Genomic DNA, 144,179 nt, shown 5'->3' with positions numbered 1-144,179 from the left:
GATGTTGAAACACCATCTATGACCTTCTTACACTCAACTGAAGAGAGAGAAAGAAAGAGTTAAGAGAATCTGAGTCCGGTGTGAACAAGGCCGAACAAGATGACCCAGACTTTGGAATGAGTACTACTGTCAGTGTGATGACAGCCCACACCATTGCCACCCCTTTCGCCGTTTCTCCTGTCAGCTCCGAGATGTGATGAGGCCCTCGCGTCCTTGCTCCTCAACGGCAGCTGGGCTCAGCATCTCGGCTGCAGTGTGCGCTGTAACCCCTTAGACCTGCTGACATTTGGCATTTCATAGAGCGCTCTTTTGTGGGGCGGGTAACACAGCACCACTGGGTATACACCTCTCTCTGTTCCTCTTCCATTTCAGCCTATACCTTGCACTGAGCTGAACAAGGTAATGATTTAGTCCGGCCTTTGAGTTTGTGTGTGTGTGCGAGTGAGCGTGTGAGTGTGTTTGTTTATGTGTGTGTTGTTTGTGAATGTATTTTGATGTGAGGTTATTTGTGTGTGTGTGTGTGTGTGTGTGTGTTTGTGTGTGTTTGTGTGTGTATGCGTATTGGATGTATGCATGTTTTTACGTGTGTGCGCACACATGCCAGTATGGGACTACATGCACACGTTGCAATCCAGGAAAATTAATTTGAAGGGATCTCCAAATCGTGAATGAATCCCCTTGTCTGTAGGGAATGATCCCTTCTCCCATCCATCATGAGATTTGGCCGACTCATGAGGCCCTTATGCGGGACTGATGGCATTTCTGTCCCACGTTCTGTCGCTCTCTTTCACTCCTTCTTTCTATCCTACTTTCTCTCTCTCTTCCTCCTAGCTTTCTACCCTCCCTCCTTTCTGTTCTCTCTTCCTTCCCCCTCTTTCTTCATCTCTCATTCTCCCTTATTACCCCATCTACCAATTGCTCCTTCCTTTTTTTCTCCCTTTTCACATGATGCTTGATGGTGTAGTTGCTAAGTGTAAAATGTAATCAGTTTTGATCGATGATTTCTTGAAGTGTCATTGTGTGATGTGTGCTGTTTTGAAATGTTTGATGTAGTTATATTTTCTGCAATTCGCCTCCTGCTGCGTTAAAATGTCTTTTGATAAACCACTCCGAAGTGACCTGAATTGAGATGAGTTGTCAGGCAGAATAGTTGGCAGGGACAACCCAGTTAGAACAGCAGTGAGCATACCCCTGGAGGAGACAGACGTACACCGTCGCTTTTGTCATTTTACCTCGCTGACAAGTTGTGACAAGTTTGTCTGTGATGCACATTTATCTCTTAATGTCCTCAGAAGAAGATACCATGGCAACCACAATTGAATTCCTCCGTACCAGACCCAGCTAGCTCTAGGTTTGAATTTGTTGTCATTTTACCCATATTGTTACATGTTTCCACTAAGAAAGCTTTGGACCCTGTCACTTCAAAAAGGTAAACCATCATCATATCTGATGATAAAAAGGCATCATTTCTGTAAAGTATAAATTGACTGTTTTTTCCCTATGAATATGGTAATAGGATGTACTAATATGGTACTATTATCAAGAGTTTCTTAATTGATCAGGGCCTATGAACACAATTGCTGAAAGGTTTCATCAGTAAATATGTGTTGTATTTGTGAACATTTCTTTTACTTCATAATGCATGAGGACCATTTGAAGAATTTTGAAATTCTGATCATAGTTGCTAAGAAGGTGCAGATTAGTTCGTGTTATCAGTGAATGTGCGAATAAGATCTTACACTGTACATCCATTTGTCTTGTAAAAATGGTCACAAAATTATAAAACATGCTCCTGGAAACATTCTAAACTTAATCCGTGCGACAGAGAACCCAGTGTGCTTTCTGAGGATGAACACTGCCATCATATGATAGCGACGTTATGCTGTGTGATGGCAGGACTGTAGATAGTATATTCAGGGAGGTATTAAATGAATGATGACAGTGAAGTAGTGGGCTCCTGTTTACTAATATTGCACGTGTCTAGTCGGTGTAATTTTATCATTATAAATCATGATTTTATTTGGTTGCTATTCATATATGCTGTAGTAGCGGAACATAAGACACAACGGTAGCATATACCCTAAATGATCATATTGCTTTTCCGTGAAAACTTTCAGTGAGCATTTCATAAATGACCCAGCACCAAAAATGCTATTTTAATTATGCAGATAGGCCCCAAGTGATTGTTGTATTATGGAGAGGAAAGCTGTTGGAAATGAAATTTGAATTTAATTTGGATCGAGTTACAAATGGAATTGAAGTGAAGTGTTTGAAAACTGATCGAAAATCATGCTGGGCAGAACTTCATTTGTCCCTGAAGATTGCGGACAAAAAGGGCCGCCATTTACAATGCACCAAGACGTGGACGCAAGTTTTATTTTGGCTTTCATTAACATCTTTTTCTCTCTGTATTTATCTACAATGTATCTTGGTATCTATCTCTTTGTCCATCTGCCACACATTTATGTATATTTTCTGTAGACAGAATGATAAATAAGCTCCACATAGATGTTGCATCTGTAGCAAATATGATTTTGTCATTAGCCTTATGCTTTATTTTTAATTTGGTGCTCCACATGTTCAAATTCTAGGGTAATTCTTGTAATCAGTCATGTTTATCAATTCTGCAGATAACCAGTATGTAATTATTTGAGCTAATGTCTATTTTCATAACCCGAACCATATAGAATTCTAAGGCTTTCAGAGACTAGCATTGGATTTTCTCTGCTGTGATTAAAGGCCCCTGTTTTCATTCAGTTGGCTGAAGCTTGCCAAAATTATGCTGTATCCATCTTCTTGTGCTGGCGCTGGTAAAAAAAAAAAAAACTAACAAAAAAACCATGCTTATAGAGCCTTTATTCCAGTAAGACTGACTCACTATGTACAGATCTGCCAACATTTCCACATCCAAATCAGGGAGATTCCACACAGCAATCAGGGAGATATCTGAGTGTTACATGCATTTCAATGGGCAAAAATAATTCCTAAATCAGGGAGATTTTAGTATATTCTCTTATTCAGGCATGAATAGATTTTGACATTTTCAGGGAGATTCCTGCAGAATCAGGGAGACTTGGCAGCTCTGAAAAGGGGATTGCTTACAGAATTATTTGTTGATGTTGTTGGAGTAGTAAGGGTGCAGACTGAACAAAAAATCTTAAACCTGGTGACTGCAACTGACAAGAAAAAATGAGAGAGTCTCAGTATTATTGATGCTGACAGAATTAGAAATAATACTCCAGTCCTCTTTGTTACATTATCAGTTAGGAAATCATTGCAAATTGAGAAATCCAGTTGTGCCGTTTCTAGTCAAGCTGTATAGCTTTGATTTCATTATTTTCAATGAAGTTCTCAAATAACCGAGGACAGAGGATAGTCTATATTTATGCAGTATAGCATAACCGAGATATTTGTATGGAGATTTCTGTCTTACAATGAATATGGGTGCTTTACATTAAGGGTTGTTGTTGTTGTTGTTATTATTATAATGATTATTGTCATTGTTGCAGTTGTTGTGCATGAGTGTGTGTGTGTGTGTGTGTGTGTGTGTGTGTGTGTGTGTGCATGCATGCATGTGTGTGTATAAATTCTCGTGTGTAATAATGGTCACAGGGATATTATATGAGTGAAAAAAGTATGTATGGTTTGGGAATCACATTAAATGCTTTAGCTTGCAAAAAGCATGATGTTGCTCGTGTGCTGAGTCAGTCTGATGGGTTAGAGAACATGAATCACAATCCCCTTTCAGATAAGGATAGGATCATACAATAAAATGATTGATAACATATCCTGTCTTTCACTCTTTCTGTCTCTTTCCCAATCTCCCTCTGTATCTATTGATATAGGATGTACCACGCTGTATACCCCAGGGTACCGTCACACCCAGGTTTACGGTATTGTGTAGTGCCATCTTGTGTTCGTATGGTGTACAGATACACACTGCTATTGTGGTGGCCAAATCTGAGCAGTTAATCGATGATTATCCCAGTGTCCCCGGAGGCATTATGTTTTTGGGTTGTCCTTCTGTCAGTCCATCCTTCCATAATCAATTTTGTGGACAGCATAACTTAAAAATCAATCGAGGTATCCTAATGAAACTTTGAATGTGTACGAGTGGACGAAGTTGTGCCTATTTAGGTTCATATGCTCGATGTCAAAGTCTCAAAAATGTCATTATTTACCCCATATCTATGCAATGCCTGAAGTAATTTTTTGTTAGGAACTTATGTATTCATACCAGGATAAAGATTCTCTAGGAAAAGTTTTGGACCATGGGCTCAAAAGTCAAGCTACGTGTAAGTGTGTGAGTCTTGCTGTTTAAATTTTATCTAATGCATACACTTACTTGATTGCCGGAGCTTGTTGAGGTCTCTTTCTTTAATGTAATAAGAAAAATAACATGAACTGAACTGGTCATAAACAATACCCAACTGTTCACCTTTCATCCGGTCATCATAGGTCTACAAGATAACAACGTTGATCTCCTAAAAGATTATATTTCACCCTTGTTCCTTCTGTTATTGACTCAAATCGGTCTTCTGATACGATAGTCAAAGTGCGGTTTATGATAAACATGGGCTGTCTTGTTATCCGTTAACATGTCAGCACTGCTGTGTGAGGTGTCACGTACTGCAAGGTAATCAAACAGTTTCCCCGCCATTTCGATAGGTTGCCTTCGCATGTGCTTCCCTGCTGCGTATAGTATAAAAATGATATGATGTCATCAATTCCTTTATTGGTAACCCTCGCTATGATTTGATCGCTAATTGGCACTCATGCTGCAGTGCTATCCCTCACCAATAGACATGTGTTTTAAAGTTGTCTGAAAACTGAGTGTCAAGGAATAGGGATTATCTCATCCTCTAATCCCTATTGGACTGAGATACATTGCTACAAATGAAGAGTTTGTTCGCAAAAACCGATAAGTCCATATTTGCCAAATGGAGATATTTGTGATTAAAGGTCAAGAAAAAAGAGAATGATAAGAAAATTGTTGCTTCTTTTGACCATAACTTCAAAAAGGTACCTTTATATGTAGTGACCAATATATCATTTAAAAGGTATTATTTTGTACTTTATGACAGAGACCGTACTTCAGAATCTTCAAAAATGGACTTATTGGTTTTTGCGAACAAACTCTTCAAATGTACACCAGACTGGGCTTGCAACCTTTACAACTCAGTCCTAGTTTGGAGGGGTCATTGAATACTGATGAAAAAGTTTAGCAAAAACAAAACAAAACAAAGTGGTTGGAAGAAAAGTTGAGTCCCACCTTTTATTAGGACCTTTTGTGTGTGTGTGTGTGTGGGGGGGGGGGGGGGGGCATATCTGAGCCATTCCAAAACTGATATCAATCAAGTAACCTTTCAATTTCTCTTAGAATTTTATGCTCTTTCAAATTTCGCAAGAGGTTTCTCATAATCTCACAAAAAAGTTGGAAACCTGAAGCCCCATCTTAAAGGAGAAGGCTAGTAACTGATCAGTGGGAATCAGTGCGAATGCTGGGGGATGATTGTTCCAATTCTTGTGGGATTCATTTAAGAGTACATTATATATCTATGGTTGTGTGAAAATTATTTGCTTCAGAACGGTCTCATATTCAAGTAATGTGCAGCTTAATACCCCGTCACTGACCAGGCATGCTAACCTGGAAACATTAAACTGCACATAACTTGAATATGAGACCATTCTGAAGCAAATAATTTTCATACAACAATAGATATATAATGTACTCTTGAATGAATCCCACAAGGATTGGAACAATCATCTCCCAGCATTTCCACTGATTCCCACTGATCAGTTACTAGCCTTCCCCTTTAATTAAAGCTATACCATCCCATGAGGCTTTAGTGTTTGGGCATATTAAGGGTGAAATAGATTTCATCAATTATTATGTAGAGGGTTCAATTGATTCTTTAAAAATATATAGATCTGTATATGTTTTCACATTGATCAACTGATCAGGGGAGCATGTGCTGGATGGATGTGAATGGTGCAAATAAACTCAACACATTCAGGAATTTTGAGTTATTAATACACAACCATGGCAGCGCTACTTACAAATTGTAGCACAATAAGTGATATCTGATATTTTCTTAATGTTTGTACTGTACTTTGACCTCAAGATATATCAAACAGGTTGCAGTACACCTAAGAATGCAAACCTGATAAAGAGTTAAGAATGTTGATCTCATACTTTGTTTAAATGCTCTTAAATTTACCAACATTCGTAGGGTAAGAGAGAGAGAGTGAGTTGTATGACACTGAATCCAAAGGTTTAGTAGGAAAGTTGCGATATTGTTAAAACACTTAACCCATTTAGGACAAGCTGATTTTGTTGTAACACATGTTTGCCTCAGATCTGCATGAGTATACTTGGGACTCGTGTTTAGTAGGTTAAGAACCAGAATTGTACTGAATAAACAAAGTTTACTATGTTTGGTAGCTGTATTTTCCTTTTCAGTTTACATAATATGTCTCTCAAAACTTACTGAAAGTGATTATTCTATATACAAACGTTATTAGCAGTCCTTTCCAAAAACCTGGTTGGATAATTTCCTCTTGACGATCTAGATCTGTCACAGTCTGCGTACATGCTTCATCTTCTTTTTTTTCTGTCTCTCTAGGAACACCGCATTTAGTGTCCTTATATTTGAGGCTGGATCTAAGGCAAACCACATCCTCAATTTATTCCCTTCTTGGCTGTGTGTCTATATGATATTTCTCTTGCAGAAATTCAAATCTGTGTATCTATCCACCTACCCTCACATCTATGTTATATGAGCCATGGTTTCTCTTCAGCTTTCTTGTTTCTTTTTATCTCCTGTCTCTACTGACCTATCTTCTATATCACCTTAACCTCACCCTAGCTCTTTCTTCTCTTGGTTCCCATCCCTCTTGCCGGCTTTCAGCCTACCCTAGAGATATGACAATAAAGACACCGTCCCTCTAGCCGGGTTCGTATGTTGACATATTAACATATCTCAGATAATGGTGATAACATGCTTGCCTGCCGCGGGCCTCCCCGCCTCACACAAGTTTGTGTGTGTGTGTGTGTGCTGTGTGCTGGGGTGCTTGCCTGCGCCCTGCTGAGCTGTTCTTAGTGTGGTGGTATAGATGTGGGACCCCCACGCTCGCGAGGAAGCTCATTTAGGAGAGGTTCAAAACCCCCCATCGTCGTAGCAAGCCTAGCGCATTCCGAGTGGATCTACCCCGAATGAGGATATAGTGGCAAGCTGACGACTTCCTCAGCCGACTGAAGCCGCTTCTCATTCGGTAAGGTGACCCATGCGTGTTTCCGTCCGTTACGAGAACAGAGCGAGGGGAGTTTCAGGTTTAATTAGAGAGCTGGCTGAGGCGGAGGTATGCAAGGGGTGACTGTGTACATTGCAATCCAGTGTGCATATTGTGCTGCTTGTAAGTTGCTAGATTCCAGAGTCCAGACTCAATACGTACACATACTACATTATGTGAAATATACATGAGCAATGTGTACATTTCGTCTCTTGTACAACCATGGATGGTGCGCTCGTATGAACGCAGACTTGAGTTGCAGTATATTGACCAAGAACTTGCGTGTCTGTCACTGTTTCGTTAGTGTTTGGAAATCCCAACAAACTAAAAGATAAAAAAGAAAGATCTCATCAAGGCTCATACATGAGTAAGGTAGACATTGTAAGAAGTTATATTGGGAAAAAACATGAATTAAGCATATTTCTTAATAGAACATGTTCTTTGCAGTTGCTTTCCTTTGTGTGGCAAGGGAAGGAGATTGACAAAACATTTTCACCTACATAGAAGAACAAATATGATCAGAAAAGAAAAGAAAATCTTGTTAATTACTATTATAGAATGAAAAGGTTAAAATGTCAAGTCAATTAGTTATTTCTTTACAAGAGGTAAACATTTTAATTGCCACGGCACTGCTATGGTCATTGTAGTGCATTTCAAGAATGAAATGAAGAAAAAGAAATGACTTCAATGATCAGGAAACAAACAGTTCCCCTTTTTAACGTAAAATTGAAAGGTAAGGCACCCATGTGCAGTTGGACTGAAGTTTGAGGACCAGGCATCATTGCTTTGGTTGTAGATTAAATTGTAGCGTATCTAAAAGATACTGGTAATCTATTGCAGCAATTTTTTTTTTCTGTTTGTCGACAGACATTCGCAAAATTAACAGCACCAAAATATTGTAAACCAAAATATTTACCCAATATAACTTTTGAAAAGTCATATGTTTCCTGGTGTAAATGGTATATAAGATGTCACTTTAGGGGATGTTTTAATCCTCATCTTGATTATCCTCATTCAGTTTCTGTATGTATATCAAACTTGCCAATGATGGTAGGGGTTTGAATATGATGCCCTGGTGTTCCCCAATTTTTTATTTATTCATTTTTATTTTATTTATTTGTTAGGTTTTTTTTGAGAGATGGTGAAGCCATCATTCTTTGTAACTTCATTATTGACCAATCAGAGTGATAAACTGTTCTTCTTCTTGTTGTTGACAAGCAATGAAGGAAGAATTCTTAATCAAGTGTTGAGCCACACACACACACAAATGAAGAGATAGGGTCTTACCATTTTCTTCATGGGGAGTGCAGCATAGTCATGATGTGAGGGGCAAGAGAAATGACAGAGGATCAAAAAGTCACGAAGCCAACAACCTTGAGAGCATTCTCACATACATTAGCCACAGGCGTATGTACCTGAGTGACGCTCACAAGCAAACTGTATGCCAAACGTCTCTACTCATTTAGTTTTTGATTCATATTCATTTTTTTCATCTCCTCCCCTGCAAAACATGCATAATTTGTATCGTGCATACATATACTAGTATCCCTTGTTGTGTGACTTGTCAGTACGTATGAATCACAGATGCTCAGAGCTAGCCGTAGCCGTGATGAAATCATTTCGCCAAGGTGAAACTGATCTTCTTGGAGGAGTTAAGGAAACTACTGTAGTAGAAGTTGTAAGATCAGGCCACCATGCGTCAAGAGAAAAGTCAAGCTGAAGCCAGGGTCAAGCCGGGTGTAACCAGATTTGCATTCATCCCAAATGCAACTCATCCCAGGCCAGGGAGGATACATTTGTGTGATGAGCTTGATTGTGTTTGGTATTCTGGCAAATGCAAAAGTCATTTGGGCAAATCTTCATTTTGTCCATGTTGATTTGTCAAGGCCCTGGCTGCATTACATTTGCCCCCCACTTTCGTTTCCTCTTTTCAACTGCGTACACATGCGTATGTTCCTTTTCATTTGTGTCTGCTTAACATGGCCCTGTGTTTCGTGCATAACCATAGATATGCACCTCAATGCAGGGATAGCTGTATAAACTCTATGTTTGTATTACTGTAAAATGAGGAATATTCGCGTGCATTTGAATTTCGCGAGCGCCAAGATTCTCGAAATTAAAATGCACGCGAAATTTCTTGTCTACACTACATGCATTGAACGCCAGTGGCAATTCGCGAAAAATTCCATGCCACAAAAAAGGCCATCGGCTCCAATTCGCGAAAATTTAGTTCCGCGAATATATCATGGTTTACAGTTAGTCTGATTTGAATCTCATAGTGTGTCCAGTATGATCATTTTTCTTTCTCAAATTCTCTCTATATATTTGTATCCCTCACTTGCACATATTTCTGCTTTTATATTGCTCTGTTGTCTGTTTTACTGCAAGCCCTCCTCTGTCGGTTAGTTTTTAAGTGTCTTCTTTGCATAGCTTCCTTTTTTTTTGCCCAAATTTCATTCCATCTTTTTCCACATTGCTCCATCTCCTAACCAAACAGCCTGACCCAGTCTTCCAAATACCGGTATTGATTTGGGGATGCCTCATTACACACTAACTGCCACAATGTAGCAGGAATGGTGTAAAGCTGGCTGGCTTCCTTCTCCTCCTCTCTTCATCCTAGGAAAAAGCTTCAATCAATCTCATTATTCATGTCTGGTGTCTTAGAGTCATACATTAATCCCTAAATAAACCATGTACTGCCTTTAATAAACCGTGTATTGCCTTTCCTCCGTCCTTTATTATATTTCTCCTTTCTCTGTGCTCTATTGTATCTTCCCTTTAACAGATACAACCCTGTAAAGATACAGTAAAAGCTGTTATTTTTGCAAGGGTTTTTTAGCGAGTCACTTTTAGGTTGCAGATTTAACAAAGCGCAAAAATATAGCCACCTAATCTTATAAATCGCATAAAGTGAGGGAGTGAATGGACAGGCGTTAGTGCACTTATGATAGCCTTGGCGTCAAATTTGCAAAAACAACATCTCTCGAAAATGTCTGTCACCTCCTCATTCACGACAATATCTGTACGCAAAAATAACATTTTCAAAGTTGTATTTGCAGGTTTCTACAGTTTTCTACCTCTTCTCTTTCTCTCTATCTATTTCGTCTTGTCTGTTTTTTAATCCATATATTTATATATTCTGATGTTTTATTCATAGGCTTTTATATCACTGTTTCCTATCTCTCTATCTCCTCTTGGATACACACATCTTAATGCTTCCATTTCTCCTTCCCCTAAAGTGAGAATCTTTATCCAGGAGCTGTTCATAGTGTATTGTACTTTGCGCTTTGGATTGTACTTGTAGGAGGGTCCGAGGAATAGTAGTGGTGTGATATGATCTATTGATTGGCATACTCCAAGAGAGAGAGAGAGAAAGGTAGTGGTGGTGGGGGGGGGGGGTGGGTGAGGGAGAAGAAAAAAAAAGCGACCAAACTGTCGTTTGCCAGTTTACACTGATGAAATGTTTAGCAGCACCCAGGGAGCAAATATGAGTTCTTGGGCCGTGCCATCTCAGGAGCGACCTTCGCAGCCAAAGAAAGTGAGCAGGCGGAAATGACACAGCCACACCAGCTGGGGGCCCTTGAGCCTTTTTTTATCTTTTTTTTTGTTGAATGAATGCGTCAAGTTCACCAGCCTGCAGTCTGCTGTAGTTTTACTCTTAAAATATTCATAAGGACAGATTAGTGTAGATATAGATATAAATGCAAATATTAATATAGCTATAGATATAGTTACTGATATAGATATAAATATATACAGATACGTGTACATATTTCATCCTTGACAAAGGGGGAGGCCTCTGAAAATTTGGATTTTTGGTAAGTACGAAATGGCATTTACTGCCCTCCTCTATCGTGACATTCCTTCTACATAATATTTAGATATATATAAATATAAATATAGATAGATATAGATATAGATATAGGTATAGGTATAGATATAGATATAGATACAGATACAGATACAGATACAGATACAGATACAGATACAGATACAGATACAGATACAGATACAGATACAGATACAGATACAGATACAGATACAGATATAGATATAGATATAGATATAGATATAGATATAGATATAGATATAGATATAGATATAGATACAGATATAGATACAGATATAGATGTTTGTGTGTGTCTGTGCAATGGAGACTTTGTATTGCCTGCTTTTTGTTCGCTACACTGTTTTGTATTATATTTAGAGAACTAGAAAAGCACTCTGAGAGCGCAGACCTCCGCCAAGCATGCAGCTCATTTCCACCACTGATCTTGCTCTTCCATAGAGATATCAGTGATTTCCACCCATATAGATTCGTACATATGTAGCATTGTGTGCTGAAAGTCGCCCGATTTCCTAATATAGAAGCCTTTGTTACGTCACAAACCCTCAGCTGCACGGCGCGCCTCACCCTAGCAGAAACTAGAGCACGCACTTTAGTGCGCGCAGGCAAACCTCAAATGCGCGCAGGCAAACCTCAAATGCGCGCAGGCAAACCTCAAATGCGCGCAGGCACACCTCAAATACGCGCAGCCTGAACTCCCAAGTTCATTGACCCTACCTGCCAAAATGTCAAAAATCCTTCATAAATTCCCCAAAAATTCTCGGATCACTACCAAAAGTTAGTAGTTTGGTACTTGTGTCATTCTCAACCTTTCCTGCAAGTTTCATCCCAACCCGTTCACTACTTTTTGAGATATTTTGCACACGGACAAACAAACCAACGGTAACGAAAACATAACCTCCCCCCTTGGCGGAGGTAATAACAATCATAATGTAGGCAAATCTGGGAACACAATGCAATGTACAGCGACGAAGGAGATTGGCAGGAGAGATAACAATTGAGTCGTCCAGTGTCAGCAGCTGAATCACGGTTCAAACTCCACCACCAAGCAATATTTGATTGCACAGACAAGTGGCTTGACTTTTTTCTAGACGCCAGGAGAGAACGGCCATCCTGGAAAACAATGCAGTTATGCTTTGTGTGTCAGATAGCGTGTTTGCAAGACCAAATGTACAAGGTGATTGAAACTTTGCAGAGGGTTCATTTAAAGAGTAACACGTCTCATGTGGAATAATAATTACCAGGCGGATTATGTGAAGCGATGCTCAGTTGTCATTGTTTTCATTCACGTATTTTCGGCAGTTGGTATGTATTTGACCATAGGTCTTATGGCGTGTTCATGTTTATCCAACAATCTGCTTAATCGCTACTGCTGTGCAAACATACTGTTGTCATTTTTTTTTTTTAAGAAGGTGGTTTGGCAGCATCGAGCATAAAGCCTTGTGATACATTACAGCTCTGTCTTGAATCAGTCCCTGCACCATTATTGTGACCGATACATATCTGAGCTAAAAAGAGGGAAAGCCTATTAAACAGCAAAGCCTGAGATACGGTGTGAATACCCGAGTGTGACCCTATGGACACCATGGCTTTGAGCCCTCTGCGGTTCAAATGAATACAGTGGTGCCAGTGGGTTGCAGCAAGTGTGTGTGTGTGGTCACCCATTTCTTGGGTGTCTTGGTGGTGGTATACAAAAATGTATGGCAGTGTATTGGTATCTTGGTGTGATAGATTAACACTCAGTGTATGTGTTTGACCACAAATGGTGTGTGTCTTGGTGATAAGTCAATGCCAATGTGTGTGTGTGTGTGTGTGGTCACATAAAAGTGTGTGTGTGTGTGTGTGTGTGTGTGATAGAGAGAAAGTTGCTTGGGCAGGTTGGTACCAGTGTGTGTGTATTTTGGTTGTGGTAGGTTATAATACCTATGTGTGTGTCTTGGTAGTGGTAGATAAATACCAATGTGTGTCTTGTAATAAATAAATGTGTGTGTGTGTGTGTGTGTGTGTGTGTGTGTGTGTGTGTGTGTGTCTTAGTGGTGGCAGATCAGTGCTAGTGTGTATGTGTGTGTGTATGTGTGTGTGTGTGTGTGTGTGTGTGTGTGTGTGTGTTGGAGATAGTAGATTAATGGCAGTGTGTGTGTATATTTGTGTGTGTGAGTGTGTGCCGTGGTGATGGTAGATTAAGGCTAGTGTGTATGTTTGGTTACACACAGGCATATTATGTCTGTTTCTGGCGGCGATGTGCCGGTGCAAAGCAGCTTAGGCGGTGCCTGGAAAAGGCGCCATGTGTTGGCCCTGCAGCGCTTTGATGGTTACTTTGGTCAGGAGAAAAGGAAAAGTCAATCCGTTCCTCTTGACCTACTGATTGGCCATTGCTGTACATTGGGTCACCTGCATCGTCATCACATCCCTTCTAGATCAAACTGATAATTAATTCCTTCTGTATGCCTGCTGAACTTCCCTAAAGATTCAGACTTAGTGTATGTGGGAAAAAGAGAAGCTTTAGGAAATTATTCCATTCAGTTATACTTATTTATCTCTTCGTTTCCACACTGAACAGACAATGAGATGATATTGATGCCAGTTTAATTCCTGCGTTTGCTAATTTGCACTATATATCACCTACTCACAGGTAATCCATAACTTCATGTAGAAGAATCGAGTTATGCTTCTGTGCCTAATAAAGTAGCAATCCAAAGCGTTTATCTCTTAAATGCTAAACAGAATTGCTAGGCATTGACTGCACCAAACTCAACAAAATATGTCCTGATAAGTTCTGGCTTTTTAACCGATGTGTCCTTCTATGAGCTCATTTTGTGTATGTGAAGAAGATACTAGAACAGCTGTTGCTGATACAACTGTATGCATGAACCTAGAACTCTGTAAAATCTATTGCACTGTCCAGTACAGCAGTATTCAATCAAATGTTGTTATAAAATGGGTTCAAGAATGTAGCCAATAGGAAGCGCTGAAATGAGACACACCTCCTTCCTTTACTTCAGTACAATTGCACTGCCTGTAATCCTATGGTAGATTGCCGATCGTCTGTGCGCGCGGCGGCTCCTTTGATGAATTGCATGCATACGCGCTGTCAATCCTGTAAACAACTTCTAGTTCGGGCTGCCGGCCGGCCGGCCGGCCTGTCTTCCCTTGTGCATAACATGTGTGGCGTACGTACGTATACTCTACTATACGTACACTTTGTACAGTACAGTAGACCAAGCGTTATGGGACCGGACGCGTACATGGAGTCACTTTGAAGAGCAAATCCAACGATTTAGCAGGTTAATTCTCACGCCGTTTTCAGAGTATGTTGTCTAGTAGGCCTATATGAGGAGTCTATATCAAGTCTTTAAGGTAAAGGGTGCATATTCTATGTAAAATAAGTAAGTTTTCATGCGGGAACTTAAGTGTCTGGAAACCCAACCCCCCATTATACTTATACTGTATGTGCGGGACTTCCGCGAGTGCGACGTGCGTAAATGTTTGGGACGAACATCTTCGGACGTCTTGACCCACAAAGGTACGTGAAAAATGCTGAAAAATGATGTTAGTTTTCGAATTTTCGACCCATTTTATAAAACAAATGATGCACAGGATTATTTCGTGGCGTTAGTGGAGGCGTAGCTCACTCTCGGGTATTTACAATGTAGTGCAACATGCACTCGGCTTCGCCTCGTGCATGTTTCACAATTGTAAATACCCTCGAGTGCACCACGCCTACACTAACACACTCTATCCTGTGCATCATTTGTATAATGTAAGATAGCTCAAGAGAAAATCATTGTACATGTTCAGTGTTTTTTATGCAAAGTTATTCGTTTATCAGATATTTTGTCCAAAGTCCTTATGAATAGGTATTTTTTCTAGTTTCTGTTTTCTTCTTGCAGTTTCATATACTGTAAAATGACTGTTCGCGTGCATTTTAATTTCACGAATTTTGCGAGAGCGAAGATTCGCGAAAGTAAAATGCATGTGAAAGTTCAGGTCTACACTATACGCATTGAATGTCAGAGGCAACTTGTGAGAATTTCATGTTGCGAAAAAGGCCATTGGCTCCAATTCGTGAAAATTTCATGCTGCAAAAATATTGTTTTTTACAGTATTGCTTTTTACCTTAGAATGCGCTAGGCACATTCATAATCAACAAAGTCCTGTGCTTCACCAGTTTGATATCAATAATGTATAGTGTATTACAAGTGTGAAATAAATTCCTGGGAAGTCATGGGTTTGTTCATTAACTCAGTTCTGGCACAGAATCAAGATCTCAAACAACTTCAAGGAGGTTTGGGCAGTTCATAAGTATAGATTCGTTTTGATAATGGGGTTAGAAAAGCATTTCTGAAACACAGAAAAGAGTGTGATCGCAAACGCGTTTGAACCAGAAACGTGTTTCTTTAGAAGTGATAAACACAAAGTCATTTTGAAATGTGTTTATAGCTCAAACCTGCCCACGCCAACCACTGCCAACTACACATCTCCGCTCATCGGGTCAAACTGCACAATAGAGCTGTTCAGTGACAAGGCCTCCCACTCGACTCACGACAGAGTTGATTCACGCAACAACTCGAGAAACACGATCAAAAAGGCGTTTGCCAACCCGTTTTGATAGTGGGTATTGAAACGTGTTTCAAACACGGGAAAGTCGATAAACGCAGCCTTTGGCAAAGACTAGTGGCAATAATAATCCGAGTGTCATATTAGATTGGATATAATTCCACTGTCTCTGTGCACCTGCTCCTGTGCAGCAATAGTCTTAATCTCACATGGGCCTTTTTCTAAAGGTCACTGCCCTATCCCCAAATAGCAGAGATGATGCGACAGTCGAATTACTACATGGCAGGGTTTTCATGTACAGAATGCAGACCGGATGAGTCAGTTGTGAGATTCGCCGACAGGTGTCTCCTGACGACATATCTTCTGTTCCGATCCCCCAGAATAAGTGACATTCTCCTGCCAGTGAGAGTTTTAAAAGCCGCTTCATACAAAAAGACCGAGTCTGATATCAAGGCGGAAATGTCTGATGTTGCAGTTAGTATGTGATACCCAAGAGATCTGTGCACTTTTGTTTCTTTGCTTTTGCTCATTGCTTGCACCTACACCTGCGCACACACACATGCACACACAAATTGTATTCTGAAATACTGTATATTCTTTCACAATGTGATGTTTACCATGGTATATTGAAATGGGCATCAAGTTTCAAAATCTCAGAGCAGGAAGTGTTCTTTCAAATGTTAAGTTTCATTTATTATAGTCATTCTTATTTTTTGTATAATTCTTGTGTACACACGCACACACATACACATATGGTATTATGTCTGCATTGAAGTAGTTAATGGTACAATATCATGCCTCCAGACATAATGCTTTGAAGCCAACTGAGACAAAAATCAAGTCCCATCTACTGATGAAAAAGGTATAAAGACTAAGGTTCTGGGGTTTGCAAGTAAAGATCAGGGCGATATTATTGACCATAGTGCCGTGACTGAAGGTATGCACAGAGAGTGGATACCGTAGGCAGGAATAATGAGCAGTATTGCGAGTGCCGGCTCAACTTTGGGCGGGATGAGATATTGAATTTGGCATGACAGTTTTGCTGCTTTGATTTGGCTAATGCATCGGATGTCCACTAGAGCAATACAAACGCCTGGTGATGGATGGTTCATTAGTGCATCGATTCCCCACGAAGGCCAAGATGTGTCTGCTATGGATCGCTGAGGTGTGGTCTTTGTTGAGTCAGCTGTGTTCGGTGAAATTCCTCTCTGCGACCACGCTTTCCACCGTATCACCAAGAGTGCTGAATCCGTAGACTTTGGACTCCCATCATACCTGGTCAGCTGGCAATATGTGACTTATTATTATTTGCATTAGAGAGATGAAGGATTATAGTATGCGATTGTGCCAGAATGAATTGCATTTTACATAAGTAAGTATATGTGAGAGTCTGAGCATCTCAAACTTGTCTGGTGTTTCTTTAAGTCAGTGTGGAATTGACTAACCTGCACGTTGGTACAAATAACCTTTCTTTTTTCTCAATTGGTCTGATGAATTGCTCATTTTCAAAGTGACAAAATGCAAAAGCTTGCACGACGTATTGATTTACAGAATTTATGAATTATGTCCAAATAAAAGCTTGAAGTTGCACAGACCAGCTCGGGTGAGCAGAATGGTCCATCATTATAAATACTTTTGATAATCTTATCATTTTGCATTGAATGTATTTACAATGCTTGTTATAATTGATATTGCCTAATAGTACTTGCTCTCAGATGTATGTCTGGCAAGCACCATTCTCAGGTATTACGTGAATAAGCATTACAAACTATCTCCATGAATTTAAAAACTAACATCCTCTGTCAGTACAAATGACCTTGTTCTTCTCATTCACATTTGCATATTTATTCAGCTTCTTCTCATGAATCTTGCTCTCTATTTCTTACCCATGGTCAAGTTTTAAGCTCAAATGGCTCTTTGGTCAAGTTTTGAGCTGAAATGGCTCTTTGATTCATTCATAGAATTATTCATTTTTTGAGTTAATGAGTAATTTTCCTTCTACTCCATTCCATTTATAGAATTAAGAAGAAATTGAAATGTGTACTTTTCCCTATTCTTGCCTCCTTAGGTTGCGTTCATTAACTTTTCCACGTTTGAAACACGTTTTAATACCCACTAACCAAAACATGTTTGCAAATGCCTTTCATGAAAAAAAAAAAGGTTTACAGTTAATTATGGATGTGTATGAAATGGCCTTCGTAGATATGTTCTGAAGGTAGTCTTGCATAGAAAGGTCTCACCAAGGATGTTGTTTACATCTTGTTGGTTTGCATCACCATGCGCCAGCGAGCTAAACCTTCAGTGGTCACTCTGAACCAAAACAAACTCTGAGTCACTGACCAGTGAAGCATGAGAGAAGTGACCAATCAAAAGGATTTCAGGGACGTCACTGCACTTCATTTTACTGCATTGCACCTTGTTTGTTACCTATCCTTTTCTGCACCAGGTTCAGTCTGTGTTTATCTAATGTGAGAGAGATAGAATCACGTTTCAAAATGCATTTCAAATGGCATTTTCAAACCTGAAATTCGATTCTCGGGGTGTAGCGTTTATCTAACCGTCAAACAATTGCGATTTGAGTGTTGTCACTGTGCAGCTGCTTTGCGCCTTTCAGCCCGGGAAGTGTAGGTCAACTGCGTTCCACCAAATATGCTTTCATCATTCAAACACAAATAATAGGTAGAAAACACTTCTCGGAAACAGCTGGGAGTTGACCTTGAGATACAAACATGTTTCAAAATGGCTTTGTATTTTAATCCCATCTTCTTGCAAAAAGGTGATTGTGGTTTCAAATACATTTCAAAATACCCTTTGAATGGTGTTTCAAATCAACATTTCTAAACATGTTTAAAAACGTGGTTTCGATTATCTAACCCCCGAAAATGCCTCAAACTCATTTAGTATCATGATTCTACCTTAGAATCTTTTTTAGATAAACATACCTGAAACCCATGATGCAAGAGTGAAAGAAGAGACACAACAGAGAGTTGTATTATAGATCTTTCAATCAAAATTCAAGCTCTATGAGGAAGCTTCCTTGAAGGAAAAATAAGCTTTAGTAGGATAAAAAGGGTTTACCAAGGTTGTACTCAGGATTTTGAAATTCTGTTACTTTGGGTGTCATTTGTATTGTAAAGTCATTTGAGAGAAGGTGATTGTGATTGATATTTTTGCATTCAAAGTTATACTAACCTATTATTTCAGTAGAAGAAAGTATTTTGGTTCTGTACCTTTTCTGTACGGTATTACTATGCCTATTTGTCTCACAGAGGATATGGCCGTAGGAATAAAATAAAGTTCTTTAAAAAAGAATAGATTAATACTCTTAGTCTGGGATTTACAGATTAACAGTATGTTGATTGTTTGCATGTCCAGTTAAGAGGAGAGTTTTGTTGAGAAATAGTGTATACGCCATATATTAAGCGACTCTTTATTTTTTTTTTTTGCGAATCTGGACTTCCTGACAGTTTTGCAAGTGGTTAAATTTGTGATTGTGGATTATGGTACTGAATGTAGAAAATGTTTGCATGCACGTCACATTCATGTTGAGGATCAGAGTCAATATTTTTGTGTGTCTTTAAATTCGCAAATAGCTCCCAAGTCGAAACTTTGAGATAATAAAAACCTCGCAAAATATTTTGCGTATATAGTATGAAAATACCAATGTCTTGAATATATACTAACGCTTCTGTGACCAAAAAACAAAACAAAACACACACAAAGTAAGCATGACCTAACTACTTAAGAAAATTGTGGAATGTTCGGAGGGGTTTGATGGTAAAATAAGGGAGATGCATGGAGATGCATTTTAGGGAGTGCTAGTTTGCCCTGGCTTCACACAGAATTTTGATAACCATTGCAAATTCAGATAGTTTGTGACAATTTAGAAGAAGAAAATAACAAATCTCTCTATAGATAGAACTCCATTAAATCAAGAAGGAGGATCTATACACTGTATGGGACTTTATGCTCTGTGTAATAAACACATACAGAACATGTGGTTTTGAATCAGTGTTTCAGTGGAACAAGATATGGACATGTTCTTCTGTTATCATCACTTATATCAATACGTGGGACTATTGCTTGGTCACTATCTGATGCTCAGCTGGAGCTGCTTGCTGAAGTTTTGCTGATCAGTTGTACAAAGTTTGATTCTTCTGTTGTTCTTGTTTGTTTTATCAAACATTGATGTATGTAAATAAAACTTTGTTTTAGTCATTTTAGGGACATATTTAAGATTACCACTTCTGAAAATTTGTATGCTGTGCTGGGATTGATTTCTAAATAGTCTTGTAACATGATTGAATGGGCATACGATGACTGAAAGAAAGTTTTGATGAGGCAGGTAATAAGTGACGGCACAAACTGTATTTATGTCTTTACAGTATTGAATGAAACTTGTAACTTCCTTTTACTCCCAGTGTGCCTTTAAAAATGTGTACTTCATCATCAAACATCAACAGGAAAATTCACCTAGTTTTCACAAACTTCCTGTATAACCAGAAATTTTCACGTGCATGAAATTTCCACAAATTTTTAGGAGCCAAGATGCGCAAAATTAAACGCTCCCGTACGTTCTTGTCAACACTATGCATTAAATGCCAGCGGTATTTCATGAAAATTTCTTGCTGCTAAAGAGGCCTTTGGCTCGATTACGCAAAAATGTCATGCTGTGAATATTTCTGGTTTTTACAGTACTCTGATTCAGAAAAAAAATGTGCTAGAACAAGATTTACTCAAGTTTACTTTGATATTGTATTATTTAGAACAATTCACAGCATGTATATTCTCCTTCTATTCTCCTCTATCTCTCTCACTCTTGATCTCTAGATCTCCCTCCCTCCTTTCCTTCCTCTGTGTCAACTCATGCACTTTTTAACTCTGTCAATGATGTGTGGTGTGAATATCTTGGAAAAATGGGAGGCTGGAAGTACGCAATGTCCGCCATCTGATTGTTGGCAGTTGACTTCAGGAAGTTCTTGTGGGGTCTCGCAGGGTTCATGTACCTTTATTGAAACAATGATAGCTGTAATGAACACCGATATATATAGCCCGGATTATTCAAAGTCAAATATAGGGCAAGTGCATTCAGCAAAGGGTCGTCTCACAAAACTGGAAGAGATAGAGATAGAGTTGGATAGATATTGGTAGAAAAAGAAAGATAATTGATGGGGGGGGGGGGGTATGAGGAAGAGGTGTAGGAGAGAAAGAGTGTGTGAGAGAAAAACGATCACAAATTGGTGGCTGTTTTGACAGATAAGTAGAAGGAGACATATATACAAATGGATAGGAAGAGATATACCCTATGCAAATGGATAGAAAGAGACATATACAGATGGACAGACAGATATGTGTATAGATATAGATATAAAAGAACTTAAAGAGAAAGTGGAGACAGGGATAAGCAAATTGTGTTTGTTTGTTTGTTTTCATTGCAAAAATTCCACATAAAGGGTTGGTATAGTTTTGGTTTAGGTTAGGTGGGGGTTCAGATCTTAACTTTTTGCAAGATAGTTAGAAACCACTAATATGAAATATTAAAGAGCATACAATTCTATGAGGGATTAAAGTTTAGTGGATGAAAACCGGTCTTAAAATGGCTGAGATATCCAAAAAACAAAGTAAAACAAAGTGGTCCTAATAAAAATGGACCCACCTTTTATTAGGACCACTTTGTTCTGCTTTGTACTAGAATATCTCAGCCATTATAAGACGGATTTTCGTTCAATAAACTTTAAATTCCTCTTAGAATTGCATGCTCTTTGATATTTTATGTAAGTGGTTTCTAATTATTTCGCAAAAAGTTCAAACCTGAATCCTTATCTTAACCAAACCTATACCATCCCTTTAAAATGGATAGAATAGAAAAGGAATTGGGTGAGAGGAAAGAGAGAAAGAGGGAGAGATAGATAGATAGATAATGTTTTGCCTTATTATGAGTAGGAAAGACAGATGAAAGAATATGCAAGGTCCCCTAAAGGCAAAGTAGGTTGAAGGTTTTGTTTTTATTTCAGACAATGATATAAATTAAGATATCAAGCGATGTAAACTGAACAAAATTGTATGTTGAAAAAAAAGAAGAAATTCTATGAATGTTAATGGGTTATTTGCCTAACCTGCATTAAAAAAAATGCAGTAATATCCACTTCATAATTGGGAATATAGTGCTGAGCACTGTATAAGGGATTGTAGGTCACAAATGAGGTTAGACTAATAGTGGTTTACCACATACAAATCTTTGGTGTCTGGTATATGAAATAAGTAGATAGCAGTGGCTAATCTGTTAGTCTTACCATGAACTGGATCTGAACTATAGAAAAGGCTACCGATACATGAACAATGGAAAGGCCCTGATTACGGCACTCCTGGTCTTCAACTCTCTAAAATCAACAAGACACTTTTTATGCATTCTCTTCTTCCTCCCAGTCATCAATTTCAGAAGGAAAAATTGTCAGTAAGCCTGCTAATATATAACTTCCACTTGTGTTAGGGGGCACAGGCTGTAAGTAATCAACATGTTGTTGCCCACTAACGAGAATAGAGTGTTGGTCTTGTCAATGAATGAGAATAATAGCCAGCCAGTCAGTCAGAGATATATCACTGGCGAAGGCCTAAATCCAACAGCTGATCAAGTGTCAAGTGCCTTCCTGCTTGTATGCTTGCCATACTGAATAGAGTCAGTAGAGTGAAAGCTGTCTTTTTTGTGTCCATTGTAAGTCATTGTTAGAGGCTGGTCAGCTGGGCGTACACAGTGGTCAGAAAAGGGGCTGGGCCCCAGGTCGTTCAAGTCCAGTGTGCAGGTAGGCACTGGTAGCCCTCTCCATCCATGGGCGGCACACAACAATGGAAGTGGATGCGCTCTCCCGTGTCCTTGTGAACATGTGATCAACATCCAGTGGTCATGTGGCACGGCAATCAGCTGTTCGGAGATTGGAGGGTTGTAGTAGTTTGTTCCAGTGATTAGACAGGGTCGAGGGTTGCTCGCTCTCTGCTTGAGCTCCTTGCCTTGTTTACAATAACACGCTCCCCTTACTGTGCGGCTCTATCACTCTTTTGCATATATCTGGGCTGCAGCAAATTTCACCATTTCCTGTGCGCTGACAAGTGCAGTCGTTAGTTGGCAACAGTGTCGGGCATTGTGAGCGTTCTTGCGGCAATAGGGCGTTGCTGTGAGGCTGTTGCTTGGGGGGGTCTCGATGCCAGCGATGGGTTGTGGCCACAGATTCGGCTGTAGCTGCGAGGAAGAGAGAGTGCCGTTGCCGTACAAGTGACCCCTCCCCCCCCCCCCCCACAACATCACTCAAGAAACACAGGTGTAGATGGAGAAGCATCATAGAGCATTGAAGAGAGTGGGCAGTGGTTCCACGGAACATCCAAGAGTGACCCTGGCTTAGAGTTCATCTCATTGTTTCATCTTTCCCTCTCAAGCCCTCTGGCTCCTTCCTCAACCAGGATGTGTGTCTAATTTGTGTTCCATTCACAAAAATTCAGCGAACCCAGTTGGTTCCCATCACTGGTTCCCCTCACTGGTTCCCATCACCAGATGAGACCTGGGCTCCCGACCAGTCAGGATGTTCGGCTCAGGTACTTAAAATCCTCGCAGCGGAGACTCTTTGGAGTAGTCCCCACATCACGGCCGGGCCTTGGACCAACCCACCATCTCACAGCTGATTCTCTTGAATCATTCTCCCTCAACAATGTGTGCTGCTGTTACTCTTTGGACATGCACCTCATTAGGATGTAATATGCTCCTTTTCCAAACTTTGTAGATCGTCATGCTCGCCAACGTCTCAGTTCTGTGTACAGTGGCCTTTAATGCCTTGAACTAAAATTTGTACGCTGTCAAAGAAAATCAGTAAGTCGGGATGTCTTACATCTTGTTCAAGCTCAGGCGAACATTGTATCAACATATTATTGTACTGTCAGCCGACTGCTAGGATTACTACTGCTACTATGTACTACTATTTCGTGGCTGTTCGCAATCTGGAGTGCTGACTTGGCATTTGGATTTAGCTCTGTTATAGGACATTTCACATTTATTTATACCGGTGCCAGTTGTTAACAATGCAAAAAACTATGGACCTTACATCATTATCATTATCCTGAATGGGATTTGGGCAAGTTGATTTCAGCAGCTTGTCATATTTGTGCAATACACTCGTCGTCACGTGCCTGTGTGATTTGTGGACAAGATGCCGGGTCCCAGGTCGCCGCTCGGTCCTATTGGTCGGGAGTCTCGCATGCTGGCTCTCTCTTTCATCTACAAGAAGCCGTGGTGCAAATTTTTTGGCAGCTCGGACGCCGAACCCACCATCATCGAGGTAAGGCAAGCCAACAATGACTCGTTAAGCCAGAAATGCAGAGTCACATAGATTGGCAGTCACAGTTAGGCCTAGTGTATATCGTTGCACAAGTGGGATACTTTACCATCAACATTGGCCATGTTAAATTATTTCGGAGACAGAGACAAACTTTTCATTTATGAATATCTGAAATTCAAGTCTTGCAGAGAATCAATTGTCCTTGGAGGAATATATGAACCTGCCATGCTCTCTTAAAAATTGAAAGCTTGAGTGTATGATTAGAAAACCAACCAGTCATTAAACATTTATTCATGAACATTTTTCTTCTTTTTTTGTCCAGAAAAGCAGAGTATATTTCCATGTATATATAGAAGGGAAGAATGTTTCAGATATCTTTTTCCTCTGTATCCTTGTATTTTCTGGTTAATTACTTTTCTTTTCTTTTTCTTTATGACATATTTCTGTGTTTGTTTACTTTTTTCCAAAGCAGAACTTGGTTTCTTTTAAGCAGCCAAAGTCTTCGGCTTCAATAGGAATGCTGGTACATTGTTTACTGGAATAGTGCCTTCTATAACTGATAATGTGATGCAGCTATGATTTGAAATATTGTAGGTGATCCATCATACCAAATATGAAGGAAGAGTATCACTTTTTGAGTTCTTTTTTTTTTTAGCTGAAAAATGGAATATAAGTAGACTGTATTGAGAGTTTGTAAAGTTTTACACCATAATGGACATTACATCTTTAGGTACCATGACATTCTTGCCAAGTATCTTAAAGGGACTGTACAATACTGGTTGAGGTAGGGATTCAGGTTTGTAAGATTTCTAAGCGAGATAATGAGAAACCTCTTATGAAATATAAAAGAGCATGTTATTTTAAGAAGGATTCAGCATTTATTTGATGAAAATTTGTTTTCAAATGGCTGAGATATCCCAAAAAAGTGATAATGATAAAAGGCGACAGGCCATCTTTTATTAGGCTCTCTTTGTGTCACCTTGTTTTTGGATATCTCAACCATTTCTAAACCGATTTTCATCAAATAAACTTTTGATACCCCTTAGAATTGCATGCTCTTAGACATCTCATAGAGTGGTTGCTGAATATCTCGCAAAATGTTCAAAGCTAAATCCTCACCTCAACCAGAACTGTACACACCCTTTAATCCTTGCAGAGCTCTTCTTCATGTAGCACCAGCAGAATCGACATGTTCTGGAGATAAGGAAAAAATAAGAGGAGATAATTATGATACAGTTTCGAACAATGAAAGCAGGTGAAATATGCATTGTACCTGTAGGCTATACCAGCTGTTGCCTGGCCAGAGAGCTCTGGCCGCCTGAAACATTTCATCGGCAGAATTCAGGAGTGTGCCGGGATAGACTTGCCCTAGTTGTGGCCATTCTATGGTGTTGAACTCTCTCTGGAATAGGAATATGATGCTGTCGATTGACTAGATGTTTTTATGGGTTATACAGCTCACGTGTATAAACTTTTTGTCATGTGAAATGATTTGCCATGAATGATGTGTGCTACAGGTTTTTAGAAGCTCTGTACAATATCCACTCATCTGTTGAATGAAAGGTTCTATGGAGGAAGGACATAAAGCCCTCTGGTCATGTGGCTTCTCATTCAGAAGCATTTCAGCTCTACCCAAGTGACTATGTAGAATAAATCCAAATGCACAAAACAGACAAATCAGCTCATGTTTACATCTGAGGATTAAAAAGATTAACAAGAGCATTGGTGATTTGAATGAGGTCCTTTCAGCTATGATGCTGTTAACGAATTTGCAAGTAATGATTTAAAGATGATGGTAATCAAAATTTAGAATGGCAATGATGAATTATTTCTTTCTTTGAATAGTACTCTAATATTTAATGAAAAAATATGTAACATTCAATGTTCATTCCATTTTTTTTTAATTTCAGATCTTTGATAGATCATGATAGACTTAGCCTGGCACACATGTGCATGTGGATCCTTCTTATTCTTTTAATAATCTTGCACAAATGTTGATAATGCAGGAAACAGTGTAATGCTCTTCTGTGATATTCCCCAGACACAAAATGCTAGAGCTCAGACAGTTAAAGATATTGTTTACCATTGGGAGCAGTGATTTAAAAATGTTCAAGATATCACATGCGATGCACATGTGTAGGTCAGTTGTATCACAAAACATCCTGCCACATAAAAATTGCACAATAAAGCCTAGTAGAATATAAGGAGGTATCACTATTTTTCTCACTAAACCATAACTGTAGTCCGTTTATTCTAGAAGCAATTTGATCGTAACCATTGTTCACATTTTGTATGTTTGACAATACTTTTAACACAATGCTCATGAAAAGGAACACGTAGTGCATCGCATTCACGATAAACAATTTTGTCAGAACCATGCCTTACCCCTGTCGACCATGTATCATACAGCAACATAGCTTTCGGTACATTTTATGATATGATAGGCAGGATATACCGGTCTGGTAGCTAGATCTCCTGGTCTTGTCTTGTTTAATAGCAGATTTCTGTGGAGACCTTACAGCTGTATTTGTGAGGTGGAGTAGAACACTGTGGTGCGATTAACTTGGTTCACACGTGTACAATGGTTGGGTGTTAATTGGATTTGCATTACTAGCCAATAACATCCTTCCTTCCGTTTTCTGCATGAGTATGTGTGTTGTTTTTTTCAACCTCTTTCTTTCGAATCTGTGTGCTATCGAGATGAGTTCTAGTTTTGAGACAGAATTTAAAGGTGATAGTTAGTTTCGGTTACCCTACATGTAGGTCTTTGCCAACTTTATCTGACCTCTTGTAGGCGACATGAGAAATGAACAATGGCCCTCATTCTCCGTGATATTCAAAGTAGGCCTCTAGTGTACAATGAAATGTGTTTTGCAGAAGAAACTCCAGTACAATTTTATTTAAGAGTAGTCAATGATGCAAAATTGCCTGTCAGATCGTGGATTGTGTGGATGGGCAAATGTGTACAAACTTACAATATCTGCTGAAATCACATTCCCTCACAACCACTGGCACAGAAAATGTGACTAGCTGTGTATCATGGCTATGAATTTCTGCAGGCATGGAAATTATGCATATTGAAATTATGGAATTGAAGTAAGTTATTGCAGTGCAAATCTCTGCTTCAGACCATATCTGCCGTCATAACGTGGGTCATACAGTGTATGTTTCACTTAAAAATTGAAGTATGTACAACTATATAACACTTTTTTTCCCTCTCTGGCAGTTTTGCCAAACCTATGAAGATGTGTCTTTTTAATATGGTGACTCAGACAGCTGATGAGTCTCCCTGATTTTGGCAGAAACATTCTTGGAAACTTGTTGAAGGGGAATTGCAGTGCAGTTGAAGGTTATGTAGTCAGAAAAAAAAAAGTCCGGAGTAAATTTTTTTTAGCACAGTGATGAAAATTGGTTCAAAATTGAATGAAAAATAAGGAAGTTATGAACTTTTGAAGTTTCACTAATTCTTCCCGAAACAGTTCTTGAATGGTCAATAATCAAATAGTGAATTGATGGTGTAATCCCCTCACAGCTTTGCGGCATGTAAGATTGTGAAATTTCCAGTTTTTCATTCAAATGCAAAATTATGCCCAGGTCTCAAATCCTGATATCAGACTGATCATTGTTTTGAAGTTATTTAACTGAGAATAACATTTTGTTTTAAACTTGAGTAACATTTTGTTTTCAACTTTGATAACAGAAAATTTCAGTTTCCATCATTTTTTTTTTGTTCATGATCAATGGAAAATTGTGAGGTAATAACATGAACTCATTTATTCACATATTCATGTCAATTGTACAAGAACTGTTCTGCAGAAATTAGCTGAACTTCACAGTCTCATAATTTCCCTAATTTTTATTTGGATTTTCTCTGTTGTCCTCATAAGATTTTACTCTTTCTTATCAGACTGACTTATAAGTTTTGTGGAATTTCCAATTAACTCACAATGTCTCAACAAGTCTATAAGGTTTGTCTCCTGATCATGGATTTTTTTTTCTTCCTGTTTAGAGGCATGTACTGTATGTACATGAGGGTCTGTATCATTGTGCTTTGGTTCTCCATGAAAGCTCTTTGGCATATCCTGGATTTTGATGTGGGAATGTCTGTAGCCTTGGCCCAGAAGTCCTAGTTCTTCATGAAACCTGGCACACTGAAGAATATTACAAGTACTTTGCCTATCAGGAACATATGATGCCAAAGGGGGGGGGGGGAGGGCAACAAGAAGTACACCATTAAAAAATAGCAACAACTAAAAGAGATCAAGATCACTTCTTGACTTTTCATGTTTTTCAATGATGCATGATTTAGCATTTTACAATCATTGCATACAGTAGCAGATGTAAGGGCCTCTGAAACACAGTCTTGTGTATTCCACCCCCACCCCCCCCCCAAAAAAAGCCAACAGCAACAACAAAACATAACTTTACCAAACCAAATGACTAAATATAAGAAGACAACCTTTCTTTGTGCATCAAAGTTCAAGAAATATGACTATTCAAAATGTTTTGGACAAACAACAATCAGTATAAGGGTGTGATTGAAATGGTATATAAAGAGAAAGATGGTACAATGTGTATGAGAATGGAAATGTGCACATCATACCTTCTAAATGGCTCAGCAGAGATATATGATCAATCATTAAAAAAAAGATGTCAGTTTTAGAGTCCAAAGTCATGTACTGTACCTCTTGTCCATGATTTAATTTTCCACTACATCATCACTGCAGGTGTTCCATGAGCTACAGGGAGATTGTAAATTTTCTCATAAATCACTTCAAGGTACACAATATTTCATAGTTTCTTCATGAAATGGATCGGCGGATGGTTGTGACGGATGTCCCCCCATCAAACTCTCTCGTAGATATATCTCCTTTTTGTGTGTTCTACTTTTTATAGAAAAGAGTTTTGCTCTATTGTTATATAGGCCTATAAAATGGATATGACTGCAACTTTGCTCAGAGGACGAAAAGGACAAGGACTTTAAAGCCACTCTTAAGTGGTGAGATATGTGATTTTACTAGAGACAGGATATACATTAAAGACACTTTGTAAGCTATTGTCAGAATTAAAGCTTTTGCAACAAAACTATATGTGCAATTTATTCTTGTAAGAATATATTATACAATGTAGGTCAGGGCCTCCAAGATTTTGATGGACTTGTACCGTGACAAGAGCTTGTATCGTGTGCGACACACGACGATAGCCGTAGATTGAAGGCATCCACTCGCAGCAGCGAGTGAAAGTTTAAAATCGAATATTGCCCGGCCCGAGCTGTGCTAAATGTCATGATAATTTACCATAGCCAGACAAACAGAAGTATCATGTGTCTGCCACTGTGTCATTTGGGAGTAGTTTTCCTCACTGAATTATTGCTTTCCACTGTGCAAGGGAGCCCATTTGATTTCATTTCAAAGAGGGAAAAAATGCAGTTAAAATGCAACTATGCGTCACATGAGAAAGTGTGGATGCCAGTGGATACTTCTGTGTTTTCTGCTCCGTGAATCTTGTCCACTGCAAGTCTTACAACAATGGAAATTTATGATAATCACAGCTGCCACAAAGACAATTGGTGATGACAATTGATTGGGCTCGATTTAGCATACACATGTAATTTCTAAGTGATGGTATATATGTTATTTTCTTACATCATCATACAATGTAAGATTTCTCCTTTTGTGACACAAGGCACAGGATGAGCGTTTTTTGTTGTTTTATTGAATTAAATTCTACCTAGAATTAAGTCCTCAAGCTATTAAAAAAAAAAGAAATCAAGGAAGGCTCTAGATGATGTAAATCTGAGAGGTTTAATTTAGGAACAGAAAATCAGAATGAACTGTCAAAACCGACTCCAGAAATACCAACCCAAAAATACTGAAGGAAAGCTGGAAGATGTAAGGAATGCTCTAATAATACATATTGTACCACCTGCAGATGACCTGTGGATTTGTAGACACATGTACCCGATTAAGAACAGGCCAGAAAAGACGGGCACTGCAGAACTGGAGGTAAAACTTTCGTTACATGAAGGTGGAAGAGAAACTGTTACAGACAGTTTCCAGCCGGGGTGACATATTTTTGAAGTCGACGGTAAAGGAGGGGGCGTCTGAGGACAGACCTAGATGCCATCTGAAGGGGGGCCCCCCAGCATCGTTTGATTCCTTGAAATTCAGTCTATTTTGGCATGCAGACAAGGGAGGGAAGAGAGATTGATGTCACTAGATAGATGTTTATTGACTGCTAGTGTGCTGGCATGCAAACGAAGAGAGCAACGAAACGACTGTTAGTCTCTACAAACAGCATTTCCCGCTTTGATAATCCCTGTGATGATGATAAAGGATTGACTGCGATGGCAGTACAGTGCACTCTCGTTATAATGCGGATGCAGTTGTAACAAAGCCCTCATTATTATAATGAAATAATCATTTAGGTCTCCAAATTATTGTCTGTAGTCCCATATCTTTTTATAGTGTATTGTTCAGCTTTTTAATAATGTTTCGAAATAACGAAAGAAAAATGCTGGTTCCGAGGACTTTGTTGTAATGGGAATCCCCTATACAGTGTGAAAATGTTTTATTTGAATGATTCGCCATTTGTTTATAAATGATGTGAATCTGTTCTGATCTAATCGGACATACAAGAAAATAAAGATGCTTGACATGTATGTAGTCTCAGTATTAATGTTCTTGTCACTTCAATGAAAAGAGAACACTGAGCAAAAATTGTGTGATCAACCTGTTCCATATGTGATCCTGAAATTCTCATTGACTGTGTACAGAGCTACCCAAATTCCATTGGCAATGAGGTGAATTTCCATTTCATTATAAAACATTACCAAACTCCCTAAGTAGAGAATGGAATCTGCACAGATATGAATAATAATCTCAAAATGCAGAGGCACTAGTGTAGTGTGTTCTTACTTGCTTCCTTTTTTAATGTCTACCTTACAAATGAAGAGTCTGCGTACAAGTCCTAATTGGTAATAAAACAAAAATAAGAGGAATCTGAATGTATGAATTTGTGGGATTTGTTGTTTTGGTGCTTTTTCACTGTCCTATTTGGAAACTTGATTGAGAATTGTATTTCAACAGAACTAGAACGCCCACAGCATGTTTTCTGCCTCTCAGACAGTGTTGTTGCTGGCACCTGCTTTCAGTAGTTAATGTGCAACATCTACCCTTCTCTACCAGTATTTGTTTTCTTTAAAGAATGCACCTATCCTACACAATCCAAGTACAGTTCGACCTCGATTATCCGGCCTCCTTTTATCCGGAAATCTCTATTATCCGGACGTGTTCATGCAGTGAATTACTTTTTTGTTTCCATCCAAAAATTGAGAAAAAACAGTGACGTTCATGGATCTATTTCACTAATTTCATAAGATGTGCATGATAGGTTTCTCAGTATCTAATGAGGTAAAACATGTATGATTTTTACATAAAGATATACTTCATTTTTGTGAAGAAGGGACTACAATTTTGCACAGGCTAGCATAGATTACACGACCATTGCGGGGTACGCTACCTGTCTAGCTGCCAGTGCACTTGGATGGCAGCTATACATTAACATTGTGTCTCCCATATCCGGCCAATTTGCTTATCCGGATGAGCGCCGGTCCCGACATGGCCGGATAATCGAGGTTGAACTGTAATGTATATTTACATTTTTTTTCTCTCTATCTGTCTTCATTTGCATATTTGAAGCATTTGTATTGTCCAGGAGTTGGGGGCTTGGCTACCATTGTTTCAGAAGCCAGCCTCAACGAGACCAATCACCATTGTGAAAGGCCTGGTATAAAGTCCACTTGAAATGTCAATATTATACCAAGGATTAAGTCTGTTGTTCTGTCAGAACCTAGATATTCCAATTTGTTTCTGATGTGATTTATTTGGTCTGTTTTTATTCTGACTCTTATTTGGGCAAAACAGATGTGAGCCCAGCTGTAAAATTTTTGAAATGGATAATATCATCAACACTGTTATGTACATTGTTATTGATCTGTAAAAGAAAGTACATAGGTTGTATGATGTAGAAACAATTGAGTTTAGATATTTCCCATGTCATTGACATGTGACATGTTGTGTGTATTGTTTGGCATGTTTGATTCACAGGGAATTCCGACGGTACTGCTAATCCCACTTCCAACTCAGTAACCAGCGCAAAATATGCATTTGCGTCGTGTATCATGGTCGGACTTCTGCTGTGTGGGTTGACACATACTCAGTCATGTCTTTTACCCTAATGGGGTATAAAAACAAACAAACAAACAAACAAAAACGACAAACAGAACATATCTTCTGACGTCAGTGAAATTAATGCCACCCACTGCTCTTATTCATCTGTTGTACTGAATTAATTTTTGGAAGTATATGACAGTGTCTTAAAGGATTTTGTGTAAAAAGGCTCATCCCCAATTTTGTGTAAATGCCTGTGCAAATTTTGTTCCCCTAGTGAGGATATGTTGTGCTGGATAATGCAAAGGGATCGAAGCAGTGCTGGGAAGGAAGCCGTGGAGGATTTGATGACGCGTTCCGATAATTGATTTTAATCAGTTGACTGTTCTAAATGCTGCGGCTTCAAATTTCACAACAAATCTCTTGAGTGGGTGGAGAGGGAAGTGGATTACAAAGGGACTCATAAAACTCAATTCCTCCTGTTTTTGTCTCATTCGTTGAGGCTGAGAGCATGTTACCATGTGACCATGTTGCTATGGATACTCCTATCGCCATGGAGATAGACACTGAAAGTGGAGCATGGCTGTGCATGCCTTTGGTGGGGGCCAGCTGGAGCTGATGTGATTACGATAATGCCATATTAATTATGCCCACATCGCAAGTCCTGTCAGATATTAAATGTAGTCATGATTCTCTTTCCAGACAACATTGGATCTGATCATCTGTTTGTGAAAGTTGAAGGATTTGGATTCTTGCCTGGGAGAAGAGAGAGATTTTGACCGAAACATTCATCCCCTGATGTGAAAGATTTTAGGGTCTGTTCAGATGCCTGACACGAAACAAGTGACGTAAAGTTTAAACTGCATTCCTACTGTGAGTGCTTCAGTTCGAGGATAGTTGGCATATTTTCCATCGTTTCAACTCATATTCCAATAACAAGTTGTGTGTTTTATCACAATTAAATTTCATATCATGCAAGAAGAATTTATTCTTATTTGTAGACCTTTTTATGGCAAAGCAGTATTGTAAACACCTCAGACAATTTTAGGTTCAAGATTGAGATCAAGAGTTCAGAGGTCAAAGGTGAATTTCATGTGTTTGAGCCAAGACCAGAGCAATGTTTTCAAATGTAAGAACTAATTTGCTATGGTATAATTGCCTATGTATGTGGTTGCTTACGCAGCCAAACCTGCTGTAGTGTAACTAGTGACTTGGCCTTTAAAGACCACCTGTCCGGAGACCTCTTTTCCTTCTGGCTTTGATGGTATACTGTACTAACTGAATAAACATGTTTTGCCAAGTGTGGATAAGTCCTCTGAATGTAGGCCATAGTTTGATTCAGCTGTTTGAACATTCTATATTAATATGTGATTATCGTTTAAGGGACACAACAGTTTTACACTTCTGATTAGCCTCCCATTGGTACTATGATTAGTAAAAGTGGCAGAGGCAGATCTTGTTTGATACCTTTACTTCCCAAATGGCATAGATGTGCGAAAGTTACAACACAATGTGCACGTTTTCATGGTGTGTACATGTAAGTCTCGAATAGTGGAGTTGCGGAAGCATGTATAGCATCATGTCCATCATGATCACCATGATATAAAAGTGCATCATGTGATAAAATGAACTTCTTCAGGATAAAACAGTGAACAGACATGTGGTGATAAGAAAGTTGCCTGAGTGTCCTATTTTTTTTTTTTATGAGAGCTTTGATTGACCCGGCAGAGAATACGATTTTGTAATTCAAAACTCGTTGGATAAGAACCTGTTGGTTATCAGAGTATTGGTGTCATTGATTTCTAGTGTATTGTGGAGCCCATCACAGGGATGGAGAAATTGATTATTTTCTTAGCACTTCCACTGAAAACTCGAAGGATGACAAATCATGCAATTACTGTTGGTTCTTACTTGGGCTATTAAAGTCTTAGAATACCTTCGAGTGAAATGGTTAACTTTGTGTGAATGATCTGGCATGGAGTCTAAGTCGTTTAGGTTATATGTTGTGAGTTGAGAACCAAAAGGGCATTATCGCAATTTTTTTGGGGGGGGGGGTAATTGAATTATTGGTATCATTTTGTAGAGCTTGAGTTCATCTACAGTATGACATCAATTTTAAATCATTTTTATTTTCAGTAAAATGTAAAAAGAAATTAAAACCACAAGAGAGCTGTTTTGTCTGATATTTGGAACAGTGCTTAGAAATCTCCCCACTTTTTGGTGAAATAAGCTTTTTATGTCATGAGAATTGATTGTTCCGTTTTTAGTAACGCTCAAATCATTGAACACGATAGCACCCTTCTGCTTTTCAGCTGACGATATGTGTGCTTTAGCCCATTGTGTCTCATACACGCCTTCCTGTCTTTGTGTCTACGAAAATAAGACGTATCAACACAGCACCCACCTTCAGCATCTCTGAATGTGACTTTCCTCTTGACTTCAAAAGTGCTCCTACTTTCTTGAATTCATTTGTTTACATTGAAAACAAAAGGTAAAATGAAGAAAAAAAAGACAGTATACAAAGTATGAAGTAGATCAAGTGGAATGGTTGCCTGGTGTTTATCTCGAAACTCAAATTAGTGTCTTTATCTCCAAAGTCATATGAGTAGTGGTGTAATAGCTATATTTTCATATTGCTCCCCCACCCTTTCGCTCTTAGAATATTTAATAAGTCAATAAGGTGCATTAGGAAAGGACATCAATAATTTTGCTGTCCAAGGCTCCATTATGGGATATCAGATACAATGCAGTGAAGTTAAAAACTGCATACTACAGTGTATATGATACACAAAAGTGTGAGGTAATATGGATTCACGTGCATGCACGAAAGTTGTGAGGTCAGTCCTATCACCCTGGCCGGCACATGAACCAGAGACGCCTGCATCTCACAACCTGCATATCTTTTATGCAATGCTCGCGGTGTGAGATCGGCTTCCACCGGTAAATGCCGGAAGGAGGGGAAAGGGGGGCAACAAGTGCTTGGAATAGAACCCGGATAGGGGTAGGAGGGAGAATTAAAGGGGGGGGGGAGAGAGAAAACGAGTGAGAGAAGAATTGAGAAGATGGAAGAAAGAGTCAGAGATGGACAGATCGACAGAGATGGATTAACAGAAGGACAGAGGAATATGTGATGGGGACGTCTTGAGCCTGTATGGAACAAGACTAATGCTTCCATGTCATTGAACTTTTAATCAACATACATACCATTTGTGCTCTACGTCTGTCTTTTTTTATGGGGCTGTAGTCAAATGCAATGCGTAGCTTCACATGACTCCGAATTACATTTCGTTGAGGAGTGACAGAGAGTATGATGTCTGTTTTACAATAATATTCTTGTATGAGAAGAAGCATGCTTGTAAACAGTATATTGTTCATACACACCAACATCTCATTTATTACAGATGTCTTGTTGGTTGTAGTACACTTCTACATGCTCCATGTAGTAAATCATGACACCATTGCCCCCCACCTGTCTCTTTTTTGGGACTCCCTTCTGCGTAGCATGTGGCTTGGTAGCATCGTGAATATGTTTTATACATTTGAAGAATTTGAAAAAGACAATGAAAGAAGACCGGTAGAGAATGGAGTGGTGATGCGATGTAGTACAACAAGAGAAATGAGCATGATGATCGTGCTTGAGGATGCTATGGTGAACTTTTCAGGATTGAGGAGGAGGAGGAGGAGGAAGAGGAAGAGGAGGGTCACTGGACTGAGAGACATGTAGATTTCTGGCACTGGAAAGAGAAGTATAGAGGGGTAATGAAAGAGGTGATGATGGGAGACGATTAGAGTGTGAAAGAAGCTGAGAGATCAAGAGATGGGTAGAGGGGGAAAGGGGGGGGGGGGTTAACAAGTACAAGGTGTAGTTGGAGAGAGCAAGATAGAGCTTCCAGAGACCCCTCTTTCAGACGAGAGTTTTCTCGTATAAAATATGTACGTACAACGTATGGATGTAGCACGCTTTTTCCCAACTGAATGCCTGCATATCTATACGTCATTACAGTATAGCACATTTTTCAAAAATTTTTTTTTTTAGTATCGTTTCGTATGATTATGCTATGACCGTACAACATTTTTTAAACGTCTGAAAGCTTTTGCGTATCCATACGTCATGTAAGTGGGTGGGGCTTATTCGCAACATGCGCTTAGGGCCCGACCTCTACTACAGATGAGTCCAGCACAAAGTATAAACACGAAGCGCAAAACTTGCACAGAGTTTGTTCTGCGCAATGGAGAGACTTGTACATTTAATTGAGCTTCCCATGAAAGCTCAACTGAGCGCAACGTCTGAATGCTCCCATACAATTATCGAATAATGGGTGTTACGTCTGAATGGTCTCATATCAATATGTTGTGTATATATCCATACATCGTATGAATACACAAGAAGTCGATATGTTTGAAAGGACCCTTGGTCAGTTATAGGGAGATTATGAAAGAAAGGTTTAAAGAAGGTATAAAAAGAGATTGATGGAATGGATGATTAGGGAGGAGAGAAGAGAGAGAGAATGTGAAAAAGGAGATGAAGAGATAGGTAGAGAGATGATGAGGAAGAAAGACCCCAGCCAATCCTCCTTGAACCTGACGGTGAGGATTCGTCTTCATCTCAGCCAGGCCCTGTGTCGTTCCCCCCTCTCTCGCTGCGCTGCGTCCTTGAACACTTGATGGCTGTTTTGACACATTGTCACAATCTTCTCCTGTCTCTGTTGGTCCTGTTCATCAGTTTGCTAGTTTAAAGGATCAGTCCACTTTTCCAACTGATCTGGCCATGGTTTCCATCAGAGTTGATGGAAGCAAAATGCCGGAATCCTTTTTGAGTACATGTTGGCAGCCTGTTTATTCTCTAAACCATGCGATTTGAGATAATATTCCATGTCTAACAGTCCAATGTGATGGAGCTCAGGTAGATGATATGATGTTGTTGATATAAGAGGTTTGCACAGAATAGCATGCTTTTTTGTAACTATTTATCAGTTTCATATTACTGTTGTTTGTGAGGAAAAAGATGAAGAAAGCTTCAATGGGATGTGTTCGATTGCATGGTATGAATTGATGTATGGATACAGAGGTGCATCTCACTTCTCTCTCAGAGATCTTAACATCTATCATGTGGTGATGAGAGAAGGATCAAGTCTTTAAAGAGCCATCACAGCAAGAGGCTGAGGAGGGCTTTGCAGGACCGTGCCGAGATCTTCTCTATCACATGTAACCCGGTACAGCAAGACTCTCTGAGATGGGGAGCATTTCACTTTACTAGGCCAAGGCACCGAGGCATTGTACTTCTGTGATTGACAGCAGCATACAGATAAAATGAACTTCATTACATGTATTGGCATCGGTCTGCAGAGCGGCAGATCCTGGCTCTACACAGCGGTAGGCTGTGGTATCTAGTTTGCGCCAAGGGTAGTCATAACTGTAATGTATGTACTCGTAAATAAGCTCATAGAGTTATGCTGTGTTGGCAGTATTTCGCTTGGAGTTTTCTGACACCTTTCCTCATGCGAGAGTGATTGCAACATTTGCCGTGTCCAGAATGCGCCAATTGGGACGCTGACTTTTCGTCGCATCTTCCATTTCACTGCCATCGTCCCCCCTATTATGCGCTAATCTACGGACAAATTTGCTGAGCCGACAGGAAAGATAACTTTCCACTCGCCTCTTCCAATATACCTGTAATTAGCGCGCATCTGGCTCCTGTTTGCTCTCCAAAGTGGCACTAATTAAGTTTGATATGCTCTCCAAGCACCCCTGCTCCTACTGAAAAGGCCCCACCATGTGCCTGCCCATGTCTCAGCGTGTATGTTGTGAATGTCCGTATGGGAGGGATCGTTGGATTATGACAGCGTTCTACTCACATGCCACCACTCAGTTGTCTTCAAGACATGTATCTGCTACCAGCCACGTTGGGTTTGTGCAGCTTTTTTTTTACTCTGGACTTCAGCTCCCAAGAGGAATCTAATTTCCGGCGTTGCATACATGTACGTAGTTCCAGAACATCGTCCAGAGGACAGTGTTTTCTACAGACGAAAGTTGTACGGCACTGAGGCAAAACATTGTCTTCCTTTGATTGCACTGTCGTTCTGATCCCTTTAAAACACACAATGGCCTGCATTCTTGCTGATACGGTGAGTACTCTCAAGCTTGACTTCATGTTTAAAAAACCTCACATAGCATGTTTTTCATCAAATCTGGCATATTTGTATCCAATTGCCAATGTGGCAACAACATAACCGCTTCTACTGTTCAATATCCACACTTGTTGGTTATGTTTGCAGTGACCTTGATGTTGGTGTGTGTGCGCTTGCTCCTAGAGCCATTCGGTCACACCAGAGGAGAACAATGTTTCTTCTAAGTTTCCGAGTAACATCTGCCCACTCAGTTGAGTTTTCTAAAATTTATATGTGCCAGAAAATATCTTGATTCTCAAGAGTCAGATGTGATCTTATTCCTCAGTGTCTTATCATGAAATCAGATGTCTGGAATGATTCATGACCAAGTCCCCTCGTGACTTCAGCTTGTCTCGGTAAAGAGCACTCCTTTGCATACTGGCCGTTCCATTGTAACATTAAACTTGCAATCGTATCACTTCTGTTGAGTCATGGCAAAAGCAGGCGTTCAGGGAAACTCATTGGAATGGCTCTCCTTAGAGTCATAGCTCATGTTGTTAGTCGGGCCTGACCTTCTTCTGCTCCAATTTTATGTGCAATCAAGGAACGTGCTGTCCATCTTAGACTCGGAAGAAATCACTTGCTGCGCCCCATGATCAAATGCGCAGTGATAAATTGCTTGTGTCGATACATTAATGTGGCTGGTTTGCAAAGCTCAAGTTGGATGATAGACTTTTTCGATACAATTTACGTGTATATTTGTGCGGGTTGGAGAGGGTGGGATACCGTGCAGTAATTCAAGACAACATAAAGACAAGTTTTACGTAATAGTTTCGTGATGGCAGCTTATCGTCAAAGATAAGAACATGCCCCCTTAACTATGATGTGCATCCACATGATGAAGGTAATCACTGATGGTAGCTAATCACCGATGATAAACTCTTGCCCCCATAAGTACATGTGTATGAGCGAGTCCCACTCGATGATTGAACCTCAGAACTGGAAGAAATATACGCATGCAGCGCTTGCGAAACCTGATGATGTGTGACGACACAGCTGCGTACGACATGAACTGGAGGTTGACCTGGAAGCTGAGGGGTAGGGGGTTCATGGAGAGGTCTAGCTTTTGAGTTCATTGATGGTCATGTCCACACGACGCCTAAATATGAGTGTGGACAATTACAATTTCAATAATTTCAAACTACATGTAGTTATTTCACAGTGCTTTATATCACATCATCATTCCCCCCCCCCCCCCCCCCCCCGTGGCTTGTGGATCGAGCGTAAACCCTGAGGGATTTTGTATTTCTTGTTCAGTAGTGAATTAAGATAGCTAACTTTCAATTGCATATGGTACTCAACTATGAGCCTATCGTCAAAGAAAAGCTGAACTTGAAGTCAAAGGGACCTCATGTTAACGTAACTAATGATAGAAAGAGATTGGAAATGAGCGAGAGACTTCAGGCAGTTGATGAGAAAGACAAAAAACAAAAACAAAGAGATTATGTAAAGTGAAGGTGGAAGAAGAAATAGGCAGAGAGAAGGCTAAGTAGCAATAAATGACTGTCATAAGTTTGTGTATGCCATAGACAGCTGACACATTAATGAGAGGAACAGAATGAAAAGCTTGGATGGTTGGGTCACAGAGAGGGTAGACTGAGGACAAAGAGAAAGTGTGTTAGGTATGTGACCTTCATACAGTACAAAAAGGTGATATGTCCTCTCCTTAGATGCACAATTGCTTTAGTTTAATGCCTTTTGTAGTTCTTTTATGTTTGAGACATTTCTCCACAGAACAAATTGAAAGTATTTTTTTTTTAATGTTTGAGATATTTCTACAGAACAAATTGAAAGTGGTTCTTTTATGTTTGAGATGTTACTTTTAAAAAAATTTCAGAACTTTTAGGAGTTAATGCCTTACTGCTGATTTCCTGTATTTTCTTTTTATAAGTGCATTCACCAAACTGTAATGTGATGGTGCGTCTACATCATGCAAGTCACAATCTACTTTTCTATGGTGATATCTTCCCACCTCTCTTCCACTGTTTGTTTACTTGAAATCTTCATAGAAATGCACATTAATTGCCTCGAAAGAAATGAATCTACCCTAAAGGTTCAGATAGCTTCAGATAGCTTCAGAAGCCTGTGGCATATATGTCTGCATGTAAACTCATTTGTGGTACCAGTCAAGAGATGAATGACTAAATCAAGGCTGGTCAGTGAGTTTACTCAGAGTTTCTGCATCCAAGGCACTGGGATAGGAGTGATACCTTGGCAGTAGGCTGTGCACCTGCTGTAGTTCCTGAACATCCGGATTTGGCATCCTATATTAACAATGACACTAGCCTTGGAGATGAACATCATCCATGATGAGGATAGGTATGGATAAAAGAATGTTATCCCCTTTTTTTGAACAAGGAATTCAAGCAGGTAAAAGATATAATTCTCTATATTTACTGCAATATTGTGCCATTTGGATATATATGTATATATTAAATATTATACCATTTAGTAGTTATTCAATTGATTATTTCACATATAACTTGATCCTGTGCTCAGTGTAGTGGATGATTGATGACTTCAGTTGTTATACATGACATATCATTGCTTATCTGTTGTTGTTGTTGTTGTAGGATGGGTATGTCAGAGGTTGATTCAATTTTGGTCATTATATGTTTTCTGACTTCATTAATGGTTATGTAATTAGTTTATTTGATGATACACCTTTCGTTTATACTCCTTTTTGTGATCTCATTCCTGACCTTGTAAAGTCTGACAATTCAAGATACGCCTTAGCTTTGTCAATGTTGGAGCCTGCTGTCTGGGCCTGGCTGTTATTGCATGATTGATTATTCATATGTGAGCTTCTCATCAGCCCATTGCTTTTAGAACAGTTAAAGACCTTGTATCTAGGGCCCGACCTCCATTTTACCACGAGTGCCAAAAGGTGGCGGATGAACTATAAGGGGAGAGGAACGTTGACATTTCTGATTTTTGCATCCTTAAGGCCCTGATGCGAATCAGATTGGACAGGCGATACGTTTTGCAGTCACCGGTGGGGGAATACTTGCGAAAAGTCCCAGGCCTTGGGACAGTGCTACCATGTAGCTCCGTAATGCTTGGCATAGATGCCTGGTGATATGGTAACTGGTGTAAGAACCTGCATCACCGTGACAATCGGGAGTCTTCTCTCTCTCTCGCTGGCTGTGGATGAACAGTAGGAGGCAAGGACAAGCCAAGGGGCCCAAGAATGCTGGAGAGTGCAGAAACGCAGCCACAAAAGATTCTGGGCGATTGATATTATTGCTAGATAGATTTTGCTGGCAGCGAATTGGAAGAAAATTTACCGGTCCGATTTGCCATTATCAGAGAATAGTAGTCGCAGTGTCATGAAGGAGAATGCAGCGTCTTCATATTCCAGGGATGGTTGGTTGATGCAAATGCCCCAGTGTTGGCACTCTTGCTCCCGGCATGTCAACTCTCCGTTGTCCCGACGTCGTGATGCCTGCTTAACGACAGAATGCTATGAAAGCTTGTCCCAGATGTCGGAGACATCACCTTAATAAGCTTCTCAACGTGGATTTTTGTGTTGTTATCATCAAACGGCTTTATATACCAGACTCCTATGCTGTCTGCTTGAGGCATTTGGAAAGGAAAATATATATTCAATAGAGTATACGTCACAGGATACTAGTACATGAAATATGTGAAGAAAAAACAGCGACAAAAAGGATGGAGTCGTAGATTGTGCTATCTGTAACATCCCTGGATAGATTGACCAAGAAGAAGTATCACTTGATTGGGGGAGCGGGGGTTCGTGGTCCATTTCATGTGGTTATGATTACTGCCCTCTCTACTGAACATGAAGTCCAATATTTAACTCCGTAAGTGGTCGTATAAAGTGGATGTAGCAATCTTGGCAGGGATATTGGTCAGTGGCGTAGTGGTTGCCTTGAATTCTGACATGGATGGAGATGAAGTCTTCCTGCCACAGGTGGGGGAAGTCTTTCTGCCACAGCTGGATGAAGGGCCCATCCTGCATCATCAGGGAATGAATGCCATGAGTACCACGCCCATGTATGTAAGTGGTCTCAGATACTATCTTAGCACTGTCTCATCGTCTGTCTGTTTGTCTGACTGCCTGTCTGTTTCTTGTTCTCTGTATGTGTGGAGACAGAGAAGGACTCTGTACACTTGTTTGCTGCGAAGATGATAAATTGTTGATATGCTTGAACTCTTTCCACCCACCCCTTCAAAGCAACATGTAAAACATAAAAGTGGTGATTTATACCATCACATACTATGCTTTCTGGCAGTCATGCTTTCCATTGTGCATCCCAGTTTGGTTATCATCACAAATTTATCTCCTTTTTCTGCTTGCAATACTGAAAAAGCAAAGACAGAAAAAAAGAGGACATATTTCATGCTATTGTCAAGCTGAAGTTAACTGTCAGTTTTAGGTGACACGACATATGTATGCTCCTGCGACAGCTGCTCCAGTCTTATTTTCTCCAAGGACTTAGGATTAGGGTTAGGGTTGTGTTAGGGTTAAAGGTTTAGTTTCATGTGAGGATTAGGATTAGGGCTAGTGTTAAGTTTGTGTGGTATAGAATTTATGTTTGGCACAGCATGCAGATATTTCATGGGAGTAATTGTCGCAGGAGCAAATGTCATGGAACCCAGTTTTAAAACTTGTCACAAAATGGGTAATCCACCGTGTGAAGAGATGAAAAGTGTATGAAGGGACTCATGTCTGATAGCATCTGCAGTCTGAGTATGATGACATTGCCTGAATTTTAAGCTTGTAGTTTCGACACACGTCACACCAAGACATGTATGATGACAATGCTTCACTTTCAGCTAACCTAAACTCATATGCTACCTTTTGCAGGTCCTTGTATTTTGTATTGCTGATAGATTATAATTCTGAGCAGTCTCTAGATGAAATAGGGCCATGTGAAAGTTTTTCTCTCAGCTCATAAGAGGCAGATAGATGGACATTTTGACCGATGTGCAGCTAAGCGACGGGAGATGTTTCAAGCAGCATCTTCCTATGTTCCCTGTGTCACTGTTGTTCATGAGTACCTCCAAGGCTCACAGTGGCTGATGCAGACTGATGCAGGTTTACACCGCGGACAGAGAGGATGTGGATGGCTAATTGAAATCGAGAGATTCTAATTCCAAATGTCAGCATGGGACTGGGCAAATTGCAGTCCATTTACTGCTCTGTTTTCGCTCTGCGGTCCATCCGATATTTGGCTCGGGGAATACTCAGGTGCTTTGTTTTGGTAAGGCCTAGCTTTTGCCGTGGAGAAGGAAAAAAAAAAAGAAGAAACTTCTATGCATTAACAGCTTCTTGCTGCTGTCTTGAAACCTCCTGCAAAGAGTGTTCGTCTTTGCTAACAAATGTGATTGTTCTGGCAAAGCATCATTTGCATTTTGTTTTCAGTTTTCGTTTGTGTGTGGAAGAAAAAAAGCATTGTGCTTTCTATGTATACCAGAGAGGTTTCCTACTGAAGGTAGGGAAGAAAAACAACATAACAAACCCAGCTGTGTTACCAGAAGTACTTCAAAGTGCAGTGCCAGTGCAAGTAATGGGTTTGTTGAGATAAGGAAATCATCTGCCCTGGGTGTTGCGTAACTCAGTGTCGGCACCGAGGGCGCTGGGTTCAATTTGGGTATTCTACTGCTATGTCATTGAGGCGCACAAAGACGTGTTATCGCTGTTGCTATTTCAGGCACTGCGGAGGATATACACATTATATCTGTCCAATCGGTGTGATATGAATAGTTGAGCACACACAGAACAGATGAAATACTTCTGTTTGATTTACCACATAGTTTTATAGATTTAGAGTGTTGGGTCGAATTTTTTGTTTACATGTGACGCGTAATCTATTTCGGTTGGTAGCCATGAGGTCATTGTGAGAAAAAGATCATTCTAAGGTGTATCAGATCTAGTTGTTCAATACAGTATGCCTTATGTTGTCCAGAGTGTACAAATGTAGTTTTCACCGATCATGATTATATTCACAGGAGTGTCATGATGAGCAATCAGCAGAGTAAATGATTTAATGCCAAACAAAGAAAGAATCCTCAACTGTAAGAATGTTTTTTGGTGATGGTTGTTGATTTGGATGTGGTTCATACAGACATGAGAGTTTCTCCTAATCCATAAAAATTGAGAAAGTCATGGTATGATGTCTGATTAAGATATGGTATGGAATATGTCCGTTCTTCAAGTGTGAATGGGGTCCTACCCCTTTCTGTAATGACATACACTGCTCTCCTTTCTTAACCCTCCCAGGAACACAGCAATCTTACAGTACAACTGTAAACATGTTCGCAAACAGCCCTGAAAGAGCTAAACCCCACCATTGCCAAAGGCAAAGCTTTCATGTACAGTGGCAATGACATTTTGAGACAGACACTCCTAGAGGGTTAAAGAGACATAATCCTTGCATGTCAAATGGATGAGAACTGAAGGCTAGGCATTCCTGACAGTAGTTTCATATTGGATATGTTGTAGCGTGACAGAATATTGAGCTTCTTAGTCAACTAGGTGGTAAATGGGGCGGTGAAAATGTCATGGTTTTGAGCACACACCCCGCTCGTTACGCTCCTAACAGAGCACAGTCAGTGCCTCTCATCCGCATCACCTCAAAAATTCTGCAAGATCACCTCGGGTTTGTAACTTGGCGATGTGGGAAGTTCAAATGGCTACTTCTCCCTGCACGGATGAGGGAACGTCACTCTGCGTGGCGCAGCGGACAAACTGGTTTCGCAACGGATCGCATTAAGCAAGTCGATTTGAGTGAAGTATCAACAACGTCTTCCCCGTGGGAGGATGCATGGGGGGGGGGGGGAGGGGGGGAGTGCGGGGCGGGTGGGTTAGGCGCACCAGTGCAGCCTCTGTGTGCAGCATGCATGTGCCTGTGTGTTTACAAGTCACTGCGAATCATCGTGTGCTCCTCCATCTCAGCGCAAGTGTGATGGTGTATGTATGTATGTGTGCGTGCGTGTGTGTGTTTGTGTGTGTGTGTGTATCTATGTGTTGCTCCTTTGGACAGAGATGGGTGCATCCTCCCATCATAGATATGATGCTCCTGCCGTCAATCCCTCCTAGCTCTCCGAGAGAGAATTGATGCACAGAGGCTGGGCATGAATGCATGCTGTTCTCTCTTTTTTTTCCCCCTTTTCCTCTCTCTTCTCTTTTTCTTCTTTATCTTCTTTTTCTGCGAGCAAATGGAGGCATACGATGCAGCAGCAGGTTACCGGTGGTGCCAACGTGAAGTGGGGTTGTAATATAAATGACATGCTAGGATGGCACACTGTAGGCAGGATGGAGTCACCGGCTTGGCTTCCTAACGAAGTGTGATGGTGAGCAAATGAAGAAGATGGAGAAGGAGTTGTGCTTGACAGATCAGATGGAAGAAAGGATGAATACTCCAGAGAAGAGGGGAGTCAATGGAGAGAGATGCATATAATTACATTGTATGTCTACATGTTAGATAGATAGATAGATAGATAGATAGATAGATAGATAGATAGATAGATAGATAGATAGATAGATAGGTAGGTAGATAGAGATAAGTGGAGAGAGAGATGGATGGAATAGAGGGATGGAAAGATGGCATATGGATGGATGGGTGGATAGACAGATAGACACACAAATAGAGAAAAAGACAGATTGAAATAAAGTAGGTTGTTTTACTGCTGTTGAGGTATATGAATATATGCAGATGATATGATTCAGCAATCAAATTAGTATACCTTATGATGATGATGGTGGTAATTCTAATAATGATTATAATATTGATAATAATAATGTAATAATTATAACAACAATGATAATAATAATAATAATAATAATAATAATAATAATAATAATAATAATAATAATAATAATAATAATAATAATAATAATAATTAAAATAATAATAATAATAATAATAATGATAATAATAATAATAATGATAACATTTAATATCACTATTATTATTATTATCATTATTGTTATTATTAGCACTGTCATCACCATTATCATTTTTATTTTTCATTTTCATCATCATTGTTGTGTTCTTACTACTACTACTATTTATCATTGCCATCATCATCATCGACATTATTCTGATTTATGTCGTCTATATTGTGAAAAATATGCAGATGACAATGATGTTACATTTTTCCTCTAATTGTCTGTCATTCAGACATCTACAATGTAGGCATTTACACAAACATTAGTACATAGTATGCAGGGTGAGGAGCTCACGTGGATATACGTGCAATTAATGCATGCACACACACATACACACTTGTACTTATGGACATTTCCAGAATGGAAAAGAAAACAAGAGTCTGTATAAAAGCTCCAACACTGGAGCACCTCGCACAAGTGTAGTGTCTTCCTTCCAAGATGCAGAGCGTGAAAGCGAGACGGAAAGGGAAATAATGGGGCTCGAGTTGCATTCCTGCACACATATGTAAGCATATCCCTGTGACACAATCTATCACTATGTCACTTTTCCCCTCCTCTCCTCCCTCTCTCCCTCTCCCGCTCTTTTTCACACTCCCTTTTTCCTCTTTGATATCTGTGCTCTTCCCTACTCTTTTTTCTAATCTTTCATTGGTGCATGTGTGTGTGTGTGTGTGTGTGTGTGTGTGTGCATACGCGCACGCGTGTCTCTCTCTTGCTCTCTTTCGGTTTGTCTCGGGAGAGCACATTTCTACACCAAACGCAAACCTGGCCGCAGTCTATGGTTCCCGCTCCCCCTTGACCAAACACGAGGGGAAGAAGAAGAAGGAAATAAAAATCAATGCAGCTTTGTCCCTCTATTTGATAGAGAGGTGCCAAACGCTGCTGGCTGCCGGTGCTTCTTGGCTGCCCGAGGGGCTGGGGGGGCTAAAAAACGTGATGATGCCGAGTGCTGGTGGAACGGAAGACCATGCTCTGGCCATGTCTTTTTGGTGGGTGTTTCTTGCCCAGCACGGCCATTTACAGCTGCTGATTACAGAGTTCCCATGTACACAGGATGGAGGGATGGGAAAACATTAAGGAAATGCAGACTCCCCCCCCCCCCCCAAAAAAAAAAAAAACAACAACAACAAACAAACAAAAAAACAAACAAATAAACAAACAAAACAAACAAACAACGAAAACATGATCACTCATTTGTACTATGTACTGAGAAGATAATGCTTAATGCTGATTAAATATTTTCTGTAAGTCTGAAGGCAATCTTGAATTATGTTCCTTCTACACATATTTTACATATCACGTGAGGGCAATGGTCTGGGAGTGTTTCAAATACATTGTATGCATTATGCAGTCTGAAAGTTTTTATCTCTGATATAACTTTGAAGTGATGATGCTCAGAATAAACTTATATTCACTTCCACCATATATGTACTCTTGCACAGGCAGTATTAAAGTGTCCTAAGAGTTGTGTTCTTTAAAGGTATGGATGTTGTGGCATCGCTGTTGTATGGAATGCCATTTTCATTTTGCATTTGGCGCGGAGATTCAAGTCTGTATATCATGTGAACGTTCCATTATTTAACTCAAAAGCAGGTTTAGAACCACTTCTGCTTTTTGAGAAATATGATTAAAGACAAGTTCTTTTGTAAGTCTGAAACCCCTCGTAGTCTCTGAGTGTTAGGCCTCTGGAGTATGAAATGAAACATTTAAGCATTTGCCTATGTGATCCATGTAAACAGACATCAACTTTCAGCCCTTAGAATGTCTTTTTTTTGGGGGGGGGAGGGGATTGAAAATGTTCTCTCTCTGTGTGTCTAGAAGTCAGATTTGTTTTGCAGTATTCAGAGAGGAAGAGTTTGGTGCCATCTTGTAATACATCTTGATAAAGCAAAAAGTCATCTTTTGACATTTACTCCACGATTAGATTTTAGTCAAAACTTTTCATCGGTGACATTTGAAACGATGCCCTGTGATGGCAGGGCAACCGTATGATGATGCAGACAATAATCACGGCAACGGTCTCCTTATTGGCATAAGAAGACTGGTGAGAGGAGACTAGCTGCTGGTGAGCCGATGAGTAGAAAAGATTTCTGCCCTCGCATTGCTCTCTGTCGTGTGCGGGAATTAATAGCGCAGCATCCAAGATGCGGAGGGATCTCCCAGTCAGCCAGCGTATTCCAGTTATGATGAGATGCCAAGTGGCTGGCCGCTTGCTCCTGTCTGCTACTCGCTGCTGCTTCTCCCAACCACGTCAGCGATCCAGCTCATCACTGGAAGAAACTGTCACCGCGGTGACTTCATTCTCCTCATCCCCCCATCACTGTCATCATCCTCCAGGACCATCTTGTACCCCTTCTGTTCTTGTTACCATGGTTCTGTGATGCCTTTGGTGAGCATCCCGTGGTGCCGAGAGTGATGAGGATACCTGCCTCTTAAGCCGTGTCTCCATGGAGATCTGAAGGCGGCATCTTCAGCGGCATCCACAAGTGACTATGGCTGGTATGGCCTTTGCATCTTTACCCCATGGCAGCATCTGTGTGTGTGCTGTCTCCCTCCCAAGATGTCAGGAATCATATTTGCCCCGGGGTGGTAGAGTGAACCACATCTAAGGAGGTGTGGGGGATGCTGGAGGCTAAAAGGGATTTGTTATGACTTCTACCCATGATGTGATCCCGGGATTAAGTGTGACCATACTCAGAAAGTGACTTCAATACACTGTCCTTTCCAGCTCGTGTCGTATTGGAGAGCAAGTGATTGCTTTTGCGCAGTTCAAATCATACTGACATTTCATATTTCGTCCTCATGCAGTGCTGAAGGAATAACTGGAGATTTTGGGATCTAACCAGATTTCAGGAACAGCACACAGTGGCGATACTATGCCTAAAGGCTCTACTCGGGAATTTCATATGTTGCCATGAAAAGCGCGATTCCCGTCAGTCATCTCGCTGCATTTGGCGTACATGCGTGGATACTCCAGATTTGGCAGCTCGGCGTGTCGGCTAATGGGATGCGGGTTTGCGGTAGCAAAGCTTCGTGACATTCTCTGATCAGCCACAGATGCATTTTCTCTTCTGAATTTCATCTTCCTCATTAGCATAACATTTAGATGGATTCCGTTCCCGAGCACACAGGCCTCGGAAAGAACGGCTGATTTGCTGGTGAATCCTTTCTCTTTTGTGTTCATCAAATCATGCGACTTCTCCACCCCTCCCCCTTTCATTTCTCTTACTTGTTGACACCTGTGATAGAGTGATATGCTTATCTAAAAGAATTATGTCTTCCTTCTATTGAGATTTTAGCTCTGAAGAGCAGAATTTGTATGAAAGCAATACTCCTTTTTTTGTCTACATATGTGTGTAGGTGTGTGTGCGTATGTTTGTTTGTGATGTCAAAATCTCTCAGGAGCTGGCATCACCAGAATGTATGACCTAATCCTAGCAAATGAGCTTTTTTGTTTAGTTATACCACCTATTAATGTCTGTGAGATAAACTTTTAGTCGTGTGTTTCAGTGCATTTTTGTTGAGATGTCATGCGCTTTAGGTGTCATCAGAGCGTGTGAGACTCCTTGACCAATGGTCATTGGTCAGCTGAGGTCTAAAGTTATGTATTTGAATATGATAATCACAGTTGATCATGTTATCATAACTTTATCTGTCTATATATCTGTATAGACTCTATCTTATGTGCCATAAAGATGGGGACATTGTTGTAATATGAAATTTGTACTAATTCATTTTCTCAACATGGCATCATCACTTATCAGTGTATTCCCATTGCCTGAGGCAATTTTGCATATTTACCTCTGGGAGGAAAGCTTGATAAACTCTTTGAGACAAGACAAGACATTCATAAGTGGTTCATTTTCATACCCCGGCTGTTTTTGTGATTGTACATGTAGTTAACTGCACGATATATCGAGTTTCCTATCCGGAATGGGTAACGACATTGCCATATTCTCGACATTAACATCGATAATGGGATTTGCAGCGAGGCATTCAGGTTGTATATCAATTTATTGCGAGAGTAAATTTTGATTATTGAGATAGTGGCATAATGATTAATGCGTTTGTGACACTGTATGATTCTCGATAAAGTTCTGCCTTTATGTAGTGTAGCTGAAAGGGTAGAGAATTCAATTCATCCTAAGTACCAATATATGACAAGTCCATTGTGTCTTAAAAAGGATAAAATCTGAAGATTTAATTCCATTTTTTTTGTCCCCCCCCCCCCCCCATTATTGGATAATACACATCAGTGATATAATAATGTTGTGTGAGCACAACTTGAACATCATGGGCAGCAAAGTTATGACTGTCCAAACATTTAGTCATCTAACAGGGTACTCATCGAGAATCTTTAAATAGCCGTTTGCTCTTTGGCATACAAAATCATGAGCTAAATAGTATTTTATGACATGGGCATGGGAATTTACTTCTATATTTTGTCCGGAGACATACAGTAGATGGTGAATATTTTGAGAGTTTGATGTGTGATAAGCACCAGTTTTAAGCATTTTAAAGTACATTGTAAGTCCCTCATCAGATAGAGCAAAACAATCCCTTTCCAGTGTTAGATAACAAGGAATATTGTTGAAGTTATTTTTAAAAGCATCTTATATTTTCTTATTATTGTCTTTGTCTTATAGCAGCCGTAATCACAAATATTTCGCGGCCACAATAATGAAGTTAACTCATTTTGCAGTCAAGCTCTTCATATCATTTGGGTTTGGTTTTTTTTTGTGAACTTTGCGAGTCAGAAATATTTGCAAATTTAATAACCTGCCAAAATATACATATTATTATTATGAGAGCGATGTATGTATAAACCAACATGAATTTACCATGTTCTGCTGAAAGGGGGTTCCCGATTGCTAATTCAACCTCCCATGAAATTGTGATACAACTCTCATTTTGTGAAATATGCCTGCAAAGTATTCAGAATATGCAAAAAAAAAAGTTTTGCAGGACTCTTCTTTAGACACCAGCTATCACAGTATGTTGTGATAATCCCAAGGAGAGATGTAGTTGACTTCTCTTGGAAGATAGAATTGATATTTGTGTCAGGCATCTGCTAACGATGTCGATGTCAATTCCAGTGATGTCACGGTCATGTGACTAAAACATGGCTACTGTAAAGGTTTCCTTAAAAAGCAGTTTAGGGTCCTATAAACCAATTTGACTGCTTGCCCGGGGCAATCAAAAATTTACTGCTAGGCAAGAGATATGAACAGACACGTGTCTTTGTAGTATGTGGGGTCCCCTTACCCGAATACCCATCCAGGCAAGTGGATAATACAATGTTTATTCATTGTTGCCCTGCTCTATTAAATGATGTACTGACATACCAAGGAGCTTCATGTGCTTGAAGTTCCTTGGACAAACTGACCATATTGTGTGTCCTACATGGTATCTCTCCTGTCAATATCACAAATATGCTGTGTTGCTATCGTGATTTTGTTGCCACACAACAGTTCATTTGCTAGATTTTCCCTCTGGAGCTTATAGTCAGCCAAGTGTGTGTAACATGAACTGTTGTAAAAGGTCACGCAGTGTGTCGAGTTGTGTTGCCAGGGAAATAAATACAATGCGTAGGATGTTGTTGTTGTGTTTTGTTTTTTTTTTAGAGCTCACAGATTTAATATAAATATATTTCTTTGACAAACCAAATTTTGTTTTCCCCTCTCAATGTACCATCAATATGCACCCCAGATGTCAATGTATTTTGCAAATCTTATTTCCAAAGACAATGTAATTTTCTTTGGACCATATGGCACAAAATTCGATCCCTGCACTTCTGAGATGTAACTTCAGAGGCAGAAGTCGATATTGCTCTACTTTAAACATAAATAAGTGACTAGGTTGACGTCCAAAGAAAACGATCTAAAAGTGAACATGGTGCGTTAATAATCCGCCAATCCTCTCGTAAACGCTCGGAAGATGAGCCATAAATATCTGCAGTCAAACACCCGCCATATGTAACGCTATCAACAAGCTGCTGCACTTGATTATGGCTGTCGTTAAAACGAGGCAGTTTATGTGGTGCAATAAGAGTCACAACCTGAACTCGCCTCAACTCCCGTAATGTCCCTGTTTAGTTGCAAGTGCCATTTTGGCTCCTGAACTGCATCCCTGGACATATTTAACTAACCACATGAGAATGACCGATGAAGATGTTAGCATACCACATGATATCATAATTATGGTGTAAATTTGATGCTCATGTGTGACTAGTAAACATGTACTTTGGGGAATGAAGGTGCTCGTAGCACATGGCATGATAAAATAAAATTGTTGCTGTTTCTCATCATTACTTTGGTGTGTAAGTCATCTTGTGTGAAAAAAAGGAACAGGAAAAATACTCTTTGTTTTGACATGATTTTGTTAAAAAAGAAATGAAAGATTGGTGTATTTCATTTGCCAAGGTATTTGCAGTGATGTCAGCTGCAAAATTTGTGTTGTGTAGTCTCATACCTACTTGCAATATCGACAGTGAACTGTGATCACTTATTTGTTCTGTTCTGATACTGACAGTAGTAATTGGGCCCAGACATGTCATTAATATGATGTTATTGGTCTTTTTATTTCATTTTCACCTTTTGCTAGGGCGGACAGACATCTCTTATGTGCGCATCGCAAATTGGCAACCGAGAACTGGTTCAGGAATTACTACAGAAAGGTGCTGACGTCAAAGCCATGGACGAGGTAGGGTATCCTCTTACCCATGCATGGATTGAGCCAAAAGCTCTTCCTCCTCCTTCTCATCTGTATCATTCTGATAGCCACTACCAACCATCCCCTCCTCCTCCCTATCCCACCCCCATCCTCCACCCCCATCCCCATCCCCCAACCCCTCCTCATCTCATCCAAAATATCTCTGCCATATCAAATCATTCTTTGAATTAACTCATAAGAATTGGATTGGAATCCAAGAACATCATAGCATTGTGGAAAGCCACTACCAATCTTCCAGCTGCCCTCCCCACCCTACCCCACCCCCATCCACCACCGCCATCTTATCCAAAATATCTCTGCCGTATCAATTCATGCCTCAACTCATCCATTTTTTTGTGCCACTGTTTGCCGAATTTGAATCCACAAACATCATAGCATCATGGACAATTTACTTCTTTTTTTTAGACTTTCACTTTTAAATCATTTGAATGTCAGCGTGGCATAGTGGGTTGGAGGGATCAGTTGTGCCAAATACATATCATTCTATATCTGGTCAGCCCGCAGACTAACCCCCCTTAAATTCATGTCTTCCACTGCGGTCTTTTGACAGAAAAATCCTTCACTTAATCAAGGGTGGAAGTGCCCTGCCTTGACAATGAGATGCCCTCATTGACTTGACAGAATGTACCCTCCTCGTTTGTTATGTGCATGCATGGTACCGATGCACACCGGTGTTGTCCTTAAGAAAGTCTGCCTGTGTGCTAGAGACTCCAGGGAAGGCAGCTAATGGACTTCCAGTTCTAGCACCGTGCCATGGGAGCTGACAAGGAATAGGAAGGCATGCTAAATGTTGTGGGGGGGGGGGGGGGGGGGGAGGGAAGAGCAAGGGGTGGGGGATGGGTTATCACTTAGGCCTCCTGTTTTGTTGAATGCTTGTGTCTGTAGGTTTTAAGATCTGTGCAAGGTCAAGTGCAACTCATGAATAGTTTGTGAAAAGTTCCACCATTATGGAAGAAACACACACATCAGCTTTTACGCACCATTTTAGTCCGATCACCTGCCATATGTGCCCGCTGTTATATATACGAAATTAGGAAAGTTGTATGCAACGGTAGTCGCATCATTGTGTCCCTCTTTTTTGTAAGGAAGATGTTGTATAGTGAACCCTCAGTGAAAAGAGACCTGTGCTAATAAAGAACTTATCAAATAACGAAGATATATGTGTGGGTGTCTGGAAACGAGACTAGACCATAGCTCTGATGTTTTCTCTTTAGTACACTACATCGTCGGAGCAGTAAGTCCCAATCTAACTAAGACAGCTTTGACACAAGTCTGACCCCCTGTTCTTGGAAACCTACGCACAACATACAACTGTAAAAGAATTATGAATTTATTTCCTTTGTCACTTTGAGAAAGAGATTACTATCACCTTTTATAGATGACCTTGCGTGTGTGACATGGGGCTATGATATATGTTACATACAGGTCTTGCAGAGTTTAAAGTCACATCAAGGACCAATCAGAGTGCTCGCATTGTAGTACATTATGGTAGAAATTGTGACACAAGAAAAATTGCTGTTTATGGTCAGGTTAAGACGTCTTTGTTATAGATTACAAATAATTACTTCATAGTAGTTTCACTTTAGCTATGAAACTCATCAGTCTTTTCCATGATTTGAGATGCACAGAGCAAGAAAAGGATATCATGGCTGATGTAGTATTTGGTTTTCCTGAGACTACTCATGACCTAGTCAGTTTATAAATATGTAAATACTGAATGATGTTTGTGTATAGTAGAAAGGCTGACATTTGATATACTGCTCTATTTCTGTGGCATTTGCAGTTAGGAACAGAAAAACACATAATGGTGAACATGCTCTTTCTTATCTTTAAAACATCTTCTGTAATTTGTTTCTTTAATCTAGCCCCCCATGTTTTTCGGGGAAAAATGAATGGGGGGGGGGGTCAGAAGGAAGGGGAGATAGGTATTTGCCAAACCTGCATAAGGTTAGCTCTGGACAGGGTCCATTTTTGAGCCTGTGTGTTTGATCACCTTACGAAAGGCCTACATGAAAATTCAGTAGAGGGATCGAATGACATGGAAGCCGGTAAGCAAAGCCTCGCTTCTCCACGCTATTCAAACAGCCGCCTTGGCGCAGTGGGTGCGATCGGGGGGCGGTCGCGATTCAGAAACGGTAATTGGTATGATACCGATCCCCCGGACGACTTTACGAAAGAGGGGGGTGAGACTAGGGGTGGGGGAGGGGTGTTGAAAGAGCAGAGGAAAGAGGGAATTGAAATCATATGAACAAGACACTGGGAAAGATGTGATGACAATGTTGACTTACATTCGCATGTCATCTCCACATTAGTACGCATCAACTATGTCCTAGAAAAGCGGGTAGGGGCCACGAGAAGAATGAGAGGCTACGGCCAATCACAGAGAACCGTCTAACTGGACTCTGCCTGTGAATATCAACTTTCTATCATTTGTATCTCCATAACACAGTGATGGTGTAGATGTAAGTTTGTCTTACATCTGAGGGGGGCCAAAAACAACTATTCCTAAATACTTCCATAGTCAAGAAATATGCATAAAAGCCGACATGACAAAAATTGTGATTCCCTCTTTCTAAGCCTTCTGATGCTCATGCCATACCTGAGAGAAATCACAAATAATGGTGCAGATGAATTTGCAATATACGTTGGAGGCAATCAAGCCGTGCTAAAGGTTTCCCTGTCAGAAGAAAAGAGGAACACATTAATGGAGGGCTTCTTTTTTTGCCCTAGACAGACGTCTTCATTTTGAGTCCCATCACGTTCAATTTGCATGTAATGACTCCTTCTAGGAATGGATAAGATGCAGAGAGTGGTTGCTTGGCGACCGCATCCCTGAACTCTTGTTAGCATTTATGCATTTTACCTTCCCCTGCTGTGCGGCTCATCAATCTCGCAAAGTAGTCTGTCCTACCCTACCTCCCCCCCCCCCACTCTCTCTCCCCATCCCTCTCCCCCTCTATCTCATCCTCTCTCTCCGTCTGTCTCTGATCTTCTCCTCTGGCGTTGTGTTACAGGTGAAAAGGAAATGAGATGACAACATTTATGTATGAATTTGAGTCCTTTGTGTCTTACACAACTCCAACGTCTGTGTAAAGAACCTGCACATGACTGACTACCCCCTCTAAAGTTATTTATCATGTCATCAACATTTAAAATTCAGGAAAATTGATTTAAAAAGGAGTCTCGCAAGAACATGAAGCTTTTGATAAGACAAGGACTGCACATACATTTGCTGGATTATACAAATTAGTGAGGGTATTTCTTTTTACATGGGATATGAACCTTGAGATTCACATACTTTCTACCACTCTTTAGACTGAACCCGTTCCCTGCAGGAACCTGGTGGCCTTTGTATTAAGTCTACAGGGATTTCAGAATTTAGTATGGAACGGGTTAAGTGGCCATTTGATGACACACAGTATAACTTTGAACTGGCATGCTAGTTACAAGACATTTCTGTTTTTGGTATGCTATTATATGCTATCTCTTGTCCCCTCCATTCTATTGAGATGAATAACCATGTGGAGTGGTCATTCTTCCCCCAGGACAAGTGGACGCCCCTGATTTTTGCTGCCAGGGAGGGTCATCTGGAGATCGCCAAGGCCTTGCTGGACAAGGGAGCCGATGTTGACCATGCTGATGTGGTGAGTGTGTTGGGTCATTCCTACCAAGTGTCTGTGATCCTACTGGGGCTATCGCCATGAATATGATGGTGTTTGTAATAATGTAAATATAATTTGTAATAAATGGATATAAGAAACAAAATGGAAATTGAAGGTTCAAAATTTACTTGTGTGTGCCACATTCTTATGTTCATGTATCTGTTTTTTTTGTGTAAATTCTATTTAAAGCCATGCTTGTAGGACCTACTACAATACCACTGTGGAGCATTCTGGTGAGTGTTGCTATCATAAATTGCACAAAGTGTCAACAACCATGTAATCTTCATTGACCGTATGTGTCTAGTCCAATGCCAGGAAAACCATGTACTGCATTAGCTTGAAAAATACCCAATACCTGGTAAGTTCTCTTGCCGCGCTATCTAAGATTAAGGAATGCATATGCCACCTGTTGTGAGTTGGAATATACAGTCGTGAAAGAACAGTACCATGCTCCATATTTTGTGCATGATTAATCAAGAATCAAGAGTGGTAACTGGAAAAGGCATTATGTTGTCATAGACTCTGCTAAAGGCTTGATGTCGGGTTAACATTCATGTGTTGCCTGTCTCTTCCATTTACATGCACAGAATGATTGGACGCCCTTAATGTGGGCGAGTTACAAGGGACACACGGACATAGTCAAGGAACTCCTGGACCGGAAGGCTAACCCAAATGTGCAGGCCCATGTGAGTTTTGAAGACACCTCAGTAATATATCGTCATCGGTTTCTGTCCCTCTTTAATAATCGCCTTTTCTTTGTCTCTGTTTTTCTTTTGATTGGCTAAGTATGGGTACTGTTTGATAAACATTTCTAGCCAAATTAGATTCACCTCATTTGAAATAGCACTACTTGTGCTTAAGAAAGTACAGCATGATAATAATTCAAACACGTTGCAGAGAGAATCCCCTTCTGTACTACAGAAAAGACAATACCAGGGAGGGAATAAGAGGAGAAAACACAGTGGATGAGTCGGTGAGACTATTAATTGACTAATAGATTTATTGGGGTTAAATACTTTGATATGGTCAGGCTGCCTTCGTCCATCCTAAATTTGAGCCAGCAGATGGTAGCTATTACCACAGAGCCGTTGGAACAAGCCGGGATTGCATCGAGAGGTACAGAGAGTAATTTCTGTATTCCTCACCCCTCCTCCCACACACACACTCATACACAAACACACACACACACACACACACACACACACACACACACACACACACACACACACGCACACGCACAAACACACACACTCACACACACACACACACACACACAAACACACTCACACTTTTTCTCTTTCGTTTCCTTTCACGATGTGAAGATCCATTAGTCCTGGTGCTTTACAAGCTAATCATAGAGCTCCTGGACCAGTTCTTTCATATCATCAGCAGTTTTAACTTTGAGCAAGTGTAGAGTATGCCACAACAAATAAAGGTTAATGAAAGAATAAGAAGCAAAGAGCAGAGGAAAGAGAAGGATAGATAGATAAATAGATAGATAGATAGATAGATAGATAGATAGATAGATAGATAGATCAGGGCTGCACACTAACCCTTTTTTTCTACTGGTCCGACCTGTCTGTCAGACCAGTAGGTACCCAGTTTTTCTATTGTTTTAATTGTCCATTCCTGGAAAAGTTACTGGTCTGACAGTGATTTTTACTGGTCCTGGACCGCCGGACCAGTGCCAGTGTGCAGTGTTGGATAGATACATAGATAGAGAGAGAAACAAACAGACAGAGAGATATTAAACATGAATAAGAGATTTATTCCAAATATTAACCAGAAACCACTGGAGGTCATTCTATTGCCAAAAAAAGGTGTGATCAATGTAAAAATCAGAGATTAGAAATATATTTTAGTAAGTATTTCAATAAGAAAAAAAATGAGAGGCATAGAATAATAAAGTCTCATTCATAACTCAAGTTTTTTGTTTTTGTTTTTGTTTTTGTTTACTGTTTATAATATACCAGTGACATTCACAAGCAGTCATACAACATGTTGCCAAAAGTTCTGTACCACAGTATCTATGTTGTCTAAATTCTTATTGTGGGTACAAAAGATGAAGGGTTATTGAATAATTCAATCTGTGTGCATTGGAAAAAACAGCTCAAGCATGAATAATTTGTCTCCCTCTATTCCTTGTGGTCAAAGTCTTATCATTATGGAAAGAATACTTGTGTGGTTGAATCATCAAATCCACATCAACATAAAAAGGATTTCTGATTTTTTTTTTTTTTTTATCATTGACTTACAACTGTTCAAGTATATGGCAATGCTGGATGTGAGTGGAGCTACATGTTAGATGAGTTCATGGCAAGACTTTTAAATATTTGTTGCTTGTATTACTATATTAAAAAAAAGAACTCTTCTTACCACTTATCAATTATTCGGGGAGGGGGAGAAAAAATGATTAGCAGCATATTACATTACATTCCTTTGAGTAGACGGAAGCTTTATACATGATTTAGGCGTGTATGCATGTGTGGGAAAGGAGGAGGGTTTCGAATTCAAGTTTTTGTGAGCTGAGATATGAGATCGAAGTGCTGGTGTTGCCCTAATTGGTCTGTTTTGCATCTCATCAAAATTAATTGAAAGTTTTTCAGCAGAAGTAGAACGGGGGATGAGGGCAGGAGAATGAGGCATGTTGAAGGTGTGGTCTGCCGCACTGACGGGAAATGACAGTAATGATGAAAAATGACATTGAAAATAATCAAGCGCTTAATAATTCATTTGCGCCGATCCCGCTCCCATCCTGCTTGCGTCAGCCATATGTGATGAACGAGGCCTCCCCATATTGTAGTGCTTCATTTGAAAGAATGTGAAGAAGAGAAGATATTTTTTTTTCTTTTTTATGAACAGCCTTTATGTCAGGGATAGAAATAATTACTTGGATGTAGGAGGATTTAAGCATGGCTACAGACAAAACGCTAAATGAGGAAAGAAAAATCAACCTTCCAAGAAATGTGGGTGGAAGTGAAACGCACACTCAATGAAGGTGCGAGATATCCTTTTATGAAATTATCATGAGGCTCATAGAAAAAAAAAGTTGACTTCAAAGGCAGTTTTAATCTTGTTTCCTATGGTTTCAAAACTGTAGTGCTGATTTTAAGTAAGTTTTTTTTTTTTTGAAGCCACTATCTTATGTTAGCTTATGTGAGGTCAGCCCATCTATGGCCTGTGTGAAATCACGAAGAAACAAAATAGAACTGAAAAGAAGAATTAGATTCTGATTAGCGAATCCTTTTTCCACTTGTTTGCATTCAAAGCCTCACTGTGTTGACATTACAGATTTTGATCACCCAATACAAATGCTATCAGAAGCATCTTTTGTAGAAGTTAGTTTTCTGAAAGTGCATCAAAAGTAAATTTGGCTGATTATTCAAACAAAATTACTGTTAAATTTGACAAATTATATTTATATTTCCACCTCCAGTATTCACTTAATTTCTTCAAAACTGTATTTGCAGATGAAAAATATGTATCAAATTACTCATTCATCCCCATTATCATCATGATGCGAGGAAAACTGTTGAACCAGTGATGACAGGTGGCTGCTAGATGAGGTTTTGAGGACTCTATGCCTTCAATAAAAAAAAAAAATAAGAGAAAAATGAGATGTTCTGTCATGAGGGGAGGATGCGATGATAGGAAGGACTACATATAGATCTGGATTTCTAGACTATTCTTATACTATCTACTATTCCTGTACCATCCACGTCATGGCACTTCAGTCAATCATGGTATAGTAGAAAGCCCCTGTTCCATTGAATGTGACCACCCAGCTCAAAACCCACAATAAGTTGCAGATATGGATTCTCTGTAATCAACCAAAATATGTCATTTAGGTTGACCCACTCAAATGAATTTTTGAAGTTTTTCGTAGTAGGGAGAGTACTCGCTTGTCTACCTACTATCAAAATTTGGCAGCTTAAAACAAAAACTGACATTGAGATATTGGCAGTTTTTTATGGACCAGTTTTTCTGACAGAGACTGCGTTTACTGTGAAATAGAGCATATTTTCAGTGATACTTCTGTATCACATGCCTGAGTGACTTTTATCTTTAATCCTCTCTTCTCCCTTTTTCTATGATGCTGCACCTCCTAGCTCTCTCTTATTTTCTTCACTTTTTTGAATGAGTTAGGTTTTTCCAATTCTACCAAGTTACACATCATTTTGCAGCTTGGGGCTTGCTCTTTTAAACTATGTAGAAAAGTGTAACTCATTTTGGCCTACTTTCTTTGGGTTTTGAGTTGGGCAGTCACATATATGTATTTGAATGCCAGTGTATGGCAGTGATTGTAAAAATTATAGCTCCTCAAAGTTGATGGTGTTATGCTTAGTGGTTGTTAAAATTGTTGTAAGTTGCGCGTTTACTTTAGCCGTCCATAGAACAAGATGCACATTTTACACTTTTTGCCATGAATGAACCCACAGGGTAAAGTACATTTTCTTCTGTCTTTGTAAAAATGAAATGGGAGAAATTAAATCTCCACCATTTATTTGCTGGCTGCTCTATCTATAAAGTGAAGACATGAGACATGCATCGGAAAAGTGAATACATGCCCCGTTATAGGAGATACCTTCTGTTTTGTTATTATCACACACAAGAGATGAAGCACAGTGGAAGGTAGGAATTTGATAACTGAAGGGGACCAGGGGAAAAAAAAAGAAAAACAACCAAAAAACTAAATCACTTTCTGTTTTTTGAATGAGGTAATACAGAGGAGATGCAAGGAAAAATTAAGATTTTAAAAAATGCGAGCGTTCCCCTTTGGCCCGGTCGAGCTGAGTGAATGATCGCAGAGGATCACGCATTTGCAAATTAGTTGCTTGTTGGAAGACAGTGCTTCTATCTCTCATGCAAATTAGAGTAAATTACGGCGATACAGCCCTCCTCTCCTCCTCCTTCCCAGAAATTATCTGCGAACCTCGCCGCTCATCTTCAGATGAGGGAGAAGAGAGAAAAACAAGATGGGAAAACACCGACTCTGGTGTAGCTACAACAACGCCACAGGTCTTTTGACTTGGGGATGGGGTGGGGGAGGTTTATCCGTTGTAGCAAAACTTGAATGCAGTCTTTGCAGTGATTAAAACCAGCCAAGTGTTGCCCGCAATCAGTGGTGCAATCCCTCAAATTGCCCGTCTCTAAATCTTCCCCGCTGATTCTTGTCCAGCTACTAAGCGAGCATTGCCATGGCAATAGACCTTATCAGGGGCAAGAGATATGCTGGATTTTGAATGTCCTGTGATGGAATCTGTGTGCCTGTTTAGTACGCACATATATCATAGTCACATTGAATTGTTCATTAGTTTATAACTCAAATACGTCATTCTAACCAGCCCATTGCCTGTCCAGTGTCATTATGCAAGGTTGAGGTTTTGGTACTTGTTGAAGACAGCATGAAATCTCAAGGATTTTCTGGGATAGGAAAGAGGTTTTATTTGCTGTAGAGTAAGATTGCGATGTATCCTAAAACACCTGTCGTACTGCATGCTTTAGAACACCCATGGCTGCACAACCTCTGTTTCTGTATAATAATGCGTACAATGTGTACAGCTGTATGTGTACGGGTGTGTGTGTTCATGTCAGTGTGTATGTGCACACATGTGCAAATGCTTTCAAATGCGGTCCGTGCTGACAATAAGAAAATGCCATCCTTCGAGTAATGCAGATATTCCAGATGTCATGGTACCTATGTACTGTATAATTTACAAATATACATTCATACATGCAAACATACTGTACATACATGCATGTACATACTCCTACCATGCATACAGGCAAACATGCATATGTATGCTCATACAAACACACACCATACTTATTAGCCGGGGTACATGAATATGCATCTGAAGTCAACTAGTGTGCAAGGCTTGAGTCAGCGTGTGAATATGCTTATAGGAACCACTTCCTTACAGACATTTACATGCAATGATATGTCTAATATTTGTGTTAGAATGATACAAGAGTAAATACACAACAGTGAAAAACACTCATTAGGCCGTTTGACAAATTACTGGAAACACTTAGCTAATGCTATACCCTTGGGATAAAGGTTCTCCCTTGCTTGTAGACTATACCATGTGTGTTGTACTCCCCACTGAGATTTATGCCTAAAAAAATCAACCATCAAAGATTTAATCTTGCTGGTATTTTGTAATATGATTTACATATTTTTTTTTTCTCTGAAAGATAATCTAAATATGTTACATTTCTAAAAGATATAGATGCACTCACCATGAGCACAAAATACACACGTACACATGCATATGCACAATCAATGCTACCACATGTACATGTACAAGTACAACAGGAATCATACGTTTGCATAATTGTGTGTCCCAGGGGGGTCTCTCGTGTTCCAGTGCAGGGTTGTGTGTTGACAATGCACGGAACTCAAAGGGACTTGCTTTGATGCTGCTTTCAGATGAAATGTCATCCTTTCATCCAATTTTACCCCCCACAGCATCATTTCAGCCGAAGTGATGTCTGTAAACTGCCACATAAAGTCAAACATATCGCTCATCGTTACGTATGTACGCGAGACATTTCCACCACAATCTCGCTGCCTTCAGCCGAGTTGTGCGCAGCGCAGCACAGGGATCATGGTTGGTCGTGTGTAGCACCGAGGTATATTTTTATCAGCGTTCGGGTACTGATGATGTGTAAAACACGTCCCATTAGACAGACTCCCACAGGGTTACAGTGGCAGCGTCTCCGCTGTGACAATGCTATCATTCTTGTCGCGCATATTTAACTGCTTGTCACAATGGGACTGCGATGGATGCTGACAAGTTGACATTTCCCAGCTCTGCGTTTTCTTGAGTCAGCTGCGTGTATTCTACACGGTATCATCTCTTTCTCTCTGTTCTTATGCATGTCTTCTCGTTCTTTTTTGTGCAACAAGGTCAGATGTGGCAATCAGCTCAAATTCAGAAGAATAATTCACTTTGACTTCTCTAAATTTATGCCGCTTGCATTTTTTTTCCCCCTCAGGAGAGACACAGCATACCTTGCTTTGAATGTGGACTCGTTTAAGATACTCTTACTCTGGTTGATGGTCTTAGTTTATTCTGAAAGTTGAATTTGTTACTCTGATGTTCAACCAGTGTCAGATTTTAATTTAAAGGAAGAAGTCCTGAGCAACTGTAGATGAAATTATTTTTCTGCCATTGTGACCCATTTTGCTTTAAAAGGGAGCTTCTGGGATGGGGTAGGGGTGGGGATAAGTGTGTTACAAAATGACATGTCATCACTCATGTTACAATGGAAAATCTTTTGGGATTCCTAAAGAAATGCTCTTGATGGCAATTGATCATTATACAATCAGTGAACATTTTGGTAGATTCGTGATTGCTGGAGACATTTGTTCCTGAGAGTAGGATTGTTTTATTTCACCTCCGGCGGGCTGGCTGGAGAATACTCGAGCAACATCAATCAGGATGTGATTACGGTGTCGAAGGGCAAGCATTTGATTATTAAATAGGCAATGGAGAGTTGTAGGTTAAAGGTCAAGGTTAGAGTTTAAAATTTGGCGAGCGGAAGAGATATATAGAGGAGAAAGATGCGCAAGCCAGATTGAAGTGTCGAGCTTCCATGAACAGATGGTTCCTCGGCGAAATGTGCGAGAGACTGGTGTGCTCCCATTCCATCGGAAGTGAGAAGCAGGAGGCAGAACGTATTGTTTATTTATGTTCTAGTCTGCTCCTTGTGGAGACAGACTTCCTCATCACCATGCATTAGTCTCGCTTCCAGTGAAGACCGTTTTGCGAGAATTGCCTACAGATACGAATTTTGGTAGTGTTTCGGTGTTTCAGCTATGTTTTTGTTTTGTTTTGTTTTTTCCGCTGTGACCCAATCAAACACACATGTGGCAAGGTGTGGCAGATATCAACATCTTTAACACACTTAGGGGAAAAAAAATATGCATACACGTACACACATACAAAAGTTCAGTTTGAAGAATAGTTCTTTGCCTTGATATATTGCTGCATTTTGCTCCCAAAATAGACAATATGTAAGTGATTGTGACAGAGTAAAAAAAAAAAAAAATCTTGCTTCGCTCCCCCCCCCCAAAAAAAAAGGAAAAGAAAAGAAAAAGCAACAGCACAAACTGAAAAAAAAAACAGACTTGTATCAACAATACAGCAGATTTATTCAAATTCATATGCTTCTGTCCCTAAGGCTTTATCACTTGGGTATAACATGGAGGTACATGTATTTCCTCTTGCTAGAAATTTTGTTGAGTCCATCTTCAGCCAGATTTTGATTTCTGATTAGTACCTCTCTAGCACGTGACAGATCTCCTTTTCATTAGAATTGCAATCGCTCGGAAATCCTTCAAATCAGTCGCTAGTCTTTTTTCAAGGACAGCTTGAAATTAAAGTGTCTGCAGATTTGACTTTGATCTGAGAGCTTTCCAAAGTGAGAGTGAGTTTGATTGAGTAAGGGCTCCCATGTGGTGAAAGATCTCTTGTGTGATGGTCAGTGTCAGTTAGACACTAATCATCAAAGTGTCTGCCATCAGGTTGCATAACTAGTTTTGGATATCTGCTCTAAACTACTCCTTTAAGGCTTGTTTTGGTGGCTGAGGTTTCTTCTGCTGTTGTGAAGTGGCCTGCGTTTGCGCAGGATCTTGCTGCGTAATTGCAGTCCATGATGGCTAACTTATGGCTAACTTATGTCACGCATTATGCAGCCCAGCATAGTTAGTCATGCATTTGCATGCGAATGTGAGGTCAAATCGGTTACCAGCATCCGGAATGGCTGGCGTCCTATAACCAGGACCCAATGTGTGTCTGCATGGTCATGCACATCAGAATGAAGATGCAGTAATTCTTCCCTCATGATAAGTGAATGACTAGGTGACAGAAACATATTGTCCAGCTCCTTTTCTTTTCTTTTTCCTTTAAAGTAGATATGTCGGAGGCAAGTATCTTCCTCATCAGAGATTCAACATATTGAAGGGAATGAATTACACTGTATTATTCTGCTATTTGCCGAGATGAGCCTTTCTTAAAGAGATGAGCAGAAATCAAATGATGTACCATTTCCTTTATTGTTATTTTTGAATATTTCCATCACTGTCAATCTCAAATGTATCCCAGGTTACAAAGCACAGAGTGAAATCTGATTGGTCTGTTTCTTTCCTCAGCATGGAGTCACGCCCATCATCTGGGCAGCGGGGCGGGGTCACAGTGGAGTGGTGGCTGCTCTCCTCAAGGCAGGGGCAAAGGTCAACTCAGCAGACAAGGTAAACATCTTTACTACATTATATTTCTGTCTTTTTTTTTATGTGTGTGACATCCTCCTAGCCCTTCTTGTATACATATGTACCAATACATGGTTACTGTAAAACAGGATATTTTTGAGGCATGAAATTTTTGTGAATTGCAAACGACGGCCTTTTTCGTGACATGAAATTTTCGTGAGTTGCCTCTAACATTCAATGCATATGGTGTAGACAAGAACTTTCGAGTGCATTTTAATTTCACGAATCTTGGCTTTTGCGAAATTTATGAAATTAAAATGCATGCCAACATTCCTCGTTTTACAGTAATATATGTGATGAATGCCTCCCATATCATAACCTCCCCCCCCCCCCCAAAAAAAAAAAAAACCCAAAAAACCTGATTTTCATACAGGGAATTGTTGATAATGAGCCAGCTGATTGTGGCAACATTTTTGTGCAAATGGCCACAGCATGTATGTGCATTTTATTCAGGGATGATTTTAAATCAGAGATGAGTAAAATGCAGTGTTTTGTTTACAATAGAGCTAGAATTCATGTAGTCATGGTGAATTCTTGAGTCCTTTATAATCTTCAGTGCATTAACGTAGCCTCAGCAGACAGTCTCTGAATTTGAATGAAATGTATAATGGTTATAAATCACATAGTAATATCACTGAGGTTCATTATGTAATGAAATCTGCAGGGTTTTCTCCCCCCCCCTTTTTTTTTGTGTGTGTGCTTATTTACCTACTGGTGTATCATGAACAGAATTTAGCATGGTTCTAGAGGTATTTTGCTTGTTAGTCACCGGCAGTGATTTTCGAGACAAAGGTCCAAGACAAACCAGTGATAACCATGGCAGTTTGTCAAGAAAAGATATACTGCACTGTGACCTTCTAAACTCTTGGTTGGAACTGCACAGATTCATGTGAGAAAATTACTACTCTCTAAAAAAAATCGAGTGAAAATATTCACTCTTGAAGGAGTGAATAAAAAAAGAGTGAATTTAGAGTGAAATTGGAGTGAGTTTTGAGTGAAAATATTCATTTTCTCTCATTTTGGAGTGACCTCAGGGATCACTTGAAGATTTTGGAGTGATCCCTGAGGTCACTCTAAAACGAGTGAAAATGAACATTTTCACTCAAAACTCACTCCAATTTCACTCTAAATTCACTCTTTTTTGTATTCACTCCTTCAAGAGTGAATATTTTCACTCAATTTTTTTTTAGAGAGTAGTCTGTGTCAGTTTGCAATGACAGAAGAGCACAGGGACCTTTCCCTTTAAACGGTGCAGAAGTAATGCAAGCGGAGAGAGACAAATGAGAAGCTATGCCGATGAATACAGGTGTTTCTTTAATCTCAGAGTCTGTTCCATCTACTACAAGAGAGAGGGGGAAACATGAGAGAGAGAAAAAAAAAATGGATTTATATGAAGAGATGGACACAGAGAGAGAGATATACATTGTACTCTTGCATATTTCTGGAGATGCACAATAACCATCAGTCACAATGATTCCAGGAGAACTTTTTTCCACAACATTGATTTTTGTATTGATTAGAGCTGATTTATAAGAAACCTTTTGTATTCATTTGATTACAAGTACATATATGTACACTGTAAGTGTATATATTTCTATGATATGTTTTCTTGTATTTTGTAGTTGTAATATTACCTTGATGAGTTCAACAATCTAGGAAGCAAATGGTTACTTACAAAGTTTCATACTATACTGTTACTGTCTGATTATAATTTTTCATATTTTTCTTTTTACAATGTGTAAGGGGATACTGTTTTCTTGATTTTTATCAGAATTGAAAAAGGCCTTTTTTTAAACCAGTGTGGATAAACAAGAAATGAAATGCTCAAAAAATTTCTTTTCACATTTTATTTGCTGTCACCACTCAAAAGGCAAATGAAGTCTTGCCTCATTGAAATGCCGTACTCCAATTATTGCGTCATGTCTTGTTTCTATGCAATATTGTTCAGTTGTTCCTGTGTTAAGATGGATAGATCTTTGTGTTTTCCTGTTGGAGAAGAAATTGAGCAATACTATGCTTTCAGTGGCTAGCCCTTTGCTGACCAATACCTGTGTGTAACATCTTGTCGTTTTTATATTGTTGTTGTCAGTATGGAACCTCGGGTCTGGTGTGGGCAGCCCGGAAGGGTCACGTGGACTGTGTGATGCTCCTTCTGGAACACGGTGCCAATGTGGACATGGCAGGCATGGTAAGTCACAAATGTCTTTGGTTTTAAATGCTCACTATTTTAGTCCATAGTTCGCCAAAGGCAGAACCCCAATGGCAGAGGATGCCTGAATACACAGGATATGATATTTGAGCATGGTCTTTGACACATGATGTAATATCTAACATAATCTATTGAAGGAAATTTCAAAGACACTGATGGTGGTTGCTAGTGTAAGACAACAACAGGACACTTCAGCAAAGGTAGATTCTGGTTTTATAATAAAACCTGCTCCTGATGCAAAAATGATTTCTTGTGTATACTTGTACACGACACGTGTTCAGAGTTGTCAAATGGTGTAGTTACATATGTAACAGGATATAACATTTGTGTACGGTCTTTGACACATCCCGTATGGTTTAATGTCTAACATGATATATTTACGGTATGATCACAGACATTGATGGAGATTACATACTGTGTAAAACAAGAACAGGACTCTTCGGAAAAGGAAGAGTCTAGCTGAACAATCAAACTTCTTCCGATGTAAAAATATTTTTCTTTGTATACTTGCTTGTACAAGACAGAGATGTTCAGGGTTGTCAAATGATGTACAGTGTAGTTACCAGAAATAACTTGTAAGTGTTTGTCAGAGCGAAGAGTGTGTGTTGGTGGCAGGCAGAGATGCATTCTGTTGAAGTCACTCTTAGCGAGGGAGACAAATCAACGTTTGACACTGCGCCACCTAATTGGCAACAATTCTCATCGCTCGCTCCATCTTGTTTCCGAGTGGAGCGCTAGCACGCATTCTCTGCCGCTCGGGATACGGTATTCCTCCACCAGAATGCCCCACCCCCTTCCTCGTCCTCCTCCTCCTCTGCCTCCTCCTCCGTCTCCTCCCGTCTCTTCCTTCTGCAAGATGAAGCCAGGAAATCAATCAGGATAAATGGCATTGAATAATTCATTTGCTGAGCTTGTTACTAGATTACCTGTGTGTCGCAACAAGAGCTGTTGGCGGTGAGGCTGCTGAGGAACAACAGCTACCCTGTTGCTTGGGCAGGGGGCTCCACAAACTCCCAAATCAATCAGGCTGGTAATTACCGGAGAATTAGCGTCTAGGGGGGAGCGCAGTGTGTGGTCTGAACAGGGATGAGCAGTCGCACAGTGGGGAGAAATGAACAGATTGGGGGCGTTCACACTTCAGTGACAAGAAAGAGTGTGGAAACAAAAAATGGTGTGATCCTGTTCTCCCAGATGCATATCCATGAGTTAATTATTCAATCCTATGTGTGTATGAGTGTGTGGGCGGTTTAGCGTGTAGAGCAGTAATGGAATTTACTCTTCTACATTGTAGATGTTCAATAAGCATTGGAGACTTGCAATCCAAAATGCGTGATATAGAATTATGTGTATTACTTGACTTTTTCTTTTGGTATGAATTCTTTCCTTCTCTGTTTCTGTCCCTCTCTGCCCCCCCCCCAAATCTATTATATCTTTTGCTTATTCATACACTGTAGTATTGAAGAGCCCCATTTTTTCCATCCAGCTGAGTGTTTTCCTATCTGTCATTGTGTTTTCATATCTCCTGCTGATTTCGTATTGTGTAGATGTGTATGACATTACACACACAATTCAAGAGTCGGTCAGAAAACACAGTTTCTTAGATGGATGATATGGCTCAATAAATACTGTTCTCCTTCCTGCATGTAATATGATTGTGGAAAGTGGAACATTGTACCTCAAGAATAGCATTTATGGAAGAAATGTATGGCTCTTATTGACAAGATGTACTGCCTAGCTGTTTGTTGGTACATATCTAGTAATAAAAGACTGTAATTAGCAGGAATGTACATGTACATGTACGTAGTCAGAGGATAAAATCACAGTGCGCTATAATAACAAGTATTCCATCACCCACAGTAGTATAGTATGTACTTGTCGCCGTGTGGCCCACTTCTGCTGTGTGTTGATGGCAGCCATTGTATAGAATAACAATTTTGCAGTCTGAAAAATTATTCTTACAACGGGACCAAATATTTGTACAGCGCCTATCGAAAGCCATAGAAAATATCACTGCACTGCACTGAAAGTGTTACAATTTACAATGTAAACATATACTTGTCTGGTAGTGGAATTTTGCAGTTTAATGTTATAGTTCACCTGGACTATCCAACAGAGTAATGTATCCAACCCAGAAAATGAGCCCTTGTTGGTTCCTTAACCCGTTGAGGACAGACTGATTTCGTTACAACACTCATTTCCCATAGACACCAGCCCGAGTATACTCAGGACTCGTCCTCAACGGGTTAATAGACACGGAGTTGTGGAAACTCTGAGGAAGATTAACACATATGAATCTGTGAATTGAATTATTGAAGTCAGTTATGATTTGTAGCATCCTTTGTGTGGGAATTCATGCACAGACCTTCTCCCATCCAAGATGGGATGGAATGGGATGAGATTGGATGAATGTCTGCTGAAAATATTTTGAGAAATGTGACGACGATTGTAGCTTCCGTCTAGTCAGAATTCGCCTGTCCATCTTCCACCCGTGCGAAGATTTCATTTTAGAAATCAGAGACAGAGAGGGAGATGGAGAGAGAGGGAGGGAACAATCTGGGATGTTGGATTATTACCTCCGCCAAGGAAGGAGGTTATGTTTTCATTGCCGTTGGTTTGCTTTGTTTTGTTTTGTTTTGTTTTGTCTGTGTGCAAAATAACTCAAATATTTGTGAACAGATTTGAATGAAACTTGCAGGAAAAGTTGATAATGACACAGGGAACAGGTGATTCAATTTTTGCAGTGATTTGGAAATTTTTATGGATATTTTGAAGGATTTTTGTTTTTTCAGCAAAAAAAAAAAGGTCAGTGAACTTAGGAATTCAAGCTGCGCGTATTTGAGGTTTGCATATAAATGCGCTCTAAAGCACGTGTTCTGCTCGGGTGAGATGCCGCCTAGCTGGAAGCTGATGACATAAATAAAAGGCTTCTATGTTGGGAAAATGGGTGATTTTCAGCATGATGGGAGGAAAGGGTGGAAATGAGCTGCTTAGTAGAGGTCTGCACTCTCCGAGTGCTTTTCTAGTTATCTTTGTTAGACCAGAGAGAGAAACTTTGTAGAGAGATACATTGTACATTGTAGATGGATAGATAGATAGATAGATAATGGATGGATAGATAGATGGGTAGATAGGTAGATAGACAGATAGATAGATAGATAGACAGACAGACAGACAGACAGACAGACAGACAGACAGACAGATAGATAGATAGATAGATAAGATAGGCAGAGAGGGAGAGAGGAGGGTCCGGGCTGTGAAGGATTTTGTCATCTCCGACAAGGTGCTATCACATTGCTGGTGTCTTCTTACCTCTTGGCATTCCGCTCTGCTTGGCATGATGGCACAGGGGAAGGGCAGGGTGAGGTACAAGGGTGGTGGTGATGCCAAATGTCATCTCTGTGGTGAGGGGGAGACAGCATGAATTTGGGATGTTACATGTCAAGGTGGGGATGATTTTGCTATTTTAGTTTCCGTTCTGAACTCCGCTCAGTCCGCTGCACTCACATACAGTGTACTGTTGACAATATTCCATCCATTATTCTAAGTGAAGAGGCCCATTACACCAACAGTTGTAATGGTTACCAAACTCAGTTGCCATAGCAACAACAAAAATGTGCACTGTTGATAACTTGTGTCCCTGTCTGTCACCATGGTGACTACAATTATCAAAAGTTACGTTTTTTATGTTTAAATATAGGCTATAGAACATATGTATTCATGTAACATCACTCATAGCATGACTGAGGCTTGTGTTTTCAAGTTTCAGGACAAAAACAAAATGTAAAAATTGGAAATGAAAATGACACTTTTATAGTGAAAAGGAACATCACAAATGTTCTTTCAGCTATGCGAGATTCCCTTTGGAAAATAAGGAAAAGGAAATAAGGATGAGGAAATAAAAAAAAAATAAGTGTACTCATATTTGTATGATCTCTTCAAGAATAAGCCAAATTGTTATCAGATTGAATGAAAAGCTGGTTTTCTTTTTACACATAGATAAAACTTGATAGCATTGTAGTGATATGAAAGGAAAAGAAGTGCTGATACTCTTCCGTCCCGTTCTGCTCTGCGTCTGCAAGGAATGCAGGCATTGATTTTTTTTTCTTCTTGTAGGTTTGGAAGCCTTTTTCTTTTCTCTCCTTTCATTCTGTTTTGGCCCTGGAGAGCGAGCGAGAAAGAGGTGTAGAAGAGGTTTTGCTTTGGCCGCCCGCAGACAGGCGAGATGAAAGGTTTGCGGGTGGGCAAACTTAATTTGAGATTCAAAACCAGATTGGGTTTACCCGAACGCATCGTGTGGTCCGTGCACGGGGAGCACACACTGACGCATTAGAGGACCCCAAATTATCACTTAATGCCTTTTAGATGCGCTTATTAACTTATTGGCAGTGTGTAGAGTCTAATGCGGCATTATTCCAGATTTCGGCGGTATCCCATCCTCCTGGAAGATAGCGGCATGGGTTTAAATGTCAGTCAAGTTGTGTTTTTTTTTTTTCCCTTTGCAGCAAATCATCACACTAACCCACATGTAATACTGTGCTCTCTATTACAGACCTGCCTAGGTTATTCCAGCTGTATATCTTAATGATAACAGTTTATGTTCATATTAACCACTTAAAGGGTTTGGTTGAGATGAGGCTTCCAACTTTTTTTGATGAATTTTTTTTTTTTTTAGATAATGACAAACCTCTTATGAGATATGACAGAGCATATGATTCTAAGAAGAATCCAAGTTTTTTTTTTTGCTGATAATTATTTTTGAAATGGCTGAGATATCCAAAACAAAGCGATCCTAGTAAAAGGTAGGACCCACCTTTTATTAGGATCGCTTTGTTTTAGTTTCATATCTCACCCATTTGAAAACCGATTTTCATCAAATAAACTTTGAATTCCTCTTTGAATTATATGCTTTTTAATATTTTATAAAGTGGCTTCTAAGTATCTCGCAAAAAGTTGAAGGCTGAATTCTTACCTCAACCAATAATATACCATTCCTTTAAACAGAATCCCCAATTTGTTATGTACAGGTGGTGATATATGAAGGATTTATTTGAGAGACATTGTATTGAATGATAGTGACAATATCATTTGCAGTCTGTCTGAGAAAGAACACCGTGCGGCATTTTTTGATCCTCCGCATTATTGATGTAAGATAGGAAACGCATATTGTCCCCTAAGTGGCAGTCTGTGAATACATGCATTGGGCTTACCTTGAAGGATCGGATCTACCTCCTTTATTTAAAGAGATGGTGGATTTTGTGTCACACATGATGTGATGATTCTCACAGGCACGAATGGGCGCTAATTTCACATCTTAGACTGATGAATACCGGACAGTCAGATCTCATCATCAAAGAGATGTCATCAGTTATACCACTACCGCTGTTTTTCATTTCATTTTATTTCATTTATCAAGTTTCCACACAAATTATACAGTACAGTTCGACCTCGATTATCTGGCCATGCCGGGACCGGCGCTCATCCGGATAAGCGAATTGGCTGGATATGGGAGACACAATGTTAATGTATATAGCTGCCGTCCAAGCTGCTGTCCCAGTGCACTGGCAGCTAGGCAGGAAGCGTACCCCGCGACGGTGGTGATGACTGCGTACTTTTACGGTGATAATGTGGTGTGAATTTATGTTAGTTCTGTCGGGAATAGTGTAGGTAAATCGTGTGAGTTTTGTAGAAATTTTAATTGAGTTTAAAGTCACTGTTTTTTCTCAATTTTTGGATGAAAAAAAAAAGTCCTTCACTGCGTGAACGCGTCCGGATAATAGAGATTTCCGGATAAAAGGAGGCTGGATAATCGAGGTCGAACTGTATTGTATTTGTAATATACATCCATGACAATGAAATGTAACACACAATAATTTTGTAAATTCGGTATATAAAGACTATAGTAATATTACCTTACACAAAATAAATGTAAATCAGTCTAAAGTATGTTACATTCACATTGGATGATTAAGATTATATGGGGGGGAGACCTATGTCAAAGCAGATGCTTGTGGGGGTAGGTCCCCAGTAAAAAAGTCAAACACAGTTGGTTACGCTCACACATACGCTATTGACTTGTGCGCTGCATTTCAAATCCGGCGGATTCCCTGCCTTTCAGATCTCTGCTGGACCGCGTGACAAATAGTGCGGAACATCGACAATGGACCTGCCTCACCTTATGCTGATGATTGGTCATGGTAGTTGGGGGGGGGGGGGGGAGGCTGTGGGGGGAATTCTTGACCACACTCCCGCGGATGATTGACGTTTATTTCTCGTAGTGTCCAAGACATGAAGTGGAGTGCAATGGGCCGTGCCGCATTGAAGGTGTACCGTCAAATTTGACAAGGTTTATAAACGGTGATACAAGTGGAGGTGTTGGGGGTGGGGGGTCTCCCTCATTTCTTTATAAACGCCATGGTAGTGATAATGGAGCAGCCCAATACCCTTCAAGACTCGTCACTTGCGCAGATGATGCATGGGGCAGACTTTGCGACCATTATGTGTGGGGTTTTTTTTTGTCCATGCTCAATCCTTAAATTCATTATGAATACATTCTTGAGGAAGATTCTAGGTGGACTGTTATGCATTGCTTTGTTCTCATATTTTCACATCCAGTGTAAAGAAAATACAATCCACTGAACCACTCTTGTAGGTTTAGTGAATATTAATGATTAGATCATTAGAGATGCCCGGTCTCCTTGACTCTGTAGGAGCTTCCTGAAAAAATGAATGTCTTTGTATGTCCTGACAAGATTATAAGAAAGTTCTTCTGATTAGAGAATTACATTTGCCTGTTACTTTGATTTATTTGATACAAGTAACATATTTCATTCATGTGTCAAATACAAAAGCCATAAATCACCATTGTGTATAAATGTTTTGTAAACTCCTAGAATGTTGAAAAAAAAAAAAAACGCCAACATTTTGGCTCTACGTGTATGCTTTACCCAGCTCTCTTTGTTACAGAGCAAGACAGTGTGACTGAAGATTCAATTTCACCCTTCTTGTTTTTTTCTCCATGATAGAATTCATGGACAGCTCTCTTGGTCGCCTCAAGAGGCGGTTATGTGGATGTTGTACAGATGCTCCTGGACAAACACCCAAACGTCAATGCAGTCGATAAGGTAAGTTTATGTACTTATGCCCAGATGTTGAATGTGTAATCTGAAATGTTGCATTCCTTTGTTTAGAGGACCAAAAAAAAAAAAAGAAAAAAAAATTGCTCGAGCATTTGGAGCTGATATTGTACTCAGAAGGAAGGATGAATTTAAAAAAGAGGAGCTGAGGAGCCAAATGTCCATTTGGCTTTTTGATGGAGATTGTAAGGTGAACCATTCCTGAAATCCTTGCCAAACGTTTGCATGATATTGATTTGTTTTACTCACGAGTTTTGTGAAAATGTTCTCAAACAGGAAAAGGTGTATCACCTAGAAGTTTCTAAAAAAGAGTTGAAGAGTGAGGCACGCTGAAATCCTGCCCTAATCCACGTCTGTCGGGGGGGGGGGGGGGGGGGACGAAAAATAGAAACTTTTGTCCAGCAGGGCGTGAAAACTGCAGAGTGGGGGCATGTTTACGGCGAGGATGCACACACTTCTCAGAAATGTTTTTGCTTGGCTGCCAGCCCTGTTGTCAATAGTCCTCATGGACTTGGTGACACAGTTTAGCGTCAAGAGAGAAGTGTTCTTTTCCCCACATCATGTTGTCACAGTGTGTGAATAACAATGCAGCAAAATTAAAGGATGCTCAACATTCTTCAACCTAGAAAATGTAGAGCAACTGACATTTCCCAGGGAGGAAAACACAAAATTTGGTATTATGTATTATTGCTTCCATGACATTTGCTTCCGCGACAATTGCTCCCATGAAATATCTGCATGCTAAGCCAAGTATGAAACCTACCCACAAACGTAACCATAATGCTTATCCTAGCAACATGCAAAGCAGATGGATTGGATAGTGGGGTAGACTGAGGAGCTTGAAGATCGGACAGGAGAAGATGAAATATTATCTGCTCTTTAATGGAATGAGTATTGCTGTTTTCACATAATTATGCATCTGAATCAAAGTCATGGGAATTACAGGTGCCTGGCAGCCTGCATAATTTCCCCTCAAAATATCAAAGTAGCACCAGCAGGCAGCTACTTCAAGTCACGCGTCAAGTACTCCATCTCGTGCGAGCGCCGGCTGAATATAGCGGCCGGTGTTCAGTAGTGTCCGATATCATTGGACGTTGGGGCAATACCTGCATCTCGTCATACTGTCAAGTTCGTTCCTGCGTCAAAGTCGAGAGGCGCGGCCAATTTGTTTGTGTTGGCGAAACCCATCCTAGTGGTCAGATACTTCAACATTGCCTCTGCTTGGCTGGAGTGTGTAAATAGAGACTGAATTAAGCGGTCATTTTAGGACGAGCGTGTGGATGATGAGTTGCCGAGTTGCCTGCCTGTCCAATGAGTGAACAACTTTTCTTAACCCCCATGTGATGGGCGCAGACTGCATCTTCTTTGGCGTTTTGTGAGCCTCTCATTCTATTCTGGCTTAGTCCTACTTTAATAGCATTGATCTCAGGAGGCACAAGGGAAAAACATAAGGGAGACTTGATTAGAGACTACACGCATCATTGATATGAAAAGATATAGTATTCTAGCAGAAAATATCTGAACCAATGTCCACAGGCTTGTAAGTGAGCTCTGAATCTATTTGGATGACATTTAGAGAAGTCATAATGTCATTCGAAAATACAAAGACTGCAGTAATAATATTTTAAGAAGACTTTCCAAAAGAAAAAATAATCAGTTGAAGCAGAGCAGTATATTCAGGCAACAAAGCGATGGCATTCCTAGAAACATACAAAACAAACGAAGGGTTAAAATGTTCTAAGTTCTCAATACCTATAATTGGGATCCATGCGGAAGTGCGAGATCATTCCAATAATTCTCTATTTTTCATATCCACAATTTGTGTATGTTTGTATGTATGTATATGTGTATTTAAGTTTATACTAGATTCATATTGCACACATATGTACATTCATACAAACATACAGACAAACACGTAAGATTTATTCATATGTTCTATTGAAATGGAGGTGTGCAAAGTCCTTCATTGGTGTGTGAAAACAGACATACAAAATAAAAGACATGCAGTAGCCAACACCCATCATCATCTGTTGCAATACCTGACAGTGCGTGGAATGTTCTTGTCTTTCCTTCCAATAAACGCTAATTTTGCCCGAGATTCCTCACCCTCTCTCTGTTCCTCCCAACATATCATATTGGCGAAACTGGCAGAAGCCAAAACCTGAGCCTACTTGAGCTTTCCCCCAATCCAATCTTTTTTGCCGTAATTTGGCTAATTCAATTACCATGTCCTCAAGAAGCAACCCCTTTTTATTACAGTGCCCTCAGAAAGGGACAGATAGAGATAGAGCAACAGAAAGAAGAAAGAAAGTAGAGAGAAAGATGAAAAAAGAAAAGAGGATTATTTCAAGCAACCTCTTTCATAACAGTACTCAGATGGGGAGCCAGGAAGAGGAAGAGATAGACAGAACGAGAGAGAGATAGAGAATTGGAAAAAAGAGAGAAAGTAAGAGAGATTAGGAAGGAACAGGAAAGGGATGGGATGGAGTCTTGTCTAATTGTTTGTGTACCACTCTCGGCGGATCCATTCTGTCCCGGTGAATACTCGGGGAGGAAAAATCAAAAGAGATGCAGCGTTCAATTACACTTGGAAGAAGGTTGATTGGTACTTCCGCATGAGCGGATCGGATTTCTAACCCACTTCTGTGTGAGCGGTCGTCGCAGTCTCCGCGAAGCCATCGCGCGGAATCGTTGATGTATTCTCGTCGGGGAGATCACACTTGCTGTCCCAAGTAGGCTTGCATTGCTCCTAATGGAGAGGCTATCGAAGGGGATAGCATAGATTGAAGATATGAGTAATGCACAAATAATTTTGATTAGTATCTGAGGGCATCGATTAATGTTGCATGACTCGTGCTGAAATTGGTGTACCTATTACCCAAGCCGGTGCTTGAGGTAGTATCAATACTTTCATTTTTTTTTTTTACCCAATGCCATGCTTTTCGTAAAATAACACCAATAATTCTAGGAGTGCATAGGTTCATCATGCTGTTGCATCCCTTATCAATCAGCCAAGCAGCTCAGATTGACAGAGGTAAACTGTTTAGACACCGCATTATTTCCTGTGCTCAAAGCGCACAAAAAATCCTCTACCTCCTGTGCCCCGCCGCTACGGCTAACCACACACCAACCAATCACACGCTACAGTCCCTCCTGCACTCACGCGAGCGTTAATTAATCAACAAAATGGACGCAGAGGGATATTTTTCCGGGGAAAACGTTTATCCACTTCATGAGAAACAGCTGTGATTGCGGTTACGCTGGGTAGAGGGACCCCCGCGACGTTCAGGGCTCGACTCCATTTCTGTCGGGCAGTGGCATTTCACGGTTGGGCGGGCGTGCGGAGCTTACATCTCTGTCAGACGAAGCGAATAAACGGCAGCAACAAATTGCTGATTGTTTGCAGTCTGCGTGATGCGCTGAATTCATGCTCAGATGCGGGCTATGTGCTTGAATGATTGAATTGACACAGATGTTAAGGAGTAAAGTTGCTCCGCACTCGGGCAGGCTTTTTTGCTCAGGTGTGCAGAACATGAGTAGAATGGTTCTCCAAGGTGGCTGCAGTAGGGCTGTTTACACCATGCCTATGAAGTTCTTTTAGCTAGAAAGCAGGGCTGGCAACTAAATGTAGTATTTTTTTTTTTCTTCATATAATGAGAATTTTTGCAAAGAAAAAAAAATGTTTTTAATGTTTCATTTGGCATGCTTCATAAGTATAATTTTTCCATTCTTATGCCATTTAAAAAAATATGTATTTTGCTGTCAAAATATGTTTCTCAAATGTGCATCAGTATACTTTAAAATCTGCAGAGGTTAGCAGCCCAAAGTGTGCATTCATTTGCATAGCAGTATCCTGTTCAATACATCTTTAGGTTATTTACAAAGTAATTGTTGAATATTGCCTGAAAATGTCAGTTTGTCAAGATTCACGTACATTGTATTTGAAAATATGGGCATGACAAGTACACTTTAGTATGAATCATATTTTAAATAGGGAATGCAAGTATACCTCTTTTGGGGCCAATTTATTTATTCATTGCCAGACCAAGAGGCTATTCGTTCTTTGACATTGGCCCATTGCATGCAAGGAAACACAATCACAGTATTCTCTACAGTAGATTTTGCATTGGAGTTTGTGTGAGATCCCATTTCATACTGTAAAACATAATATTTTGTCGGCATGAAATTTGCACAAATTGGAGCCGACAGCCTTTTTCGGGGCATGAAATTTTCATGAGCATTTTAATTTAGGGAATCTTGGCTCTCGCGAAATTTGCGAAATTAAAATGCACACGAACATTCCTCTTTTTACAGTATTAAACATACTTACAGTGCATACAGATGTTAGAGTGTGTTATTTCAAGAAATTTTCATGAAAGTAAGGTGCAAGTGACATGTACCCCATCTTCGAAGTGAGTGTATTTATATCATCTTTGATGTCCATTTCTAATGTCCATCTCTCCACAGGATGGGATGTCCAGTTTGTGCTGTGCTGCCATGGAGGGTCACGCAGAGGTCGCTGAACTTTTGCTGAACTCAAGAGCATATGTCAATATACAAGACAAGGTAAGCCATCATCAGCACCTGATATATGACAGTATGCAATCATGTGTGAGACAAAGTTGGATATGATAACCTCTACCTTCATGTAAAAGCAAAAATGAGGAATTTTTACAAGCTTTTTTTTTGTCGACAGAGACACAGCAGGACATTCCTGGGTGCCTGATCAACCCTCACAGCAAGGAATGTTAAAGTCCTGTTTGCACACGCCTAAAATTGATGGTTTTCAACAACAACAACAACAACAAATCAATTTTTGGTAGGCTCACAGTATGCTATTGGAGGGATGTCTATGGTAGAAAGGTCTGTAATAGAGAGGTTCATGATTGGGAGGTCTGTGGTAAGGAGGTACAATTGTATTTGGTAGGAAGATCTTTATGTGGTCTGTACCAGGGAGGTCTGTGTTCCAAACCCCATTTGCAAGGTGATCTGTGTTTAAGAGCTCTGTAGCAAGGTCTGCTGTACAGAGGTCTGTGGAAGGAAATCTGTAGTACTGATGTCTGCAGCAAGGTCTGTAGTACAGTGTATGTCTGTTGTAAAGAATTTATTGTAAGGAGATTTGTAGTAAGGAAGGTCTTTAGTAAGGACATATGTAGAAAGGAGGCTTGCTGTCAAAAGGTCTGTAGTAAGGAAGTCTGTAATATGTAGGTACAACTTGTATGGAGGTATGAGGTTTGTAGTATGGAGATTCGCAGTAAGGAGGTCTACGGAAAGGAAGTCGAGGAAGTCTCTAGTTAACCGTTCGATTTCTGTACGCCGGCGAGAAAGATCACGTGACAGCGTGACGTTTCATCCTCACATTGCTTTTTGCTTGGAGCGTCAGCTGGCTCGGGGGAGCCCTGCTTGAGCAACGGTGATACGGGCCAAGCAGGCGGTAGTAGCGTACCGCTCAACAGTCTCTGACCACACAGCGGATGCACGCGGCATGATCTATTGCTTCATTAAAAATATGCCGATGTGTCAAGTGTTAGGGTGTTGTCAATACTTCAACTTTACTAGTAAGTCTTCAAATTGAAGAAATATTTCGATTTTAAATTGATATCTATCCACAATACTACCTTTACATGATCCTGAATGCTACAACACGCAGCCCGATTACGCTGTGTGTATTGGGCTGCTGGTCGTAGTTACCGGCGCGGCGCGGCGGCGGTACCAAGCTGGCGCTGGCGTTTCTTCCTCGGTTCAAGTTACATGTATACTGTCGTATTTTATCACCGTCAGACACACTTTTCAACAGTCTCGGACAACAAAAGAGGCAATAATTCTGACATTGACAGACTGATTTCAGATTGTTCACACTCAGAAGTCGAAAAAATGATCGCGGATTGTGATAGCACTTGGCAGCAGCAGACGTAAATGTATGCCTGCACAGCCCGACAACAGCTAATGCATTGTAAGTGATGGGGTGGACACTAATAAGTACGGCAGTATTATAATACATACATATTTCAATTTAAACGAAAATGTTATAGCATTGCAACTATTTTACATTAATCTTTGAAGATTTTATATAGATATATAACGAAGATTATTTGAATAAAGGAATACAGCGTTTGACAACAGCACTCCTAAATCGGTGTACGGTCTCCTGCAGTAGCGCCGACAAGGCACACATGCAGATACCGCCCGCAGTCAGCAGTGCAATGGGAGATCGATGCGTAGCTGGGCTTCGCTCGCGATGCTCTCAGCTGAGGAAACTGCGCCCGATACGTCACGCGCAATGCATCCTGGGACAGATGAGGTCTGTGGTAAGGAGGTTTGTAACAATGGAATCAGCAATGAGGAGGTCTGTATTAACCCGTTGATCGAGGACGAGTCCCGAGTATACTCGGGCAGGGATCTATGGGAAGTGCGTGTTGTAGCAAAATCAGTCCGTCCTCAATGGGTTAAAGAAGTCTGTCATAAAGGAGTCTGTTGTAAGGAATCTTCTAGTAAGAAAGGTCTTTACTAGTGCACAAGTCTGTAGTTTAGGAGGTCTGTAGTAAGGAGTCTTATAGTTAGTAGGTCTGTTAAGAGACCTGTAGTAAGGTAGGATGTCTACGGAATGCTGAGGAAGTAGATGAAGGGCCCCCTCGTACTGTGAGGGGAGTGCTCACTCATCTTACACTTGTGATGAACTACGGGAAATCTGACCAGCCATCACTGGCTTCCCGCGGTCGAGACACAGATAGATGTAAGATGAGGAAGAGGGAGAGAGTTAAAGATGCAGACACGGAGACAGATAAAGGGAGGGAAGCTGGTAGGAGACAGACAGAGGAAAAAGAGGAGAGAAGGAGGGAGTAAGTAGAGGCCCAGACAGACAGACAGACAGACAGACAAACAGAGAGGAAAGAACAGACAGACAGACGTACAAAGAAACAGACACAGAGAGAACAAACTTAATAAAGAGAGAGAAAAACATGCAGACTGAGAAAAAGAATGTGTCTGTATGTGTGTGTATGTATGTGCTGTATATTTGTATGTGAGTGAATGTATGTTTGTGTGTGTGTGTGTGTGTGTGTGTGTGTGTGTGTGTGTGTGTGTGTGTGTGTGTGTGTGTGTGTCTGCATGCATGTGCGAGTGAGTATAGAGCTCTGTCTGACAGAGGTTAATATGCCATCTACACGCTGTACTGGTATGGATGGAGGGCTCTTTCTTAGTCCCATTGCAAAGTATATATGTATGGCTGCTGACTTGGCATGTCCTCTCTGGGTACCTCCCTTGGTCCGTGGCTTTTCCTCTGTGTGGTGGCTGTCAACACCTTGCGTGGCATATCACCTTACTGTGAGTAGCATCACCCCCGTGGGACAGGCCTAGGCCTCGGTTTCCGAAAGTAGATCACGTCTTCAATGGAGCAGAAATATGTGCGAAGTATGATTTCGATGCAAATTGTGATCAAGGTACAGTGTGTGCATGATGAATTTCATGTGGGCAGATAGAGACACATATGTGTGCGCTGCGGAATCTCAATTGATGCACATTTATGCACGCCCACACATACACACACACACACACACACATTATTTGTGTGCTACTCTGCGCAATTTATTGCTCGCTGTATTTCATATGACACTCTCTTAAATACTTTTGGCATCAGCCTATGTGTGATATTCTGTGTACAATAGGAAATCAGGCGCTTTCTGAAAATGTCTTGTATCTAGATTGCATTTTCCATTGTATTTTGTAAATATTCTGTTTCTCACCCCTTCAACTTGCCAATGTGAATCTCCAGCTGAAGAAAGTTACCACCCAATTTCCCTCACATCATCCTGTGATACTAAAGTAATTTGCATTCTTGCACCTCTGACAAATACTGGCACCATTTACAAATATTGGAATTTTTGTGGACTTTTTTTTTTCATCGGTCTGCATCCTGAGTGGATGATACTGAAGGAGGTTCCACGAGTAAATGGAAAGTGGCTGGTAGTCCTGTCCCATTCGAGTGCTTTCATTTCAACCATAAAAGGCTACAGCTAAAAAATCCTGAGAATGTATCGAGACCTTGTGTCTCACACAGCAAGGCTAAGGAAAAGCAATGCGAGCCATGTATCTTGTATTGCAGCTCATCCTGTAGAGGAGCGTCATCAGGGGCAATGGTCGTACCGAGGCAAGTCCCGCCCGTAGAACGCAATTTGATTTACCTCTTTTTTTTTATGAAGGCGTGAAATTGTCCCCCAATCACCGCAGTTCAGTCATGCGATGTGCCCGTAAAATGCGCCAGTCACTGATGTAGCCCAGCCCACTCAACCCCAGACATTTGGCTCTAAAGCAGGAAGTGCATAACATCACTTACCCGGCTCTCTCTCCCTCTCCATCGTCCTCTACCTCCTCTTGCTCTTGATTATATCTCCTCCACCGGTGATGATGTTGAGGGTGAGGATGGGGAAGTACGCACCTGAAAGGGTTCTCCTTGAGTTTGGAAAACGCCAGTGAGGACTGTTAAAGGAATGGTATTGTTTTGGTTGAGATGGGGAATTCAAAATGTAACTTTTTGCAAAATAATTAGAAACCACTTAAATGAAATATTTAAAAAGGCATACTATTCCGAGAGGAATTTAAAGTTTGTTTGATGAAAATCGGTTTTGAAATAGCTGAGATATCCAAAAACTAAGTAAAACAAAGTAGTCCTAATAAAAGGTGGGCCCCACGTTTTATCACAGTATTTTTGTTTTTGGATATCTCAGCCATTTCAAAACCGATTTTCATGAAATAAACCTTGTATTGCTCTTAGAATTGTATGCTCTTGTATGTTTCATAAGAGGTTTTTGTCATTATCTCACAAAAAAGTCAAAAACCCTTGGCCCCATCTCAACCAAAACTATACCATCCCAGAGACTCCAACTCTCCCGCTTTCGACGGGAGATCTCCCGCCGAAAGCCCATTTTTGCAAAATCTCCCGTTCTCCCGCTCGAGATTGAATTTCTCCCGCCCTGGCTCAGTGTCTCCCGCTTGAAATGATTTCTTACTGTAGTAGTGTCATTGTATGTTAAAATAAGCCTTAGATAGCACGAGAGAGCATCTAGAACCCTAGAGCTTCCACTTTCCACTTTCCCGCTTGAAATGATTTCTTACTGTAGTAGTGTCATTGTATGTTAAAATAAGCCTTAGATAGCACGAGAGAGCATCTAGAACCCTAGAGCTTCCACTTTAGAACCCCGGCCGCAAGGAACTTTGCGCTTTGCGCTCATGATATGCGCGAGCCAAGTTGGAGTCTCCCGTTTGCTAGGAGTTTCAGTCGGGAGAATCTCCCGATCAGAAGGTGCTTGGGGTTGGAGTGTCTGCCATCTCTTTAATGTCATTGTGTCAAACACATTTCAAAGAAAAAATAGGGGATATGGTTATGATCATACTCTCAAGACTTTCATGCACTTCAAGTTTAAAATGATAATATGATATAGAGTCTGTAATCAGGAGTGATCATCAATCATATGTGCTGCGCAGGAAGTGAAGTGTAGCATATGATATTCTTGTGTAATATCCTTCAAGAGCTGTGACTAAAAAAAGGAGCAGGAATAGTATTTTTATCACGAATAACAACAAGAAAAGGACTGTAGGATAATCAGCTGTAACTTTTCATCTTTTTTTGTGAATTCTCCTTCAACGAATGAAACATTTAAATACATTTAAGGTTGTTGGGTACTGTATCTTCAACACATAACAGAATCACATTTTACTTGGTAAAAAAAAGAAGAAGAATTACATGAACAAACAAGGAAACAAGCAAAACTAGTAAATTTGGGAGCCTGTATCACGTCCTACACAATATCCCTCCTTGATGACTATCTATTCTTCAGTGTGAGTCTGCCATGAAATCCAGAGTTTCTACTCACATTTGAAAGGATTACAGAAATTGGATTGAGGTGCAGTTTGCTCACAAGTTTGTACGTCACATCTGGCACACATTGAATTGATGACTACACAGTTTCGTTGTTAAAGCTATACTCCAAACACCCACCCCCCTCTTGTTGAGACTACCACTTTTTGCTGTGTGCTCCTTAAATCACTGCTGCCAGTTTCTCTCTCGCTTTGCGAGGAGTCTTCATGGAGCTCTGTTTCTGGCTAAATTAAGGGCTAAAGTGAGATTTGTGGGAGTCAGTTCGAATGTGATACGCCATTTCTCTCCCTCTCCGGTGATAAAGCCGGGCAATTTGTTATCCAGCCCCAAATCTGAGACTGCTATTCTGTTATGATCACCTCCCGCTACCTGCGCTCATTTGTTTCTCTCCCGGCCACGGACCTCACTCACCGCCCCACCACCCCTCTATCTCCCCAACCCTTCCTCCTTTTTCAGAGCCACATATTGTGCAGGGTGCGTGCTAGCGTGCCACCGAGTTTCTGGCTTGCATTTGAAATGCTGAACACTGGCGAGGTGTGTCGTTTGCAGCGAATCCGATTTCTCGCCGCCAAATGTGATTGGGATCCGCGTCTTTTAAAAAAAAACGGGAGCAGCCTGTGACCCAGTTCCATCCGGGATGAGATCTGCGGTTCGTTTTGGAGTGTGGGGAGTGGCGTGGCTCCTCCGTAGCATCTGCCACTTCTCAATCAAGAGGCAGACAAGCGGCGGTGCGTTCCACGTTTTGTGGAATCGTTAAGTTGATTGTCACTCAGCCTTCCTCTCGTCGGAGATAGGGCCTATAACTTGTGCTTCATTACTCTCGAATAGCGGCCTTCCATACATACCTACTTGAACAGACAGTGCGGCTCTTCTGCCACTCTTATGGATGTTGTTTTTTTTTATTTCAATGATGCCAATAAACTTAGAATCTGCAGTCACTCAGGTGCTGGAAGTGAATCTAAAGACTAAATCAAATGGCAACCAAGTCACAAATACTGATTCATGTTCTTCCAATACCCAATACCCAATAAACATATTTTTAAAAATCCTGTTTCATGTGTCTGATTTGAGGAATACCAGCACAGTTCAGTGGTAAAAAAAAAAAGTTAATTATTTTACCATTGGCAATGCAGAGATCCAGACAGGCAGTGTGTAAAACCTCCGAACATGTGTCCCATTTCACAGATTAGAGAGACGACAAGGATTCAGTTTTACCTGAGGCTTAGAAATCACACTGGCATTTTCTACAGCTTTCAGGTGGATGTTGAAGAAAAATATACATTGTAAGAAGTATGCCTTTTCTCTGTATTGCAGAGAAAAGATGCATCAACTTTCACTCCATGTTTGCGACTTCAATGAGGCTATACAAACTTGTTGGGAACAACATGAGTGGAATCAAAAGATAAAGGCCAGCAAATTACAGGCAAAAAGGAACAGATTGAAGGGGAAAATAAAACCAGAAGTGAAAGTGTTAAGTGTGTGTGCTGAGCTTTTATAGACTCCCATGGGGACGTGGTGAAAAAAAGTCACCCTCATTATGCCGTTGCTATGTCTTAGCAGAAATCGCTGTTCACCTCAGAGGGCCAGAATATGATCTTCTTCAATTCTTATGATGTAAGCAACTTCCTCATGTCTCAAAGGATTCTGTAATGTGATACCCTTGATATGCTGTAGCTGGACTAGAGTCACGAGGATAGTATGTCCCGTACGAAGAATGCGGCAGTCACGTGACCCAAGCCGATTCTATGTGAAGATGCTTCTGAATGTCATGTGAGATTACAGACAGCTGAATGGTTCTATTTTCTAGAAGTGTGCATTTCTGTGTATGTATTTCCTTTCTTTCGTAAATGGAGAATGCTGTCTTGTCCGCATCAAAGAATAGGGTAGTGTATAATAACAAAACGTGAACATCCATGGCTTTTTATTAAGAAGATGGCCATTCTGAAAAGATTTAATGCTGTTTTGAGATGTGCACTGATTTTCACATTACTGGACCCATTAGTTAGTTTCCTGCACGGCTGATACACTGCTGTATCATTTTTTATTTCTAAACTGAAAATATAATACAGAGTCTTGCTGCAAAAATTGCACATTGGAATCTTCCTCTGTGTTGTGTGCGTGAACCGTGCAGTAAAGGTGAGATAATATTCAAGGTGTGAACGAACCCCAAGTGCTTCATGTTTGGATGTGTGTGAGGCTTTGCATACATCAGGATCAGGTTCCCACTGACATTTGTCTACCGTATTCCTCTCTTTCGAGGGGGGTTCGCTTCTTCCTCGAGACGAAACATCTCCATTAGTAATTCGCTGTGAAATGAATAACCATCTTGGCTTTGTCCCCTCCCCCCCCCCCCCCCCCCCCCCCCCCCCAATGGATAACCAACATTGACCAACGGGGATGCATTCCTATGTCTGGATGGACAGAAAAAGGCAAAGTGAGAGATAGAGAAAAACAGAGAGGGGGAGAGAGGAGGAAAGAGAGAAAGAAAAGGAGAGAGAGGAGGAAGAGGAGGAGAAGAAGAAGAAGAGAAGGACAGAAGGACAGAATGTAAAAGAGAAGTTGTGTGGTAGAGAGTGATGTACAGTGTGGCTGTGTCTCTACCTGGAGGGATGTGAATCTTGTCCGTCTGAATTAGCTGTGGCTAAGTATCTGGGTTTAAAGGGATGGTATAGTTTTGGTTGAGGGTGGGGGATTCAGGTTTTAACTTTTTGCAAGATAATTAGAAACCTCTTCAAAAATATGAACAAAAATACAATTCTAAAAAAAAATTAAAGTTTATTTAAAGAAAATCAGTTTTGAAATGGCTGAGATATCAAAAAACAAAGTAAAACAAAGTGGTCCCAATGAAAGGTGGGTCCCACCTTTGATTAGGACCACTTTGTTTTTTGGATGTCTCAGCCATTTCAAAACCGATTTTCATCAAATAAACTTTGAATTCCTCTTCGAATTGTTTGCTCTGTCATATTTCATAAGAGGTTTCTCATTAGCTCACAAAAAGTGGGGAACCTGAAGCCCCATCTCAACCAAAACTATCCATCCCTTTAAAGAAGGAGCCAGAGGCTGGCAGAGGCGACTCTCCTAGATATGATAGCTTTGGTTTGAAATGTGTGTGGGTACAGAGAAACTTGACTGGCACAGTCACCCACGTGTATTACGACTGTCATCCTGCACATTTCATATTAAAGTGAACAATGTCTGCAAGTGAAAGTAGGGACTGCCCCATTTTGTCCTGTCGTTTTGGCAGTGTCCCAAATTTATCAATTTAATCTTGTCTAAATCCCTCCCCCCCCCCCCCCGATTTTCTGCCTTGTTTTGATTGTGTGCTCCTTGTAGCCATGACAAGGATCTGATAATATTGAAATACATTTCATTCAGTCGGTATGTCTTGTCAAGTAAAACACACCCTCTAGCACATTGACACTGCTGTTGTCTTAATCTGCGATAAGTGACATGATACCCATTTTTTTTTTTAATTTAAGGAATGTAAAGCTTTCAATGCCGTTGAAGGTGCAGCTTACTTTTACAGAGAGAGGGAGAGATATATCACAGCACTATGTAAACTGATCACTTCACTGTTTTCCCAATGTTAAAAAAACTTTGAGTTGTATGACATCAAGCTGCTTCATTTTAAAAACTTCTTGCAACATCACAATGACAGAGACAATAATATAGTTTCTTGAATATTTGCTTAGTGATGAGCCATTTATTTCACAAGCTTCTTTCAGTTCTCGTCATTGTTGGAGGGTGTTTTTTGCATGTACCGGTAATCATTTTCTTTAGCTAGGTTGGGCAAGCCTGTAAAAACCCACAGGCAGCCCTTCGGTTCGTGATGAACAAATTTTTGAGGGAAGTGAGGGCAAGAAATTTAGCTATTCAAGTGTAAATCACTGATCTATTTCAGTGAAAGACTGAAGATAGTGAGAAGGGCTTGACATAAAGAGAATCACCACTGCAAAGGAGGATTTTACACTCTTAATATTTGTGCCTTTCCTTCTCACACATTTGTTGTTGTTGCTACAAATCAAGACCAAAAGTCCCTTTCCATTGTGTATTGCCATCCGTCCAGTATTTTGCTGTACAGAACTTGCTGTGAAATATCACACCTTTGTAAATTTCCAGACACACACAAAAAAATCAATGTTCAATTTCATCCTTTCTCAGTGAGGGCTCTGCCGGTGGGCTTGATTCTGTCAATATTTGCATTCCTCCCCGAGTTCAGGTGTTGTGAGGAATGTCAGGATATGTTGTTTGACTGTGTTCCAAAATAACAATTGATCGGCAAGTGTGGCATTTATGGAATGCAGATTTTTTTTCCCCTTCACTCTTGATCTGCTTGCAGAGATGTCACACAAAGTCATTAGCCTTCCACATTCTGACCTTGGATCTGTTGGGCTCTGCCCTCCTATAATTCCAGGGACAATTTGTCAATTTGCAAATTATGATGATGGTGGGGGCTTGGTGATTGTCTTCAGAGCACTTGGGAGTTTGGGGCCTAGAGAAATGTTTGCAAAAACAGCTGTCACCCGTGGTGATGGAGCTCAAGGCATCTGCTGCATAGCATCAAGGAGCTTCAAACACATGTAGAAGCTTTATGGCTACATCAAGACGCAACTGATGTGTTGGCTGAAGAAATGTTGGAATAAAATACATTGTTGAAAGGGTTTTTTACTTTTATATTTGTGATTGCAAATTGCAATCTTAATCATCCTGTTCATGACTGTCATGAATGATAAATCTTTGGTCATATACAGAATTAATATTTCTGAGATAAATGCTGCTGTATGTTTTATTTCAGTTATCTGCTTGTTTTGATATGAGTAAACATGCTTGCATGGTTTCATGCATTATTTGTTTGGTTGGTATTCATTGTATGTGGAAGCCATTTCTTCTCGCTTTATAACTTGTATCTCAATCAGAGATCATTTTGCGTATCCCACATTATTAACATTGTCAAGGTCACCATCATCATCATCATCATCATCATCACTTCCACCTTTAAAATCATAATCATCATCAATATCAGCATCAGCAACATCACATTAAAATCATCCTCATTGTCAGCATTATCAAAATCATCGCCATTACCATTATCGTTCTCTTCATTGTCATTATCATCGTCACTTTCAACTGCCACCATCATCATCATTACCACCACCACTATCACCATCACCACAACCACCATCATCATCATTAATGCCATCATCATTATCATTATCATCATCATCATAAACATCATCACCATCACCATCACCATCACCATCATCAACATCATCACCATCACCACTAATACCATCATCATCGTCCCAATCACCACCACCACCACCACCACCACCACCATCACTAACATCTTCACAACCATCGTCATCATCACCACCACCACCATCACCATCATCATCACCATCATCTTTCTCTCCCCGATGGAGCCTGTTGTTCCTCCTCCCCTCCCTGTATCCACAATTCCCAACTCGTCCCAAAGAGGACGGTCCCAGTGCCGATGTTTGTCCGTGCTGCTGCATGGCCTGCCTCGCAAACCAACGATCCCCATTCGTCTCACTCACTAAATCTCATCACCGTAATTCTCCTCCCCTTTCTAATCTCTTCTCCAGCACGAAGACTCGGTCCTCATACACGCGGTGAAGGGGGGCCACCCGGAGGTGGTCAAACTTTTACTCAAGAAATGCGCTGACGTTGACATTCAGGGTGAAGTGAGTAATTCAACCTCGGCCTGCTCCATGATGCGATTGATTACGCATTTTCTTCCCCCACGCCATGGCCGCATATATGACAGCTCAAAAGAATTCAATTTTGAAGTAAAAGAATTTCTCATCATCGTTCTAAATGTGGCACTCTTTTTTTTTTTCTGCTTGGGATGTTATCATGGCAGCCCATGGCCCACTTTCTCAAATGAAGATTATTAAGGTATGAAGACCGAGAGTCGTACTGTCCTCACTCGAAATTTGACATGTAATCAGCATCTCAATTCTGTCAGGTGGTTGTTGAAGGTTAATCTTTGATGGAATGATGTATATCGTCTGTTCTGATTACACTTTTGCATGATGCCAAACATGCACATCATATGATGAGTGTCGACAATTGAACTAATGACATCAAAGCCTGAATGAAATCAGAACAAGATACATACATCGAAGAAGAACAGACTGTCTTTTGATTACCAGCTACAAATGTCGGCCAGATCCTATATTTGTATTCCATTTTAATTTCATAACAGTCATTATGCCCCCCCCCCCCCCATGACTTCATGGTCTGTCCTAGAATGTGGTGCATTTTGACTGTCACATCAGTCCTTTCTTAATTGTGTCCATCAAAACTCATAGTATCTTGTAGTATGATGAGGAATTATATAAAAACATCAGATTTATGTATGAAATGGCATGGGCACTGTCAATGATACCATATCCATCAGTCCCCTCTCTCTATTGGTTTACTATTTGTGCAATTACATTCAATTCTCATCTGTTCAAATGCAGACACACACATTGGCATGAAATGTTGATATACTAAAATGTTCCTACGATGTCAGCGGGAAAGCATTTCACATTTTCATTGCCTCCCCCCCCCCCAAAAAAAAATAAATAAATAAAAATAAAAAAAATAAATGGAAACCCTCTCATCTACATTCTTCCATATGATTATCATGAGGATTATTGATATTTTGCAATGTAGGGAGATATTGATGAAACTTCACAAAGTATGAAGATAAAAAATTTATCCTTGAAAAGAGTTGTTATATCATCTGTACCACTGAACTACTCGTATTTTTAACCTATACTCCAAAGACATGATGGTCATGTTAATGGCGATTGGACGATTTTGGTTTTCCATTCACAGGAAAAGAAAACGGCATTATACTGGGCAGCTGAGAAGGACCATTTGGACATCTTAGAGACAATCTTAGAATGTAATCCAAACACGGAACTAGCAACCAAGGTAATACAATTTCCATTTTTACCCATTCACAATTTTTAACAGCTACAGAATTTTTGTGCAGAAAATTTGAGGAAGCGAAATGGAAGGAGACGTAGGCCGGAATTCACAAAGGTGCTAAGAATCTACTCCATGAATTTACCATATTATTATATGCTAAAACCGTTTTGTGAGGTATGTGTGTGTGACGTAATGATAATTGCAGGCAGTCATGTTCTTGTTCATGTTTAAAGTCTATGGACTAAATCTAAAACATTGATTTGATTTTAATTACCTTATTGAATTTTGGCCATTATGTCCAAAGTTTATCTCTTGTGTGAATAGAACCGTTTTGTGTGAATCTGAAAATCTTGATGAAAGTCAGCCAACCATTAATGTGATGATATGTGAGTCACACTTTTGAAACCTTGGAAAAAAATCTGTGCATCTATTTTGAATTCTTGGCTTGATATTTATGGTAAATTTTTTCTGCTTCACCAGGACGGGGAGACGCCATTATTACGAGCCACAAGAAACCGAAGTCGGGAGGTTGTGAGGGCGCTGTTGGACAAGGGAGCCAAAGTTTCAGCAACAGACAAGGTATTCATATCCCTCATACCCCCCAGTCAACATATGGTCACATGACATTGAATGCTGACTAACGCAACCGTACCTCTGACAGCACAAGTTTACTGTAAAACACGTTATTTTCGCAGCATGAAATATCCGCAAGTTGCCTCTAATAACACTCAATGCATGTAATGTAGACAAGAACTTTCCCGTGCAATTGAATTTTGCGAATTTTGGCTCTCACAAAATTAAAATGCACGTGAACATTTCTTGTTTTATAGCACGTAAACAAAAAAAAAAAAGGAAGAAAACATTTGCTTCACTTACATTCACACTTATTTTACAGGATACAGAATGCACAAATAGTTTCACGCTGCACAAATTTCCACATTAATCAACAAGAGTTGACTGCATTTTCACTGGCTTTTGTTTTGTTTTGTTTTGTTTTTTCTTTATGCAGAGAGGTGATACACCACTTCACATAGCCATACGGTATCGAGACAAGAAGATCTCGGAGCTGTTGTTACGTAATCCCAAGGATGGCAGGCTGCTGTACAAACCCAACAAGGAAGGGGAAACCCCTTACAACATAGACTGCAACCACCAGAAAGGCATCCTCACTCAAATCTTTGGAGCCCGTAAGTCGGCCTTTCGGTCGTTTATACTCTTTATTTGTTTCTTTGTTTGTTTGTTTTTTGCTCATTTCGTTTCTCTTTAAACTTTATGGTACTGTCTTTACCGATGGACAGAGATATCTGGAAGCTATGTGATTATGGATAGAGATAACCTAATCCCTTTAATCCTACAGTGTCGCCATTGCCTTCCTCTTAGACAACTGAGGCACATTTTTATGCCCAACGTACAGTTCTTTGATGCAGATTTCAATGCTGGAAATCCAGTGACAAATAATTAAGAAATAAGGTTGCCATTTATCACCCCTCAGTGCGATACTTTTTTTTTTCAAACTTGGCCTTTTTCTCAAAATCATTCATTTAGTACATCCTACCAATGTACCCTATAGTAATGATAATCAACAACGCCTTATATAGTGCATAACACATAGTGTATACACTGTTTGTCCCTATGAGTTTCAGAAAAGGAAAGACTATAATCGAATAGTCAATTGCAATTGCAATAGTACTGATTTTCGTGTTTGATGAGACTGTAAAAAGATGCATTTTCAAGGCAGAATTGAATTTATTGATGTTAGTAATTTGTCTTAGATTCTAGGGTAGATTACTTCATAAAGTAAAAGCATTATATGCAAATGTTCCTTCTCCATAAAATTTGGGTTCTTCCGTCTAGAATAACGAATAAGTCTGTGCTTTTTGAAAGAAGGTTCCTCTCAAGATGTTCTGATTTGGGAGTGTTTGTTACATGTCTCACCCGTAGGGAGCTTCAGCCCCAGTGATGAGGTTGAGAATGAGTTGAGCGACCTGTGTAGCAGCTCTTTGGCAGATATCCTCAGTGAGCCAACCCTCCTGCCTCCGGTCACCGTCGGTCTGTACGCACGCTGGGGTAGCGGCAAGTCTTTCATCCTCAAGAAGCTGCAAGGTAGGCGGGCAGTCATTTGCCATCACTTCATTCCATCTTTCTTTTAATACCATTACCTCCACCAAGGAAGAAGGTTAGGTTTTCATCGGCATTTGTTTGTTTGTTTGTCTGTGTGCAAAATAACTCAAAAAGTTGAAAAACTTACAGGAAAGGTTAAGAATGACACAAGGAACAGATGATTAAATTTTTTTTTTCATATTTCATAGTTCATATTTGTATCTTAATGTGCCTGTAAAAAGTTGATTGGAATTACAGAATTAGAAGATAGTCCATGATAAAAATGATTTTGTTCACGGATCTTGGAAGATTTGCTCCTTTCGTGGTTGTTTTCTTTATTTCAAGTCCCTTTGAAGCTTACTTGCTTTGTAAATTTGATTGGAAAGCTGATTTTGATTTGTTATCATTATACCCCCGCCAAACGAAGTTTGAAGGGGGTATATAGGAATCAGCGGACGGTCGGGCGGTCGGGCGGTCGGTCCGTTGCAAATCTTGCGTCGCGAACTACTTCCTCAGTTTTCAACCGATTCCCATAAAACTTGGCACAGATGTGTGCCTTGGGTTGTAGATGTGCAAGACGTATTTTTTGACAGTACCCAAAAGTATGTTGCCATGGTAACGGCATATTATGGGCAAAAATGGGTACAAATCTTGCGTCGCGAACTCCTCCTACAGTTTTTGATCAATTTTTATGAAATTAGGTATAGATGTTCATCTGAATATGTTAATGTGCAAGACACATATTTCCGCAGTGGCAAAAAGTGCGTTGCCATGGTAACGGCATGTTATTGGTAAAATATAGGGCAAAATGCTTCATGGCAAAACTGCTTCATCAGTGTTCTTCCAATTCTCATGGAATTCATATTGAATGTTTGTCTTAGGATATAGGTCAGCATGACACATTTCTTGACAGTGACAAAAAGTATGTTGCCATGGTAACAGCTCACATATTATGAGCCAAAATGATGGAAAATTTTGTGTTGCAAACTACTTCCTCAGTTTTTGCCCAATTTCCATGAAACTTGGTACAGATGTGTGCCTTTGGTTGTAGATGTGCAAGACGCATTTTTCGACAGTACCCGAAAGTACGTTGCCATGGTAACGGCATATTAATGGCAGAAGATCAAGGAAAGATCTTGCGGATTTAACTACTTCCTCAGTTTCTTGACCAAAGTTTATGAAATGTTGTTTTGACCAAAGCTTATGAAATGTTGTTTGGCGGGGGTATAACCAGTCGCTGTAGCGACATTTCTAGTTATCTACTGTCCTCAAATTGGCAAAGAATGCATAAAGACTTGGCTTACTCATTTGCAACTTGAAAGACTCTTTTCCCCAGGAAAATTTTGGAATTGAATTCCATTAAAGCATTACTACATGACGGCACAAATATGTAACGAAAATGTGAGGCATTTCAACCTTGGCTTCACTGCTAATTCTCATCCACCCTCTCCTTTTCCTAATCTATCTTTCTATCCATCCATCCTTCCCATCTCTGCGTGTCTGTCTGTGTGTCTGTCTATCTGTCTGTCTGTCTGTATGTATCACTATCTTTCTGGTCTGGATGTTACAGATGAAATGTTCCAGTTTGCCCGTCAGGACTTCCGGCCAATGTTTCGTTTCACCTGCTGGGTGTTCATCCTGTGTGCCCTGGTTGGTCTAGCTATAGGTGCAGTGGTTTTATTCATCCCCTTCGCCATGGAGGGCTACACCTTTAAAGGTGCCGTCAGTCTAGCAGGGGGTGTGGCTTTAGGAGTCTTTCTTTTATTATATTTCTTGTTAGGTGAGTATCCAGGCTTTTGGTGTGGAGGTATTCTAATCTCCCATAATGATGATGATGATGATGATGATGATGATGATGATGATGATGATGATGATGATGATGATGATGATGGTGATGATGGTGATGATGGTGATGATGATGATGATGATGATAATGATGATGATGATGATGATGATGATGGTGATGATGGTGATGATGGTGATGATGATTTTATCATGATATTGAAGTGAACATCTTTATTTATGTGTGGAAAGTTTATGCAGAAGTTTGCCAATTAGTGATTATGCTTGTGGTTGTTTTCGTTGTGTGTGTGTGTTTGTTCTTTGGTTTGTTGTTGTATTTTTTTTTTTTTTTGGGGGGGGGGGGGGATTTTTTGAATGTTTCTATTGTGCCACTCTTAAAATCAATTGATGGAAGCTATGAATGGTGTCAATCATTGCGTTGACCTTCAACTTATGAAGGAAGATTGTGTTGCTGACCAGAGTGGGAATGAGGAACATACATAGTTATGTGCATTGCAATTTGAGTGTGAAGTGAGATTTTATTGTATTCGTTGATTGCTTGTTGGCAGTTTTTGGTTCTCTGTGATAGAGATCATGATACTGTTTATCATCCATGTAAGTCTAGGGTTGCACTTATCAAGAGGTTGGTTACCCCAAATTTATCACATATAGTCTTGCTAATGAATATGATATGACAGCAGAACTATGCTGGGATAGTGCACATCCAGTGTGTAATCGCCAAGGAATGCTGTTAATTACTACATCATTCAATACTTCTTTTGTTTATTATTGTGTCATCCTGTAATCCTTTCCCACTCATTTGTGCAATAATTATGTTCTGTAATATGCATGGAAATACAAGATCAGATATGTTGTTCTTCCCTCCTCCTTCGCAGCTCTAGTATACTTTGGTCATCGTCAGAAATGGAGGGGGTCGGGCAAGCTAAGCAAGTGGCTTGCCCGGCAATTCAACTACTTCCGCCTCGTGATGGCGCTGTGCTACTGCAATCCTCCTGTCTCCTCCGAGAGGACAGCCAAAGTCTTGCCAGTTAGGTGAGTGGTGAGAACCTTGTGACCACAGCGCAAGGCACGTTCAAACGAATTTATAGATTGACACAGGATTCTTGTATGCATTGACAAACCGTTGATCAGTGTCATTGGCAAACGCGTACTCCAGACAAAGGAGAACACTTATCGAGAGCAATACTCACTGGTTTAATCCTTACAGTCACCTGAACCACTCTCAGTTGTCCATACATGGGTATGTGATGTGTTAAAGGGATGGCATAGTATTGGTTGAGGTGATGATTCAGCTTTAAAATTTTTGTGAGATACTTAGAAACCAACTTATGAAATGTTAAAGAGCATACAATTCTAAGAGGAATTCAAAGTTTATTTGATGAAGAATGATTTTGAAATGGCTGAGATACCCAAAACAAAGTAAAACAAAACAAATTGGATTGCTTTGTTTTGGATATCTCAGCCATTTCAAAACCAATCTTTATCAAATAAACTTTGAATTACCCGTAGAATTATAATGCTTTTTCATATTTCACAAGAGGTTTCTCATTATCTTTAAAAAAAAAAAAATCATCATCAAAAAGCGTTGGAAATCTGAAGCCCCAGCTCAACTGAAACTGTACCATCCCTTTAAGAAAGTGACTCTTTGCCTGTCTTATGTCATCCTTGCATCTCTTCAACTCTGCCATCATATCTCAAATAATAGCTCGAGATGTACTGTGTCCTCCCTGGATGTACGCTGCTGAAGTTTCTTCATATTCAATTGCATCTATAATATGATTCTCGTTTGCAGGTTTATTTTTGGAGATCACCTCCACTTGAGCAATCTGGGCAGCCATGCGCCCCTGGCCCGGACCATCGGCAGTCTGGGCGTGTCCCTGGAGAAGGAGCTGGGTACCCTGGTCTCGAGGCTCTACAGGGTGGTCCGGTCCACCCCAGATGGGGGTAAATATTCACTGCTTTGGACCAAGTCCTCATTGTCCAGGTCGTCTTCTCTTTCACCTCCTTCTTCTCCTCCACCTCTTTCCTTTATCTCTCTCTCTCTTCTCCTTCACCTTCTTCTCTTCTTTATCATCATCCTCTTCTCATGTTTCTCTTTCTTTTCATATTCCTTCTCCTCCTCCTTGTCAGGCTCATCTTCTCAATCAAGTTTGTTGCAGATTGAAACTTCGCAACAATTTGTGTAACCCTCTATGAGCCCAAGCGCTTGACTGAACCTGCCAAGCTTTTGTCATCTCTATTCAGTAATCCTAAAGTGTAGGTTAGCAAACCCACTCAGGGGTAGCAACATTTCCCAGTCATACAGGAAGGCCACGATGGCACATCAGGGAGTTGGGGGATTGATTAGCCTTGTTTCATTGATGAGTAGTTTCCAAATATGTCTGCCAGTCAGGGAAGAAGACACTCCAGCATGCATGGCAATAAGCAACCAAAGGGGCAGTAAAGGTTTCTTGCCAGAAAGGTAACAAACTACAGGCCTGACGTGTAATATCCACAAAACTATGCATATATGCGGAACGGTAAAGTAGGGGGAAAATCATTCTATAAGATCTATGAGCATATTTTGTTAGTGAGGTGAAAGAACATATAGATAGCCAGTAAAGCACTTTATTAACGTATATTGAAATTAGCAGTTAACACTTTATTCTTTGTGTGGAGTTGTTCTTTTTTAGTCTCTTGGTGAACTTTCCTCTCTTATATCCTAAGGAGAAAAGGTTATTGCATTATTGAATTAATCATGTTTTTGTGCTTCATTTCTTTCAGGCAAATCCCGTTTTAAAAGGTACTGCTGCATTCCTAGGTTTATAATAACAATGCTGGTGATAGGCTGTTTACTATCAGGACTGGTCCTCCTCGTCAAAGTGGAGATGCACATGGAGATTGTTGAGGCAGGTGAGGCGGAGAAGTCCGCCATCACCAAGCACAAGATTGCCATGTTGGTGCTCCTAGGAATCGTGGCGCTGTCCCTGATCCTCAACCTCTGGAACTTTATGCAGTTTGTGTACCAGATGGTGTACCCGCCGCGGGTGCGCATGGAGCGCAAGGCGCGCCAGGCGGGCCACACGAAGCCGGACGACTTTCTGCGGAGCCTCAAGCAGGAGGTGACGACGCTGACCAACATGGTGCAGTGCATGGACGCCTTCCAGGGCGTCCAGACGCGCCTCGTGGTAATCGTCGACGGGCTGGATTCGTGCGAGCAGGAGCAGATTTTGAGCATCCTGGACTCCATCAAAGCCCTCTTCTCCTCCCCCAACTCCCCCAACTCGCCCTACATCACCATCCTTGCCATCGACCCCTACATCATCACCAAGGCCATCGACCAGAACCTCCACAACGTCTTCAAGGAGTCCAACGTCCGCGGCCACGACTACCTGCGCAACCTGGTCCACCTGCCCTTCTATCTGGAGGTGGGCATCCGCCTCAAGGACAGCGCGGAGATGCCGCTGGCCAACCACGTGTCACCATCAACATCCAGGGTAAGTGTCTCCCGGCCCTTGCATGTCCCCCTGCGCATTCTCTAAACCCTCCAACCTCTAGCTCAGAATGCTCTCAGTAGCCTCCGACATGTTTGCAGCAGTCTTGTCCTCCGTGGGAGTGTGTTGTCGCTGTCGTACGTTGTGGTATTGATCGGTGCATTTAGAACTCTTTAGCCTCAAAGTCATTTTTGCCACGTGATGTCTTACTTCTTCCAACTTCTGTGAAGAATGCTCAAAGACCACAAGTTTTTAGTTGATAGAGGCAGCAGTGATCTCAATCAAGCTTTTTTGTGGTTCATACAGAAACATTGGAAGGCTGTCAGCCAGCTAGCTTTTACTCTTTCATTTGCTGTAACTTCTTATCAAAAAAAAAATTGTATGTTATTTCCTTCTTATGCTTCTTTTCAGATGCTTGGCTAAATCTTCTCTATAATATGTGCATTCCTTCTCTTTTTATCTTTTTATTTCCAAATTTACGTAAAGTGAGAGTCGGACAAATTGTGAAGTCCCTTTCATTTACATTCTCTGCTCAATATTAACAATGTGTGCTATTCTTCTATGCACATGTCCCCCTAAAAAACAACAACCAAAGAAAGTGTACAGACTTCACTAACAGAAACTGGGTATTGTATCATACTTTCTTCACTTCTCTGTTCATGAAATTATCAAAAGCACCTGCAAAATGTGTCTCTAGGAATGCATCCTTTCTTCATGGACAGAGCAAACTTGCACTCGTAAATGCTTGTCATTTCATGTTTTTAATAAAGTAATATAACATTTTATATGTGGGGAGGGAGAAATAATCAGATCAAAGTTGAAATCAATCCAAGAAAATCTGGAGAAATTTTCACTGAAGGAAATTTCTGCACTGATATATTAAGGTAACATAAATTGTTGGATCAGATTATGAAACGTGAGGGGGGGGGGGGGAGGGGGAAGGGGGAATGACAAGTCAGATGTTTCTTGAAAGATACCGAACAGGTGTACACGATATATGCATTTCATCAAAATATGTCTACCTCGTGCAATACCTTCCTAAGAATATGTGATAGCAAGTATCCTGGTAGATTTAGATGTAAACTTAGCTGGAGGGGAGAGGCAAGCATTTGTTGCTCCCTAGTTCTATGAAATATGCTTTCAAAGGGTCAAGCAAGTTTCAGTTAGTCTATTCTATACGCTATGTGTGGTTTGTAGCAACATCTCTCCTTTGTCCTGCCTCCCACACCTTGAATAAATGTAATCAACATCCTCATCAACATTCCCATCATCATCATCATCATTGTCATTATCATCATCATCATCATCATCACCATCATCATCTTCATCACTATCATTGTCATCGGCATTAAAATCCCATCATTATAATCATCATCATCATCATTGTCATCGGCATCAATGTCCCATCGTTATCATCATAATTGTCATCACTATCATTGCCATCAGCATTAACAACATCCTATCATCATAATAATCATCATTATCATCACCATCACCATGACCATTATAATCATTATTATCATCATAATCACCATCACTATCATCATCGTCGTCATCATCATAATCACTATCATCATTATCATCACCGTCATCACCATCATCATCATCACCATAATCACTATCACCATCACCGTCATCACCATCATCATCACCATAATCACTATCACCATCACCATCATCATCATCATAATCACTATCATCATCGTCGTCGTCGTCATCACTATAACCATCATCACCATAATCATCAATATTATTGTCATCATTATTTTGATACTGACTGTGCCACCTACAGTCAACAGGCACCAATAGAACTTTCAAAGTAATTCACTATTTACTCCTTTCTCATCATGCTTGTTACATGGCAAAAATTAACATACAATTTTGTGCGCTTGATGTATGATACCTACACCTCTGTACATCAGGTAGAAACAAAACCCTAGACAGTGAGAGGACTTATTACTCAGTGTGAGTTTGTAGAATGTCTCACGGTGAAATGAAGAGGTTTGAGTGTTCCCTTCATTAACTGGCACATTCATGTCAAAGAAATAAAAGATAGAACAGAAGCAAACGTGATATACTTATACGCCTGACCCTACAAACAATGATATTCACTGAATTGCCTCTGTTGAGTGACATAAACAAGCTAATAATCGTCTCCACTGCTCTGCCTTCTTCTCACCCCCCTCCTACCGTCACTCGTTATTTCCGTTTCTGAAAACGCCTACGGTAGATGATGCGCTGGGCACCTCCGTTATCCCTCCCTAGCATTCCCGAACTGCCTGAAAGCGATTCCACACCAAGCCCTCCCGACCAGGCGCAGCCATCACGAAAGGCCGCACGGGTAAACAAACGAGAAGAGAAAAAGAAAGAAGAAGATCCAAACCAGAAAACGGGACAAAAGAGCAGAGAATGATCCCCTCCCCCATTCGTCTTGCCGATAATACCCCCATCCCCCTTGACTGCATCTTTGGCCCTGTTGTATTTGCATCTTGATCTAGTCTACCTACCCAAAGATTACTAAAGCTGTTAGTTGAATGAATACATCATGTCTTTGCTTTTCTGAAGTGACCCCCTAATCCACTGTACCTCCTCTCCCAGTGATCTGGTGTTCAGCATGCTGACGGGCGGTCATGATTTATCCCCCTTTGGCACGAGTCTTTGAGCCCCGAATGATGGATATTGAGCATTTTGTCCTTGAAGCTGTGTGTTTTTGTTTTTGTTTTGTTTTTACAATTCCCATCCTTGTCTGCTTGTTGTCTGATATCTTTACTCATAATAACCATAGAGTGATCTGATAGCTGTCTGTCCATCATTCAATCGAGTGAAAGATAACCCCCTCTCCTCCCATTCCTCCTCCACCACACTCTCTCTCTCTCTCTTTCTTTGCCTATATTTGTACCTGCTGCTCTTTTGCGGTAAAGGATTTCTCATTTCCCTCTTTCTAAAGCTGTGTGTGTCTCAAAGTGCCTTTTTCTTTGCAGTTGCCTCTTCAACTTCTGGAGGAAGACGTATTTCAGAGCATCTGCCTTCCTGATTCTTGCTTTGTAGTGTTGTCTCTACTCTTCAAGTCCATCTCTTATGTCACTGTCAACATACATGTCACTTTGGTTGTCATTATTTAGTGTGAAAATGTTGTTGATTCCATTAAAGGCCATTAGAACTTCATTCAGGATTACTCTCTGACTCGCTCTCTCTCTCTCCCCCTCTACCTACCATCTCTTTATCTTTCTGTTGTTCTTGTAGGCCACAGATAGAGTTGAAATGAGATTGAATACACCGTTTCTATTAAATTTTGTTTATTGGAGACGATTTCTGTCCATTTATGTTCACAAGTCATGTACATGCCATCATACAAATTTCACTTACCTCCAGAAATTTCTTAGCTTAGGGGAGATGAATGGGGTCAGATGTGCTTGGACCCCGTTTACAGTGCGGGGCTGGGCCGGGCCACGGCAGAGCCGCGGCAGAGCCCAGCCTCAATTGCGGGGCCGAGCCCCGCAATTTTGTCCATTTACACTGCCGGGCTCGGCCGTGCTTTTAATTCAAACCTTTCAATATTTTGTCGTAGTGGCGCTCTGCTTGTAAACAAACGCAATTTGGTATAGTCTGGTTTTCAGACCCTTTGCCGACTGGATTCTGTTGCGACGAAGTCGCCATTTGGGCAAAGGCCTTTGCCGAAGGAAAAATCCTTTGCAGGACAAAACCACCTTAAACTATACTAGTTTTCGACGTTGAGGGGGTTAATATCCTGAATAGCGAAATAGTTCGAAAGAGGGTCTGGAAGCCAGACTAAATTTGGCCGCGCATTTGGCCCAGTTTGCGTTTACACTGAGAAAAGGCCTAGACCACCTCCAGAGCGCGTTTACACTGATATGAAGGCGGGCTCTGCCGCGGCTCTGCCGCGGCCGAGCCTCGCACTGTAAACGGAGTCTTAGTAGCAGATGCCCATGAAAATTCAGATACTTTTGGAAATGTAATCATACTCTAGCACAAGAATACTTTGAAGTTTTTTCAAGCAGTTTGAATATTTCAAGTGGCATTCATCGTTTCGCTTAAAATTTATGTAATTAGCTTTATCATGACCTCACTGTCTTTCTCATCTCCATTACTCCTCTTTCCCTCTTTCTCTCTCCTCTCTTTTCTCTTTTTATCCCGTTTCATACATTTTTTTTTCTTAATCTCTCTATATCTTTTGGTTCGTTCTTTGATTTCTGTTTTTTCCCCCTTTCTTGCTATGTGAGAGTGTAGCAGTTTTGTGATGTTTGGCATGACCATCATACAAGTTTCATGATTCAGCAATTAGCAATTCCTGAGTCACATCAGTATCTTTTTTTCTTCTGACTAAGGGTCATAAAGTGAAAGATTTTTTTTTTTCCACTGATACATCTGAATAGTGCATTTGATGTTGAATCATATTTGTTTCTCCTACTTTTATTTTCAGTAATCTTCATATTTGAGTACATGTATAGCAATAAGATGTTTACAGTCACTGAAAATATTAACAAAACAAAACAGAACGATAATGCAAAATGCAATTTTGATTTGAATGCACAGTTCAACTAATTACAATAAAAAAAGCTGAAAATAGGTTGCATAATTTTGATGCTATATTATGGTGATTATCATGCTTAGGTCAACACATGCACACACACACACATGCACACAAATATACAGCAACTACAACAAGAGCAACAATTTTTAGAGTACAATTTGTTGGCATATTTTGAAATTTTTCAACACTTCATAGGGTACTTCACCTGTGGACTCTGCCGAAAATACCCTCTTCAAAATGCCATGGATCCAGGGGTTTAAGAGGGTGATCAGAAGATTGATATCAGTGTAAACAGAATACCTGTATTGTCAAATTGGTGTTACGCTGCTGCCAGTTCCAATTGTTTGGAGGGAGGGAGGGGTACAGGCTCATTGTTTGGCAGAACCACACTTTTGTGGATGTTGCAGTCAAAACCTGTACCTCTTATCCAAACATTTGTGCACTTTATAGTACTTTTGAACAAGCACAAAAATATTGTTTCTAATCGCTCTGAGAGAATCAGTGTGTTTGTATGGTTGTTTTTTTTTTTCTTCACTTTGCATATTCCATTGTCTTGGTAGTAAGTGTTAGGAATTATCCTTAGAAATGCACTCATAAGCGGAATGCTCTGCACTAAATCTAGCACATGCTTGAGGCATACTTGCATGGTTCAGTGTATATACTGTGCATATAAAAGATTGCTGATGAAAAGCTGAGATGAAGTTTGGGGTGTTCTTTGACAAATTATGAGAGGTATTAAAGGGCATTTTCACCTGCAGGTGGGATTTAGTTATCCTACTATTGTCATGTGAATATTCCTTCAACCAAAACATTGCAGTCTTTATGTGCTAGCAGTATGTGTTAATGCAGCATCAACCATGCAGCAATTCTGCACTCTGGAGCAATGCACACTTATCTGGATGTTATTCCCCCAAAACTTTTGAAATGATATGCTAATGTCAAATTAAGACCTTGATGTTAGAAATGCAATTTTCGTGTATAAATGAGACCATATCAATGCATTGTTACATTATTCTAATAAACAGACTGAGATTTTGAGAGTTTTCACATCATGAGGTAGTAGTTTTATGATATAAATCTCCTCAGCTGTGTGAAAAAAAATAAAATATTGAAAAGAACTGTGCGGTGAAATGAAATTGGAGTTTACAAAAATTTTGACAGGCGGAGAAAGCATATCGTCCTATCTCTTGACATGGCTTCAGATATGGCATGTGCATTCAACATTAGACATTGTGTAATCTGTATACTCTTTTCTGCTTGTGTAAGTTTTGTTTCTTCACGAGAGTATTTTCTTATAACCATTTTACCATTATCAATCACTGCTGTTGAAGTATTTCATGCCATGAAACTAGTCAATCTTTAGTGTGAGTTCTTGACAAATTTGTTGAGAATCCACAGAATGGAGACCCCTTGCTTTCTAAAAAAAAAAAAAAAAATCTATCATTCTATCATTTCATTATGTGTTCTCATGTGGATGGGTTTATATATACAATTCATCATAACATGATTTTTGTTGTGTGTGTATGTATGCGTATGTTGTAATCAAATGTCACATACCATTCACCACAAATGCTGTGAAGTTCATTCCAAGAGTGGAGCTTGCAGTTGTTGTGTTTTTTTTTTAATTGTCATTAATTCATCTTGATATTTGCCGAGGAGTGTGCACTTTGCATGTAATGTAAAAAATCATCAGGACAAAGTAGACTAGTGTAAGGGCATGGCAGCAGATTTCAGCTTGTCTTTAGAATTCCAAACATTCTGTAGAACGTTTAGTTGTGTTTCATCAGAAATGTTCGTTAACATATATATTGATTGGAATTTAGGCGATTAATGCTGCAAAGATATTGTGGCATCACAGGTGTGTTTAACATTAAAAGTTCTGAACAGAGTTCATCTCTGTTTGATATGTGACTCTCATTCAAACAAATTGCTGGAATATTTTTCATTTGAAAGTTATGATTGCTGTGTAGAATATTCAAATCTCCATGGGGCAAAGTGCACTTTGTTTTTCATGTGCAATGAATACACTCAACTGTCTAGGATTCAGCCTTTTCTAAAAACTATTACAGATAGTAGTTACATGGGCTGATGTGTCAGTGACTGTGTGTTTCACATTACCTTTGGTTTGACTGATGAATTTTTCCAAAGAAAATGTAATCTCATAGATACATACATGTAATATGTATGTTGTTATCATTCAGCATTAAAGGGTGTGTAAAGTTCTGGTTGAGGTGAGGATTTAGCTTCTAACGTTTTGCGAGATATTCGGAAACCACTCTATGAGATGTCAAAGAGCATGCAATTCTAAGGGGTATCAAAAGTTTATTTGATGAAAATCGGTTTTAAAATGGCTGAGATATCTAAAAAGAAGGTGAAACAAAGAGATCCTAATAAAAGGCGTGGCCTGTCGCCTTTTATTATTATCATTTTTTTGAATATCTCAGCCATTTGAAAACCAATTTTCATCAAACAAACGTTGAATCCTTCTTAAAATTACATGCTCTTTCATATTTCATAAGAGGTTTCTCATTATCTCACTTAGGAATGTTCAAAACATGAATCCCCACCTCAGCCAGTACTGTACAGTCCCTTGAAGCAGCTTTCAGTGAATTCCACCTCTCATGCTTAGAACCAAAATGTTTGTCCACATTGTAAAAGCTTGATAGAATATTTCATCCTTTGTTTCCATCTTCGTCATCACTCTGTTTTACCCTTTCTCCCTCTTCCCTGCCCCGCCCCGCCCCCCTCCCCGAGCAGACGGAGATGACGATAGTGACCACGGTGCCCGGTGACCAGCCGCCCAAGTACGGCAGCCCCGACGCCATGAATGCCCCCCTCCTCCAGCGCCAGAGGTCAACCACCAAAGACTTGTCCCAGATGTTGGCGTCGGACGAGCAGTTCAGTGATCTCAGCCCTCGTAGTATGCGGAGACTACTCAACATTGTCTCCATTACAGGTGAGAAGGGCGCCCCCCTCCCCTTTAGGTTCCTTTCTCTAAGGGCAGCAAAACACACACACGCACGCACACGCACTCGCACACAAAAGCCGAGTCGATTATCATTTCACTTCGATTAAGATCACCAGAGCCATCAAGTCTTTCATGATTCTAGAGGAAGCCCCCCAGAAATGTAAATATTGGTTTCAAGTATGCCACATTTTTCAGACAAAGTACAATTGAATATTTGATGTCATTATGCCAGTCACATGCCCATGACTATTTGGGATCATGCAAGTGTAAAAAAAGAAAAAGAAAAAGAAAATCTTTGGGGACAACTTTCTGACAATATCTCATCAAACTTTGTTCTTTCCACCAAAATGCTGTTTGGTGAGATTCAAAGTTCACCTCTTACTGTGATTCCAAGTTCACCTCTTTCAATGTATACGTCATTGAGGATGAAATCATGCCTAGAATAATCACATTACCCTCACACCATCAGAAGGAATTTACTTACTCCAAATGAGTGCTGACTGACGAGGTCAGCCACTTTGCGTGTGCTGGAACGTCTACTTGTGATGTCCATCTGGCGATGTACATATCTTTCTTCTGCAGGGAGGCTGCTGAGAGCGAACAACATCCCATTCAAGTGGCAGACCCTGGCCCACTGGATCAACCTGACAGAGAGGTGGCCCTACCGCACCTCTCGCCTCATCGTTTACTACCAGGAGAATGAGGAGCACATCGAAGACGACGTGACGCTCAAGCTCCTCTGCGACAGGTGAGAGTTTTCTCTTTCATCCTTTCCTGTAGGGGTGGTGAGGTGGTGAGGTTGGTAGCACATTTGCCTTGCAAACAAATGGCTTGGATTTGAGTCTTATCGTGTCAAACTAAGCAATGGTGTGTGTTATCATACCATCCCCTTTATAAAGAGGCATAAACAGTGTACCCCCTGGGATAGGACATTAAATGGAGGACCTGTGTATGAAATCGTCACAACTCCTGCATGTTAAACATCCTGTGTTACTTCATCACAAAGAGCAGGGTGTGAATCCAGCAATATGGTCCGTCTCGCACAACTACATGTACAGTGTACGCTCGAAAGCAGGCGAATGATGCTAATCCCTCATGGTTTGCCCCAGGTGACCAGCAATAGTCAGCAAACAGTATCACCCAGGCACATCGCCCAGGCACAGATGAAGAGGGTCCTTTTTTGTGTGGATGTGATGAAATCGGGACTTCTGGTATCCATGGAAACCAAAAGGGCAATTCCGCAGTTGGGTGGACACGACATGGATAAAAGAAATGTGCCTCTTTATATTACTCTTTAATTTAGGTATCAACTAATGCCATGGATGTTCACCACTTGTTAAGGTCTTTCAAATTCAGTAGATTTTATTTTTCTTATTGATTGGTTTTGCGAGATCTAAAACCATCATTAAAAATGTACATGTGGGACTGGGGACGTTGAAATTCACTTAAATGCAAATTACAGTGGGTTCCTTTGAAAATTTTTCCTCAAAGTTTTGCTAAGGGGTAAAAGATGAATACAATTAAAAACTCTAATATTTATTGGATTGTATTCATTCTGTTCTATATCATAAACCTGGGAAGGATGAACGTGTTTTTAACATGATTTTGACTTGAAATGAATAAATGGTGATTAAGTAGTAAAAAAAAATGTCTAAATTTGTTTAAATGTAACGTTACTAACCGCGGAATTGCTCAAAAGCAGAGATAGCACGTCTTTTATGAAGTACATGTCTTGGAGGCTTTTGTCAAACTTGATGATACAGGAGAAGGCGTCATAGTGTCTATTTGTTTCTAGTTCCCCTCTCTAACAGGACCATCCAAGCCCTAACGTGTTCCCCATCTAATCATTCTCATCCTCCCAGGATCGCCGAGGATCTCCAAAGTCTCCACGAGTTGGACACTCTGGCCGAGATGGACCAGGACCACCGAAGCTTCATGGTCTGCCTGGCTCGCCACGCCCCTCAGCTGGCTGCTGGCGACATCCGCAACTTCCTCTCTTGCACCTGTAACCTGGACCCTCAGCTCAGGAAACAGATCCGAGGTAAACTGAGACCCTCCTGGTGGCTCTTGCAACCACGGGTTTGGCATCCCATTCATTTGAAGGAGGAAGATTGCCATTTCTATGATCATGACAAATTGTCACTGGATAGAATGGTGTAATGTTTTTAATCTTTGTAGTATGGCACCTTCAATTTTTAACACATCACATTAGGGGATATTTTCTCTTGATATTAATCACATGATAGAGAGCAATGTTTAGAAGGATCTAAACATTTTATAGCCCTCAAAAGAAATTAATTGGATATCAATTGTTCTTTGTCCAGATCAGGTAAGCCTTGTTGAAAGTGATAACCCTATTCTGCATCCTTTATTATTTTTGTTGTATATTTCTTTTTGCTGCATTTTATCTCACAGTGGCGTTTTATTAGAAAATGTGAAAGTACAGCTCTTACTTTAAACAGAAAAAGCCAGCAAGAAACGACTAATGAATCCCTTTGATTTCTCTAGCACAATACTTTTGGCATCGTTTGGTGGCCTCAGATACAGTATCTAATTTAGTTGGTGAAGTTTTAAGCCTTGTCAAGCATATCTCAGTCCATGAATCACATGAAGATTAAGAACATTACTACCACCTAAAAAGGGGATATTTATTCCCCCCCCCCCCCCAAAAAAAAGGAAGTGATCCTTATGTTAACATATTAATGAATCACCAACATTAGCATTACAAAATTCTTTGTGTAGAGAGGGAGTGCAGCTCCTCATATTCACTCTTTCCATTTTGCCGTGGATGACTATGTCAGACTCTATGGACAATGCCGATTCCGCAGGAGTGCTACCCAACATCGGCAGCATCGCCAGACCACAAAGCCTCGGCCACGCCTTCCCCACCATCTCATCCAGGGCCTCCGTCTACTCCTCCATCAGTGACACGCCCTCTAGACTCAACTACCAGATGATGGCGTCCAACCCCTTCATGAAGAAGGTACGGCAATGCATAGATTCGTAGTTGTGAAGTACCGTGTGCTGCTGTCTAATTGTGTGAGTGTGTGTGTGTGTGTGTGTGTGTGTGTGTGTGTGTGTGTGTGTGTGTGTGTGTGTGTGCATGGTGTATGTGACTTTGTCAGATAGCTTTTGACTCTTGGTATGAGTGTGATTGTGTGATCGGGTTATTCCTGTGCATCTTAAAGCTCTATGATCTGTTCAGCATGGAGAAATTAGAGCAAAACATTGGTATTCTTACATTCAACCCTGCCGTCCCAAGTCATAACTACCTTTGTGACTGGTATATCATGTGGAAAGGAGGAGAGTGGGCCGTAGGTATGAAAGTTTCACAACGAACAGAGATTTTAAGAATTATCAAAGTCTCTTGACAAACTTTCAATTCAATGAAAATCAATTCAGTTCAGTTCAATTCAATTCAATTCAATTCAATTCAATTCAATTCAAATCATTTCAATTCAATTCAATTCAATTCACACATACTTTATTTCCATCAATAAAGGGAAATTCATAATAAAAGGGGATACATTTATCAATTCAATTTGAAAGCCCAAATTATTAAGTATGATACAAAATATATGTACAAATGATAATGTAAGAAAAAAGAGCAATGCACACTTTGCAAATGTAACAAAAACAAATAAATGTGGCAATGGAAGAGAGTGATCCACTTGAACTTATTTCCTGCTCCTCACACAGATTCTCCAGAGTCCTGGGAATGCACCAAGTCCTGGTATTCTCACTGTCAAGGATGTCTGCGACAGATTGCTCAGTCTAGACGGCATCGACAAGCACTCCATTCCTCGCTACCAGACACGCATCGCTGAGCACAACATCAACGGCCCCGTCCTCCTCCAGTGTGACCTGGACGAGCTCAAGATTGTCCTGGACATGACCTTTGGTGACTGGCAGCTCTTCAAAGCCATGGTGCTCCAGATGAGGGGTCAGGCTCTGAGTGCTGCGGCCACGCCTCACAGCCCCAGCCAGGCCAGCAGCGACCCCTTGCAGATGGAGGGGGAGGAGGAGGAGACGGCCAAGACTGAGGAAGAGCCGGTGGACCCGGCCAATGACTATCTCAACCTGAGCTACGAGGAGCTGCGGAAGAACTCGCAGATGTCCTCGCAGCGTTCGTCCATCCACAACTCACACATGTCGCTGGGCACGATGCGCAGCGAGTCCTCCCACGTTGACACCTCCAGTGGGGAGAACACACCCGCAAGGAAGCGCGCCGGCAGTCACAAGCACTCCACGTCCACGAGTCTTGCGGGTATGTTGGTCAGCATGGACAGCGGCACCGAACAGAGCAATAAACCTACTCAGGACGGCACCCCCCAGGCCATCCCTGGAGCAGTCCCCCCTGGGGTGGTGGCTGCAGCCAACACCCGCATCGTTCCTGTGACGACAATGGCCAAGAGTACAGCCAGCGTGGGGACCAGCACGGGGCAGACCACAGTAGCCGCCGTGCATCCGGGCAACGGCAAGAAGCCCAGCGATGGGGGTAGGGAGAAAGAAGGCAGCGTTAGCAGCTCCTCTGAGAGCAACACGGATATCACTGCCTTGAGGAGAGACAGTAGGGGGGACATTTCAGAAGATGAACCCACGCCCACCCCGGAAGATCCTAAGCCAGACTCAAGGACTAAGCAGCACCTCTTCACGGGGGCTGGGGATAAGGCTAAGCGTAAGTTACAGCGGCAGGTGGAGGAGGATACGGAGAGTAGTCCATTGTTGGGAAGCAAAGATGAGGCAGATGGCAAAGAGTCCAAGGAATGCAAAGCGAAGAGCAAAGTAAAAGAGAAACTTTCGAATGGCAGTGTGAGTGAGATGGAAGCTATGTTAACAGAGAGTAGCGAGAGTCCCCTGCATCTATCCAGCTTGGTGTCAGCCGAAGAGACAAGTAGCAGTGAGCAGGGCTCACGCCCACAGCCAGAGCAGGAGGACCGCTACCAGATCAGCCCCACCCTCAAGGAGCAGGTGACGCGAGACGTGAATCGCATGTTTGACAACATCCAGACCGAGATCACGAGTCGCGGTAAGGAGGGCCAACCTTCGGTGATCACTAGCCCCACCCTGGGTCGGGTTCGGGCGGTACGCACTCCCATCAAAGGGGAGCAGGAGACGCACGGCCTGTCGCTGCTCGCAAGCTACTCCACCTTTATACCGCCAGTACGCGAATTGGACAGTGTTCCGGAGTCCCACGTGGCCAGCTCCCAGTCAGTGTCTTCTGTGGGCCGGGCACGCAGGCCAGGCGTGACAGGGGGAAGTCCCATCAAACATTCGCAGTCGGTAGGGGCCTTGCCCGCCCCTTCGTCCATCGGCAACACAGACTCGTTCAGCCGCTTTTCAGACACGGGGGCTGGCCTCCACGACACCAAGCGGACCCTAGACCAAAGCTTCGACGAGTTCATCAAGTTGTCGCTGGGCGAGCAGCGTAAGCGACGCCACCAAATACACACACAGCTGTCGTTTGAGAACGAACGGAAGCCGAGCAGTGGGCAGCAGCGGATGAACCCCAATGTTTTGCTCAGGAGATCAGCACCCGTTCTCAACCCCATTAGCCGATCTCCCGAACATAGCATTGACATTGACGATGACAAGGAGAGCACAAAGGTAGAAGAGGGGCACTCAGTGGTGTAACACAGTACCTCTCTCTCCTCCCCATCATGTCAAACTCTATGGTTCTCTTAGTACTGCTTCTAATTAGCATGTTAATCTTGCCAAAGCATTGTGGGCTTCACCGAAGACTCCCTCACATAACAAATTTGATTTGTTCAACATTGTTGTGATTAGCAGAATTTAGATATATCTTATAGTAAGAAATATGATTATTGTTCATTCTACTTGAGATACAAATCAAGAAGAGGAATATATGAATATGAATATATATATAAATATAAGTATATATATTTGAGAGTGACGTGGTGTCACTTTTTCTACCCAAGATGCAAATAATTGCATTTTTAGACAAGTTTGCTGTGCAAATATTTTTGCAACAGATTGAGTCAAATACTCAAGACTTTCCAAGTGGCTGGAAGGTCAAGTAGCATTGGTAGGAAAGAATGTTCATACTGTCATACTTATACGATGTTTTCTCAACTGGAATATATAATCTGGATCCAAGAAACTTTCCCACAATCCTTTGTATGTCAATGTTTTTCATGCATTGCTCAAGAAATGTGCTCACTTCTATGAATTGCATAGATCATGGAGGTCTTTTACAAGCCGCGAAGTTTCTGTGGTAGTGATACGAACACATGACACTGTAAAGTCAGGGCTGACTGATGCCTGTACGTGAGGATTTAATGGCATTTTGTGTGTTCACGCGAGATGACTGTTTTTGGCAAACTTTTTTGTCTGGTTAATACCCAAAGCGATCTCTCTAGCTCTCGCTCTCTCCCAATCTGTCAATTCCTAGCAGTCAGTGTTCCGTGTGAGCCTCAGCCCACTTTCTGTGTCTTTCTGACCTTATTCTGTCCACCCTCATTTCCGCTCATAATTTTGTGTCATCACACAATTTCTTAATTTTGTTCTTTGCACTAATTGCAATATCACAAAAGGTCCAGTTCCACTTACAATTATTTGTACATGCTCTTCCACTTTAAATGACCACGAGAAAGATAAGACACCACAAAATTATCCAGACAGCTCTTGACCTGAAACGATGTTACTTGGCTGATCCTTGGCTCATTCAAAAGCCAGTCTAACAAAAATTGATTTCATCTGGATCGCACATGGCTTACTGAGCAAATCTAACCAGCAGCTTCCAGGCAAAGCTCTGAGGTTGCATTTTTGCGTATAGAACTGATGGAAGCTGACATAAGTTCTCAAAAAACTGTACCTGTGGCAACTAGATCTTAAGTGCCGAGTGTGTTTGACGATTTGCTGAAGAAGCTAGTGATATTAGCAAGCCATGATTTTGTGTGACATTTTCTTTTTTTTTAATATATATATATATATTTCTTGATTTATTTCATTGATTGATTGATTAATGCTGACAGCACAAATATATTTGATTGGTAGGACATCTCAGTACTCAGGTGGTCTGATTCATGCCAATGATTTACTTAAAGAATGAGAGACGGATAACTCGCTAACGTCATTTTAGAAAGAAGAAACCGGGAGTGGTGTTTCGTTCTGAAAGTTACACATGTGGTCTTTCTGTCCATAATTTTTTTGTATTTTATGTATTTTGCCCACAAATCGAACAATTTTTTACTCTTTTTTTTTTTGCATAATGTGTATAGGATGCATCAATGGAAAGGGAGAATTGTTGAAGATAGAGGTAGACAGACGTTATCTCTTACTTGTGAAAGAGGATGATGCAATTTTTCCAGCCACTCTGCTACTATTATGCCACTCTCTGGTATCAAACACCCACCGGTAGAGGAAAGGGTATGAGAGTAAAACCAGCGTAATTCAGCATATTATCTACCGCTGGTTTTTCCCTTCCCGCAGGAGTCCCTTAAACTGTAAATCACTTTTTCTTTCTGCTCCACTTCAGGCCTATCTCTTTCTATGTTGAATGTGCTTTCAGCTTCTTTTTGTTTTCATCGTGGCCAAGTTCTGTCGTCATTCTTTGCCACTGAAATTTTCGATTATTTCACTTACGCTTTTTCGCGCGAGTCTAGTGTTGGCATGCAGTCTTTGTTCTGCTTCTGTACTTACGCTCAAGTACTGCACCCATATGAAAATGTCATTGAGTCAAAGCAGCTTGATGTAGGTAAGCAGTGTTTGTGTGAATAAACTTGTGTGAGTGTGTTCATTTGTTTGGAGTGTGTGATTTTGTGAGGTAATTTTTTTTTTTTTTTTTTTTTCTAAATGAAAGCTGATGTAAAGTATCCATGACTTGACTATTGGTTTTGCATGTTAGCAAAATTGTCGTTAGGACCCCTTCCATTTCCCAGAGACGTACGTGAGTTGAGTGACTGCCTGCCGTGTATACTGGTCCCTTGTGACCATGGCAATATGTATAGCTTCATTTTGTGCCAAGTACTGTAGCTGGAATCTCTGTTTCCCACCTTAGTCCTGTAATCATTTTTTTTTTGTGTGTATACTTACATGTTTGATGGAAATGCTAATCTCTGTCATGCTTGTGAGAATCCTAGCGTAGCCTAGTTTGTGCAATAAGTACATGTACGTTGTAGATTTCATCCCGGATGCTCCCAAGTCTCGCGATTTAACCAAAGAGATCTAGATGGGCTCGTTGTCGGAACCCATACTGAAGTATGACCTACCTAATGTACTGTGACAGGGGTTTGCTAGTACCTACGTACATTTACCTGTATCAAATTCTGAGAATCATATTTTGATAAGAGTGGTAATGCGGTTCTTGTGTGAGGCATGGCTGCTCTTAAAAGAAGACTTATTCTTATGAAAAACGTTTTTATGATGTTACTTTTTTTTTTCTTCTGAAAGTGAGTGGAAATGTATTTTCGTGTTGAATTTGAACAGTATATGCTATATTACACAAATATGAATGAAAAAATTCATAGGTTTCATTGAAAGTTAGAAAGAATTGATGTTTGTGTGTGCATTCTTTTTCTTTTTTATGAAAGACATTCTATATTGATGATAGTGCTGAGAACGATTCCATTATTTTTTAGATTTTGGCATTTAGTGATTTACTTACGAATTTATATCCATGTCCCTTGTACTGTGTACATGTACTTATGAATATATGTACTGAGTTCTTCCCTCCATGTGCAACCAGGAGAAGAATGGTTACCAGTTGGTGTGAAAGTAAGAAATGTGCAAATGAGAGATGCTAGGACGTTGTGATACAGTTTGTCACTGCACTTTACCAGAGGTGGTACGACAAGCAACCGTGCCAGAAGGGTCGTTTGTCTATTGTGTGTGTCTGTGCGTGGTGCTGAACTACTGATGGATCTATGATATGTATGTGTGTATATATATATATATATATATATATATATATATATATATATATATATATATATAGATAGATATAGATATATATATAGATATATATATATATATTCCTCTCTCTCTCTCTCTGTCTATCTCTGTTCTGTTTCTTGAGAAGAAATGGAGGATTGAAGTCAAATTTATGCCAGGACATTGAAGTTTGGAAAAAAAATAAGATGAGAAAGGAATGAAGGGTGCTTCATGTATTCATTGTTTATAGCAATCAGCATGATTGTAGACCAGTTTAAAATTACCTGTTACCGTGAAATTCAGCTTACCTCAGTCACCGCCCAGGGAGCCACTGCCATATAGATATAATCTGTCCTAGTCAGCCATAGTCCAAGTTGGAAAAACATGATAGAAAAACCAAAAAAACAAACAAGAACAACAAAGAAAGAAAAGAAAAGAAAAGAATAGGAGCAAATTTTGTCTGTGCTTCCCTTATACAGTGATTTCCATGTTTCCATGACTACGGTCAATTTCTGATGGCATGGGGTGACTCCCATTCGTAGAAGCATTATATGCTTGGTGTGTGTGTGTGTGTGTTTGTATGTTTGTGCAGGTGGTGATACGTGCACATATTTTCCCCATTGCCTTTGCTACAGAATGAGGTAAAGCAAATTTCACAGCAAGATGCTGTGCATCTAAACATGTGGTTCCCTTGTTACCATGGAGATAACCTGTGGGATTGTTGGGAAGCGAGTAGTACTCTTGTTTCTTTTTACGCATTACCGGTATCATGAAGTTGTCAGATGTCTTTTTGGCAAAAAAAAACAAAAACAAAAAGCAAAACATGTCTGTACAATATGATATATGTGACGTTTTGTGCCCTTTATGATTCCTATCTGCTCCACCGCTGATGAAAACTGTCTACACAATACAGTAGAGAAACCTGTTCAGATAGGGCTTTTGATACCCTAGATGTTTTTCAACGACCTTGGTGATACACGAGAAGAAAATATATCCATAGCCACTAAGCAATTAGAGTTGCACAGTTTCCGAGATGTATTCATTATCGTGAATGCCTCATTTCCTTTTTTAAGTGCATAAAGTAGTTTTGAGCAGCTGTTATCGTGTACCAGAATTAACTGTATTTTTATTGAAGTGTTGTACGTACTCTGAACTTGTGTTTATTTGAATGCGCTGGTCTGTATTTGGTCGTGCACAAAGATGAGCCATATCTAGTAACATTGTTGGGTTTTTTTCACAGAGGATACTGACCACTTCATTTAAAGAATTTGGGTTCTATAATGTTTTGTCAAGAGCACAGGTAGCTGATAGATTCAGGATGAACTCATTCGGAATGAGGTGCGTGTTCTTGCAGGAAGACATGTGGTCATACTGATCAAAATGTAGGATGGAAATATTTCTTTGGTCATTTTCTAACCATATCCTGTCCGACTTATGCTGACAGACTTCAATAGTTTTATCACTCATTTTGTAACTCCGATTAAGGAGTGGCAGTGTAGCTAGGAAAAGATATTTTTGATGTTGTAACTAATTTATTGTAGGTAGCGCTCTCGTCTGCATTGTGAATCATTTATCTGTGGGAGAGATGAAACTGTGTGCGTGTTTCAATGAAATGTATCTTCAGTGATTGCTACAAGATCTTTCCCTGTGTTCATGTGAATGTCTGGGTTCAAGACTAGTTCATCACAATTTTACAATATAGCATGTTTTGCGTAGAAATCCTCCCTCCCCGTTTTGTTTCTTGGTTCCTCCCGGTACACTTGCAAAACATGGAAGCCGCGGAGTAAGAATAGTTATATAACCCAGCTAGCCTCACCTGACTGAGGCAAAATGAGCTCATTCACATGGAAGCTGTCAGGTTCGACTCCTCTGTGTGTGTGTTTGTTGGAGTGTGTGTGTCTGTGAGTGTGTGTTTGTTAGGCAAATTGTGTGTTTTAAATCTGTGAGTGCCAACACTCGAATTGCAAACTTGTCACAGGAGGAGCAAGGCAGCACCAAGATTCTCTGATGAAGCAAAAAGGTGCTCCGTTTTCCTACGGAAGACTAAAATATCAGCTTCTTGCTTTTTGTGTTTTATATTTATTTGTATATTTTGCAGAGAGGGATACAAAAAGGAAAAAAACAACTGGATAATTGAAAAGTAAACACACTCCTTGTATTGTGTAGTGTTTACCCTGTCCATGCAGGTTTGTGCTCTTACTGAAATAGATATTTTTTCTGTGACACTCATATTTTGTCCTCATATTCTCATTTTGCCACAAATCAGATAGATGTCATTGTTGTAGCTATCTTGTACATGGATAGATTTTTAGTGACCCTTTTGGAACTTAGTCTGGTATCTCTCTCATGAAGTCGAACCACAATGTACAGTATTAAAGATGGTTGGGAGAAGTATGAAGAAAAAAAAAAGAGAATGTCAACATTTCTTTGTGTACCATGTCCAATTCAGATTTACAACCTCATGCCATGTGTTGGAACTATTTGACAAAAATGATGATTAAAAAAAAAAATATGTATAATGGCTCTCAGAATATGAGGGCAACCAAATGACAATGTTGTCTTACTTTCAGTGCCTCTATTCTATTTTACAAGTGATGTTAGTGTGTGTGTGCGTGTGTGTGTCAAATTTATGGAATCACAAATCCAGTAAGAAACGATGCAGGAACTTCATTTTTAAGGGTGATATAACAGATCAAAATTTAATACACATATACATCCTTATGAACGAAAAAAAAAATCCATTTGAAGTACATTGTATATACAAGCCAAATCAAAAGACTTGTCCATGAACAATCTAATCATAAATTTATCATTATTGCATATCAAAAGTATGTATGTACAGAGGTAATGCATATGAAATTTTGTATGATTTCTTAAGTCAAATTCTTAAAGGCAATCTTCCTGGATTAGTACAGAGGATCCTAGTTACAATGAGGACCTAAAAATCATGACAATTACCTAGCGTTATCACGTTTCTCACTACGTCAGGATACAAAAACATAGAAACATTAAGACGTGGGACTTGCAAAATCACCTTGTTATATTAAGAGGGTTTTGCTGTCCAACCTCTTTATAATGAGGTTCCGCTGTACAGACGAACCCTGTCATAACAAACATGGATACAATGCAATTTCATGGGACTGAGAGGATTTAACTGGTAGCATTGCTGTCATTTCAATGTTTTACCTTATACATTGTACAACATTTTGTTACACAGGACAACCCCAATAAAATGAGGTTGCTGGTACCTCAGACAAATACTAAAAAAGAAGCCAGCTATTAAAATACGATATTATTGAAAATCCAGACCAATGAATTCATTAAAACCTGTACCTTATTGTAAGCAAACTCAGTGTAATAGGTTTTCCCTGTGACAGGAAAATTCATGCACTTCCACCTACAGTGCACTCCCGTTATAACAAACACAATTATAACAAAATTCCTGTTACAAGGAAGCAAAAATTCAGGCCCCAACATTTTCCACTCTATGTATTGTCATTGTTTACTTGATTTGTTACACGTACATGTATAACGAAATTTCAATATAACGAAAGAAAACTGCCGGTCCAGAGGACTTATTCATAATGGGAGTCTACTGTATCTTGCTATAACGGGGTTCACCTTTACAATAAATCAGGATGACCATATGTGAAGGAAGGGTAAAAGGTCATATTTCTCACTGGCAACAAATGATGACAGCATGCTTATCTTATGCCATGATGATGATTACGACATTGCGGCTCTACAGCAATGGCTTGGCAGCACGACTATGATAACAACATGATTAAAAGATATGCCTAAAGTACAATAACCAGTTACAGCTTCTCACTCCTATCACAATCATTAAATCAATGAGTGATCATACAGCTGCATTTGACACATATAGAAAGTTTCTACTAAAATAGAATAGTAATACAATGTATATTTACTTTCACTATTTCATAACATTTTGATTTGGCGTGCCGTCATCTTCAGTCATTTGTGACTGGCTACTGAAGTTGTACACCAGTGCTGATCTGTCATATCTGGATTTGTACTTTAAAAGAATCCTTGATATTCGAACAACAAGCACCCCTAACAGCCTGGCAAGACAGCTCTATATACGAAATTACAGACATATTTAAGTCACAGTGTCAGTCATTTACAATATACATTTACTTCCATCTGATATTCTTCCCTCAAAAAGTATACAAATAATACACATCAGTGAGGGTATCAGTAAAATTACCCACACAAGGTACCTCTCGAACAGTCTAACATACCGAAGGCAACAGCCAAAGTTGTTTGGACTGTTTCGAAGGTACTGAATGCAAGTAACTACACTAATGGCTGAACAAAATTATGTGCATTTTTGTTTTATAAAATGATAAAGTCGATCCTGGTAATTTGATAAATTCTGCATTGCAAGAGCCATTTCTGCACGTAAACAAGATGGTGAAATCCCACCTGTCCAAGTAGGCCTACCACGCTCAATGAATGAACAAGAGATATGATACATGCATCTCTGAGTGGTCTTTAGTACCGCTCATAACTAAGAACTTCTGCCCACTGGGCAATGTTAGGCAAAATGAAAGACTGGTCACGTGATTGCTGTCAGCTAATCATTTGATTAGGATCCATATCACCATTCTATATTAAACATCTTCCAGTACAATGCATGGTATAAGTTATTGACTTCCTTTCCTCCAAGATATACAGAAGATTAACGTAGACATCATTACACTACTGATTTTCAACAGTCCATCATCATTGTCATATGAAGATTATGTTGGAATGTTGAGTAGTTTCATAAGTATTTCCCACAAATACATAAGGCTAGTTTTTAAGTATACTTTACAATACATAATATTACAATTCCAGCTTAAAATCTCACAGCTAATCATGAGGATTTATGGAAAATCAAGATTAATGCCCAAAGCTTATACACATTTCTAAAATTGGTCATTGAGTAATTTGTGTTACATGTAGGGCAGGATGTTGGATCAAATTTATGGTGAAAGTCTTAATAAATCTGAACATTATCCACAGAAAATACAAATTTTGCTGTAAAAAACAAACAAACAAACAAGCAAATTTGATATTGGTTAGGTTTTCAGCAGACTAAGCATTACTAAAAAAAAGTTACTACATCATATTTCAAAATAAAATGGAATAGTAACATGAAATATTTGTTGCATATACACAGATCTAACTGGTCTTCTCTCTATCATAGCAAAACATTCCATAACATTCCATATTTCTTGGCTACTTTGACATTCTGTATTGACATCAGGGGCTGGGAGATGTAAAATTCAATGTACAGTCTAAAAAATGGAGGGCATCCTGCATGTCAGATTTCTAAGAAGTCCCACTTTTAAAGGGACGATTACACTCCATTGCGCTCTAACAAGAAATTTGGCAAGACCTGGAACAGGCATATTAGACTTTGACAAAAATAAAAGACTTCTCATCTAAAAGTGCAAAAGTACCACATCTACTAATCAAGGAAAAAAGATGAGCATATATATGCATACTGTAAAGCAAGGACTGCTTTAAAGTGCGGTAATTTCATGAGAATTTCATGTTAGACTGAACGAACGCAAAGCAAATATTATTGAAGGTATTCAATTTTGTACAAAAATAATCTCATCCCCTTAAAAATATTACAAGAAAATAAGAAATGAACAAAATTTACATGAAATGAGTCCAGCTCATCAAATTTATAGAGTTTCCACAGTCAGAGGGCATTTTAGATGCTACATCTGCTAGAGTGGCCTCATGGCCTTTGATTAATACTAAAAACCACATAGCTATTAACAGCTTTAGCTGAAAGCAGGATTTTAAACCATGATTAAACATCTCCATTCAAATTCAAACTCCAAAGAGATTACAGCAATCTATAGGCCTATGCAATGACAGGTATAAAATCAAAGAATGGTTGGGACAGACTTGGTTGTTTTAGGGTGCATGGCCTATGCACAGAAAGAAAAAAAAAACCCAGGTAATAATTGCATTGGACACATCAGCTGGGACATGTGGCTTTACTTTCTGCACAGACTGCCTGGAAATCACTCAAAACAGAAACAAATGAGGATACACTCTTTTCATTACACCATGTTTCATTACACCATGTTGAATCGGCTTAGAGGGGAATGACACCCAAATATTCATGTATGGATTGTGTGAATGCAGAAATATTAGAACACATCAGCGAAGTTTAAGGGAAATTTGACAGTCAGTTTAAAAGTTATGAATATTTACAATTTCGGTACTGCCATCACTTGGTAAAAAAGACTATAACATTTGAGATGCCACAGTAGATTTTCTTCAAACGTCACTGTAAATTTTCCCAATCCACCTGAGTTACATTCCCTTTTACAACTGGCAAAATCAAGGCATTCAAGAAAGATCAAAGCATTTACTATGAATCCAGGATGTAACAAATATCTCACTATTTTTCTCTCTTTCACACTTTCAAAAACCGGCATCGAACTATGGACTTAACATCATTAAAAAGGTCTAAAATTATCCACGATCACGTCACTGATAATCGTGTATAATGCGTCCATTCATATCTATATTCAAGAGTACCAATTACATTCTTTTCACAACTTTTAATGACTCATATTCAATAAAATGCTAATGATTTTCTTTCATCCCAGCACAGTAAGACTGGGAAAATAAGGCTTTAAAACAGAAAAAAAAGATATACATGATTATATTATGGCATTGCACAAACCTTGACCACAGAAGACATTTAAGAGAAAAATCCCAATTATTCTATAAAGCATGTCCTCTATTAATAACTCATACACATAAAAAAATGCATAGTGCTATGTTATTACAGCATCAACCTTTGAAGATTTGCAATTCCACATATACAATTGACATTGGCTGCAGATTACACACCAAATAGCTTCCCTCTTCTTTGCTTACATACTTGAAGAATTGCATATACATTTCCATCGTTACATGGATTACACCAAAGGATACATCTTTCTTTTTACCACCACAGGAGAAAGAGAACATGGAGGATAAGGACCTCCAAAATATAAGTTTTACATTCTCTTTGCATGACTGTCATTAGTGGTGATGATTCCTCCTTTGGGAAGAGAGCATTGCGCACTTTTGGCTTCACCAGAGAACCTTCATATGGACACTCATCAGAAGACAAGACTCATAGCCCCTCTCGGGCCCCCCGGAGGAACTTCTCCGTGGCCTCCGGGCAGCTGGACTGACCGCTGGCGTCGTACGACACCAGGACGCCCTCTGTTGGTCGGTGGAAGTACAGGAAGAGCAGGAGAAGGAGGACAGTGAGCAGAACAAAACCTTGCAGCCAGACGAGGCGGGAGATCTGTGACTTCATCTCGGCCATCTGGACTTCCATGACCTTTAGCTGGAGGCAGGGGTCAGATATCAAGAGGGAAAAGTTCAAAAGTGAACACCAGAGTCTAGAGGGTCATTTTCTACACACATGCCATCTCATAAATGAGACACCAGCCTACCACACATTAAAGTGTATCTCTCCTATTTTAAACAAATGGGTGATTACTTCATCTAAAGCCATGGGCAGCTAAACCACATTATGATATACCACCCACTTGAAATCAAATTGTCACATGGAGTGGGTATGAGAGCACATCCTGTCAGAAACCTACCAATCAGACATGAAGGAGGATTCACTGGTAACAATGGTATGCTGACATCCAAATCAGATGCATAAAGAGTGGCAAGTAATGTATAGTTGCAGTAATCTGTGCTCCATCAGACACACACTAATAACAACAGACATCTGGGGCCTGTTTCATAAAGAGTTGCCATTGATACTACGCTCGACTTATTGAGTGTAACTCGTTGAATCAAGCATAAGTTCAATATGGAGCGAAAGTCCTGTTTCATATCAAAAGACACTTATGATTGAGTTCAAGAAAAATCCAAGTGTAACTTTCAGTAGATTGAGCCTTACTTGCGATCAATCGCAAAGTTGTTTGTGAAATGCAATTTGCGATTGATTGTAAGTTACGCTCAATCTTTATGAAACAGGCCCCTGATCTGATAATATTCTCTCTATTCACCGGATGGAGGTGAGAACACACTAGTAGAAGCAGAAATAATGGGCACTCAGAGAAACAGAGCACTATCAGGGCCCTGTTTCATAAAATCTATACTCAATAACAACTTACAAGTTGTTATAAGCTACTGAAATCCCTGCACCTGATTGGCTGAGAGCAAACTTGTCATGGAAATGTGGCAGTTGTTACTGATATTAAAGAAGTTTTATGAAACAGGACCAAGGTCAGCAGTAATGAGGTGGTATTTACAAATTATGAGACTTTTGCATGAGATGCAGAAAGCTGTTTTGGGTATCATGCAACACACTCTTTCCATTCTAGAAAATATGTTATGAGGTAGAGATACTTATCATGTGTAATCAATGTACACTTTTCACACATTTGTCCAAAAAGTTCCAGTGATTTTGGTAGACATTAGACCAAAGGCAACATTAATCTTACATACTGAAATTACTGCACACTTTTCTTTTTCTGTGGAATCTGGCAAAAAAACGTTGACTTTCGTACATTTATCTCACATAATGAAATCACAGTACACTTTTCTTTTTCGTTTGAATCTTGCAGAAAGTTGACTTTTGCGCAGTTGACTGGATACTCCTTCGCGAGGAGTAAAATAAAGTTTTGCCACACAAACCAACATATTGTATGCAATAGCAAACTTACCTTGGTGAGTACGGACTGGACATTTCGGTCAGCAGCCTCCGGCGTGTCTGCCCTGGCAGACTTGTGGGGACTGTAGAGACAGCTCATTCTGTTGAAGAAGATGAGACAAAAGCCTTCACCTATACTATTCATTGACGTGGACGCTCCACTTAGGCCAAAAAAAAAAAAATTGTTGCATTGGCGTAACCCGCCCGACCCTAAAAATTCCGCCGACCCCATGTTTTTTTATTATTTTTTTTTGCTATCGATATCAAATATCTTGTTGATTGCGATCGCGATCGCACAAACCCGGAAGTGGGAACGGCTCTGGGGATATCGGACGTACGAGGGAGAGATCTAGCGCCTCGCATAAGCCTTCCTTGATCAGTACGTCATCTGTTTCCAACACGGACACGTACTCTAACAAGATTTATTCAGTGTATACGTAGCATTCAGACTGAGATGTATTGTGCACAGTTTTGCCATAGGTTTCTTGTGTGGAGAACTTAACGAATCTGTATATGTGGGACTGTAATAGAGATCGCCGTGTGCGATGAAAAGATCGTACATATGGGTCAATTTGCATCTATCTTATCTAAGTCAAAATAGTAAAATATGAAGTGAAAACATTCAGGATAGGGATTTCAACATCTTTAAATTCTGTGAAGGGGTATAATTCCAGTAATATCGGCCTCATAAATGATTTGTAGAGTAGATGAACACAGCACATTCGGTGCAGCAGTTGTAACTGTTTACTGAGCTGAGCACGAGTTTTACACGTAAAATGCAGGTAGCAAAAAAAAAAAAAAAAAAAAAAAAAAAATCCGCCCGACCGACCCTATTTGAAAATCTCATGTTACGCCAATGCAACAATTGTTTTTTTTTGGCCTTATTAGATGCTTTATGCTGCGAGAAAGCGTTTCCTTTTCATGATCATCAAACGCCTATGATGTTTTTACTTAAAGTTGATTTCCTGCAGAATCTCTTCTTTGCTTTTGCTGTGCGTACCTTTGTGCATCTTGTAGTTTACTAGATAGATGGAGCACATATTAGCACTACACAATGTCAGTTTTTGTATCATTCAGCAAAGGGGAAGTAGATACCTGTACTAGTCAACATCTATTACACCGTGTCCTACTACACTGTAATTCACAACCATCTATGTATGGAGTATCAAAGTGTGATGTCATAGGTAATTCATCACCATGGAAACTGGTTCTAATCAACCTCAAGTGGCATGAGTGTTTATGCGCGCACCTCATTCCAACCGAAACTATAACAAAAGACTGTGACATCATCACTTTGATACTCTACGCAGCCATCTCATAAAGGGATCGTATCGTTTTGGTTGAGACCTAATTTAAGGTTTCTAACATTTTGTGGTGAGATAATGAGAAACCTCTTATGAAATATGAAAGAGCATGTGATTCCACGAGGAATTCAATGTTTATTTGATGAAAATTGGTTTTGAAATGGCTGAGATATTCAAAACAGAGCAATACTAATAAAGTGTGAGACCCACACTTTATTACGATCGCTTTGTTTTACTTTGTTTTTGGATGTTTCAGTCATTCCAAACCCGATTTTCATCAAATAAACTTTGAATTCCTCTTAAAATGGTATGCTCTGTACTATTTCATAAGAGTTTTCTTGGCATCTTGTAAAAACTTAAAAGCCCAATTCTCATCTCCACCAATACTGTACTATCCCTTTAAAGACAGTCTGCTGAATGCTGCTAAATTGCTTTGGCAAAAAAGACAGTCTGCTGAATGCTGCTAAATTGCTTTGGCAAAAAAACTCTTGAAAAGTGTTGATGAATACACAACTACATTGTATACCACACTTTAATAATTTAATATGAGAGAGCACCATTTGTACACTTACGGAATCTGGAATGAGCCCTTCTAGCAGGGAGGGGAGAGTCCTATCCATACTTTCACAGCTATCCTGAAGTAGAGGCTTCAAAACGGCTTACTGGGCAATACCACCTCCCCCTCCCCCCCCCCCCCCCCCCATTCGTAAATGTCCCCACGAGCCAATATCAGAACACTGTCAATGTACTGTATGTGGTATGCAAGTTTTACAACCTTGAAAACTATTCTGTGCATACATCGCTTCAGTACAGCGATATATGAGCGTAGCCATCATTACCTGTGTTCAAACCTGTCCTCGAGTCTGACCGATTTCCAGAAGTGCGCCAGCTCGCTGGTCGCCTTGAACGAGGCGCCCTCCGCCGGCTCACTGCTGAGAATCAGGAACTTGTCCCTCACCACCAACTCTCCCGGGCCTGTAAAACGGAGTGGGACAGACAAGGCAGACAGAATATCACTTGTGGGAAGATATGCTACAATGGTGGTAAGCCGGATCAATTTCTCTGTCTATGAGGGCATCTTTCTGAATGTGGTGGATTCTTTTGTTCGGTAGGGAGAGAGTTGCGAGGAATTTACACGCTAGCCGATATTTACATGCGGTTGCAATCAATAAATATCATTGTTCTTTGGTGAAAACATGATAACCTTTTGTGATGGCAATACTTTCTTATTCAAAGTTTTGCTATAGTGAAACCTCTACAATTCCACTTGACTAATTTTATTCTGTTCTTAAAGGTCAAGTTGAACATGGTGCAGACTTGCACTTTAAAGATGTTTAATCAGCATTTGAGATCAAATGGAAATTGGAAAGGTGAAGAATTCTCGATACCATACTGATAAAATAGAATTTTGAGAGCTAAAATCAACAAAGAAGGCTAGCACCCTGGGTCTAATACGAAGCATAACTTTCGCAACTGACAAGAACAATACAGTTCGAAATAGTCTTAATATCTCTGCTTGGCATTGCTAGTAATGGAAAGAAAGAGACATAACATGTATCATGGGAAAACATCTGGGCAAGTTGGCGATGGGGGTGGGGGGGGGGGTTAGTTCAGGAAGCCCACTGACCTGAGAGCAGGGTGATGGTGATGTGGATGGATGAGCCGGGATTCACTGGGCCCATGCTGGGTCTGACTTTGTACCGCTCTGGGGTGGTAGTCTTCACCTGCAAGACCCCAACATATTCAAACATTTCCAGCTTTTAATGAATGAATGTTGGCAATATTGGTATCAGAAGATATTTTACACAGTACACTCCTGGCTCAGCACCCCATTTGGTAACTCAAACAAACTGCCTAACATTGTGGTGACTTTACCCTAACTAGGTCAGCTTTTGTGAATTCTTAAAGGCTCGGTGATGATTGACTCGATGGCATAAAAATTGGCATTTTTACAGAATAGCATGTAAAGCATAAAATCAAAATGTATTTCTTTTTTTATTTTTTTTTACATAACATGCAATTTTGCTATATATGATATTAATGAAGAAAAACTGTGGAACTTTTCTAAGCTGTGTGATGAAGCTGATAACATGATTTTAAAAAAAAATGAAAAGTTTTGAAATCAATGCTGTCATTATCACGTTCATGAACAAGTATCACAGTATCATTTCACTGTAAATCATCACACCAATACAACTTGGACAAAGAATGCTACATTTTGTATATACGACAATGTTACTTCCGATGAAACAGTCATTGGCTGAACAGTCAAGTGTCTTGAATGGTCAAGAATAATGACTAGCTTTGAACATGTACACATTTTAATGCCTCTTATCATTTCAGCACTTGGATAAACTGGCACTTAAAGAGAAGAATCAAATGCAGCAACATCCAAGAGCTTGGTTTATCTCTGATACCAATCCATATTAGTGGAGGTTTCACAAACAGTGCTTTGTAACACCCACATGGGCTTTGACACAATACATCACCATGGTGAGTCAAACAAGATAACTGTCCGACGATAATGACGATCAACATCATCATGATCATCATTTTATTATAAACTAAACAATCACGATAGCAAAATTCAACAACAAACATGACTGGTGAGTGCATGAAACAACTAGAGAAGCACTCTGAGAGTGCAAACCTCCACCAAGCAGCTAATTTCCACCACTGATCTTGTTCTTCCATAGAGATCTATGACTTCCACCCATACGTATGTATGCTTAAAATCGCCCAATTTCCAAATATAAAAGCCTTTTGTTACGTCATCAACTTCCAGCTGCGTGGCGCACTCCCAAGTTCATTGACCCTTCCTGCCAAAATATTACAAATCCTTCATAAAATCCATAAAAAATTCACGGATCACTACCAAAATTTAATCATCTGTTCCTTGTGTCATTCTCAACCTTTCCTGTAGGCCTAAGTTTTATCAAAATCCCTTCACAACTTTTTGAATTATTCTCCACACAAACACACAGACCAACAAACAAACAAACGCCGATGAAAACATCACCTCCTCCCTTGTCGGAGGTTATAAGAGTGGTTATAAAGATGTCAGGAAGAACAGGGACAAGACAGACACCATCTCACCTTGTATACCACTCTCCTCTCCGTCGTGTTGGTGATGGTGAGACTGGAGGAGATGCCTTCCGACCCAGAGACGCTGGAGGGAGCTTCAAAGACCAGCAGCTCTCCTGGTCTGTGGTGTGGCGGAGAGTTGGGAGGAGCCATCACACATCAAAGACGAAAACACACACACACATAAATAAACAAATAAACAAACAAACATCACTCACTGTCATCCAATATAGAGAAGACTTTTCTTGATTCACTACATTTCCGACAATAAACTCTTGATTGCAAAGATTGAATTACTGCTGAAATATCTATCGATCTTTGAACGTAAATTAGAACCTCTGGTAGCAATTTCACAAGTTCTGATGGTATGTAACATGGATCTGATACATTAACATCGTTACCATACCCAGAATAGCAAATATTGCCGTCCCACAACTAATGAGCTGCATTGGCCCCGTACATTTTCGTATCACTGTTTATATTTTTGCACAACAAAAATAGACAATTTATGTATAACATTGCAATCCATGGATACACAGAGTTACCCATTACATTTCCACCTGTTTACACAATGTCCTTTTTTTTCTTTTTTTTTTCTTTTTTTTTTTGCTATGTTAGATGATATCAAAGAAACATGTTCCTGGTCGTGAAATACACAAAAAGTCCTGACCTTATACTGATAAGTGGTCCACTGTGCACGTCCCTAGATTTACTACGCTTAGAGTGACTTCCATGCCTTTTCTGTAGATACAAGTACAAGAGCAAGACAGAAGATTAAAAACAGAATGATACATCAATGGAAGAAGAACATGAATACAAATGAACTCATCAGAACTCATCTTTTCCTTTCCTGCAGGTTCCATTATGTTTCTTTTAACTTTCGCTGGGGTTGCTACCACATGATACTGATGTACTACAGTTTACATAATCACGATTGTAACATATTTTTTTTTAACTTCTGACATATTGTGATAATTTATGCTTATAACTGTGTTTATATTTTCTTACAGTACATTTACAGTGCACTCCCATTACAACGAACACGGTTATAACGAAATTTCGTTATAACGAAGTAAATCTTCTGGTCCCAAAATTATCACCATTAAAGTCTATGGTACAAAATTCGCTTAGAACAAACACGGTTATAGCGAAATTTCCGTTATAACGAAGTCTTTTCCGAGCGCCACAGACAAAGAAAAACAAAAGAAATGTGCTCCGTTATAACGAAATGCGAATTGCTTTCGAAAATAATGTAGCGGAACATGCATTTATAGCGTTTCTGCATGGGTGAACGCTTCACACCACTGTATGTTCGCTCCTTGTATCACGCACAGTCTCTGAGGGGAACCTGCGTTTATTATTGTAATACAGATATCCCATCACATTTCATATAGCTTTCCAGTGTTTGATGAGTATTAAGCAAACATAAAATGATATATATACGTGGTTCCTTGTTTTTGTTATATATTGTATTTGTTCGGTTATAACGAAATTTCGTTATAACGAAAGAAAACTGCCGGTCCCGAGCATTTCGTTATAACGAGAGTGCACTGTATGAATAACACAAGAAATTTTGAGAGTGAAATAAGAAAAATTTGAATGGAAGTAGGCTGACTGGCAGACATATAAGCCTAAAATACTCCCAGTGACAGATATCACAATTGGCAATTTTACTTAAATTGCCATAATGCACTAGAAGGACACACAATCAGAGAAAAAGAACATCAGTAAAGATCAGTGTACATGTGTGTAGGCATGTGTACATGTCTGTATGTCTTAAACATAGCACATAAACATTAAACATGAACACACACACCAAAGCATTATATCTCAGTCGATTACAAAAACTTACATGTTTCCTGTGACTTGAGTTATGGTCAGGATCAACATTCTCTTTGTCCTCAATATTGTCTTGGAAATGAACCTTGAAGAGAGAGAAAAAACAAAAATATGTATTTGCGGTTATGTTACCCAAAACAATCTTCACTGGGTCATTTAAATACTTCAACTGACTACCACAGCTTTTTTAGTTACAAAATAGAATGACACATTAAATCCAACTTGGATGTAAAAAAAATATCACTTAGTAACATAGAACATGGCAGTCAATTAGTCAAAATTTGAATCTACATGTAAGTGAGAGTGCTACAGAAAATGACAGGACCTACATGAAAGCAAGTTTGTTAAGCGTAGGTCCTGGCATTCATGCAGGTTTTCAGCACACACACTCAGACTGCAAGCGATTTCATATCAAAAGGATGATATATCGCCGATATTAGAAGTCACCACCCCCTTTCCTCCATACCAGTGCTTCTGAGTGAATAAATCCTGATTTCGAGGTAAGCTCTACGATCGACCACAACAAAACAAACAGGGAGGTAACTTACATTCTTGTTGTTGCCTAAGTAGAAAGTAAGTGTACGTTCCATGGGTCAAACTCTTAACAAAGTGAAAGCTAACCGAAGGCCATACTTATTTACTATTTCGTGCAAAGTGAGTTTCCCTGTAGATGCCACCCACAAGCACTTAATCTGAGATTCCATGAATTCTGATAAGTCTCGAGGACTTCGTCCTCTGACAACCGACTCGTGATGTCACACAGTCTACAATATGTCAACACCACGTCTGACTTCCAAACATACCATGGGTAAACTTTCTTTCATACTGCTTTATAAAAGCTTTGATTACTGATAAGCTACAGCTCTTGGAAATACAAAACTGGATAATAAATCAGTGCTTTCAGCTATTACGAAAAGCCTACGTCAACAGAAACTACAAGAAATCCATACAAAATGTAATAACTATTCGACAACTGCCATTAAAGATCGTGCAAATGACTGCACAAATCTGTTCAGTCCAACAACACTTACTCTTAGTACTTGGTTGTTCTATTTTGCAACGTTGTTCAACTTGGTTTTTATCCATCATACTCACTTTCTTGGGCTGCCTCTGTTGCCGTGGCGATTGGACAGCATTGTTCACTGGCTGCAGGGAGAGGTCATTGTCCCCATCCATCGACCTGAAGGTCACATCGCCATCGGCGACATCTCCTCCGTCGATCTCCTCCTCCTCTGCCTCCACATCCTTCATCTCTAGGTCTTCATCCTCCGGGATGTATCTCCACTCGTACGTATCCTATTCAAAAAAGTGCAGAGTCATCATGCTGAAATGCCAATCCATGACAAATGCATACACTACTACGGTAAGCCAACATAGTGGCTTTAAATACCAACTTTCATTGTCATAGGGATCACTTTGGGGATGATAAGACAGGGGCAGATCCAGGAATTCTGTAAAGGGGAGGTGCCTTTGCAAAATTATAGGGGGCGCAAGCACCCCCCCTCCATTTTTTTCTTTTTCTTTTTCCTGTTTTAACCCAAAATAAAGAGGGGGCGCATCCCTGGTGTGCCCCCCTTTGGATCTGCCACTGTGAGGAACCATGATTAATTTTTCTGGAGTCTGCACATCAGGATTATGGCTGTACTGCTGGTCAGAGTCCACTTTGCATGACAAGACATCAACCACAAGGGCTATCTATTTATAGAACACTGTATACCAGTACATCAAATATTTTGCAAAGTTTTTATTTTTTCAAATTTCACGAGTCAGGTGCTATTCTCGAATTTAAAGACATGTGAAAATATTAACTCTGATCGCGACACGTATGTGACACACAGACATACATTTCTCCGTTCAGTATTGTACTCCACAATCACAAATTTAACCACTTGCGAAATTGTCAGGAAGTCCCAATTCACACACACACACACACACAAATTAACTCAGTAAATATATGGCATACTTTACAGTAATGGACAGCTAACTGAAAAGGTGGTGTTGTATGGGCCCAAGGAAGAGACGGTGGCAATCAAAAGGGACATCAAACACATCATCATCATCAGTGACATCAAACAGAAAACTGTAACACCACCAGACTTTGAGAAACAGCAATAAACAACTTTACTTCTTGTCCTCGAGCGCCATGTCTGTCTGCAAAAAATCTCGAAGCGTTTTTATCCAACATGGGCTCCATGACAGTGGCTAGTCTTTGCAGGAATCAACACAAATATTTTTCTGCCAGACTATATTACTTTTTTTTTTTTTTTTTTGGGGGGGGGGGGAGGTAATCTTGACAAACATCAACTCTTTTGAGTTGGCTGCCAACACAAGTTTGAGTATGCTACACTTTAGGAAAACTTACACTTCCGCCCATGTGTGGAGGTAACGAGTCGAGGTCGATGTATGTTTGCACTTCTTTCCCACGGATGAACTTGATGTGTTCCCTTGCCACAGCTGACAAGAAATTCTCCACAATCTTCCATGCAGCTGCACAACACAAAGTAAAACGCCACATAAGAAAAAAAAATTAGTGTTGCTCTTGAATGCTTGCCAGGAGCACTGCAAAGAAACATTCTCAAGTATCATGCTGTTTTGAAAATTTGATATCCTAACTCATACCAATTGTCATTATCCAATGAAAACAAGCAAAATTCAACAAAAGACAACTTCCTTTCCACCATGCAGAGAAGAGAGGTGGAGGGATAGCTATCAGATAAGCCGTCTCTCCTTACAGAAGAGCTGTGAAGGGGTTACAGAAAAATATAAGGGCTCTAATGACATCATTGCAGTAGATCTACATATGTACTCACCATTAAGTATCCATGGCATGTCATATATAAACAGCATGTCTGAAAAAACAACAACAACCAAGAACTTGATTTAATGAGAGGAAACACACAACACAGGGCACAATCACATGAATGATCAAGATATAATAAGCACATGGTACACTGTAATCACAAACACTGAAGAAGAAAGTTATCACCTTTCATTTCATTCCAGTGGAAAAAAGACACTTGGCTTCTGTCATACAGATCATATATCATCATGTGATACCTTTCATCATACAAAAAAATAAAAATATAATCATAATCATAATTCCTATTGAAGAATGACACTAGGTACAGACTGAATGTTTCATGGGCCATGTACCCCTTGGCATTTTATACACAACTACATGTTGTACCTTTTATTCCAGACCATTTGGCGTCCAAAAAATGTCTGTCAATAATAAATCAAATTCCTGTCATTGCTACCTTTCCTTCCACTACCAAAATCTGGCAAAGTCAATGATACATATACATGAAAATCCAATTTGAATTTTGAGGCATCCCCTTTGATTTGTTTTAAATTAGGTATTGGAATATGTACAAGGGCATACAGGCCAAAGCTCAGCAGACATACTGGTACCATAAATTGGCAGCACAAGGACATGAATATGCTCCTACCTTCACTTTTAAAAAAGAACACATACTGTTTCAAAACAAATTACATGAAAAATCACTTTATCCAAATATGAAAACGCATACAGTACAAGTATGTTTCAGTCCTACTTGGCAATGTGTCATAGTTGGTCTGACTCTACAATGCATCAGTGAGATAACATGGCTGCATGTGTAACTTCTACTGTTTCCAAAATAGCAACAAAGCTGCATAATATGCCCTCTTGTTGACAGATCTAGCTAAAAATGCTTTTCCCCGAAGGTCCAACGAAAAAAGCTTTGAGCATTGATATGAAGCAAAAGGAAAAGATATTGTTTTCATTTATCACTTCCAAACTGATCCAATGTTTGAACAAACGTCTACCAAGAGTTGAGGGTCATGTGAGATTCAATTGAAATTCGATGGACTTTGGACGACTCCTGATAAAGAGAACAACAGCACTTACAGTCCCCCCCCCCCCCTTCTCTCTCAAAAAAAGAAGTTTCACAGGGAAACATACCTATCCCAAATTTGCCCCTCTTTCAGGGTCATGTCAGAAAAAAAAAACATCTTGTGTCATGTATACAGGCAGGTCTAGGCAAAGGAAACTGAGTATGTTATAAATCAATCTACCAGCATACCCGATACCACAACATAAATCAAAAGTACTACTACATGTATATCCTATGTGTAGTAGTATTAGCTGCACGGTCTCTGGAGAGCTGCCACTATTTGTAATCTTATTTCAAACTTTTTAAGACCAGATTACCACACGAGATCTCGCTTTTAACCATTCAGTTTTAGGCCATTTCCGTAACGATCGAGTCTTCACAGTTACAGTTATAATAAATCTTGAAAGATGCAAAGGGTGTCACAACTTATGGAAAAATACTACACCACGAATCATTAATTCTATCGTATTGCTCAATTTCTCTTTTAACTTTGATAAATGAAAGTAATACTAACCAACCAAAGCAGGGAAGTACAGCTCGAAGCATGTGATCATGAATCGCACCATTTCAATATCCTGAAATAACGAACAAAACGAAAGATCATTAAAATGAAACAAGACTTGTCCAGCCAAACCCCCCCCCCCCCCTTGAACATATAAATGCTTTACAAATGTACTTTGAATTGCCTAGGCACACAAATATGCCTGGTGGTAAACGGAAACCCAACCACTGCCATCTGGCAAACGTATGTCGAGCAAATTGATTTATGCGCGTGTATTTGTGGGTAGTCTTGTGCTTAACTACTTTATGCATTGGTACACATTTGCAGGCGACTGTCTGCATGCAAATGCATACACTTTAAATTCCATTGCAGTTATGCATACAGGCATTTACTTTTGTGCAGTGAGAAATAAATAATTAAGTCTTAACTTGAAACAATCACATTTGCCTGTTTTAAGTAATTTCCCCCTTTGTAGACATTAGTAAGAGGTAAAAACATCCTAAAATTCTGTACAGCCTTCCTTCAGGACACAAGGTCAATGAACTTACCATGTTGGCAAGCCCCGCCCCCGTCATGTCCTCCATGACAACAATTCTGTCATACGGGTTGCTCTTCTGGAGCTTGTTGAGCCAGTACACGGTCATCTTCCTGGCCCATTTCTGGTATTCTGGCTCCTTGCGGTAGAACTTGACCCGGTACCACACTGGATGAACAGACGGACACAACAACGAAAGAAACTTAGTGGGATTTTCCTCTGGGGACATAATGGTGTTCAGCAGCAAGTGATAGACCATCAATCAAAGTTTGGACAAATAAACTGACACTTGGGACCATTAGTAATGTGCTATCATGCTTTACAGATCATGAAGAGTTCAGGTATGATAATGTACAAAGTACCATAAAACAACTATGGATAAATCATGGTGATTCTGACTTTACTTTTTTTATCATTCTACTTTCTTATTATTCTCATTCTTCTTCTTCTTCTTCTTCTTCTTCTTCTTCTTCTTCTTTTTTTTTTTTTTTTTTTTTTTTGGGGGGGGGGGGTAAGGGGAAGATCATATTATGTAATATTAGTAATACATGGCCAGTAAGAGCATATGCCTTAATCTAGACAATAAAAGTTTGTTTTGAAATTCATTTTTTATCATAATTCTTCAATATATAGATAACTAATATTCAGTACATAGATAATTTACAATGGTTTGTCGACAAAAGGAAAAAAAAAAATCAATGTTCAAGCTGAAGAATTATAGAACAGAATCAGACAAAGAGAATGATAGAAACTTCATCTCTATCTTATCTACTAACTTACCTTGTAACTTTATCTCTTGTAACTTCCCCATATCTATAGGCCCTATATTTATTTGTACAGCTATCTATTTTTCCATCAAAAATACAAATACACAAACAAATTACAAAAGTGTGCAAATATCATTACTCACGTATGCGAAGTCCCTTTTTGTCCGTAGCATGGGAGTAGAGCGCCCCCATTTGCTGGAACTCTTCTGGAAAACTCTCAAATGTAATATCTAACATGAAAGATGAAAACAAAACAGCATGATGGTATATGATGTGAGAAAGTCAGGTAGGTAGAAAATTACTCTGTATACTCTCTTTGGAAACTAGGTAGGTTTCGTCTTTATTCAACTTGTACTTCTTTTTTTTTTACTTAGTTTTTCCCCCTTTTTTTGTTGTCTCTGTTTTTGTTTTTTTTTTTCTTTTTGTGCAGCATATATTCACTCTTTATACTTTCAGCATTGTAAATCACAGACAATTCAGCCACTGGGCTGCGGGAATTTAATAATAAATAAACAAATTCAATTCAATAGAATTTAAACTTGAAATCAAGAAACTATCTTTGAATTACCTTGAGAGTCACAAGCTATGCATTGTGGATGTACAATGATCAATGAAGCACCAAAAGAATACACATATATTTGGTGAGAGGGTTAGGAAAAAAAAATACATATCTATCAACATCTGATCTCTTATTTATTACCAAAGTTTCACTCAGATCATCACTTTCTTACCATTGACACCAAACTCCTTTCTCCATTTCAGGATCTTCTTCATCTTTTCAAGCGCTGCGTCAATGTCCTGCTTACCAATCAGAAAGACGCTGTGTACATAAGCATCGCTCTTTTTCACCCAATCCAGGTCACGTGGGTCATACAGGGACTCGCCATTTTCTGCACAACGAGGGAAGAATTCCAAAGTCAGTCATCGTTACCATACATTTAAGGAAAAATGGCAGCATATAAAAAAGAAATATGGTTTCACACTAGCAATCTGTACATCATTATCCTTTACATGTTGATACACAAGATATCTTTCCATTCAGCATTATAAAGGAAACATGTTGAAAATACAATTCAGTTATGAAATGTGTCTAAGGCCAAAAAAAGAAAGAAGAAAGAAAACAAATTGAAAGTTGATCTACTTGTCAAGCAAGCTGAATTCTTGGCAGTATTTGTATGTGTGTATGTAATGAAGTGTAAGTATATTTTGATGAAAGTGAAAGGTATGGGTCGAGCGTAGACTGGCTCATATATTGAATTATGGTACACAAAATATATGCAATCTAATCTTCTTGTTCCAAGGGGTATCATGGAGATGGTGCTTTGAAATTTAAAGGACAAGTCCATTATCATATACATGTGGATTGAGTGTATGCAACGATATTGGTAGAACACATCAGCAAAAGTTTGCGGAAATTCAGACAATGTGTTCAAAAGTTACAAATTTTTAAAGTATCTGCGCAGTCACTGCTGGATGAGAAGACTACTACAGTGTATGATGTCATATGCGTATAACGATATAAAGAAAATAAAAAGAGAATTTCACAAAACTTCACTTTTTGAATAAAGTGCACATTTCTTCGACTTGTTACTGACATGTTAAGGGTAATATTATTCCCCCTGCCTTCTGAAAGAGAGAAGTCAAGTGTTCTTTTGATATGCGAGAAAAGTGAAAATATGTTGAATTTTCTTTATATCCTTGTACACATGTGACATCACAAGCTATAGTAGTCTTCTCATCCAACCTTGAGTGAGCAGAAACTTCAAAAATTCACAACTTTTGAACGGATTGTCCAATTTCCCTCAAACTCTCACTGATGTGTTCTACTAGGATTACTGCTTTCACTCAACCCACATGTCTATGAAGGTGATAAATTGTCCTTTAAGCTACTGTACTATGCAGGCTCATAATACCAGGATTAATATGGCACATTATCAAACTCATCACCTCAGGCTAGATCACACAATCACAGCTAAATCTTGTTGAAAAACAACCTAACTCATTGATATCAACACTTAACAGTAAATCAACCTAAATTACACAGTTGTAACTGTAACTTAAGTTTAAATACCAGATCTCTGAAATTTGACATACATGGTCTACCCCGGTAATAATGTGATACTGAATTGAGGTAAAAAGTAACTTTAACATCAGTTTCCACGTGACTAAGTAAATACTCTCCTCTACACAACAAAATAATAAAATAACAGAATTTATTAAACAAATGGCAAAGGCTCTTATCCTTTGCTTTGTGATGAAATTGAATGAAGTTGAAATTTAAAATGTCATGTACATTGTAGCAAATGACAGATGGAGCACTTGAGCTTACCTTCACCACATTCCTCAAAGAACCTAGTTCTCAGCGCATCTACTTTGGCTTTGTTGTCCTGAAAACGGAAATAGAAAATGTGACTATGAAGGCGACCGTCACTCAATAGACCAACTGTCGCACTCACAACTTAGCTCTTTTTAGGGCCTAAGTGTCTACAGCTAGTTTTGATGACCGTGACTTCTAACAAACGTTAACGTTAGCTTACTGAATCGCATAAAACCTTGCAAACATTCAATTCCCACTTCCTTTCAGCAAAACATTCTTTGCAGTTTGCATTTGCTTGTAAATGATGAACGATCGCAATTACAAATATTAGAAACTGGCAATGCCTAACGTTAGAGATTAGGCATAAAACATTGCAACCGGTGAAACAATGAACAATAACCTCATCATATCGATTCTGTAGCAGTGCTCAGCTCAGAGGGACAGTGCGCTTTCCTGCCATTTTCTCACAGAGTTCCTCCCCTCAAGCTCTGGGGGGGTTCGGACAGGCAGGCCTACTAAATGATAAGCAGCTTTATCGACTTTCCCAACACAGAGAAAGCTCTCTAAATCCCACCTATTGGACCTTATCCTATAAACGGAAGCTATAATAAATTTCTACAGGTGTAAAGAAAAAGTCAAATACCTTGATTTGTTGGCGAATATCAGTGCTTTGGTGACTGGAGTTGGCATTTGCGTTTGTGTTTGAAGCCATTTTGCGTTAAACTTGGCTCAGCTGACAAGTTACGTACCCGCTCCTGTACCGATATCGCACTTCTAGCCAGCGCTTCTAGGATGTGTGTGTAGTACGTGTATGGGTAGCGATGATCGATACCGAAGTACCAACAACAGGAGCATGACTACCTTATTGCCAGCCGATTTGAGATGTCAACGAGTCGGAGCCACTGGGGCTTTGTTCACTGTCAGAGAGACGAAAAGTTTTTACTTTGTAATATGCAATTATTTGCATTTATGCCATTACCCCTTGAGTTTAGCAATATGGCGTTACAAAATGCCAATACTCATAGAGGCATGATACATGCGGAAGTGGAAAATTTCACGCATTTCACGAAAATGAAAGCATGCGAATATTTTTTTTTTTTTGGGGGGGGGGCTCTGTTTGATTCCGCGAATATATACACGCGACCACTTTTACTGTTATGATGGCGAACGAACACACACATACACAAAAGCGCACAACTATTACATTGCCACGCGAGTGGTAAGATTATAATGGCACAACAAAATTAATAAGGGAGGAACTCGTCTCGTCTACTTTCATTTTTTTTTCATTGCACACGAAAGGTAACAATGTGCAGTCACTAGAGGGAAACGAGTTAATGTATACATAATGAATAAGCATGAGATTAAAATGTTACACCTATAGTAATACGTATTACAGGCTTGTTTGGTATCAGATAGGCCTTTATATATAGTTCAGGTTCAAAGTAAGATCTATTTCCTTCAATGGCAATATCATCTATATTGCAGTGACAATTTATGTACCGTGTAATGAAGGAGACATGACATAAAAAAACACATGCAAAAAAGAAAAAGAAAAACAGACAAGCTTGTATCGAGCTAATAACATATTCACACGAAACACCCCAACAACAACAACAACATATAAACGAAAACAAAACAATGAGAAAATAAACACAAAAAAAGTGCCAAGGTTCATACTGACAGGGATAGGCCTATAGGGAAAAATTATAGCCTAATATAAGCATACGTTCTAAACTGAATTCATTCATAATATATATAGAGTTGTAACAAGTGCAAGCTATTTTTTATATTAAACGTTCATTGCACTTAAAGCAGCAGTCCTTATAAAAGTGTAATTTCATTTTCGATGAAAGATTAAAAGATGGATAGCAGGAAGAGGTGAAGTCAATTATCCTAACTTTTTTAAGTCACAGAGATGATGTCAGATATACAAAGATTAAAACTCGATTTCGAGAAAGAAAGGGAAATTGCAGAAAATGCCCGGAATTAAGGTACTTTAAGTTGAGATGAAACTCATAACCCTCAGCTATAAACTTTATTAAGATATATGATACAAGAAGACAAATTTACCGGCGATGTACAAATATTTTCCTGTTAGGCAGGCCCATTATAAAACGCTGCTGATGTATGGCCTGTTCATTGTTTCGCACAAAATGAATTTTCTGTTCGTAAAAGAGTGTGAAAGATCATTCTGCTCACACATAAACATGCTATTTGACATATTGTACACACACGGCACACACACACACACACACACACACACACACACACACAATCATTCAATCAATCAATAGTATTTCTTGCTTGATTAACACTTCACGTGTATTTATAATATAATAAACACACTTTTTTTCATGCGAAACACAATGAGAGCAGTATACAAAAAAAAATGCAAATACATGTACATATACCTCTTTGCCATTAGAAATGTTCTAATTCCTAAAAACAAGGAGTTTCTTCTACCTTTTCTGGACTGGAAAATTTGGAAAGTTGTGTACAATAATACTAACAGCAAGAGAAATCATTGTTGCGGCAGAGTAATATTCCTCCCATGACTTTCAATACACCCAGTGTAGATGTATACATGACACCTTCTATATTACACTGAGTGTATTGAAAGGTAGTCTGCCGCAACAATCAGATTGTAATCCTATTTACTGATCTATAGTCCTCATTCAATGGACTCTGTGGGAAGTGATCAACTGTCGAGAGAGGAAGAGCCGTGATTAAAACTCCCCCTTCCCCCCCCCCCCCCCCCCTGTGGCCTGATGGGTGTGAACAGGTCTTGGACTTTGAAACAGATATGCGATATCACTTTGACAGAAAAAAAAAGCAAAAAACGACGCACCACATCAATTTTCTTAACCATTATGGACGTTGACTTGCAGTAAATCAACATTCACGTGCAAAACTATGATTAATGGTGTTGTGACTTTCATGACGTAATTGATGGAAATAGAGGGGACTGTAAAAAATACTGAGCAGAGCTCGTATTTCATAGTTTCCTCATACACATGGACTGATCACCCAAAAACTAAGCAAATTGCCTTTGAAAAAAAAATATGAAAAGAAAGATAAAAAGAAATCCACACACTCAAACAAACGTACGCGCTCGTCTCTATTATACTCAGTATATATACTAGCTTGTAAAAAGAAAAAGAAAAAATGCATCAAGGCTTTAGACATAAAATTCATGTCATGCATATGAAAATTGGGGAGAGCCATGATAATCATACGAAAGTAGATCCAACATGTGTGCTAGAAAGTGCAATGTATACTAAAAAAAATTACTTTCACTTTCAAATAAAACAAAACTCTTAGAAATTCTTATATAGCAGAATGAGATATACTTTTTAAAGCCCTGATTTAAAGTTTACTTTTCCCAAACACAACTCATTTTCGCCTCAAAACTTAACCTTGTCTATACCTCTGTGAGCCCGTACATCTCGTGACTTGCGTGCTCATTCTTGCTCTTGTTTGTTTGTTTGCTTGCTTGCTTGCTTTTAACAAGAGATGTCTATTTATCTAAAACAAAGTTGATGTTATAATTGCATCCATGTTTTGGTGAAACTTATGTGATTTAAATGTAGGCCTATACTCATGTAAGTGTTACGTATATTGCTTTGTATACACTATACTTTATGTGGAAATAAAATCACTTGAATTGAATTGAATTGAATTGAACAAAAAAAAAATGTTTGTGTGTTGCATATGTTTGTATGCGTTTCTCTTGGTCTTTCCTATCTTTTATAGACAACATGCCTAGTTTGTTAGTTTAGTAAGTAGTTATTGTATATGAGGTGTTCTGCAAATGATACAAGCTCTGCTTTTTTAGCAGCCTCCTCCATTTCCGACAAATTTATTTCGATCTTCATCAAAGTTAGGCCCGACATTCATTGCATTTAAGTTCATCACAATTTCTCTTATCATGTTGAATTGATTTCGTTAAGTTATGTAAATAACTTACAGCAATTATATTTTTGTTTGTTAATCAAATAAATGAAATCAGAATGAGTGAATACGAGGGGTATTGGGGGCTACGAAGAAAAAAAAGTAACAAAATGCGGGACTCCCCCATCCCCATCCCGGGATCGGCGGCCTGCATGAGCTACTGCAGGTATCTATTTCATCCTAAATTAGATTTTTTTTAAAAAGAAGAGCCTTTTGCACATTCACTTGGACAGACCAGTGGCGCCGTCTGTGACACGATAAGAGCTCCGTAGGCCTATTGGAATAGCATAATGGGTTCAGAAAAACGACTGTATTTACGACTATTAGATGATCGATGTCTTTGTTTGGAATCGGTTTATGAACTCTCACAGCCCTCTGGACTGTTCCTCTTTCTCTGAAGGGGTAACCAAAATAATCAGACTGCAATTATATCTGTCTTTCCAGGAATATTCATCTCTGAATGTTGCTTTGATTAATTAAATTTTAAAGAAATGAGATGTTTTATTTCGAAGGATTTTTTTTTTCAGGTCAAACTTACAGTAACATTTAAATATTACTCAATTATAACCCTTTTTTGTCAGTGATAAATGCCAACTTTAAAGGGGTACATTCTCCATTTAACCCGTGTGGAAAAAGGAGACAAAAATCACCACCGAATTATATAGCATGCAACTGATGCATTCTCCTCTTCTCTGGGGCTGTGTGTGTGCTGAAGGGTCTAGCAGCTATGAGTATGACGTAGCCTACAAGTGTTCGCTGTGAATATTTTCAAACTTCCGTGCCTGCGAAGTCAATTTGATGCAGAACCAGAACAGAGTCAGAGAGAACTGTTATTACTCAGTGCCATTGTTTCACCGTTGACGTTAGTGTTACCCGCGACCAGCCCGAAGGTGTACAGTACGATGGAGCACCCCCGCAGGAGCGGGGTGAGTGTGTACTGAAGTTTGAACCAGCGCCAGCCAGCCAGCCAGACGCAGCAGCGGGGTTATTGAGTTGTTAAAAGTACACTGAGCCTCTTCACTGCATACAGCCGAAAGTTATCATCTGATCATCTACTTGTCTAGAAGTGCCAAAGCAAAGTGAACTACAAAGATGAAATTACTTACATTTAACAATTCACTGGCTGCATTGTTGCGTAGATATAATGTCCGCATATGGAGGCCGGGAGTTTTTCCCAGGAAAGCGCACATTAATAACCCAACGGATCATAAAGAAAAGAAACTTGGAGTTGGAAGTATTGCGTTAGCACGATTTTACTCTGACTCAACACCGAGATTTCCTGTGCGCCGGGATGGCAAAACAAGTGTCCATGTTGTTAACTCCTTGACCTGTGCTCCAGGCAGAAGAGGAACAGAGAAAGAGCAACTTTTCCTGATGAATAAAGATTTAGCATCATGGTGAATAATT

General features: G+C 39.9%; 3 protein-coding genes across 3 annotated transcripts in view; 2 read left to right on the top strand and 1 right to left on the bottom strand.

Annotated features, from left to right (window-relative positions):
- Positions 1–23,780: 23,780 nt before the first annotated feature.
- On the top strand, positions 23,781–115,412 carry LOC139722278 (uncharacterized). The gene is made up of 22 exons (XM_071633587.1): positions 23,781–24,018; positions 52,878–52,976; positions 56,552–56,650; positions 57,256–57,354; positions 65,829–65,927; positions 68,035–68,133; positions 75,177–75,275; positions 79,755–79,853; positions 90,768–90,866; positions 92,011–92,109; positions 92,587–92,685; positions 93,116–93,293; positions 94,048–94,209; positions 95,777–95,986; positions 96,885–97,041; positions 97,802–97,953; positions 98,773–99,485; positions 106,792–106,990; positions 107,585–107,750; positions 108,865–109,043; positions 109,804–109,985; positions 110,702–115,412. The coding sequence occupies exons 1-22, from the start codon at positions 23,890–23,892 to the stop codon at positions 112,634–112,636; spliced, it is 5,352 nt and encodes a 1,783-aa protein (XP_071489688.1). The 5' UTR covers positions 23,781–23,889; the 3' UTR covers positions 112,637–115,412.
- A 7,178-nt stretch (positions 115,413–122,590) lies between these two features.
- LOC139722260 (motile sperm domain-containing protein 2-like) lies at positions 122,591–139,530 on the bottom strand. Its single transcript, XM_071633569.1, has 16 exons — positions 139,462–139,530; positions 138,831–138,888; positions 137,233–137,391; positions 136,645–136,731; positions 135,748–135,902; positions 135,212–135,272; positions 133,633–133,671; positions 133,185–133,309; positions 131,918–132,118; positions 130,836–130,907; positions 129,654–129,724; positions 128,996–129,104; positions 127,527–127,623; positions 126,739–126,874; positions 124,609–124,696; positions 122,591–123,269 (listed from the first exon to the last, which is right to left on the bottom strand). Exons 1-16 carry the CDS (start codon positions 139,528–139,530, stop codon positions 123,051–123,053), a joined length of 1,746 nt encoding a protein of 581 aa, XP_071489670.1. The 3' UTR covers positions 122,591–123,050.
- A 3,352-nt stretch (positions 139,531–142,882) lies between these two features.
- LOC139722259 (probable cysteine--tRNA ligase, mitochondrial) overlaps positions 142,883–144,179 on the top strand; it is a 12,506-nt gene continuing 11,209 nt past the window's right edge. The window contains exons 1-3 of the mRNA XM_071633568.1: positions 142,883–142,938; positions 143,640–143,756; positions 144,047–144,169. Of these exons, the coding sequence (XP_071489669.1) occupies positions 142,883–142,938; positions 143,640–143,756; positions 144,047–144,169 (296 nt within the window). The remainder of the gene's footprint in view (positions 142,939–143,639; positions 143,757–144,046; positions 144,170–144,179) is intronic.

The sequence above is a fragment of the Diadema antillarum genome, unplaced genomic scaffold (genome assembly GCF_040938485.1).
Source record: "Diadema antillarum isolate AM-2024a unplaced genomic scaffold, OU_Dant_1.0 scf00000162, whole genome shotgun sequence".
Classification (NCBI taxonomy): domain Eukaryota; kingdom Metazoa; phylum Echinodermata; class Echinoidea; order Diadematoida; family Diadematidae; genus Diadema; species Diadema antillarum.
Note: the sequence above shows the minus strand (reverse complement) of the source record. Positions and strands in the feature narration are given on the sequence as shown.

Coding starts and splice junctions, on each gene's coding strand:
- LOC139722278 (XM_071633587.1), top strand. CDS start 23,890: ATGCCGGGTCCCAGGTCGCCGCTCGGTCCTATTGGTCGGGAGTCTCGC. Junction 90,867..92,010: donor ACGTTGACATTCAGGGTGAA/GTGAGTAATTCA, acceptor TTCCATTCACAG/GAAAAGAAAACGGCATTATA. Junction 99,486..106,791: donor TGTCACCATCAACATCCAGG/GTAAGTGTCTCC, acceptor CTCCCCGAGCAG/ACGGAGATGACGATAGTGAC.
- LOC139722260 (XM_071633569.1), bottom strand. CDS start 139,530: ATGGCTTCAAACACAAACGCAAATGCCAACTCCAGTCACCAAAGCACT. Junction 136,732..137,232: donor AAAGGAGTTTGGTGTCAATG/GTAAGAAAGTGA, acceptor CTTTCATGTTAG/ATATTACATTTGAGAGTTTT. Junction 135,903..136,644: donor CAAAAAGGGACTTCGCATAC/GTGAGTAATGAT, acceptor CTGTTCATCCAG/TGTGGTACCGGGTCAAGTTC.